This window comes from Myodes glareolus, chromosome 17, assembly GCF_982192425.1.
Source record: "Myodes glareolus chromosome 17, mMyoGla1.1, whole genome shotgun sequence".
Lineage (NCBI taxonomy): Eukaryota > Metazoa > Chordata > Mammalia > Rodentia > Cricetidae > Myodes > Myodes glareolus.
This window is the reverse complement of record NC_142042.1, coordinates 7,273,549-7,417,727: the sequence shown is the minus strand read 5'-3', so window position 1 is coordinate 7,417,727 and position 144,179 is coordinate 7,273,549. Positions and strand designations below refer to the sequence as shown.

Sequence of the window (144,179 nt, the reverse complement as noted above, 5' to 3'; positions counted from 1 at the left end):
ATTTTCACGGTGAGATTTTGGCTAGTTTGAACTTCTCTAAATCTAGCAGTCCTAGTTGCTGTGACTTGTGTGTCGCTGATATGTTGCTCTTGGACTGGAGCCATTTGCTCCAGAGTAAATTGTAGAGTATTTAAAATCTCACAAATGTGTTTTAGATTTTTATCTTCCCTGTAGTTAGTACGGCAAATAGTAGCAACATAAAACTAATTGTTGTTTTAACCTGATAAATGTGTCATCTTGAGCATGAGGTTGGAATTTCAAGGTAAGTTGAGAAGAGACATTTCTATTTCCTCACTGGAGAATGTATCTGAAACTTTTCAAAAGTTTCTAGTCCATTTTGCCATTCAGAGATTTGAGAATTTAATTTGCTAATCAGTGTAGTGAAAATAGCAATATAATCTGTTTATGCTATTCCTTCTTTTTCTTTTTTGCCTTGTAAAGGGATTTATATGTTATTTTTATTTTAAATTATTTTACTGAAAGTAAAAGCAAGTATTAAGTTAAACATTGAAATTCTAATTTTATTATATTATCTCTCACACACACTATTAAAGAACCATCATCATAGTGGTGATAGTGACTCTATCAATCACTACTGTCCCAGCAAAGATTCTAATGCACCTTTGATATTTCACTTATCTCCTGTCTTAGCCAGCCTCCAAGCAACTTTACTACAATGGAACTGGTGCTTCAAAAAGCATGACATCAATGGACTATCTCAGGATTCATCCATTTGAATCTTTCTAAGTTCTAGCCTGTCATTTTACTTTTCAGTAATTCTTTTTTAATGTTGTGTTGTGGTCCATTGAGTGAATGTCTCATAATCCATTTTTCACAAATTTAATTATTAAAAGACACCTGAATTTCACTGGTTTGGGAAGGCTACAGATAAACCCTCAGCCAATACATATGCCCCAACCATCATGGGAATGCCAGATTTGACTCAGGTTGAACAAGCATCTGGTAGAAAATGGCATACTCCAAGTCAGGTGTACAAGTAAATAGCTTTGGGATATGAACAAATTGTATCCCAGAGTGGTTTATAATGAAAAATCTCACCAACAGATTGAGAATTCCAATTACCTCACACCATTGCCAGCACTGGAAATCATCAGTCTCTTTCATTTTCTAACAGCTGAGAGCAATGGAGTAGTGCTTCACTGTGGTCATGTATTTTTAGCTGTGTTATTTTTCTAGTGTTTGTGTGTATGTGTGTGTGTATGTGGTGCATAATGTGAGTATAGACATTTGTTTACCGAGGTTTCTGTCCCATCTGGTCCAGCAGGCTTTTGGTCCCCTCAAAAATAGAGAGGTCTACCTATATTAATCATAAACTGGTTGGCCTATTAGTTTAGGCTTCTTATTAACTCTTGCGTCCTGCATTAATCTGTAATTCTTGTCTGTGTCAGTCATGTTGCTTGGTACCTTTTATCAGAAAGGCGTTCTCATCTTGCTTCCTCTGTGTCTCGATGATGACTACAGACTGAGTTTTCTTCCTTCCAGAATTTTCCTGTTCTCATTGCCCCACCTCTACTTCCTGTCTGGTCACCCTACCTATACTTTCTGCCTGGCTACTGGCCAATCAGCATTTTATTAAAATACAAGTGACAAATCTTTACAGAGCACAAGATCATTCTCTCATAGCACCCCCCCACTTTTTTTTCAAAACAAGAATTCTGAATTTAATCTCCCTTGATTAGCTTTCTTCCTGACCATTATCCATAACAACGTATAACCAACACTCTAAACAACGGGAAATATCAATAATCCAATTTTGGGAATGTGGGTATAGTTATCTAAGCTACTTCTTGCTATACATATAAAGACTATTGTATTTGTATGGTTTTGGGGTTTAAAAATATTTTATTAATTTTTTATTTATTTTACATACCAACCACAGTTTCCCCTCCTTACTCTCCTCCCCTTCTCAAACACACACCTCTCTTCTACACCCCCCATCCACTCTTCTTCTGTCTCCATTCAGAAAGGATAATGCCTCTCACGGGAGTCAACAAAACATGGATATCTTGATAGACGAGGCCATTATGGGATGAAGGAGAAATCTGATGGCAGGGAAACTCCCAGGAATCCACAAGGATGACAGCAGCTAAGACTCTCAGCAATAGTGGGGAGGGTGCCTCAACTAACTTTCTCCTGTAATCATACTGGTGACTACCCTAATTGTCAACATAGAACCTGCTGGAAGCAGATGCGGAGATCCACAGTCAAGCACTGGGTAGAATTCCCGGAGTCCAGTTGAAGGGAGGGATGAAGGACTGTATGAGCAAAGAGGGTGGGTCAAGATCATGGTGGGAAAAACAGACAGCTAACCTGAACTTGTAGGAGCTCACAGGCTCTAGATTGACAGCTAGGGGGCCTGCATGGGACCAACCTAGACCCTCTATTTATGGGTGTCAGTTGTGTAGCTTGGTATGTTTGTCTGGTCCCTCACAATGGGACCAGGAACTGTCCCTGGCCCATGAGTTGGCTTTTTAGAACCTTTTTCCTGTGGTGGGATGCCTTGATGCAGGGGGGAGGAGCTTGGTTCTGCCTCACCTTGATATTTGTATGTTTTTAAAACTTGAAGATTTCCTGTCATCTACTGACATGGTGAAAAAAAATGAGAGGCTGAAAAGGGAGAAGGTAGGGGATTTATACGACGTGATATATTTAAACAAAGTGTTACTATAAAATTAATATGTGTGCGTGTATATAAATATACATATATATATATGTATAATTTATTGGTGAAAAGTAGCCTTAAATAGTGTCGTTGAAACCCAGCACCTGCCGACATCCCTTAAACCCAGGCCTTCTTGGTGTTGCATTGATCTCTAATTTCTGCCTATGGAACTACAACCATGCGACAGCAACCTTCACATTTTTAAACGTGTACAAGTTAATGTCAAATAAATTTAGCCAACCTTGACTGATTGGCTTGTCTTCTCAAACATGTGTAAATAGCAGCCACTAATGAATGAATCTGTGATCACATAAGCAAAACTGAAACAATATCTGTTTTAAAAGAACTGTTAAAAAATCATTTTCAAGAAATAATAGAATATGGTCTTAAAATTATTTGTGGCTTTTGAAAGCCATCATCACCTACATTATTTGCTTCATCTTAATACAATTTATTAAAATAAACACAAGCATGCCAGGGTTTCAGGCTTTTCCATTTGGTATTTGTTTTTTGCAGGAAATTTTCGTTTTATACGTCAGTGATATATAAAACAACCTATCCAGCCCCTGAAATCCTTCCTTTCTGATTCTTCCAGGGGAAAAAAAGAATTCATCCACAATTTCTTAATGATAAGTAGCTATTAAATATCTTAAATTTTGATCATGGTCTGTGTCTTTTATTTTTAAGAATTAGAGTACTTGTTTGCAAAGCTTAAAAGATAACTGCATTTTAGTAAATTTTCTAGTTGGCAGTAGTGACACCTAGACTATAGCATTCATTTTCTGGGGGAAGGGGGAAGGGTTAACAGAAAATTCAGAATTCCCCTCCGAACCTCCTCATCATCCCAGTTTCTGACTGTTTGGTTCTTTCTAACTGGACTCACTAAAATGGCATGGTCTGCATTTCCATACAGCTCCATTCAGTGGAGAAAATCTGCCCTGCGACATTAAGCCTTAACAAATTGCCTGGGGATGAGGCTAGAGCTGACAGAGGATCTGTGAAGATTTAAATATTCGGAAGCCACACACAGTAAATGTGGGGTGTAAGACTAAGGAGGGTAAGGAGGGAGTTTAAACTGGGGAGAAAGGAAAGCTTCTTTCTTTTCCTCCCTGGTAGTCTGTTAATTGGCTGTGATGTTAAGTAAGAAGCTGGGCTTTTAGTAGTGACAGCTGATCAGTCTGAGGCTTGAGGAGGTCTTCCAGCGAGGGCCTTGTGTCACATGCGCACCCCGGCTTTCGTTCTGAGGCACTTGGCATCGGGCCCCTCCACAATCATGCGCAGCCTGAGCACGCACAGCTGCGATGGCAACGGACTTGTTCTTTGTAAAACAACCGTGAATTTCACCACAGGCCTTCTACCAACATGGAAGCATCTGCGAATCAAACTGTTCCCCAGCTGTTGATCTGCTACCTGCAGGGACCTGTGCTACAACGTCCTATTAATACTTCTAGCTACACTGCCCGCCTCCCAATGGGTTCATGAAAAATCAGTACCCTTCCCTACACTTTCGGGCATGAAATCACCCAAACATAAATCTCTTTAGATTCATGTATTTTTGAAGCTACCTACTGTCAGGGTTTCTGAGGCAGATCTATAATTTTTTAATTTTTAGTTATTTATATGTGGTGTGTGTGTGTGTGTGTGTGTGTGTGTGTGTGTGTGTGTGTGTGTACAGGTTCCCCTGGAGGTACGAGCTAGGAATTGGAGAGAGTTTCGGACCACCTGGAGTTACAGGTAGTTAACACCCATACACTCTATGTGCCTGCAAGAAGCTGACCTCAGGACCTCTGGAAGACCAGCAGGCTCTCTGGATGACTGAGCCATCTCTCCAACCCATATAAATAATATGTATATTTATATTTGAAAACTTTTAGTTCCTAGATTTTTTCACGAAGTTCTTCTGCCTTTCCACATCAAAATTCAAAGACGTTTCCATGAAAATGAGATCCACGTACTGAGCACAGGAGCCAGCACCAGACTGACCACACACCACCTTGCTTCAGAGATCCTTAGCAAGCACCTTCTCACATTGAAACTCAGAACACTGTTAATGTTTTTTAGCACCAACCACACATATTTCAAGTTTTAATTAAAAACTCTGAGTCATAATAATTTATAACATTGTACACATGTACTTTTATTTAAAAACAAATCGCATTGATAAATCATTTCTTAAAAGGTGCTAAACAGATTTACTTTGGAAGATGGAAAAGGTCACACTTTATATTAAAAGCTAAATAATAATATGCATAATTTTCAAAGAACATTAATTTTAGCTCAACTACTAGGCAATAATTATAATAAACGAATGCTTACAAGATTTGGTGATGCGGCTCAGGTTTTCAAATGTTAATGGAACACAATATGCTTTGCTTCAAAATTCAGATATCATCAATAGTTCTATTTTGTCTGACGTTTGTAAAATTTCATTAAGATAACACTAATGGTTTTAAGACATAGTCAGCTACTTCTACAATGAAGTTCTAGAAATTTTTAACAAAAAATTCAGTTGTTTTTCTCACCCAATGTTGACTCATCTGTCAGCTTAAGTATCTTTGAAACTTAAGAATATAAATGTACTTTAATTAGAATATAGCCACACAATGTAACATACAATAACTTAAAATTGTTAATTCATGTTTTGTGAACAAAATATTAATAGAATTTTGCTTTATATGTGAATTTCAAGATTCCATTTATATTTTGTTATATTTCTAAATTTTTCAGGTAGTATTCATATTTTAGATTTTAGATGTGTTTATTTTTATTAATAAAAGAATGCCAACAAACTGTGCTTTCAAGACACAACTCCTAGTAATAGTTCACCTGACTCAGAATTTGACTTTTCTTAGGATTATTGAATGTTTAGTCCACAGAAAGGGTTTTCCTTTTAGCTCAGGGACGTTCTTAAAGTTTTCTCATGTTCATATATTTTTGTAATTTCTTTATTCCAAAAAATAGACAATATGCAAAATTCTTTCAAAATTCATGGATCTTCTCATATTTTATTACTGAAAGCTTTCTTATTTGGCCATCATATTCCAGGAAACACTTAGAAATACAACTTTTGAGGTTGCTCAGTGGGTAAAAATCACTGACTGCCTGAGTTTCTCTCCCTGGAAACCACATGATAGAAACAGAACTGGCTCTGCCAGGCACACATGGGCGTGAGCACACAAACATAAATGAATAAATAAGTGTAACAAAATTTAAAACAATGAAATACAAGCTTTGCCACTTTGAACAATGATGACATTTTGTTGGAAGTAAAGATAGGTTTTTGACTGTGTCAGTACCCATAATTCATGATGTCTTCTTGACTGCTTTACCTGATAAGTACTTTTGCTGGTTATGGATTTATTTTCTGTCTTCCCTCTCCACTGACAGAAGTGAGCTGGAGGAGAACAAAGTCATCCCTCGCTCATCTATATAATTTACAAAGCTCTACAGCCCGTGATAGAGGCTTGATGAATATTTTCTTAGTGAAACACAATGAGTTGTTGTTTTTTTTTTTTTTAGCTAAACCAAACAGAAACTTTAATTTATGTAATACAAATATTCAATGGATATTTCTGGGAAAATGTTTCACTATTCTGATTGTCAATTGTGTCAATGACTATAAAATGCCATGTTTCAGAGAATTATCAGGTAGAATGAGAATCAACACACTGTTATATTTGCAAACTTCTGAAGTTGATGTCAAAAACAATGCTTACCACAGAGTTAACACTGAGTACTTCACCACCCATATATGCCACTCACTCAGGAAGATACACGGATTTAACACAATTTTAACAAGGAATATATGCTGATGTATCTTATAGAGCTACATGTATAATTTTTTCTGAGAATAAGAAATCCTTTTGTTTAATGAAACTCTGAGATCATCAGATAAATTCATGTTTATTATCACTAGCATTTTGAAAATCATACAACTTAATTTCCAACATGCAGCACTTCATAAACGGCATTCTACTAATTGGTAGTTAAAAGGCTAACTTGCATGTTATACTTTGAAATAAAATAAGTATATACCTGTTAAATGTATCAGATATATAAATAAATTAGTTGAAATGCATTGAAATATTCTAACAGTCTAGCTGAGGGCATTTAACAGTCCTTTTAAAACATAAACACTGTAGGATACATGGGCATGTTTAGACTAGCTGTTACTGTCATCAAATACCACCCTATCTGGAAGCAGGCCTCCTAAGAAATCATTAGTGTATTGTTGAAGGCAAAGGAAAATCCATTAGTTATCTGGCTCCTTTACAATGTCTGGATAAATTAAAATGCTATTTATTTAATTGCCAACACTTGGAACACAAATTCCAAAATCGTAGAAACAGGATGCTTTTCATTGGTTTTGGGGAATCCTTTTGTAGCTCCTAACTCTGTAGAACTCTTAGAGAAATAGTGTGTAAAATGATGTGGTTCTTTTATGCCACGTTAGTGCACAGTTGTTGCAGTAGGCTATGTTTTCAAACAAAAACAATGGTATTCCTATTGGCAGTACTGGGGAAACCAGAGCTCCTGCTTAGCCTAAGGTGCACAGAATTACTGAACTAGCTTGCAAGTAGAAAACGCAACCAGAATTCTAGACACCAATTTTGTTTTTATATCATTCTTTCATTCCAGATCTATTAGAGAGAAAAACATTAAATTTTTGAAGGATTGGTATTGTTTAAATGCCTAGGAAGAAGCCACTTGCTACGACATTGACTCCTAAAAATAAAAAGAATAAAGAATTAACAACAATGAACACTGACAAACCACTGCTCAATTTAGAGGCAGAGGCATCATCTACCTTTGAACAAAGTCTACACATATGCACACCCACACATCTACAAAAGCACAGGCATATATATTTCTTCATTGACGTTTGCTTTAAAGAATGGGAAATTTTGCCGGGCGGTGGTGGCTCATGCCTTTAATCCAAGCACTCCGGAGGCAGAGGGAGGCAGATCTCTGTGAGTTCCAGGCCAGCCTGGTCTACAAGGGCTAGTTCTAGGACAGGCTCCAAAGCTACAGAGAAACCCTGTCTTGAAAAACTTATAAAAAAAAAAAAAAGAGGAAATTCATAACAGACTTGTATGAATTTTCCACAGTGAGTAAAATGAAATGCAAAACAATCAAAAAAACTGTAATTCCAGAGCTTCCATTTTTTATTTTATTTAGATGATATTATGAGTCAACTAATGCAATTCTGTTCTGGGTAATGAAAAAGATGAGCCAAACAATAATAATTCAGTTTTTTTTATACTTGTTGCTTAGATTTATTAGTTGTGTTAACATGTAGCCACATTTATTTGATTTCATAATCATTAAAATATATTTTCCCATCTACTGCGCTGTCTTTCCAGACATCTACAGTAAGTTGCAGACATTTTGTTACATCACTAGAAAGTACTTCAGCACATAGCTTCTGAAAAGAGGACTTATCTTATATAACTTCAGTGCTCTGATAATACTAAGAAATTTTTAATAAAATGACATTGCTAATACACAAATAATTTCTCCAGTTCTCCCAATGTTCTTTGTGCACACTGCTCCTTTTTCAAATTTTTTATTTATTTATTTATTAAAAATTTCCACCTCCTCCCCTCTTCCCACTTCCCTCCCGTTCCCTCCACTCCCCCTCCTTCTCCAGGCCAAAGAGCAGTCAAGGTTCCCTACCCTATGGGAAGTCCAAGGTCCTTAAAGAGTGTATTTATAAGGAACTCCTTCAAAGGCATTCAACGGTCATTAACTTCAAACGAAGAACAAAGACTCTTCCTATCTCCCTCTTTTTTATCTCACCTTTCTCTTCTTTCCGTAGGGCCAAGTCCTTCTTTCCCAACCAAAGGAACACTATCCACTGAGCACAGCACGGCACATATGTATTTTCTTTCTTCCTTCTGGCTCAGGAAGCTATGGACCCTACCCGTGGAGAAGCCAAATCGCAGGAAGAAATACAAGCCGCATTCGCTGAGGCGGATTTTACTCCTGAAGCTATGGTGTGTTGTTGAAAAGCAGCAAAGCGTTTGTCTCCCAGATGGATGGAGCGTAAATGATAGGAAAGAGGAAGTTGAGGGCATTTACAGAGAAATTTGGTACTAAAACTTGTGGGTTAATTAAGAGGTATTTCTTGTTAAAAGTATTCCAGTGTTTCCAGAGCATTAAAAACCCTGTTGTGGATTCGAGTTTGGGAAGAATGTTGAAGAAGAATGGCGTACGTGTCTTTGAGGGTCTAGTTCATTCCTCATTCCCCTTGCTATGCTTTAGGGTTAAAAATTCACACATCTATTACTTCTCTTTAATAATTATCCGGAATAATATTTCTGTTACATCTGAGTTTTAAGTACTGATAGATTTAAATGTTGTAGGAAATTTATGTTCTATCCTTGAGAAAACTTCAAATTGCTTCCTGAATGCTATTATTGAGATATACTCATCATTTATGAATGCAAAATCAAATATTCAAAATGTCCTGTGTCCGCAGGAATCAAGATAACACTTTCTGTGCATCTGAAAATTGTATTTCCGTTTTGTAGTGATATAGCACATTTATCTGAAGATACTTTACCCTTTATATTCAGATTACATTTGATATTACTCAGCATTTTCTATTTTCATTGGGAGGAGATAGGTAAAGGAAATAATTGCTACTTGATCTTTTTGATTCCTCCATTTTAATTCTGAGAAGAAATAAAGTTCTGTTTTTATTTTCTGTTGACATGTTGGAACTGAAGTCCTCCAACTTAGGCCGTTAGTTTGAAAACTCTGAGGAAAAGTCACCCATAAATATTCAGATACTAGAATAAATTAAAATCAAATACACCATAAGAAATATGACTTAATAACATTGCACATAGGGTGACATTCACACCAATGAGAGTGGATCTGTATCACTTAAGCAACTCTCTCAATATTTCACAAACAGCAACATTGCTTTCTACTCAAAGACGTGTTTTGTAAAAGAATTCACATTGTTCTCAGAAGTGAAACCCCTGGCTGTCCTTCTGCTCCTTCCAAGGAGTTTTCATCCTTATATAGAATTAGGCTGTTTAGCATATATTGTTAGACAAAAAAAAAACAGGAATATTAAGCCATTATTTTTACATTAGCAAGGTTTCCCAAGGTAGAATTTTTTATCATTTTAAGACACTTTGTTTCGTGTGCTAGTCCCCTTTTGTCTAATCACCCCTAAAATTATGAACACTACAAGAATAATACATGCAGAATAGCAAAACAGCTTGAAATATTCATAACTTAGAAGGCAACTGTTAAATGTTCATAAACAAAGTTGTTTGGAGACTCCTTTATTAATTTTTAATTTATTTTCAGTCAATTCCTTATTACTTCCAAATTCCTGTAGGGGATTCTGTTAATTAGTCATGTGTAAAATATTCATTAAAACCAGGCTCCTATTTTCTTCTTTTATTGCAAATTTACATTTCTAATCTTATAACCAAAATAAATGCCATTGGGTAGAGGAACCATATTAATTTTGATCAGCTTATTTGAAATAGAAACTCATACAACAAAAGATACGGTAATATAAAGCAGACTAATATTGAAGCACTATGTGGGGTGTTCCTGATATTGAAATAGCAGACGGGTATCTACTCTATATTTGGAAAAATATCAATATTATGTAGTTTGTTTAAAATCTAATAAGACAGTCTAAAAGGAAGAAAACCTACAGTGCACGTTTTCAGCTGTGCACATCAAACCCTGAGACCTCTCCAGAAACAGAACACAGCCTGGAGAGCCAAGGCTAGACAAGAGTGCTAATTCTCACAATAAATTCAGTTGGACTGACTAAGTTTGGCTAAAGTTGTGTTTAAGCTTCAAGTTTTATTTGTTGAGATGAAGTTTTTTTTAAAATATATTACTTTAAAATACTCTGTGTATATTGTTTGACTCTGCACTTCACACAGCAAGGTAGATTCAGAAATGGAGCTCTCGTGTGTTTAATATTATAGCTGGAGATGCTGGCTGTCCCCCTCGTGTGGAGACACATGGTCAACTCCTTCTGAGTCATCTCTAGGAGGGTCTAGAGCGATGGCTCTGTAGTTAGCAGCATGGACTACGTTTACAGGGGATCCAGGTTCATCTTTTAAAACTCATAACATTCCGTAACTCTAGTTTCAGAGAACCTGACGCAGTCTTCTGGCCCCCAACTGGCCCCCAACAGCACCAGGTATGCACGCGGTGCACAGACATACATGTGTCACAAAAAATACAGGAGTTTCTGAGACATGTGGCAGCATGCTGAGAGATGTTAACAATGCCAAAGTAGGTTTTTCATTAGCCAATAGAAGCAACATTTATGCAGGACATACCTCACCATCTCCTCTTTTTCATCTAAACAAGAAGGAAGGTTTTAACTTAAGTGTAGTAACATTACATATCCAAAGCAGTAATCAAGCAATAATTATAGTTACAATATTTAGCCCATTTACATTTGGCAAATTAAGGAAAATACTCTATCATCTGTCCTATCTCTGTGAGTCTAAAGTTTTACATCTACTTTATTCTTTATAACTAACTTTCTTCAACTCCACAAAGCCTCCAGAGGGATATAATATTGCCTAAGTAAACAGGAAGTACATTATAAGCAGCTTCCAAAATTCTAGAATTGACAGAGACATCTCGCTGCCTAGACAGTCACCAAAGTTCTTCTATAACGTTGGGGCATCCATCTTCAGCTTACAGGCCCATGATATCTGGCAGACTTTTCCAGGAAATAGCAAAGACATTTCAGCCTATATTGGCAGTTTGTTAGTCACTTTTTAACTGTGTCCTGCAGAAATTCTGATAGACTTATGAGGCAAGAACCCCATAGTATCTGGAAGACTTTTCCATGAAACAGGATATTTGACAGACTGTTTTGCATATATTGGCCGTTTGTCAGTCATTTTCTTCTGTGTCCTGCAGAATGTCTGGCAGTTTCTTCTGTGAAACAGGAACCCTGAAGGACCATCCGATCTTTTGGAAAGTCCAGCAGTCATTTTTCTGTGGGTCCTGCATATCTAGTTCATACAGCATACCATCAAGCAGTCCAGGTAAGAGCAGTTTCTTGCCCAAATGGCTAGCCTTGTCACACTGAAGGCAAACTCCATAATGAGTTTCTTCAATGCCCATCAACCTCTCTTAAATAATTACTGCTGCCAGAAGCAGACATGTCTCATTGTTGAGAAAAATCTAAGTTCTTAAAATATTTTAAATGCTATATTCTTTGAAATATTTGAAAAATACCTGTCCATTTGAAATAAATATGTACATCTAGAAAACCTAACATGATTACAAGTTTGATTATTATAGATGATTATCTATTAATCTGTATTTCTTAACTATATATTACATTTTTAAATGAGTCATACAAACACAATACTTTAAACAAGACTAGGAATATACATATAGCAAAATTGACCTTAAATTTATATCAATAAACCAAAGTCCATACTAATGTATTCATTTCTATATCATATCTCCTTTTTTTAGAAATTGCTATGACAATCACTTATAATTAATCCCCTTTAAATGAAGACAAATATTTATAAATAATCATTTTGAGAATTTGTGTGTTGTTTTCACAAAGCTGCTTCCTGCTGTTTGTTAGGTGAAGTATTTTTAGGGTTCATGAAGACCTTTCAGGTAGTCTTGTTCCATCAGACCACATTAGTCTGGAAGGAATCCACATTCTTCTGTGGAAACAAGCATAACCTCTTAAGTAACATATAGTTAGGCTCAAATTTTGAAGACAAGATCCCTTTAAAATATATATGTTGGCTTAGCTTAACAGTCCCGAGAATCAAATACTTCTCAGCAATCAAAAAATTCAAAGAAAACACAATAATATACGTAATCCAGATTCTCTGTGTATATTCCATTTTTAAGTTGTTTATTTTTTTACTCTATTACTTTTTAATATTTATTATCTTTACTCCCTTAATCTATGTCTGTCTGTACTCTTATTTTTTAAAACTATTTACTTCTTTTTTATATCCATCTGTACTCCTTTTCTTCTCTCTACCAAGCCTACATACATGTTTTAAACTCGTTGTGACTAGTTCAGAGGTTTGTTTTTGTTTGAATCCTTCTTTATTGTATATCTCTAATCATTTTCTGACCAGGAGTGTGTTTCTTAAAAAAAAAAAAAAAAAAAAAAAAAAAAAGATGCTAAGCGGGTGTGGCCAGGACCAGCTCCAGTCCTGCCTGCTTGCTCTGCTCAGGTCAACATCACAGAGAAATGTTCCCCACTTCTGTGAGCCATGCCCACCGCCCCAGCTTCAGGGACACAGTAGGTCTATGCTGCCTTTAAGCAATTTGTAACATGCTGCTTATAGACCCCATTTCAGGGCAGGACCTCCCAAAAGAGTTCATGCTACCAGTGCCAACACGAACCAGGAAGCTGTTTCTTATTGAAGCCATGCAGCTTTTTGCTGCTAACTCTGAGTCAGGAAGCCTTCTCTTATGGAAATTGTGCCTCTGCTTGTCTCTAGAAAGCAGAGTTCACCCAAGAAAGTGCTGCTACCAAGAAGCTGTGCTTTTTGGTAGCTTTAACTCTGTTCTTTTGTGTCTAGAATTCCTTTCCAAGCTCTCGCAGGTTTTGTGTGGATGTAGTTGCCGCATGTTTTTGTGGCATTTTGTTGGTGTACAAAACAGTTCCACAATATCCCAGAATGGAGTATAACAAAGGTTTATTAATCTGGAGATAAACTCACAGAAAGAGTCCATCGTCCTCTGCGTGCCCTGGAAACTGGAACCGGAAGTCAAGAGGCCCATTCATGCTTTCCATCCGCATTGATGCACATGAAAGCCCACCCAAAGTGGGCTGGTATCTTAGAGGCTATTGAGAAGGAGTTCTCACAGCATCTTATATCTGACGTGAGTTTAATTTCTGCATCAACTGTTGCCTTTAGGTACGTTTGTAAATATTTGACATAAGAAAAAGAAACCGTGCTTTGTCTCCACACTATTGTGAAGCCTCCAAAATAAAATGCATCAACAAGTAGGTGCATGTTATTGTACCAATATAGTAAATTAGGATACTCCTAATTTAAGTTAAAAATTTTGAAAAAAAAAAGTCATTTTGTGCATCTTTGATATTTCTCCAAGGGGTTCAAAATTCTCAGATAACTTTCTGGACTTTTCTCAAGAGAAAGCTTTACAAAATTGTTCGCCCATATAATCCATTTCTCTCAGTAGACATAAATTGATAGTAAATTTATAATTATACACAGCTATAAAAGGATATACTGTCAAATAATTTTTATAAAATAATTAGCAAACAAACATAGGCTAAGAAATTATTAAATGTGAAGCTTTGTTCCATAACATAAACTTCGTTTCTGATTTGATATTTTCATTTATTATTCTAAAATGTGGCCACCATATAGAAGAAAATTTCTAAATATGGAGGTATTATTCAGTTATACCAATGGGATTTTGTCATAGAATATACTCTCATCTATTCTCTGATCTACAGTAGAAAAGAGAAAATCATTTCCCATAATCCTTTTAAACAGTAATAACAGCTGAAGTTCAGAAATCACAGAAAACATAGTGTCCTGGGTTTTAAAAATAAGCATTTTGTATTCACATTCTATAAGCTTCAAGATGAGGTTCTGATTCAAAAATAAAGGATGCGAATGAAAGTCAAAGATTAAGAATTCATCATCACAGGATGATGCGGCTTTTGACAACAGACCTTGGCTGTTGCTTGAAAGAAAAATCACTTATGATTCAAATGCTGAGAATATTTACTTGTGGCATTACCATCATCTGTCTCACTTTTCCCACAAATATAATAGAATGTCTCTTATTACAGAGTCAACACTATTCTTGGTAGCAATAGATCACAAATGTGAGTACCCTAAAATAGACAATAAAATTTTTCAGTTGTTGGAATAGCCACGTGAAGCACTGTTAGAATTCTTCTTGTACCCTCCACTTTCTCTAAAGCCATAATTTTATAAAATACCTTTCAAATACAGCATTGAAGAAATTTATTCAAGCCACTCATAAGATGATATTATTATGAAATTTAACTCAGGTAAGATCCAAAATTCATACCATGTCTACTATCTATGTCTCTTTGGACTCTTAAACACCATATTTGTGTCTATATTAGCATGCCCTGCCAGAAATTCCTTGAGAAGTCACTCATATAGTTGACACAATTACATTCTGTAAGTATATTAGGAAAGCATTAAATGATAGTTTTAGGATGATAGTTTTAGGAAATTAAGTTAGACAAGACACCCTGGGATCCTGGATACAAAAGAATAGTGTTTTAATTTGACTATTATTTACCCCTGCTCTGGTTTCAAGATCTGTTGTCATGACAAAATACTGTAGGCAGAAGTTTCTGTCCCAAGAGAGCTTCTAAATAAACAACCTGAAGTTTATATTAGTTGTAAATTCTCTATATCTGAGGCTTATTAATGAGTAGCTCTTACAACTTGAGTTAAAGTGTATTTCTTATTTATACTCTGCCATGTGGCTCCTCATTTGTTACTTCATTTTCTACGTGTCCTGTTTCCTCCGTGGCTGCTTTGCATCTCCACTGACTCCTCCTGCTTCTTCCCAGAGTTCTCTGTTTTTGGCTTTCCCCCCTATTCTTCCTGCCTGGCTACCAGCCTATCAGTTTTATAGTAACCAATTAGAGTAATACATATTCACAATATACAGAAGGATTATTCCACAACATTTCACCCTTTTGTATAATTAAAAAGGAAGGTATCAACTTGAACATAGTAAAATTATATACAACAAAAACAGTTAAGAATTACAGTTACAAATTCCAGGACATTTATATTTGTCAAAATTAGAGAAAATACTCTATTATCTATCTTATCTTGGTGAGTCTAAAGGTTTATACATAATTTACCTTATAGCATAACTAATGAAAACTATGACTATAGCTATCTAGTCTTCAACTCCATCAAAGACCACAGAAGGATGAAATGTTACTTAATAACAGGCATTTCAGGCTGCCTGGACAGTCACTCAAAGTTTCTCTGCAAGTCGGGATATCCATTTTTGGCCTACAAGTCTAGAACATCTGACACAATTTTCTATGAAACAGGATTTTTTTTTAAAGGACTTCCCTCCTTGTCTTAGCTTCAGCAGTGATTTTTTTTTATTTCCTGTTTGTCCAATTTGGATAGCATATTGTCAATAATCCCAGCAAGGGCAGTTTCTTTACCTACATATCTATTACAGATGACTATTAACCTATATTTCTTAATTATAAACAACATTTTTAAATGAATTGTATAAGCATAAATACCTCAAACAAGAGTAGAAATAAATATAAAATGTAACAAAATTGACTGCTAATTCATATGAATATACAAAAATAATTGCCAATTTAAGATATTTAAAAATAATAGTATTTTTGGTTTAAAGTATATTCAATAATCTACTCTTTTATCCTTTCATTTCTATATACACCCTTTTTCTTTTTAGAAAGAGATCTTTGAAAATGATCTTTTTTGTTCAGTTTTTATTCCTGATCATTACCAATAACAACTTGTAAGCAACATCCTTAAATAATAATAAATATCCATAATCCATCTTTTGGGAATGTAGGAATAGTTCTCTAGGCTGATTCCTGTTGTTTGTGGATGCTGTTATCTTTCAGGGCCATGAGAAAATTTAAGATTACGGTCAAGTTCTGTTTGGAGTATTCTGTGAAGCTGTGTCATCTCAGCCAACAACCTTGAAGCTCTTCTGGAAGCAGAATTCTGAAGAGACTGTAACAGAGACATTTTGAAATGCTGGATATCCTGGGCCTTCCATTTTCATTGGTTTGTCCCCATTACTCTGAAAACACATAAACTTTTAATGGTAACATACATATCTGTATTACTACAAGAGTAGACTGTACTTTGTAAAGAAGTCAGCCAAAGATGATCTTTTCATTTTCTGTTTGAGCAGATAAAATATGCATCATGTGTCTTGGGATTTCTTTAGGTTTATTTTTTGATGTTTGTAGCCAGAATTTTCGGGGGGGGGGGTCTTCCTTGATAAAACCGGATGTTTTAAACTGAAAATGAACTCATAGACTCTTCATTTCCTATGGAATTAAAAGCAAAACCTCCTCCCCTGAGTAACATATCTTTTGAGTTATAATTTGAAGTCAAGACACTTTTAAAATATAGAAGTTGACTGAATCTAGCTGTTTTTATAATTCAGTGTCTCTTGGCAGCCAAAAAAAATTAAAGACAACACAATCACACAAAAGATCCAGACTCTGTGTGTATTTCTAGTCTTTACATGGCTTTATATTACTTTTTTCTCTTTTTAATAACTTCATTCTATAATTTTAGACTATGATTTTAATCTATGACTGTATATGTTTATTTCTATCTCCCAAGTGTGTGTGTGTTTGTATATGTGTGTGTGTGTGTGTGTGTCACTGTGAGCTGTTTAGAGGCTTTTTTTTTAAATCTGAATCTGTCTTTATTGTATACTTCTATCATTTTCTGACCACATGAGCCTTTAAACTGCTAAGTGGCCTAGGGTCAAAGTGATGACTCTAAGACTGGCCCCATCCTCTTTGGTTCCCTGACAGTCAAGCTTCATGGCAGAGGTACCAGTAGGAGCCATGTTTAACACCCCAACTAGGAAGTATGGAGGTCCACACTGTCACTGAGTAGTGTGCCACCAGCTGCTCACAAACACTGTTTGTGTTTGGCAGCAGTGACTCTGAAAAGAGCAGTCCATTCTTGTTGCTATCACAGAGTCAGGAAGCTATCTCTTAAAAGCACTGTGCCTCTGCCTATTGCCAGCAAGCAAAGCCTACCTGAAAAAAAAATGCTGCTACCAAGAAGCCTTGACTTGACTCTCTTCTTTTGTGTGTTTAGAATACTTTTTAAAGCTTTCTCAGGTTTCATGTGGAAATTCTTGCCGAATATTTGGGCACCAAAATACTTCTACTAAAAGTTAACTTAGGAAAGAAAGATTTATCTCAGTTCCCAGTAACAGTTCATCACTGTGTGGAAGTCACAGTGGCAGAGCTTGAAATATTTATAGCTACCACTAACACGCAACTTGCTTGCCAGTGACCAACTTTGCTTCTTTGCTCTTACACACTTCAGGATCTCCTGTACAGGGAATGGTTTTACCTATGGTGGGCCAAGTCTTACCAAGGAAATGACTTTTATTTTAGACAGTCCTATAGAGACATCCCTAACACAACCAATCCTCATGGAAAGTAAACCACATGATGCTAGATTATAACACATTGACCACTAAAATTGGCCATCACAATCTACCAGATAACACCGTTAGAAATGTAAATGACCTTACCTCTGAAATGAAAACAGTCTTTTGATCATGCTGTTGTGTATTATATCTATTGTCAAAAACATTTACCCTGGCCCGCTTGTTCATCCCAGCCACCTGGCTAGCTTAGCCTCAAAATAACCACACAGAAACTGTATTAATTAAATCACTGCTTGCTCCATTCGCTCTAGCTTCTTATTGGCCAACTCTTACATCTTGATTTAACCCATTTCTAATAATCTGTATATTACCACGAGGTCATGGCCCACCAGCAAAGTTTCAGCATATCTGACTCTGATAGTGGCTCCATAGCGTCTCTCCAACTCGGCCTTCTTCCCACCGGCATTCCATTTAGTTTTCTCTGCTTACCTAAGTGCGTCCCTATCAACAGACCCAAAGCAGTTTCTTTATTCATTAATGGTAATCACAGCATATAGAGGGAAATTCCACAGCATACAGAGGGAAATCCCACATCATTATCTAAAATGCAATGATTGTTTACTCTTACTGTTTGGTTAAATGGGTGTTTAACAAATAAATCAAGCTGTTAAGTAAAGTTTTTCTTGAATGATATAAGAAATTGGATATAATGCTGGTTGTCACACAATTAGCAACAATTTAAAATTCATTTTCATCTACCTTTAATGTAAGATTAGTAGTAAAGCCACCCATCATAATTCAGATTGAGAAGGCTAGATCTATAAGACAACTGAAAGTTAATGGGATTCTACTGACAAAATTCATCAATTAGTTTGCAAGTTAAACCAAATAAGGTTGAGCATACATTGAAGGAAGTCAAGAATTTCAAGAACTGGTAATTTAACAAATCTTGTAGTTGGGTTGTCCTGATTTTAAAATCTATGTGTTGTATTTTGGATCCTTTGAATTTCTATATTGAACAGAAGTCCAGATTTATTGTAAGAGTATGAAATCTATATTGGTCACTGCTATGGATTCAACAAGGTCTTGTTTCCTCAGGCACCTGAGGGAGGAAGGCTAGGCAGTATTATCCCATCTTAGAGTTGGTGAAACTACTGTTAATCTAAACTACAAAATATAACATGAATAAAATCACGCAATTCACTACAGGAGCTGGAATTTACTTTTTCTTCATCTTCAAAGAAAGGAGCAGCCTTGGGGTTTCTATGAAACACTCCCACATTTTTTTTTTAAAAAGTCACCTACCATAGAGCATGTCAATTTGCATGGAAAATGGCATTTCCTTAAGTTAATGGCTAAATTAAAATACATAGATATTGAAATGTGTTATGCCATGTATTAACATACAAAAATGAGAAAGCATCCATTTATTTAAACCTCATTAAAATTAAACATTTCAACAAATGGATTACCAATACATTTTAAGTGTTACTCTTTAGCGGGTTGTACTTGTATTTCAAACACAATATCAAAGCTGAAAATGCATATTATTATAATGTTTATAAGTACTGATTTTTCTCTGGTTTATAACAATAACAAGTAAATCACATTTAATTCACAGAATATCCAGAATTAATAAGAATCTATTTCAGCAATATGAATATTTTATTTTAGAGCCAATTAGTTTATTTAATAAAAAGGCACTTATGCAATTATATGGATTACTTTCAGCTATTTTATAATAGGTCTTTGATCCAGAAGTAAAAAGATTTACTGAAGTTTATAATGTAAATAAATATTTTAAAAAGTTAGAGATGACTCTATTCCTGAATATGCATGCTATTTAATATAGTGAGGTATCAGTTTTCATACAGTTCATAAAGCTTGAATTGCAGACATACCGACAGAACATAATTTAAACGTCAAAGATATTTCAATACTAGGTCTTGATGACTTCTATTATTGATTTCCTGTCCAAAACAAAGAATTACTGACACCGTGGAAAGAATACAACAATTTAAAACACAATGAAATTTACTTTTTTCAGTGTATCGATTTAGACAGAAAGTTTACAAGAACATGTAGGTTTTATTTTTTTTTTATTTTGGCTGATTGACAGTAAGTGTCAATGTATAACTGCCATAAAGTTATTAGCATATAGACTGAGAAAAGCCTATTTTTGATTTGAAAAAAATAAATCTCCCATGCAACCTGAAATTGTATTCCTGCGTGGACTCTCTATTCCTTATTTCAGTAAAGTGAAATTGTGTTTCATTTCAGAAGATCAAGAACCTATCTACACATTTAAATAATTACTTTTTGAAAGATTTATGATTATGAATTTGCATGCAAGTAGTATATGAGAGCATTATAAGTTAAAATCGGAAAGGAGCTTAAAAGAATGAAGAGAGGAAGAAGAGGAGAGAAGAGGAAGAGATGGAATAATGGGTGGGAAAGAGTGGGGGAAAGAAGGCAAATGTCCTAACGCCTGAAGTGCAAGCTTGCCTTTCATTGCCTCAGATTCAGTCCACCAAATGGCGCAGCTTCTCAGTTGATGGAATGAAGACGTGATTCAAAGATCCTGCAGATCTCAGTCACATTCATGGAATGGATTCTGGCTTTCTTAAGAACCCACCAAAGAGATGAGGCCTGGCAGAACCCATGTGGAAATGCATTTCATCTGTTTCCTTTTTTTTTTTTTTTTCCTGTCTATCATGAATTTTTTGAAGACTAAATGGAAAAGAAGAAAAATAAAGTTCAACCCTACGAATTTCCATCAACTATCATCCTAGCTATCGGTTGTCACACCTGTTATTTGGTGCATTTCAGTCAACTGACACAATCATATACTTTTGCAACCTATATCATTGCCTGAGGTCCTATTTATTTTGCAATAAATCCAATTTATTGAAAATGTATTCAATCATGCTAACACATACCAAAGCTGTGTTTCTAATATATTTAAATATTCTTCAGGCTGATTGTGGAAGGTATTGACTAATATGACTTTTTTAAACTAAAATGAATCATCATTTCCGAGATACTGTGACAACTCGCTCACTCGCTCAGCTCTCTTTAGAAACAAACAGCAGCTCATCTACATAGATTTACCCACAATTTGACCAAGCTTCTTGTTATCTCCTGATAAGGTCTTCCCAAACTCTGAAACCCCATTAAACTTTTATATCTCTCTGTTACCTACAAGCATTGCTAAATTTGTATGCCCATTACATTAATGGTGTATATATGGATATATTATGTATATGTTTACAATAAATATAATCTCAAAGAAACACACACACACACACACACACACACACACACGAGATTTATAAAGAACAAAATGTTGCCAAGAACAATATGTTTTTGCTTCTGTATTGAGAAGTTACCATATCTTTGTTATATTCTTGAGTGAGTTTATAATTGATTCCGTAAGTAGTATATAAACCCTGATTTTATAAGGGACTCTTATGTTGTTACTATTTATTCTGTGGTTAATTTTGTCAGATATGACTCTCCCACTTTAACTTCTTAAAATCTCTTATACCGAAAATGTGTTAGCATTTTGTTTATTTATTGTTTTCTTTCTCTCTCTCTCTCCCTCCCTCCCTCCGTCTCTCCCTCCCTCCGTCTCTCCCTCCCTCCCTCCCCCTCTCTCTTTCTTCTCCCTGTCTCTCATCTCTCTGCCTCTGTGTGTGTGTGTGTGTGTGTGTGTGTGTGCACGCGCGCGCGCGCTCATCTGTGTCGGTATCTCTACGTTTGTTTCTTCATGTATCTGAGTGCTGGCACATCCTTGCCACACTGCAAGTATGGAGGTCAGAAGATAATCTTGGGTATCCCCTCCTCCACCTTTTTTTTTTCTGTTCACTGCTTTGAGTGACAGGCTAACTGACCCACAAGACTCTGGAGAAATGTCTCATCGCTGCCTCCCTTCTCACTGTGGAAGTGGTAGGGTGGTCTTTGTCCCGCAACCCACTGTGTACATCCTGATTCTGACTTATGTGAGTTCAGAAGATCTGTACTCAGATAGGTTTCTAACATAGAAAAATACTTTTCAGGCTGATTGTGGAAGGTTGGCTAACATAACTTTTTTTAAACTAAAATGAGTCACCATTTCTAAGATAATATGGCGACTCACTCAGCTTTCTTTAGAAACATACAGTCGCACACTTTCTCAGATTTATAAAGAATTGGACCAATTTCCCTATTATCTCTCTTCATAGCACTTGTGCGCGTGTTTTACTCATGGAGCCATCCTTCCAACCTGGTGTTGTACTTTCATACCATACTAATCTCCACAAATTACAATTATGCATACTAGGTTGCTATTAATCTTCAAAAACATGCTTCATAAACTAAGCTTCTGACTGAGTAGAATCTTGCTTAAACAGAAATTTCTCAGTAGAATATTAACAAAAAATGGATACTTCAATTTAAGTATGTTTCCTTAAATAATCTTTCACCTGTTACTCTCTTTATTTACATATTTCTTAGATTAAAATGTTAACTGCTAATTATACTAAAATACTTGCGTTTATGTTCTGTGGAGCACATTTACTAGTAGATATTGGCTCTGCCTCAATCTGCAGCATAACAACATAAAGCAATCTTTAGGACATTGATAAAATTCAGGAAGCAGACCTCCATAAAAGCCCTGAAAAATAGAAATAGAAATAATATGCCTCTATCTAATAACGTCAATAATAATATATGGTCACATATAATAATAATGTGACCAGCCTGTAACCAGCCTTATAAATGGGCAAAGGCTAGCATCCTTTAATAATAAACAAGGTGTCTACTCTCTCAATTCTTCTTCAGCATGGTAACCAAGTTCTTAGAGATGGCATGAAGGCAAGGGACTGTGAGAGAAGCAATACAAACATAAAAGGAATAAGTCAAATAGTTATGATTTGCAGGTGCTGTGATCCCTGAATAAAGACTAAAGAGTCCAAGGGAAAACTCAAACCAAATAAACACCTGCAGCAAAGCAGTAGGGTGCAAAGTCAGTGTAAATATCACTACTTTTTTGTATACCATTAATGATCATAGTGAGAATGAAAATAAGAAATAAATTCCTACACCAGTAGCCTCAAATACAAAGAAAATACCTAGGAAGACATCTAACCAAGGAGGCAAAATGAAATAAAAAAATTATGGCACTGAATGAGAACGACAGTGAAATTAAAGAAGACACTAGAAGTTAAAACGATCTGTACTTACTAATCAGCAAGACTAATATTGTGAAAATATGTATGTGCCAATATAATATTCAATACTGAGATTTAATGTAATCCCCATTAACATTCCAAAGACACCAGTCACAATGGATTGCCCTCCCCTCATTAATCACTAAATAAGAAAGTGCTCTACAGGCTTACCTACAACCCAATACTTTGGAGACACTTTCTGAGTAGAGGTTCCCTGCTCTCTGATGACCTAGCTTGTATCAAGTTGACATAAAAATAGTCAGTGCATGTGGTATCTAAATTCATAAATGATTGTCGTGAACAGAGAATGAGAACAGCTTGGAGAAGCCTGTCAGTGGAAGGCGGAAGGGACAAGAGTGGGTGACGAAGGCTGGAAGCCATCAAAGCACATTGTACAGGTAACTGAAAGTGTCTCTTATTTTGCAATGGATACTAATTTTTATAAAGATTACTTTCTGAACTTTATCTTCTTCCTTGTAGGATATATCACTGTGACATTATCCCTGTCTCCTTGGCTACCTAATTTGATAGGAAAAAAAAAAGGAAGAAGAGAGAAAGAGAATGTTTCTGTTAACAAAGATGATTTCTTTTATAATTTTTCTGCCAAATACTTTTACTATTACGGCAGCTTTCTTTTAGTAAAAATATTTATGACATTCATTTCCAAACATTCAGTTATTAAAATATATTCAAAGGCATTCCTTCTGTGTGCACCATGCTGAGTGAAGTAGAAGTCTTTCTCAACAGTTGATATCGGCTTCCTCCCTTTTTTGTAATAATTCTCTGTCTTCGGCTAATTGAATTGACAGGGTACCACCCAGGTTTCCTCCGACGGTGCTGTTAATCTACTAAAAATACTCCTTTCCCAAGTCAGTAGAAAATAGGTGGTCCTTATCAACACGTAGAATGACTTAACTGTGTGTGAATGAGCACATAAGAATCGGTTTCCACCCTTGCAATCTGAGTTAGAATAAATCCTGGAAATAGCAGTTATTTTATCAGGGAATGCGGACCTTGCCGTTTCTATACTTAGCCTGCTTAACTCTTCGGTTCTGAAAGGAAGGGGAAAGAAACCTGACTTAATCATCTCAGCCTCCAAATTACATCATATACAGTGAGTCTTGAAAGGAAAATGTACTTTACCGACCTGCTCTTTAAGGCTTCTGTCCCTTGCTGTGACAAAGTATTTAGGGAGGGAAAATGACAGATGTTAGGCACATTAGCACAATGAATAGTCACTTCTTCCCCCAGATGAAGCACTTTTATCACGGCAATTTATCATGAACAAGATAGTGATTTAAGAAGGAGCATTTGAACTGCAGCTTATACTGCAAAGTGAGTTAGCAAATGTCGAAAACATGGCTGCCTGCAAAATGTAAGCAGAAGACTTTCATTCTGCGTGCATTGGCGGGGCATTTTTATTTCTGATTTTAATATTTTGGAATTGAATATCATCACACAGAGAGAGAAGAAGTGAAGGCATATGCAGAACTCGGAGCACTTAGAGCTGCAGTTAGAGACAGGGAAGGGATCCATGATTCAGTCAGCATCTAATTCTGGTCTTTGTGCTGCAGTTAGAGACAGGGAGGTGATCCATGATTCAGTCAGCAGTTAGTTCTGACTTGGTGATGAATTTTATTTCTCTACTTCTGTATTTTTTATCTAAAATTCTTTTTTTTCTAATTTTTTCACTAAGCAAGTCCACTATCAAACTAAGGCTGGGGACATTTATAAATACTCCACATTAGCACTGTGGCACTACTAAGAATCAATAGTTAAAATCAGTACTATTTTGAAAATGACTATGTTCAGAACTGTGCTTGCTGGGCGCCAACTCACTTAAGGCTTGTAGCAAAACTACTTGGCTCATAGAGTTTTCACTCCTAAACCAAGAACTTGAGTGGTGTGGGAAGTCCTTCAGTATATGTGTTGCTTTTATCGGTTACTGAATAAAGCTTCTTTGGTCTATGGCAGGGCAGAATAGAGCAAGTCAGGAATTTCAAGCAGATAGAGGAAAAAAGAAGGCAGAGTCAGAGAGACACCATGTAGCTGCTGGAGGAGAAAGATGCCTACCAATAGGCCACAGCCTTGTGGTGATACATCGATTAATAGATATAGGTTACCTTAAGATATAAGAGTTAGCCAGAAATATGTCTAAGTCATTGGTCAAGCAGTGTTGCAATTAATATAGTTTCCATGTGATGATTTTGAGTCTGGGCGGCTGGGAAACAAAAAAGAAATCTCCTACTACACTTGGGAGTGGTGATGGAAGACTTGTGCAGAACTTTCTGAAGATAAGGTCTGTGCTCCTTCTTTATCTGCTAGTTATGAATATCAGGCGCCTAAAAAAGACTGTCCATCATTAGTGTTGGGCTATGGGTCCTCTGTGCATAGGATAAGCTCATCAAGACTCCATTTTTTAAATGCCCGAATAATTTATAGAAGTTGCTATATTTTGAATGAATGCTCCAAATTTGCTTCACATGCCTTGGTAGGCGTGTGAAGAGAAAGAAGGAGGCTTGAAGAAGATACAGTCCTTAACAACTATGCTCCTGAAAGTATTAATGATTTTAACATGAGATTAGGTTACTGTTGAGGTCAGATGATAGTAAAGATGCACATTTGGTCCTCTGTCTACGCATTTCCAACTGCTCTCTCACAGTGAGCTTCCTCTTGCCATGTTGTGACTCAGCATGAAGCCCCTTTCCAATGCGACTCAGAAATCTTAGACTTCTTAGCCTCCAGAGCATCAATCAAATAAATGCATGTATTTTTAAAAAATAATTTATCCAGTCTGCAGTATTTTAACGCAAATAATAACCAAAGAAAGAAGTACCTCTGAATTTTCCTACACAAGTGTGTCAGATTTCCTTGTCAAGCAATAGTAATCTCATTTTTAAAAGGTTTAAAAATCCATCCCAGATTATCTGAAAATACTTCAATGGCAATTTATAATTAATTTCCTTCTATAATTTTTAAAATTTAATATTTTTAAAGTATGTGTAGCACAATTAATAAAAACCCAGAGACAGATTTTGGAGTTCAACCTGAAGGTCAGAAAAGCAAAACAGCCAGCCATTGGCTCTAACTTCTACCTCAGTCCGAAATGGTGATACTGGCTCCAGGAATATCAGAATGAGACTGTGTGTGAGAGCGGTCTCCTCCTGTTATATAATCCTCTCTAGGACTGAGATTAATGGCCTTCACCATGAACACCAGATTTCTATGGCAAACTAGTGTGGCTACTGGGATTAAAAGTGTGTGTCACTACTGCCTGCTCTGTAAGGCTGACTAGTGGGGCTCTTTTACTCTCTGCTCTTCAGGCAAGCTTTATTAATTAAAATACAAATGAAACATCACTACATGTATGTCTAAGTAGTAATATTAACAACTTACTTTGAATTTTTATGGGAACCAAAGAGTTAATATTCATAAATTATATTACAGTTCCTATGCAAAAGGTGTTAAGTTTGGTGAATTGTGAATTATAATGAAAAGACCATGTGTGGAATTTATTGAACTGAAAGAAAATTATTTTTCATGTACAGTTATTACATCACTTACTTATGCATAAATGATAAACAGTCTTGCACACTGAATCTCAGCCTTGCTTGAATAACTGAGTGATAGAACAAATCATCCAAAACACACAACGAGGTAAGTATAAGTATGAAAGTGGATAGAACTACGAATACTCCAAATGTTTAAAGCAAAAGAGAATGCCATGGGTCAGTAGCACAGCAAAAATGCTACATAGGATAATAGTTATATGTCTAAGATATACTGTGAGCATTATGTGCCTAGCACTGCTTATGGTATGTCTGGATATTGTGTTAAAAGTTTGATTCAGAAGAAATACCATTTAAATAAATCATTCTAGCTACAAAGGAAAATAACAAGCCAATTACCACCTTATGTGTTCTCTGTTTCCCAATATGGCTTGTTTTTGTATCTCATCTATAAATAACTACTACACTATTTATTATCAATCTCCTTGCTTCTAATAAGTCTGATCCAAAATACCTATTTTAAGACAATAGTTTTATATTCTCAAAATGTACGCAAATCACACCATACTTGACGCTATCATTTGTAACTGTTTTCCGAGCTACACATTGCTAGGGAAACACCCATTTGGTGAGGTTAGCTTCATTTTTTTCATTTTCATGCAATGCCATGTTACGTGAGGCTAATTGTTTATTTATGAGACTCCCCTTCCTGTAGTTTGCTTTCAAAAATATTTATTTCTGATCACTTATTTTTGTTGGCCTTTCATATTACAAACCAAATTGCTTTGAACCTTTTCAAAGAATGTGCTAGGAACATATATCCAAGGGCTTCTTGGTGTATTTAACCAAGAGTAGAACTCTTGAGTGGCTGGTAGATAGTTTAGTAGATAGAAAATACAAAATCTTGCTTCATCTGCACCAACATCAACAATGGTGTCACTGCACTTGCTGCAAATGAAGACAGACAGCTGCAATTTAGGCCTTTATTTCATTGGGTATCTTACTGACTTACAGATTTGTTTGTTTATGGAAAATGACATGCTTATTAAATTCAACATCTGCCTTAACTTATTCAATAGTGAGTTTTCATTGCATTCTTCATGTTTATCTTCTAAACCATTACATATGCTAAAGTACTTACATTATCTTTTATTTTGAATTGTGTATGTGTACATGCGTGCAAGTTTGCAAGCATGTCTGTGTGTGATAGAGGCAGGGATTTCCTCAAAACACAGCCCTGGAACTATTTATTTCTGGCCTTCTTGTTTCTTTCACACATGACTTTGTACTGTGAGCTTCAGTTAGAGAAGGTCAATAAGAAAACAGGTTTCCAGACAAAGAGTCAAAGTAGTTCAGGGTTACCTATTATAATATCGGGTCATTTTTGTGTACAACAAGGACTCTGATCTTTCCATAATTGATAACCACGTGTTTTCCTGACAATAATTGGCTGAGGCATCTGGCTCCCTTTTCAGGCCACTCCTGGAAAGAGGAAGTTCGCTTTCCTGTTGCTTTGACAGGAAGAGGTGGACCTACTTTGTAAAAGACCACAACAACTTGTTAGGACATAGAATGAAGAGGGAGAAGGTAGCATAAAGTGTTCTTGGAACCCACATGACTGCTAATAAAAGGCAGATTTGAGGCTGGCATCTGGGTCTGTGTGTTGAGCATTCACTACTAAGCAATCTATCATAGGAGTCCTATTAGGCAGGGTCCTCAAGAGAATCAGAAATGGCAGAATGATATACCCTATAATCGAGGATTTACTATTTTATAACAGGGACCGTGGCAATAATCTGGGGGCGAAGCCAGATGCTTCAGCAGTCCCAGTCTTGTGCAGAGGGCCTGGAGATTCCTAGGGTTTCCTCCCTTCAGCTCATGTTGAAAATGCCAAAGCAAGCTAAAGCCTATGTTAGCAGAGGGCGGCAGCAGTAGTGGTGACAGACACGTTCCCTCGGGAGGCAAAGGCCAGCAGCAAGCTGCTCTGTTCCGTCAGACCGCCTTATATGAGGGCAGCATGTTGAACATGCTGTTCACTCTGGGGGAAGGTCATCCATCCTCATGCAGCTAATCCTTTCTAGAAACTGCTCTCACTGATCCACGCAGAGACTTGTTTTAGTTGACCCCAGATCCCTTCAAAATGATGGGATCTAGCAACTGTCCCTCACTAATAGACAGCACTGAATAGATTTTATCCTTTCTGTTTCTCTTCATATTTCAGTCCCACTGAGCTGTGATGGAATGATAAATACTGCATACGTTTAAGGTGTATAAATTATTTGATACACATGATTGATTAATCCTAGGGAGGAAAGTGACCATCCTTCAGTAAATGTGATTAACCTTTTATGTGTGTGCTTGTATTATAGATGCTTAAGATATGCCCTTTCAGCTAACTGCAAGTACACAGTCAATACCACCATATCTTGGTGTCCTTGGAGGGCCAGCCATGAGTATCCTAGATGTCAAAATTCATGAATGCTCAAGTCCCTTTGTAAAAAGGCATGGCTTTGCCACATAATTCATATACATTGCCCCATATGTTATAAATCATCTGTAGGTTACTTAGATCCCCGTATGTCATGGAAATACAATGTAAAAGGTACTTTTAAACAATAATGAGAAATAAAAAAAACCATAAATGCTATGTTTATGGAATCTAAAGATGTGATAGACATAAGTTAATGTCACTATGGACAAATTAAGCCACCAGCACTTGCATAATTAAGGCAAAAGCAATTCCAAATAGCAGAGCAAATGGTACCTTTCATAAGAATTGTATGGTCATAGTGTGAGATTATTTTTTGTTATTTTTGTTCTACTTTTCTGTAGAGCATAATATTGAAACTCTATTTTATTTATGACTGAAAAATACACTTAAACTTTTTATTAATGTTTGTCAGTGATTGTTGTTTTTAATGTATTTAATCACTATTAATTGTGGTATTAGAGATTGCAAAGAATCATTTTATGCAAAAAAGTGTGGTGTACAGCAAAAATATTGGTGTACAGGCAAATAAAATCCATAAGGAGACTACTTTTCAAGACAAAAGAGCAAACCTCATCCTGTAAAAGCAAACCCACTGACATCTATAAACCTACATTATCCGAAAATGCAATTGAGATGAAAACCAGAGCTGAAATTTACTACCAAGATTATTAGCTCTAAGATGTCAACTACTTTGAGGCTGTGAGACTTTATCAATAAGCCACATTAGTTGCACTCAAAGCTCGGGATTCTGTTAAAGAAAACACTATGTGAGCATTATAAGTAATAGATTCTGTTATCACATATAGCATGCTGGGATGCTTTTTTTGTGACTTCGATAAATGCTATCTTAGTTTTTAATGGCCGTGTTCATAATCCATCAAAGCCACCATGTCAACTCGGTGGAAATATTTCCATAGCCTTTTGAGCAGAATTCTAATGGACTTCACTGAGATCCTGAAGGTTTGTAGTTCTCTTAATCGATGAAGCAGAACACTTGGAGAGGAGAATCAGGAGTAGCTAAGTGACTTGTACAGGGTGTGCTTCATGGAGCAACTGTCAAGCAGAGTTGGGACTTCAATCAGGGACTATCTCATCCATTCATTCACAAATAAAAAGTCTGTTACAAGCTCAACTTCCGGAAAGAATTTGTACAGATAGGGCTATACCATTAAACTATTATCTTATAGAAACTATACAGAAAATTCATTTCTGAATGTGGTTTTTATCCCTAGACTAATTAGGGAACTTTAAAGATTGCAATTTTGTGAAGATTGAAGATTACATACTACTCTTACAGAGGACTTGAGCTCCCAGACACACAATTGTCTTTGCCTCCAACTTCTGGAGATCTGACACCCTTTTCTGGACTCTGGAGGTACCCACATTCGAGTGCAGATACCACTACACATGCATATACATAATTAAAAATAAATCTTAAAAATTCTAATTTTAGATATTTTTATTTCAGTGTGGAAGTATTATAATTTTAGTACTTTACTTTGTTATTTCTAAAACTGCAGATGTGTATATATGTATTTATATCTATATTTACAGGTATATGTGTTTGTATGTAGAAATGTGTTTAACTTTCTAAATTGCAGATGTGGTCAAACTTTGATTATATTGCTTTTTCCCATTTTTATTACTTCCTTATTTGCCCTCTGGCTTTCTTTGTTAAGAGTTTGATTGGACTAGAAGCCAAGACAAATCAGTTCAATGGTGTATTTCATTAGCACAGGAATAACTGTGTATTTGTCAGAAGGACAATTACAAAGCATTGTTCTTGGTGTGCCCTTACCCTGTTCGCATCCCCAGCAATCTCAACTCCAAATTAGTGATGTATCTGAGATAATTAATCAGTTAGAATTAAGCCTTTTCATACTTACAAATATATCCCAAATTGATGATGAGAGGAGATGTAAGGCAAATCATCTACCAACTGAAGGATTGGGAGTACCCACTTCTGCCTATTTGCAGATGCTGTTTTTGGCTTGGCATGCCTCATGATTAGAAAATATCATGGGACCATAACTCTTTCTCCAAATCCAAAATAATTACTAGAATTTCACTTTTAACCACTATCTCATAAGCAACACAGTAAAATAGGCAAGAAGACAAAGGAACACCTAAGATTTCCAAATTTGAAATTTAAAGTTTGTACTAATACTTCAATAATCAGAACTCAGTGGCCAGATGCTGAGCAGACTGGGAAATGCAAGCCATCTTTGAGGTGACCAGGTTCACAGCTTCAAGTAGAGTGCATGATTATCAAAAGATAAATAAATGAAAATAATATTTCTTAGGGAAACAACCAATAGAGTCATTACTGATAATTGTCCTGGCATTGTAATTTTTATCATTTTTTCCTAATTCTAACATCACTGAACTACATCACACCATGGCATTTTCATAATATGGGCATTGCTCAGTGTAACACCTGAATTCATCATGAATATCCAGCAAGAAAGTTTGAATAAGAGATTGTCCTTTTCCCAACAGGAGGCAGCCTTTTCCCTCACCCTACAAAACACCAGAAGACTAATCATATCCTGAGGACTATGCTATCCTCACTGCTAAGGTCTAAAGCCAACTTTGTTAACTTGAATTATTTTATTTCCTGGGATATATCCAAATCTTAGTCCTTGGGAAGGTGTTCTGAGATATGCAGCAATGGCCAATCTTTAAAACATTGGGAGAGAGAGAAGAGATAGAGAGAGACAGAGAGAAAGATAAAGGGAGAAAGACAGAGAGACAGAGAAAGGAAAGAGCAAGAAACAAAGTGCTTATGTTCTTAGAACGGCAGGTCCTCTTAGGAGCTCAAATTGAGATTGAATCCTCATTACACAATTAGAAGAGATAGGTCCCGGTAGGATCTTAACGAGGTGATTAGGGCTCTATGTTCAGGAAAGAACTAATTAACCCATGTGATTAATGCCTCGGGACTTACCTTGAGTATGATTCCAATATAAAACCAGCTTGACCAGGTCACTGAGGTGGTCCCTGCCTCTCATGTTGCCCTGAGCTGCACTGAGATTTTGAAGACAAGAAGTTCGTTGCCAGATCTGTATCCTCGAACTTATACCAGAACTAGGAGAAAAATAAACCTATGTTCGCCGTAACTTACCCTGCCTTTGTTATTGTGCTACAAGCAGCGGAAAGAAGGCTAAAATGCAAGGCAAGATCAACAACAGAGAAGAAGGCCCAGGCATCAGGATGCTCTTTAGCCGCCTTTATGATCTCCAGCAGTATATAGCTTCTGAGAGACAGGGTCTTCCTTCCCTGTGGTAGGCTAAGTAGTACAATCTTATCAATTTTAGAGATAGGCATTATCAGTCAATTTGGGTGCCAAGAAATCTTAGTTTTAATGCCCGCTGTTGACAGCCAGAAGTCTTAAAAGCACTAGTCATCAGGGGGATCCCCTGAACATTCAAATTTTGTGCCATCTCACCTGATGAATAAAGGCACAAATGATCAATGCATGATGTATATAACAATCTAGGATGAAGTGCATATAACATGCAGGGAATTAAGAAGTATCTGACATTATATTTCTCCTGGTATCTTAACTGATTATTGTTTTAATTGAATAATAATATTTTAATATCACTCAATGATGAAGTGATTTGATACTTGAATAATGAATTATTCCAAGATAACTTGAATAATTTTTTTAGGCTCTAGTTTATTTTCCGATATAATATAATGTATCCCTAATCAAACTCACTTCCCATTCCACGTTCACCCTCTCATCCTTGTGCACTTCTACAAAAAAAGAAAACATACACCAAACACAATTTTTGTTACTCATGCACTCAGTGGAATATAGTCAAACTTTCAGTGATCAGCCCTTTCAAGATAGCTGAGTCCTTCCCCATGCTCCACACCCATTCAGAAACCATCAGCTGTGAACAGTCTGTTCAGCATCCCTACTACAACTTTTAAGGACCCTTCAAAGGCTTCCTGTCTAGACTGTTTCTTTTGAGGGGGCAATCAGGGTTGAGGTGGAAGTTATCATAGTTGCCTTCACGGTCTCTCATTCTCTGTGAGTCTGCTGACATTGATACCACTACAGAAGAAGCTTGCATCAGGCAAGTTCTTTTTACCATGCATACCCTTGTTCCAAATTGAATAGTCCTGTACAGAGTCATGGAGTTACAGAAATTCTATTAAGAACAGATTCCTTTATGAACTCTATTACCTCTCAAAAAAAAAATCTCTGTATAGCACACTTTCAATTCAAATAGCATTGTTTGTTAGGTGTGAGGATTTTATGTTGACATATGCACAAAATTAATCCCTACTCTTGACAGCCTTGTAAGTCCTTCAGAAAGCAGAAGACAACAAAACAAACAAGAGATTTCGCCATCCACTGACAAGGACAAGAGGGAAATGGAACAAAATTAGTGTATTTACAGGACAACCTTTAAGACCATAATAACACGGTGCCTCTCAAATGCTATGGTAATGGACCACAGAAAATGGTAAACAAGAGGCGTCACTTAAACATTGTACAAATCATACAAATCAACCTTATCAACTTTAGCTCCCACAGTAAAAGTGATGCATAAAATTAATTTCAGCTTTCCAAAAAAAAAAGGAAGTCCGTGAACAAAGGACTCACAACTTCAGTAAAAGGCATTTTTATAAACTTTTCAAATGTCCTTTCCCTTAACTATCAACAAAATAAAATTTATGCATAAAAAATACGGGGGTTTGAAAAGCAAAAGAAGATATGTTACTACTGATAAGCTAGTAAGAAAAATTAAATAAAATCAATAATAAATCTATCCAGCAATAAAAAATGCTATCGTTTTAATAGGAATATCAGCAGTTTTCCCTTAATAGAAATTAGAAAACACTAGAGTGGTTTTTATAGAGTTTTCTTAAACAATATGAAGTGCCTAGATTAAGGAAGTATTTATTTATAACCAGATTATATGATTATCTTCTAATTCAAAGAGGTAAAATGATAAATACACTCTTACATGGAACCTCAAACTTAAGGGGCAATTGTGTGACCAGTTAGTAACTAGCTTCAGTCTTTTATAATAAAACAAATTCACAGGTAACTACCAATGTAAGTTAGAAATCTTTCTGTTTTAAAATACTGCATTTGCATTTGTCAAGAAACTGGTTTGTAAATATCTGAATATCTGCATAAAAAAATCACAGGAGTGAGGATAAAGTTCAGTGTTAAGAGTTTTTGCCTGATATGAAAAAGCTTAGAACAAAATAGAAGCAGAACCCTCAAATAATAAAGAAAAGAAAAATTCCTTATCTTCTACATTTCTGGCCTAGTCAATCATATTTAGCCAAAAAAATAATGTATTACTGTTTCCTAAATCATTTTTACCTTAAATAATTTTCCTGACATTTCACAAACAAGATTCAGTTGAAAAGATACAGTTTTAACTCTGCTCTGCTTTCAAAAGATGCAGTTTTCAACTGTGTTTGTGGTCCCCAGAAGTTCATTTGTCGAAACGCTCTTGGAAATATTACTGGGTCCTAATAGCATCATTGTGAATGAGTGGTTACAACACCATATGTTAGTCATACAGCAAGGGAACACAATGGTGGTGACAACTTTTAAAACAATGTACCACATATTACGTTGCTAAATAAAGATCTTGAATAAGTTGCTAGAATAATGATTATGCAGTATAATTAAATGAGAAATCATAAATTATAAAAGCATTTTAGAGAAATGGTACAGCTGCTTTATAAAATGATCTGACACATATATCAGTAAAATAGAACTATATGATAGTCTCTTATGATGATGCTAATCTATGAGGATGTGCCAGTAATATCATGTGGAATCAGGATTTTTGAAAGATTAGATGATGACCTTCAAATTTGTCTAATCACTTCATTATGGCTAAAATTATATTTTCAATCAATGGAATTGATACTATTTATGATTTTATATATAACATAGAGTGAGAAATGGAGAAAATTGACAACAATGATGTTATATTAAAAAAACCTTAAAATAAGAAAAAGTACAAAAGCCTATCAGTTAATGTAATCTAGACTTCCAAGACACTTTCTACTTAAGCCAATATCCCTTCCCAGAAGGCTATTAATAAAACATGTTATAAAGGAAAATTAAATCTTGGCCAAAATTAAAGGTGTGTGACAAAGCAGAAAGAGTATGTCTAAAAAGATAATTCCCAATTTGATAGGAAGTTAAAAAAAAGATGCTCCTCAGATCTCTGAACCACAACTTGTATCTTCCATGTGTTCATCACCAACAACGGATGCCAGTTGCTCTTACTACTCAATTATAATATTTAATTTTTCTAAAATAAATGATCAATTGTGAAGAATTATATGAAGATAAAATAAACTAGCGATTGAAAAAACCCAAAGGTAGACGAAGTTTAATATAATGTATAATGCATTGCAAACCTGAAGAAATTATTTAAATTACTCATACATCCTGATGGATTTGGTAACCTCTTGAGATGTTATTCAGAGCAATTTGATGAACCAGAGCAATCAACTCTGAATGAATCAGCACTATGACATGTGGGAAGCCGAGCTAAAATGTGTAACACTATTAAATGGAAAACTATCTCACTGCGGTATCTGTTTTAGAAGCGCTGCCCTTTGAAAAGATGAGGTCACTTTAATATTTGTATGACAGGGAAAAGGTCCAAACAAAGGAAGATAAATTAATGAAACAATTTGGAAGTCTGACAAAAGGCAAGTAATTAGCATAGATCTCTCTCTCTCTCTCTCTCTCTCTCTCTCTCTCTCTCTCCTTCTTTCCCTCCTCCCTCCATCTACCTCTCTCTACCTTCCTTTCCTTCTCCATGTCTGGTTCAGAGGGCTCTATTTCTAAGTTTGAATGCCAGTTTATAAATCTTCAGAAGTGGAATCTTAAGAGAGAACCAGTCACACAGAATACAAAACTGTTCTCAGAATATTCAAAAGATTAGTGATTTTTCTGAATGTCACAAAACAGCCTGGAAAAGAACTCTGGTCCCCTCCCTTCCAAGAAACAATGAAAATCTTCAGATGCTCTGACCCCTTTCTACTGAGAGAATCCCCAGCTAGAAAACTAGACAAGTATTCCTGCTCACACTCAGGAAGTCAGCTTTGAAAATGTTCTTTTAAATACCTCATAATTGGATGATACTTAAGTACAATTGTATATTAAGACAATAATTTTACATATTATGGGTGTGTGATATGCATGCATATGTGTGTTTGCATGTGTAGGAGGTCATATGTGCTTGTCCACACGTGTGCATAGTAGAGTTTGATATTGGGTGTCTTTCTCACTTGTTCTTCCCCTTACACACTAAGGCAGGATATCTGACTTTCAATCTGAGCTCACCAGTTTGGCTAGTCTCCCTGTTTTCTCCACCAATGCTGGATTTTCAGTTGGGCTTCAGATTCTACTCTGTATTTACATGAGTATAGGAGTCTGAATCCCTACCTCCACTCTTGAGTGAAAAGAGGTTTGTTAGCTGAGCTGTCTCCCAGCCCTATTTTGATATAATGTATTTACAAAACTCCAAAACCTACAGAGGACACACATTTTGAGATGTGCTTGAAGTGTCTCGGTAAGTCTGAATACTGCAGTATTTCCTTATTCGCTTATTAGTTCATGAATTAAATAGAAGACAGAAAGGGAAGACTTGCCCCCACATCCTATTTAGAAACTATGAATTCCTGTTCAAATAATTAAGTTTAGCTGTGGCTTATTCTTTTTTTTGGTTTTTGTTGTTGTTTTAATGAATACGGGAAAATACAGGCCATTGCAGTAGCAACGCCATAAAATGTATCTGGAACACTGAAGATACCCGAGGAAAGCATTTCCAGCAAATCTCCCAACACAAAATAGCATTTTGAACAGATTTGACTATGCACTATTGTATAAATGCATTTATTCATTGAGGCAGTCAATGAGAACCACTGTTCTGCTGTCCTACAGCAGTATAACTAGGCTAGTCTGGAACTAACTATATAGACAAGACTCCAGGGGGAATTTCTGCTTCAGCCCCTATATGCCACAGCACCTAGCAATCAGCCATTATCTAATTACATAATTATAATAGTGATGCATAACTACAGAACGACAGCCCTGACTCTGCATTCCAAGAAACCAGGTGAAGACCTTAAACAGAGAAGTCCGTGTGTCACTCAGTCCTTCTCTCTCTCTCTCTCTCTCTCTCTCTCTCTCTCTCTCTCTCTCTCTCCAGCTAATGCTTCATATTTATCTTACTTTATTCATTTCACAGACCAACAACAGTTTCCTCTCTACCCTCTCTTCCCCTCCACCACCTCCCACCAACCCACCCCTATCCACTCCTCAGAAAGGGTAAGGCCTTGTTGCAGGCTTTGTTGACTCCCCATGGGAGGCCTTACCTTTATCTGTTCTTGGGAATTGTCATATGCTGTGGGAGCTGAGACAGTGCTAAAGCTTTTTAACTTTTTAATATTAATCATACTGTTAATCAAATGAAGTATCTTCGTTTACACATAATTCACGTTGTTTCTTCACTTTTCAATTGCATGTTTGTTAAGTGTAGACTGTGAATTTTGTATTTGTGCACTGTCCTGTTTTCTATTTGAGACAGTATCATCTATCCAGACTAATCTCAGAATCGCAATGTAGCCAAGCATACCTCGTATTTCTGATTCTCTCTCCACCTCCAACATTCTGGGATGAGAGGCCTGGGCTAGTATATCTGGCTCATGTACACTAGGAAAGCATTCTACCAACTGAGTTGAACCCCAGGTCCTGTTAGTGCTGCCTATGACGCTAATTGAACAATTCTGGAAAGCTCTACATAGAAACTTGTTTTCTACTTAATAGCCTAAAGAAATAGAAGATGTGAAGTCATAATGAATTACTTCAAAGATATGAAGTCATAATGAATTAATTCAATTTAAAAATTGGAGATGAAAATTTACTAACTTTAGCAAACGTGAATGGTAGAGAAAGACTAATATAGATAGCAATAATCACAGGCCTGGAAAAGACTCCAACCACAAAATTTGTGATAAGAAAAATGTTATTCTAACCAAGGAATGGGGAAAGGGCATAGCATTCCTAGCACTGGTCTTTGTGGGAAGGATGACCATGACTCTGGATAATGTCTTCATACCCTGCGTATTGGTGTCCTATATTAGGTGTGGTCAATGTTATAAGACAGTATGTTTGGTATGTAGTGTGTACCAAACTATGTTATACACACTGTCCTCTGACAGGTGTATGGTGTTGCTTCCATGTAATATTGACAATCAGCAATTTTTTCGGAGTTCACTATATAAAGTGAAGGGCTAAGCCCAGATCTTCACAATTTGACCTGCTCACGGTCACCTCAAGGCTATCCTCTTGCAGACAGAAGTAAGACAAAACACTAAGACCTCACATTTTGAGATGGAGTGCACTAGTGTGCCAATCTTTCTCCAAAGCCACAGATAGGAGCCTTAAAGTGACTTCTTTCCATGTGCTGTGCTTCAAGCAAAGTAAAGTCTTAGGTGACTGCTGTCTTCAAAGGTTCAACATGAGGCTAGAGAGACAGCTTGGAAGTTCAAGGCACATATTGCTCTTGCAGAGGACTGAGGTTCAATTCCCAGCACCTACCACAGGCAGCTCACAACTGACTGTAATTCCAGTTACAGAGCAATCACCAAGCACCCTCTTCTTGCCTTCATTGACACTGAGCTTATGTACATAAGGTCACACAGCTAATACATACATAAAACACAAGCATAATTCCTTTGTAATCTCTGTCTTTAAAATAGGTTTTCCTTTACTGACAAAATATTTTTATTGAAAAGTCCCAGTGCCTTTCTGAAGTACTATAAAGACAATGGATTCAGAGCCACACAGTGAACTCGTTTCTAATCTATCACACAATACGGACTTTCTCAAACAATGCACATTAAAATGATTCTGATCTTACAATGAGCAATCTGAAAACAACAAGCACCATTAAACACTCTGTGTCCTTTGTATGACATAATTTCTGAAGTATGAATAAGTTCCCAGCTTTTAATAAGCGCAAACTGAGAAAACACACTTATGCAGCATTCAAGTGCTAATTTACTTTCGTTAATTTTTACGCAAGAATAACATTTGTGAAGATTTTGCTCTCTTCTGTTATCTTTGGGAAAATCTAAAGGTTAAATGTGTGTGTCAGATAGGTGGAGTAAATTATTTTAGATTAATGACTTTTTCAAATAGGTTCTATGTCTTAGTGTATAACTTTTCTCATAAAATAATGAATTTCTATTAAGCCCTTTGAATCTAGCTTTTGCAAATGTACATTGAAACTCAACTTCATTTAACCTAAAACCTCAGACCACACAGATTGATTCAGGTCACTAGAATGCTGCTAGTTTAACACAATGATGGCAGAATCGTGCTCTTTTCCCTTCCAAAACGAGTCCTCATCCTGGCTTTTCGACATTGGTGAAAGAATCTAACCTTTCCCACCTAAAACAAATTGAACATCACCATACCCTCTACCTCATACACAATCAAACCAAGCTATGGTTAGAATAAATGGCAATCCATGCATGGCTATTCTAAATCAGCTGGATCATTCTGGCTTCATACAGCTCTTTCAGGAATCTACCCATGCCTCCCCAGCACCAGCAGGCTGTTCTTGCCCAGGAGATTAATATTTCTTTAATTATGGGCAGATTGCTCCTTGCCTTGGAAAGTTCCTTGGGCTTCTTCATTCAGATACTCATGGGATTCCCCATTACATTGCTATCCAGTGTTTAAAAAGAAAAAAGGAGAATAAGGAAATTATTCTTTTAATAAATAAACACATTTTTCATGAAATGTAAGCACTCAGATTACCTTTTGACCTCCCTGACCGAATTCTCTGACAGCTCCATCTTCTTGACACAATCTTCATAGGGAAGCAACATGAAAGAAAGATCACCCACAACATGGGCTTGGAGCAAAATATCCTGAGCTGTCATCCAGGCCAGCTCCGTGGGCCTGCTGTGGGCCCGTGGGGAAGTCACATGATATTCTCAGAGACAATATTTATTTATTTATTTATTTGTTTGTTTGTTTGTTTGTTTGTTTATCTATCTCACCTTAAATTAAGCCAGGAAGAGTCATGAATCCTTGAAGGATAAAGGGCATGTGATCCGTGCGTAAGCTCTGGCACCTTAGTGGCTGGTTTCTAACTGCTGCATTATTGTGAGATTCGTGGAGTTGAGGGATACTGACGCTCATGATGAGAAAGTGCTCTGTACAAACGTAGATTCTCGGCAGTCTTCCTCAGCGGACACGCTGGATGTGTCTGAGCTGTGCCCTACTTCCTAAGGAGAGATGGCTCGTGCTAGTGGGATGAACTTCCTTCATTTCTTTACACCAACTTCACATAAAATTTCTTCAGCTTGCACACAACAGGGCACACCCGTTTAAGCATACCGTTGCATGAATTTGGGCATCACACACACTCAGCAAGGTTTATCCCAAGATTCCCCTTTGCGCATTTCTGCGGTAGGTCTCCCAGCTTGCCCCAATCTCAGGCAAATATGTGTCTGATTTCTATTATTATAAATTAGTTTGTCTACACATTATTTTAATTTTAAGCTAGAATTATTTCTTTTATTCTGTTTGAGTAATTCTATTTATTTACTTATTTAAAATTATGGCCATGTTTCCCCTTGGAGCTCCTCACAGATCCTCCCCATCTCTCTACCTCAATTAAGTCAACTTAGTTTTCTCCTCTCTTCCCAAATAAATGAGAATCAAGAGAAATGGAGGAGGAGGGTGATTCTGGGGAGAGAGGAGATGAGGGGGTAGGTACTGGGAGGAAGGCAATGATGAGAAACTGCAGTCAGGATGTAATGTATGAGAGAAGATTAAAATATATGTCAAAAAAATTTTAAAAGACAAAAAAATACCCAAAGAACGCTAAACAAAAAAGCCCATAAAATAATATTTATCTGCTTTGTGTTGACAGTTCTTGGTCATGGGAGCCGTGCTTGAGATACCTAGCGACTCTTCACTGGAGAAAACTGATTTCCCCTTTCCCAGCTGGCATACCTCGCTAATAGCTTCTTGTTTAGGCGTGGGACTGAGTGTCCAGTGTCCGGTTTGAACAGGTGCAGGTCTCGGGCATGATGTTCCAGTCTGTGTGAGTTCACATCTTGCTGTGTCTGGAAGATGCTGTTTCCTTGGAGGCAACCGCCATCTCTGGAGATGATTATCTCTCCTCCTTTTCTATTCTCCAACCTGAAAGGCAGTACAAACAGTTAAAACAAAGTTGGGTATGATGTACAGCTTGTCCAGGGGTGCGATGAGTGGAGGCGCAATGGTGAATCGCCCTTGACATTTAGCTGGAAGAGAGAAAACATTTTATGCTACTGTGTTTTTTAGTCGCAAAGCGTGACGTTTAGTTTACTTGTTTCTTTGCGTTTTACTCTTTCTTGAAGCACAGTTTTGCTCCTGGGTCCTTGAATCTCCCATCAGGTAAAATGAGCACTAACCCAGTGCCACAGAGACCCTGGCCTCCTCTTGCCGTCTTGGCCCCTTTGCCTTTCAGAACAGGTATGGTGGGACTCAGAGGCTCTCTTCTGGACACTGTCCCAGAAGGAGCTCCCAATAGGTCTGAGAGATCTGTGAGTACAAGTTTTCAGGACACTCTGGTGGCTGCTCCTGTAGTATATGTGGAGCCGGAGCCGCATCAGAGGCCCACTGTGCTCTTCTAGGGAATTTGAGGCCACAGCCTGGGAATGGAGCCCAGGCTGTTTGGGTGAAGGGGCCTGGCGCCGGACGTGGCCTGCAGACTCAGGGCTGTGCACATATTCACACAAAAGAGGCCGGAAAGTGACAGGAGGAAGCTGTGCGTCACAGGGGACTGAGCGGGACCCTGCCGCGCCTGCCCAGCTTCAGGACAGACCCGCACTCCAGCCTTGAGCGCTCTGCCGCCAGCTCCGTGGCTTCCAATGAGACTCCTCCCGCTTCTAGGTGAGTATGGGCTGGGCCTGGGAGGCAGCAGAGCGCCCACCTGCAGGGAACCAGGGAAGGAGACTTTTCACTAGCTGGGGTTCAAGTGTTAAGTGTGTCTGGCAAGGTCTCCAAGGAAAACAGACTCGGGCTTTCACAGGATGTTTTTCTGCTTGGCCTTTTCACTCTGAACCTTGCTACTCACGACCCGGGGCTTTTACCTCTTTATTTTTCCTGGAGAAATCCCGAAAGTCCTCCAAGTCTCAGACTTTGACCTTTCTTGTGATCGCCTCCAAGAAACTTGGGAAATCTAAACCGCAAATGCTTGAGAGAGGCTTCCTGACATTTTTAAAGCTACTGCCTGCCTGGAGTTTGGGTTCATTTAAAATCCTGTTTTGGTGATGCATGGGGAGAGATAATAAATCACTTCTTTGAAGGCAAATTAATCCAGGTTTAGGAAGTACATATAGTCTTATAAAGGGCTGGGACTTAGAATTGACTGTGTAAGACTCTCTGGGTACCAGATAAGAACCATTCATCCAAGATAACTTTTTTTTTTTTGGGAACAATGGCTCTGTGATTCATCCCTGTTCCTTTCAAAGCTTGTTTTTAAGTGGGCCTGGAACCGGACAATAAAAAGAAACACTCTGTGATTTTGCTTATCATTTCCTACAGTCCTCAAAACAGTTTTGTTTGTCAATGTTGGACAGGTGTTCTGTGGCTGCGAGCTCAATCACAGAACAGTGTGCTGAATTTTGTTTTAATTTCTCCTAACACATGATACCCTAAAAGACATTTTGTCCTGAAAAGAGCAGAATGACAGTTGCAAGAACACTGGGTGAGGGCAGGGACACGCATTTCTTCTTGTAGATATGACAAGTAATATCTTGAAAATATAAGATTTTAGTGTGTGGAGACCCAGATACTCAATTTACCTTGGTTTCTGGGGGGAAAAGATAACTCCCAAAGCAAGAGAAGGGAAATAGCTTTGCAATCAGGCGATACCTTCACAAGTAACCGCTTCACTTCAGTGACATGAGGTAGTGAGTTTCCTGGGCTGGATGACCTCATAGTTTTTAATTATAAATCTGGATTCTCCATTATGTTTTAGTTCTACTGAAACTTATAAGATAAGTTTCTTAATCTCTAGGTCTAGTCACTTTTCTTCCATGGTTTAACTAAATGAGTTATTGGGAACTTTTCATAATACACCTTTCTACATGAAAAGAAATAAGAGCCTTGCGGAGTATTGATCTTTAACACAAGGATGGGACGTTTCTTGCTTTTGATAAGGCCTATGTTTGATTTTATTTAGTGGGTGTCTCCACTTTGTTGAATTGTTCCTACACACAAAATTGCACCAAGACACCGTGTCTACCAAATGCCAAGTGTGAAATCCACAATGGTGTGGAAGCCTGCTTCTGCGGTGTGGGGTTCTCTGGAAACGGCGTCACGATTTGTGAAGGTAAATAGTCTTGATCTCTTTTGATATGCTCATGAGAGTCAGTTCTGAGGCAGCTCCTTTCTGCTCTCCACAAATGAGCAGAAATCACCTGTGTTGTTAAGCTCATGGGAATCTAAGAAAGAAGCCCAGTTAACTGATCAACAAGCATGAACTTCTTATGTCAAAATGCATTTTTAGTATTGATATTGATTTATCCCATCATACTTTTTGCTTTGAAAGTTAAAGATTGCTATGTCATTGAGCCCAAAAGTCAAAACACAAAGAAGAGACTCAATAGCCCTGAAAGCTCCCAGAGCCCCGTCGATGTTAGCATGTGTGCTCCTTAGATGTTTTCTGTAGTAGTAAATTACCTAATTTCAGTTTGTTGTTAAGCGTAGGAACTGTGTTGTGGTAGCACACACTTATAATCAGAATGCTTTGTGGAAAGATAAACAGAAAGATTGCAGGTTTGGGGGAAGTCTGCCCAGCATAGATCCTCTCAGAAAAAAAAAAGAAAAGAAAAGAAGAGAAAAGAAAAGAAAAGAAAAGAAAAGAAAAGAAAAGAAAAGAAAAGAAAAGAAAAGGAGAGAGGAGGACGTATCGAGAGAAAGAAAAAGGGTAGAGAAGAAAGAGAGAAGGGAGAGACAGAGGGGTAGAAGGGTGAGAAAAGGAAGGAGGAGAAAAGAGAAATTTAAAATAGATTCTTCTCTATGATAGATTCTTTCCATAGAATATCCTCGTGGCGCCTGGACAGAGCCTGGTGGGAAGGGCCTTTGTAAGGTGCAGTTCAGAGAATTGACTGGATAGGGTGAGCGAACTGGTAATCCAATTGAGCTGTAATCTCTCAGCCAGTGTTTCTCCCTGCCATCTAGACTCACTTCCTCTTTCTTGTTTCCCATGATCTTCAACAGAGGCTAATTTTAAGCAGATCATTAGAGAAACATTCTATACCGAGAGACAGAAAAAAGGAAAAGAGGTTGTAAGTCATATAAATTAATTTCAAATATAATTAAGTAGTAAGTTCACATTAGAGCTATGTGGTGTTATATTCCTAAATGTATTTAAGAACACATGGACTTTTTCTAATTAAGCTAAGCTATGATATTGTGCTTTGTTAATATTGCATGCTGTTGCTTATAGCATAAACAAGTTGTGTCTCGTGATTTAACTTGATAGGGTCTTAAAAAGATTAAATATGCAGCATATAGTAAAATCCAAACCTCATCATAATTAGTTTAATGCTTAAAAAATGTACAGCAAAGATGCGGTTTGCTTAATGGTGCATTAGATCAGCTATTTCTGTTCTTACATCCAGTCAAAATTTGTAATATACTATTCTACAAGCACTACAAAATACTTACCATAAATAATCACAGATTTTTTAGTGTGTATTTAATTGAATAGCATGAAGGCAAGCTGATAGCTCAATGACCTTCAAAATATTGCTTCCAATATATCAGCATGTTTCCCCACTAATCATTACAGACTATTCTGTAGCACTTACAGACACCATTGCCTTTTTGTGATTTAGATACTTTTACTTTCATGATTATCATCATTAACATCAATAAATTTTTGGCTTGGGCCTTTGACAACCAATGAGCTAATAATCATGATTTTTATGACTTATTTGAAAAATACATGTTCCAATGCACAGTGTTGTCTTTGCTTCTACTGCCTGCAAAAAAGAAAGATAAAAAGAAAATGAAAGTATTTTTTATTGGGAAAAAAACTACTGAAAGACTTGTGACTTGCAATTTCTTCTCACTCTGAACCAATTGGCAATGGGATTTATTTCTTTTTAAAAATGCATTAACTTAAATGCCATTTCTAGTTAAAGGAAGTTCCGTATTCGCTTGATTTAGTAGTCATTATCTGAGTTTGTAATGTCTTCCCAAACTGCTAAAGAGTGATTTTCCTCTTTTCAACATCGTTTTCAGTAGGTATGCTAATATGTTCTTTAGAATTAAACTTAAAACATTCCATTTTCAATTACTGAAATTGTAGATTATATGTTGGCTATGAATATCTTTTTTTGGACTTTTTGTCTCTAAATAGATATACCTTATATTTCTTATGTGTCTTTGCAAGCTTGGCACTGTATCAGTCAGAAATGTCTGAGTAGGATTTCAGCTATAAAGATACCAAGTGATTTAAAATTAGAAGTTGTTTTTTTTCCAGTATCATAGCCATCACCATCATGATCAATAGAGAATTTGATTTTTTCAGAAATACCAGAGACATGGTTTGATGATAGCTCGCTCCCACTAACTATATGACAAGAGTCCGTTTTAAGCAGTCGCATACAATATGGCTTGCATGGTTCCAAGCAAACAAGAGTAAATAATGAATTAATCTTACCTAATCAATTTGTTAATTGACAGGGAGTCATTGGTAACCTTTATCATCATTATCCTCATCACTGTCATCACTGAGACTGATAATAAGTATTGCACATTGATCCCAAGGCCTGCGTTAGTACAGTGTCTCCCCTGTTGGAGGTCCCTTTTATCTTTAGAGAATGGGTCAAGGAATGTAACCAAGAAGTGGTGAAAAGAATAGGTTCACAAGCGTTGTCCAATTCTGCAGCTGTAACAGCTTTTCTTTAAATATCAATATAGACAAATTTATGCATATATATGCCTCCTCCTGAATTCTGCCCATGTAGTGTTGCTTGTATGTTTATGGTTTTAGGGCTGACCCCTTGGTAGTGTATAGCCAACTAAGTTTATTCTCACCTAGGGAAGACTAATTCTTCTGTCAGTGATCATTTATTGACTGTAGCTTTCTCTCTAGTGATGGGGCCTTGTGAGTGCTCTTCATCCATGTTGAAATGTCAATTGGTACTGTTATTTTCCAAATTCTGTATAGTCCACCATAGTAGATGCAGCTTGTCTGCCCTGTGTCTCTCAGCAAACATTCTAGTCCTCTGGCTCTTACAACGTTTCTGCCCCCTCTGTTGTGATTTGTCTGAGCCTTAGGTGTAAGGGCTGTGTTGAAGGTGTATCAACTGAAGCTGTACAGCCTATGATCAATTGTTCTCTGCATTGTAACCATTTGAGGCTTTCTGAAATTGTCTCCCCATGTGCTGTAAAAGGAGCTTCATTGATGAACATCAAGAGCTAAACTTCCCTGTGGGTATAAGGCGAAATATTTGGAGAGCAGTTTACTTGTATAAGGGAGTAAAAAGAGTAGGTTCCCCTCTAGGTTCCATGACTTCATTGGTCATAGGCAGTTGGCTAGAAATACCCCATGACCTAGATTGAAAATATATACAAGCGATTGTCTTTGGCGTAGAACTATGTAGTGGAGTAGTTAAAATAATATCTGTTTCAGTGGCTGTGAAGTGCTGCTGTCAAGTGAATCTGTAGAATGTAGGAGCATGACAGTTAGAAATGGCAATGAGTCTGATAAAAAAAAAATAAGTTATATTTGTCAAAATGTCCAAAGTAGCAATGAGAAAGCAGAAAAATGCACAATATTGGCCAATAAAGAGTCTGGACAAATTACATAATGTGACTTTTTTTTCACTGGAGTAAACTAAACAACAAAAAAGCAGTAAAAAAAGACCTAGAAGTTGAATACACCTGAAGTTTTCCAGAAGCCCCAAGTATTTCATACTTGACGGCAGAATGCACTACCTGTGGGGCTCGTCAGGATGTTGATGCTGTGAATGTGATTTGATTAGCAAAGAAGAGATACTATGAAATCTTAACTTTACTCAGATACACAATAAATATTGTGTATTAAAAAGATGAACCTATAAGGTAGAGTAGGCGAATAGATGGTCATACATCAAAGACTGCTGTAGAAACATCAGGACTACATGTTTGACAACCACATCACAGTCATTGCACTTCTACCTAGTACATGTTAAGTTTTAAGGTAGATTTTTTTTTTAACTTAAAGGCTAGGTTCTATTTGGATATCCACATTCCACCATGACTGCTCATACTAGCATTTTTTTTTTTGCACATAAGAAAAAAAGAGCCATGGAAATGTGATCTCCACATTCCCTAGGAGTGGCTGGTAGAGACAGTACTCAGAACCTGGGCCCATGACTTTCTAACAATGGCAATGAATGCCAACATATTCTTAACCAGCTGACCTGATCAGGGTAGCACAGCCTTTAAAGTTAGGTCAAGAGAGCACTACCCTGGAGCAAAAATTAGATATTTAATAGACATATAGAGATAATGATCATAGTTTATTTGAAATTTCATAGAATCCAGATATTTGGGGGTACTTTAAAAAAGGAAGAAATAAGGCATATAAATTTTAATGTATAATAAAAAGGATCATGAAATTGTTAAAACTATTTTATCCTAACACAGGATTTCTTAGTTTTGCTATACATATTGCTATTAATTATGCATTTCAGCACACTTCTGGTTGCACTCTGCTGCACAACTACTGTAAGTATGGGAAGGAAGAGTGTTGCATGGAGAGCGGGCCATTTTGTTCCTTCCTGGACACCTGGCTAGCTTACACCCAAAATAATCACACAGAAACTGTATCCATTTAAACACTACCTGACCCATTAGCTTTAACTTCTTATTGGTTAATTCTTACATCTTAATTTAACCAATTTCTATTAATCTGTGTATCGCCACGTGACTGTGGCTTACTGGCAAGATTCTAACCAGCATCCATCTCAGGCAGGAGATCCATGGCGCCTGCCACTCTGCCCTTCTTCCCAGCATTCAGTTCTGTCTACTCCGCCTACCTAAGTTCTGTTCTATCAACTAGGCCAAGGCAGTTTCTTTATTCATTTCCCAATGAAAGCAGCACACAAACAGAAGAAACTTCTACACCAGAAGAGAGCATTCCCCCATGAAATAAGGAGGAAAGTGTGAAAAGCCAGTAAGAGGAGAAGGTTTGGATGCATACGGATTTTTCTCTATATATCTAAAGCACAACACCTGTATGATACAGGGTTTATATAAGTGCGAGAATGGATGTGAGAGACTGGCTCCCTCCTGGCAGAAACATTGACTATGTAGAGCAAAGGTTGGGGTGTGGACAGAGTGGAAGTGAGACAAACAGCTGCCCCAGGTGGGGACAGGAAGTGTCAGGAAGGATGCAGTGTTGATCGCTTGTGCACATGTGTAAACATCTCTTCATAGCTCAGAACATGTCTATCCTGAAACAACCCAGCGGAAACCATGAGGTGCTGGTTCTCTTTGCAAATGTAACACACTTCATAAGGCAGCATTCATGGCCAGCAAGATGGTTCCACTAGTAAAGGAGCTTACCAGCAAGTGCAGTAACGTGTCCCATCCCTAGGATCCGTGTGGGGGAAGGAAAGAACCTACAGTCTCCAGAAAGTTGTCCTGTGACACATTCTGTGACCACTTGCTCCTACACACACATGCACGCACACGCACTCACAAAAACAAATAATGCAATAAAAATAAATAATAACTGATAAATAGAAGTCAGTTTTCATCGTTATCTAAGTAGGATCACACAGATGCTTATAGAACTCTACTGGAAGGATGCTCTCATAATGAGACACCAGTAAGAGTTTACAGACAACGACTGAACAGCTTCTTAAGGATTGAGACTAAATATCTATGGACTCGGAATGTGGAAGGAGTATTCAGTCAAAGACACACACACAATTCCAGCTAGGATAAAATAGAAATAAAATAAAAGCAACCTTAATTGCTTTCGTGTGAAACTTAGATCTTCAGCAGAGAGTTGGGCCGTTCTTAGCAATCATTCTTCCCTCACTGCTCCTTCCTCCCATCTTTCCACCTTTCCTTCTCCTCTCTTGTCCTGCCTTCCTTTGCTCTTTTTTAAAAAGACATTTTTTTTAAATGTGTGACTACCTACATCTAGTGTGTGCATGTGTGACTGAGGGGCCTCAGGAAGGCAGAAGAGGGTGTCTGAGATACTGGAACTAGAGTTGTGGGCTGTGAGTTTTCATGAAAGTACTGGGAACTGAAGCCCAGGCCTCTGCAAGACCAATAAATGCTCTTGACTTCTGATCCAACTCCCCAGCTCATGGCACACAGGTGGTACACACACATGCAAATATCCATACTCTTTTTTCTCTTTAATGAAAAAAAAAACCATTTTTTTCTCACATAATATATCTTGAATAGTTTCCCCTACATGTGTTCCAATTAGGTCCTTCCCACCTCCCCTCCCATCCAGATCCACTCCTTTTTAGTCTTTCAATTCAAAACATACATCTACTAAAAGATAATAATAGTATAGTATAGTATAGTATAGTATAGTATAGTATAGTATAGTATGATAAAACAAAAAAAACCACCAAAAATTGTACAAAAGAAACTAGCAGAAGGAACTAGTTCAAGAGGAGACACAAGAAATGGAGATCTACTTTCGCACACACATGGAAGCCACACATATACATAAAAAAATCTGGTGCAGAAATGTGCAGGCTGTATGTGCTGCCTCTGCCTCTGTGAGTTCATATGTGCTTTGATCATATTGATTTAGAAGGTCTTGTTTCCTTGTTGTCTTCCATCCCCTCTGGTTCTTACACTCTTTTTGCTTCCCATTCTGCAAGAAACCCTGAGCCCTGAGGCAAATCCCTGAGGATTTGGTGGAGCCATCCCCTTAAGGGCTGAATGTTCCAAGGTCTCTTACTCTCTGGGTAAATTTGTGTCACCATTGTCCTATCATATCTTGTAGTCAGGACACCATTGTAGCTTAAAGGGTTTGCGGTTGGCAAGATGTTTACACTTCTGTTTTGATAGCCTAAGGAGTCCCTTACTGAGCCAAAGATGCTAGCATGTAGGGGTGAAAGCCTGTGAGGGCATCAGCTCGATTTCTCATTGTTCAATGAGTCAGATAGGTGTTGTCTTCAGCAGTGGGGCCTCACAATTAGTTTGTGAAGAGCAACCTACAGTCTTGGCAATAGCCTGGATTGTATGGGTATTCTCATTGGACTCCTTTGGCCAACAGTTCAATTAAATGTTACCCAGTCTTAGGACTGGAAGCTTCACTGAGCAGCAAGAAGTAGCCAACTGGGGCTGTGTCTCCCCACTATTTGGTAACTTCAGTTATATTTCCTTCATATAGGTATATATTTTAAGAAGATTCTACTCTTCCTTAGGTTTCCATAGCGACCCTCTGATAGCCTCTAATTTTAACAGCCTCTCCTTGTGCTCCCTCTCCCATCCAACTCTCCCCATTTGGTCCCCTCGTTACATGCTCCCTCACTCATCCCTAGCTATCTATTCTATTCCCTGTCCCTAATGAGATCTATTTGCCCCTCCGCTATTGCATTACTCTACACATAACCTCTGTGGTTCTATGAATTGTAGCTTGCTTATCACTGAATTAACCTCTAATATCCCAATAAAAGCAAATACAAACCATATTTTTCTTTCTGAATCTGGATTTCCTCACTCAGGTTGATTTTTTTCTACTTCCATTCATTTACTTGAAATTTTCAAGATTTTATTTTTGATGGCTGAGTAAATACTCCATTGAATACATGAAGAATATTTTCTTTATCTATTCTTCTGTAGATGAAGGTCTAGATTGTTTCCAATTTCTGTCTGTGATGAATAGACAACCAATACACAAGGAAGCAAGTGTCTCTGTAGTAGGATGAGACATCTTTTGAGTATATGCCCAAGAGTGGGATATCTGGATAGCAAAGTAAATCTACTTCTAGTTTCCTAGGAACCAACAGAGTGATTTCCACTGTGGCTGTACAAATTTCAGTTCCATCAACAATAGATGCTCCACATCTCATTATATGAGCTGACACTTGTTTTATTGATATTAACCATTCTTGAGATGTAAGATTAAATCTCAAAGTAGTTTCAATTCGCATTTCCCTAATCACTAAGCATATTAAATATTTCTATAAGTATTTTTCAACAATTTGAGTTTTCTCTTCTAGGAATTATCTGCATGCCATTTTATAATAGGATTGTTTTCTTTATATCTAGAGTGTTAGTTCTTTATATATTTTAGATATTAGCCCCCTATCAGATGTAAATCCATACCTTACATCTGGCTTATGTATTGAAGGTATTTCCCTCCAACGCCATGACATAACCACTGCATCCAGATTCCTACTTTCTGTGCTATGATTCTACTGTTCTTGGAGACTTTATTGTTTCCACTTCATTTTGGAGAATTAGTGACGTTTCCTTTGTCCTGTGAATGTCAATTACCTGTAGCCCCCTTTAAAGGGTGTTACCAAATCACAAACATGCTGTTGTTTATTTTCCTATATATTTTATTTTCTACGTGAGTTAATTGTTATAATGATCAAACTGTTTGAGGAACACAGCTTAACAAAATCAGTGACATACTGATGTTAACTTCAATGTTTTCTGCAAGTTGTCCACTACTCTAAATGATTCACACATATTCGTGAATTCAGTTCTCACGAAAATTCTCAGAAATGTGAGATAGTATTATCCCAATTTATAGATAAGCAATTTGTTAGAGAAAACATATTCAAAGAATTGCTTTACACAATCTTCGAACTACTATGTGACGTACGTTGACAAATAAGGAAATTAAATCTCATTGAAGTAAATCATTTTAATTCTAACAGCCTACCCACAGAAAGTTCCCTTATGGTGGAACTGATAGTATAAATTGACACCATAAGTTAAAGGAACTAAACAATGTTTATAACTTTTAGTGCATTAGTAAAAGTCATGCATGAAATGCAAGTGTTTTGCTATTTTTCCTACATTCCTGGAAGCCAAGGAGCTTCACACTGGGGACCTCAGAGGGGGCCATGAGAAACCAAAAACTAAAGATATAACTCATGAAATCTCTAAGGGGCCCACTGTCTGCACTCAAGGATAAATGCATTGAGATAGAAATCGCCCTTGTAGTGAGGGTGTTCTATACTTTTTAATAAATGGAATATAAATCTAGGTGACTGGTTAGTATGCTATTTTCCAAAGAAACGATTTCAAGAAAAAATGTTGACTATTAAGATGCTCAAGAAAATCTTGACAAATTTTGCACCTAAACAACAACCAAAAAAGAATAGATATCAAAATATCAGAATGGGCATTACCAAACACATCCTTATATGATATGTCCTAAACTTGCCTTGTCTCTCACTTTCTTGTATCTAGACTCTCTTTTTATCCCGCTTCAGTAGCAAGGGTATCAGGGTAATCAGCTGGTAAAATTTCAGTACTGCAAGGCATGTTTGTGAAACAGTAAGGAGGCTCTGGGAGGTAGATCAGTGGGAAAACCCTTTCCGTGGATGACTGTCAACCTGGAGTTCAAACCCTAGAAGCCATGACTGAGGAAAGGAACCACTTCGCCGTCTGGCCTCCACATGCACACTTCACCATGCCGTAAAACGACAGCAGTGAAATAGCAGACGAGTAAAACTAAAGTCTCCCATTGCTGAGTTTCGTGTCCCGTAGGAATAACCAGCACACAGAATAGAGAAGACTTAAATATAAGATTTGTACACACATCAGTGAAGGATGTATCAAGGCTAGAGCAATCAAGATCTTTAGATCATCTAAGCATAACCCTTTTTGTGATACCCCAATCACTCCTCTTAATGCTTCTCAAATCCCTTCTCACTTTAGCTCAAAAATTAGGTAAAGAAATGATCTATGTGTTTTCAAGTCTTTATTACATGATTAGCCTGTGATTTTCATATTAAAAAGTCAGCAAGATTGGAATGGATTCCATACCTGGTAGTCAGGTATAGTGCTTTACTGAAAAAAAAAAAAATCAGTGACTCCATTTGACTAAACTCAACTTTTTTTAATTGCTTACAACTTTCGTGATTATAATAATGTCAGTGTTGTTTTAGCTTGCCTTTGGAGCTGGCGTGATCAATGCATGAGAAATTTTCATCTTCTTGCCCATATCCTTCTCACTTAAGACCCTGGAGAGAGATACTATTTCCTGCTGAGCTGGATGTGACCTCAGACTGTCTCTCCGTGTTTCCAGGCAGATACTGTACAGCAGACAAAGCCAGCCTGTAGCTGATAACTCTTTGCCTTCTCCTTGTTTTAAAATTAACTTTTGAGTCAGTCTTCAAAGATTCTTCCTATATATATTGCAGTTACAGAACTAAAATGTAAGGTACTAAATATAGTAAGATAACTGAGAGAAGGTCTGTATTAGCATTTCTGGATAATAAAAGTAAATGAGTCAACAAAGCAGATTGTTTTATTTATCCATGTACTTACGGAAATTTAGTTATCATCCGCGGCAATTGTGAGTTCCCCCTTTGAGGAATGCGTGCAGATGTAGGACAAGAAGTATTGCCTCATATCCACAAATCTTTGTACAAGGAACAATGAATGGGATAGAATGCTCAGTTAGCATTCATGGTAGAAACTGAGTTATTTCAATATTGGGAATAGCATAAACTAATATTCATTGCCTAAGGCCCAACTCATAAGTCAATTTCTTTGTGAGACTAAAATATTCTATTTATTATGAATTATAGTTTTTTTCATGTCATAGCGATTTTATTTTGTTTTAGATCAATACATTTTTGAAGTGAGTTTCCAGAATGTCTGTGTGCATTTCAGTAGTGACTGAAAGCCCTGGTGACTATTTCTTATTCTTGTTTGTGTCCTTAGATACTAACAAAATGTCTTGTCAATCTATAACATGCTTCACCTGTGAACAGTGCCTTCCTGTATTGCTACTCCTTTCTCTTTTTCTAATTGAAAATAGATTTTTCTCTAGCAAAATACATCCGAAGCACAGTTCCCCTCCCTCCACTCCTCCTGGCTCCCCTTACCTCCCTTCTCCCCTAGATCCACTGCACCTGTATTTCCTCTTCTGAAAAGAGCAGGCCTCCAAGAGACAACAGCCAAACAGAACAAAACAAGATACAGTAAGACAAGGTGAAAGCCCCCGTATGGAGGCTGGACAAGGCAACCCAACAGGAGGGAAAGAGTTGCAAGAGCAGGTAAAAGAGTCAACTATACACCTGTTCCTACTGTTAAGAATCTCACAGAAACACCAAGCTGACAGTCATAACATACGCGCAGAGGACCTGGTGCCTTTCATGCATGCACTTTACTAAGACATTGTGAATTGTGAGCTAGAGAGATGGCTCAGTGGATGTAAACTTCCCCCTGAACTAGCATGGGGACTTGAATTTAGAGTCCCAGCACCTTCGTAAGTCAGTATGGTAGTATGAAAAAAAAAAAAGAGGAAGAGAGAGACCAAATAAGGTGGAAGGTTATCAAAGGAAAAAACTCAATGTGAGCCTCTATTCTGTGTGTGCTGACACACATCATATCCTTGTATGGGTATGAACCTCACACACACACACACACAGAGAGAGAGAGAGAGAGAGAGAGAGAGAGAGAGAGAGAGAGAGAGAGAAAAGAAGAGAAACAAAAGAGCACCACCGTGAATGGAACTTCTGCTTTAGTCCAGCACTTACTGAGACTTTCCGATATATAATCTCAGCCCAAATATTTGACTAGAGAGAAATACAGTATAGTTATCTGTAAATTTTATAAAAAATGAGCAAGGGTAACACAAAATTTCAGGTTGTTTTGTTCCATATATCTGTTTTTCCCTGTTTCATTTTGAATGATCAATGAAGCAAGCCTGAATTTTAATTTGTCGCTTTGGAAACTTCTTCAGAGATCAGTAAACTAAGCCGTGAGTACTGACTACGGCAGCTATACTGTTGACACTCAGGTCTTGCTACAATCCTATGTTTGAAAAAGGGACTCTCGCCTTGGTCTCTTGAAAAGTCCAAGAATCAAAGTGACTACTTTTTCTTACTTGATCTTCTGTTATCAGTCTGAATTTTTCACAGTTCTAAGATGTACAAAAACATTGACACTGAGAAAAATTGAGTCTTTTGTTTCTAATTTGCTAATAGCCTTGAGAACTTTCTCTGTTGTTCGTAGACCTAACAAACACCCTTCTTTCTTTTCTATAACCAGCCCTTTACAAATACAGCATAACATGAAGCTCTGTTTATTTCTAAGAAACTACCAAAGATCAGGCTTTACCATTTTACAATAATAAGTACATTGTGAAATATTTCATTTTGTTTCAATTAGTTACTAAAACATGTTATGTTACTATCCATTTATAAGTTTGACTGAACTGGAAAAAGTGATGACATGTATGTTATGTATGTTGGCGATAAGTGAGACCTATCTACAACTTTGAATCATTTTATGTGATGATTGACACTCACAAAATGTAAAACTTATGAAAAATACTTCCATCTCCCTCCGCAAACGTTATTTCAATACAAAGTGGTGTTTTAACATTCCATAAATATGCCTACCTCAGACACCTCTCCACAGGAAAAAAAAAAGGTATTTTCCTGTCCTCTTTGGTAGAGATGTAACCAACTATAAGATTACTGGTTCAGGAGAATGGTAAGACATCAACTCAAAAGTTGTAAATATTTCTGAAATTTGGGGGTTGAAGAGATGGCTCAGAGGTAAAGAGCATGCCTGCTCTTCCAAAGGTCCTGAGTTCAATTCCCAGCAACCACATGGTGGCTCACAACCATCTGTAATGAGGTCTGGTGCCCTCTTCTGGCCTGCAGACATACACACAGAATATTGTATACAAAATAAATAAATAAGTAAATAAATAAATAAATAAATAAACTTTAAAAATATTTCTGAAATTTTTTTCACAATTGTTTGTGGTATAATTCTTTATGTTCTCTCTTCTTTTTTTTAACAAAACACTCAACTCTTGCTCTGATATTATGTAGTTTCGTAAGAAGACTTCACTGTGCATCTCGTATTATACAACATGGACAAAAACGGGCATAACCATTTGGGCCATTCTTAAAAATGGATAGGAATATACTTGCTTAGTGTGCATATTGTAATTTTTCTGAAAATTAAATTCTTAAGCAAGACTTGTCCAATGTTTTGTCTGGCTTACTTAACAATTTGGTGTACTCCCTCTGGCCACGGGTAGAGGCGCTGATCTGGCAGCACCACCCTTTGCTGACAGCTGGGATTAGCATGAGAACGAGGCTACAGGGAAAAGATAAACAAGCTGTGTTGGTAACACCAGGAACACAGGGAGAAAGCTCCAGCGCCCGGATGGAGCACACGATCATATTTTATATTCAAGTCAAAGGATTTTCATTAAAAATGTTATTATCTTGAGTGGCGCTGGCCAGACAAGCCCAACTCCTAAAACGTTGCTTCTCCTGGGAGGTACTGCATGGCAATGCTATTTTCCATATTAACAAGATTTTTTTTCTGCAATCTTATGTTCAGATACATAATTTATACTACCAAGAAAGACGTATTAGTATACAGATTCATAGATCTACGTTAAATTGTTTTAAAGTTTCCAAATAAATTACCATTGCTGTGAGACAGAATGTCAGAAGACTTCAAAACTGGTCGCTAGACTGAGGAGGAAATTAACACTTGGGTCTGCTATTGCCATGGAAAGAGATGGTGACTTTTTCTGGGACGATGAGAATCTAACCAAATATTTGAGTTAAATATAGCATACAAAGTCGTGTGCCATTTCTGAAGATGCTATCTGGGAGAAAACCCAACAACTGGGTTTCTCTGCTCTAGTTTTTAGGTACACAGATTCAATTTAGAGATTGGGGTTTGAAAATAAAATTTACTGCATGAGTGTTTTAGGCTGATAAGAAATGGATTTTGTGACCCTGGCGCACATTAATTGAAGTATCTGGCAATGTGTCTTGACCAGGTTAAAGGAACCATGTGTACTTGGAACCATATTATTGGTTCACATTGAACTCCCAAGTTAAATCTCTTCATTACCATATAAGAAAGCAAACGTTACACCAGGACACTGCCTAAGCCAACACTCACTACTGCCTAACACCGGGGTTTATGCAATGTTCATTCCATTTGGTTTTCAATCAATATCGAAAATTATTTTTTTAACTTAAGAGTGACATCATGAACGGTATGCTATTTTATATTTTCTAATGTTTTAGCTTTAATATATGTTCTTGCCTCCTTTTTTGTTTGTTTATTTGCTTCTTGTTTCTTTTTGAGACGGTTTTGCACCATAACCCAGGCTGCCCTAGAGCTCACTGTGTGTTTCAGACTTGTCTCAAGCATATAGTTCTCCTATTTCAGCTTCCTAAATCCTGGAATTAGAGGTGCTCACTACTATGCCTGGCTAATATTTTCTAATATCTTAAAAATTGCCTTCATTAAATCATATACAGACATATTTGCTGATGAATGTATTCAGACATAGTAAAAGCGACGTCAGCTTCAGATTGGTAATTCACTGTCATATTTTTAAGGATGGTAGAATGCATGTAGTTGTAAGTTTAAGAAGATAGAATACACTGTGCAGTTGTCAATGTTCTCTGTGCAGCTTAAGTATGACCTGTTTCAAAGGTTTTGATTCTTGTTTCATTTACACAAGGTAAAATCATTTCAGACAGTTGAGGCAGTTGTGAAACTGAAACACGTAATTAGCCGTGAGATTCTTCGGACTTAAATGACTGAGCCAGCTATCTGTTCAATAACTATCCACATGTGTCCTCTTCACTTCTTTTCTGTATATAATCAGGACCAAAATATAGATAATGTCCACAGAATGATGTCGTGTCTGGTCCTCAGCTAAACAATAATACATCCTGCATCTTAAAGAAATTAATATTAAAATCGATTGAGGTCGTGCTTAACAAGGAGACCTCAAATTAGAGAAGGATACAGAGACTTTTGTTTGTCTTCATCGCGCTAAAGTTGACACGTGTATGACCTAAATCAGTCGGATAAGATTAAACAGAGGGTGGTTTAAACATTTGTTTGATAGTTTTGCATTTGTGGCAAACTTTTGATATTCTGGAATAAGAGAGCCGTATACGCTTTCTGTCAGAAAGGATCTTATGCCAATTTTCCCGGCACCATATGGAGAAGAAATTGTAAGATTATTTCTGGACCTTTATAAACACAGAAACCCATTGAGAATACTAAAGAAAGTGCGGCAGATCACTGCAGCTACGCAATGCGGGATGGCAAGCAGATGCTTGATTAGACTGAGATGTTTGTTCAACTAATGTTATGTTCATTGCAGCAGCTTTGAAATGGAACACCATGTGGAGGAGATGATCTGTAGAGTGTGTTTTGGACTTTGAATTTCAGTTCATTAGGGCACAAGTATGTCTGAAATTTTTCAGTAGATGCATTAATTGTTGTTTTATAGTCAACAATCCCTTCATACTTATCCTTCCGAAAAAATTCAGACGGCCGCCTGAAGACTAAACAAGCGCAGGGTGAATCTGAATTTAAGAAAAGCTTTAGACACAGTGGGCATGGCATATCATGCTTGTGATCTCGGCCCTCGAGACGCTGGGGCAGGAGGATTGCTATTTTGAGGCCAGTCTGAAATACAGAGTAAGTTCCAAAGCATCCCGAGATACAGTGTGGGACCCTGTCTCCAAAACAGAAGAAAAGGACCAGCAAAATGGCTCAGCAGCTACAGTGCTGGTTCTGTAAGCCTGCCTACTTGAGTCCAGGTCAATAGACAAGAATTCCATGGTTGTCAGTGACTCTACATTTGCCTGGCATGCATGCTCCCAAGTACATACATTGCACACACACACACACACACACACACACACACAGACACACACACACACTTACATACTCACACTAATAATAAATGGAAAGGAATGAAGAAATTGAAGGAGACAAGAAAGGGAGGAAGCATTTCAGGCAGTAGCCATGATATTTCTTTGTAATATTGGAGGAAAAGCCCAACTATGACCGAATTTCAGTGAAATAATTGCAGTAGAAACTATAAAGGATTACTGATTTGTTAGTTGATTTCTAATGCATAGTACAAACTGCATTATCATGCTAAAAATAGTAATAAGGCCTACATCTTACCAAATTTTAGTGAAAGAATTACACTAGGAGTTACTGATTCCTAACTACTGCTCCTAATGTCTTGACATGCATTTCTTCATTAACAAAGCTGTCCTTTCATCAGTATTTTAAACTAAGTTTTGAACTCTGATCAATGTTCAGAAGCAGGATATCAAGGGCAGACAATAACTATAAAGAAGAAACAGTGGCTGCTGTTTAAACGGGGCAGGTTTCAGATGGGGTAGTTCCATGCTCCACGGAATTATGGGCTTCAGCATTTTAGACTTAGAAAGCACATAAAGACGATTGTGATCCAAATTGACGGAAGCCTAATGAAACTGCCCCTCTAATCTGCAGACAGATGAATTACAGTGTGTTCTGGAAAGCAGAACCTCTGAGGAAGCCATCTGTGGGATTGAATCCTCATCCTAGAATTTTTCAGTGCCTAAATCTATTGAATAGACACAGTTTTGTCAATACCAAAGTCATTTTTGAAGATTAAAGAAGATAATACAAATTAAGCACTTAATTAAAATGGTCCGACGGAAAGATCTCAATTAATCAAGACTGTTATGTAAGTTTGCCAGTCACTTTCTGTCAAGTGTTTTTAAACACAGTCTCTGCCTTCTCTCTCCAAGCACTGATGAAAGTAGATGAAGGTTGCAGGGCTACAAGCTTTGAAAGTTAATATCATCACACAACAAGCAGACATTTTTCTGCCTTCCCCAAAGAACAGCATACATGGGCAATGACAACCCATTAATTCACAAGTTATAATTTAACACTCCTTATGTCCAAAGACATTGGAAAAAATGCTATTTGACTATGGGTTACCTGTCTCTGAAGAATGAGTGTCTTTACATTTTTCTCTGTATAGATTACCTGATTAGCATGGTGGAAGCCTGCATTTGAAGAAGCAGTTTTACAAAGAAATATCTGGAAACTCATTTCACCTAAATCATATGTAATTGTATTTATGTCAATATCATCTGCTATATTACATAGTATAGTGTATTACATAATTATATTACATATATAACATTAATACAAATTTTATGTGTTTATACATATCAATTAGTTAAAAATTTAGGGAAAAGAATTCTTTTCTTGAAGAAAAGAATCTTGAAGACCTGATGCCTAATGGGAGATCTAAACTACGATAGGACCGTGTTTAAGTAGTCTACATTAGGGAGTGATAGTTCTGTGGTGAAGGGCATACATTGCTCTGACAGTGAACTCAAGATCACTTCCCAGCACCATGTTGGGAAGTTCACAAAGGTTATCCATAACTCTATCTCCAAGGCACCTGACAACTCTGGCCTCTGCAGGCACCTGCGTTAATGAGCATATACCCATAGCAAACACACATATTAAATATAAAAATAAATCTTCAAGAACAAGTGTGAATTTTCAGGAATTATTTTGTTTGTAATCAATATCTATTAAGATTAACTATGGCATATATTAATACCCTTTACATGTTGTATTGGTTGAAATAAATAAGATTGCATGAAAACTTTAAAAAAAACCCTATGTTTAAAAATTCTAAATATTTGTGTTTAGTGCCTAAAAATCTCTCATTGAAGTTAGCTATTTAAAAATACATGAAGAAATGGGTGCAGTTGGAGAGATGTCTCAGTGCTAAGAGCATCTGTTGCTCTTGCAGAAGATTTAAGTTTGGTTTCCAGAACTCACATGGGCAGCTCACAACCACCCACAATTTCAGGCTCTAGGAATTCAAAGTCTGCATATGAGTGCACATGCGCGCACACACACACACACACACACACACACACACACACACATACACAGAGAGAGAGAGAGAGAGAGAGAGAGAGAGAGAGAGAGAGAGAGAGAGAGAATAAAGTAAGCCTTTACTAGAAATACAGGAAGAGAGCTGGCTAGAAAGCTCAATAAGGAAAGGTGCTTGTCAACAACCCTCACAGCCTGAGCTCAATATCCAGGATGTAATGGTAGAGAATTAACTCCCACAAATTACCCTTTGACCCCTTCATCTATAGGGTATACATATGTGCTCATAAGCACACACATGAAAAATTGATAAAGATGTAAAAATTTAGAAATGAAGATAAATGTTGGATGGAGAGATGATAGGTATATCTGTATATGAAGCCTTTTTAAAGTATTCTTTGAAAGTTTGACAAAGCCTAAGGGTATGCTCATCCAGATGGCATTAGACTATATGAGTGTGTGTGTGTGTGTGTGTGTGTGTGTGTGTGTGTGTGTGTATCAAGATGATTCTTGGAAAATGAGAGGTAAATTATTTTGCATGGGGGAAGGATTAAATACTCGCCATAATTTTGCTTCCCAGATGAGCTATAAATTCTGTTAGATTTCTAAATGCCAAGAGATACATTCCAGATGCTTAAGACAATGTGATAAGACCACATTCATCAGGGCTTCAGTGTTTGAAATGACTCAAATGCCTTAACAGGAGCTCAATGGGGGCATGGTGAGAATCCATCTGTTGTGACTTTTCTCAGGCAAGTCAGTGTGATTTCTCATCCCTGGGGAAGACAGATCTGAGCTGAAACATGCAAAGATACTTCCACATAGTTTAGCACCATTTCTGAGTTATGGTTTAAACATCAGTTCGAGATGAACAAATATTTAACCATGGCAGTTGAACCTACTGTAATTTCTTAGAAGCTGCCATGGTTTTATTTCCTGTGGATCTGTGGTGACGGAGGGCTTGATTGGTCCTCAGAGTGTCAGTGATGGAAGGAAGGACCTGGTGGGAGATCTTTAGCCATTGGGAGCATGTCCTTGAAAGAGTCTGGGAAATCCATTCTCTCATGCCCCCTCTGTGTCTTGATTTCACTGCAGTGAGGGAATTGAAGAAGAGCGCTGTAGCAGGCACCATGCTCTTGGTCCCAAAACTCTGAGCTCAGAAAAACTCTCCTCTCTGTAAAACCAGCAGTTTTGTACTGAGGAAAGGCCAACTAATAAAATAGAGACCTTTTCAATAAATCCCCAGATGTAAAATATCAATCCAGTTAAGACTGCAAAGTGTCATATTAAGTGAAATATTTATTTTTTGATACTTGTTTTCTTTCTATTGTGTTGTTGGATTGTGTTGCTTTGCTTTGTTTAACACGGGTCTCTCTATGTAGCTCAGGATCCCTTTCAACTCTTGACTGCCCTGCCTTGCTTCTGAAGTCCTTGTATTATGGGTTTTGCCTCTGCACCCAGATCAATTACATACTTTTTAACTGTTGAAACAGTGTGCCAAGTACTTACCCAGTAATAGAAACTGCACCAACCTCTTTTAGGCCTAAATTTCCTAACACCGGTTCCAATTTGTCTTTCAAAATGATTGGATTCTGACAATCAAGTTTCTTTGATCTTTCTAAAATGTGCTGACGTGACAACATTTGAACTTCATTACTTTTATTTCCTATTTTTCTAAGAAAGAGCTGTTACGTTTGAAACACCATTACTTTTAAATTTTTAACTGTAACTATATTAGATTTGATCCTAATTTGTCAATATTCTTAAATTGTAGCAATAATAACTCTGATTTTTATAGAAAGTATTTTAACAGAAACATGATAAATAATGGTCTACCATAAACCTAGCAGTTCATTTTGTTAATAATGAGAATGCATTTTTTAAATAATAAAGCAAAACAGTTGAATCAAATTCAAACTCCCACATATAATTTATCATTCATTAACTTATGCCTCACTCATTCAATACATACTTGTGCAGCATCTACAATATATTTGACACTCTGCTACAATAAATGTAAATCAAGAAACAAGCTATAAAGCCCTCCTCTACCACTGATTCTAGAGTAATAAAGAAAACTGAAAACTAGCTTACAAAAGTGAATGCTTTGAGTGGTCTGAGAGAGAAAGAAATGTTCACAAGAAAAGATGTCATGAAAGTTGAGCTATGAATTGGATCCATAAAGCACATATTTGTGTAGGAAAGGGAGGGAAATACTGGTCATTGTATATGCTTTAATAAAATAAAAAATACAGTAGGTTTGTATTATAATTGCCTTGGATGATTACATCTTTAGTATATCTATAAAGTAAATTAGCTACTATATTATGTAGCCTACTTGTATTATCCACAGGCAAGCTAGATCTCTTTACATATTTTTGCATTTTTAAAAGTCACATTAGTTTCTACAGAAAGAAAATTCTTTGGAAACTAGTGAAGTGTTGGTGCTTGCTGATTGGATATGTGCCTATTCTACGTCCAGAAAGAAACAGTAGTAGATTTAATTGGCTGGTTGGTTGATTTTTTTGAGACAGGATTCCATAATGACCCAAATAAAGCTTCAAATTCCTTCGGTTGCCCCAAATGACATGAAACTCAAAGTCCACTGCAACAGCCTCCAATCATTGTTGTTCCAGGGGTGAGCCAACTTGCCTCATTGTTACAGGTGTGAGCCACCATGCCTGCCTTGGATCAATAATAGCTTAATCAGGGTTGCTCTGCAAGAAAATAGGAGACAAGCAGGAGGGAGTTTCAAAATGAAAAGGTACAAGGTCATCATAAGGGATTGTATATTCTGAGTATGAGAACAAAGAGATGTGGCAAAGGGTCTTAGGCTTGTATTATGAATGACAGGGTACTTGCTGACACCATTTTGGGGCAGAAGGAAGTGTACACGGAGAGAAATGGCAAGTGCAGTTTAGCATGGCATGATTTCATAAGCCTAAGGGTAGACAACAGTATAAACTTCCTGAGATCCTGATAAGGTTTAAATAAATGAATTCTGTATTGGATTGTACTGAGATGGTAATTATTATGCTCTCTGACAGACGGAGATTTAGATATTGTAATTACAGCTCCTCTTAATTAATGTTCTTGATTGCTAAAACAACATAAAAACCTGGAATTTAAAAACAGCACTAATATCACTTTGCAAAATATCTTATCTATTTTTGTCTCATGGCACACATGTTAATATTAAAGTGCCTTTGAAACATCTTATTTCTACAAACACCTCCCTTATGGTCAAATTCAATTTTAGATTCCTTATCCAATTTCTTTTCAAAGATATATTTTTTCCAACTTTGGGAGTTCTGGATTGGATTGTTTGCAGTAATTTCAGGGAGGACACCAGATGCTCTTAGATTTGATGACTCTACAACTTGGAAAACATTTAAATTTGAACAGCAACACAGTTTGCATTGGATTCCATTTTTTATTAGTTGCAAAATATTATTGCATATCCAAACTTTGAAAACTCTGAATTAGAGAAAAGATATGAATGAACACTGATGTTTAAGATGGCATCTTCACTGCAAATCATGTTACACAAATGAGAGAGACAATGACTCCTAGTTCCGCTGAGTAAGAAATGTGAATCATGCTTTTCAGATATTGCTTACCCTTTGCTTTGCTCTCTGCATTCTTACCTGAGGAATCTGGTTTCTAAATAAACATTTTCCCTGATGTTATTCCTAAATTTAGCCTTCCTTGTCTGTAGCTAGTTAGTAGGACCAGATTGGCAGATGGAAAAAGCTTTATAACTGGTGTTGCATATTTGCTATTTAAAGGGCTGTGTCAGTTGTGTGGGTTTGATTTTGTTTTGTGTTTGTTTACTTGCTTTTTTTGTGATTGGGTTTGGTTTCTTTGCTTGTTTCCCTGTACTCCTTTTAATTTTTGAAAATTTTTACCAAAAATGAAGTCAAGAAGGAAGTCAATGTAGATAGGAACCAAGAGATTAAAAACTCTCTGTCAACTACTTACATATTCTATCAAAAGGAAGAACATTATCCTCACTATGCACCTGTCATTAAATCACAAGACTATGGTGCTGCTTTTAGATTGACGAAATTAAGAATGGTCTATATTATTTTGTTAATAATTTATTTCAGAAAAATGTATTTGTGAGTAATATTTATTATAGAAGGTACATATTCTTTAAAAAGTGAAGTTGCAAACCATTCCAAGAATCTCCAATCTCTAAAGTCACTTTCAAAAATAAATAAAATCATCCTAGTTGCATTTCTATTCATAGAAACCTAAAAACAGATTTTCCAAGTAATGTAGATGATAAAAAGATGATCGATACATAGATTTATTTTCACTAGATAGTAGATAGATAAATAAATGATAGATAGATAGATAGATAGATAGATAGATAGATAGATAGATAGATAAATAGATAGGTAGACAGATAGATGATAGATTATATATGTAGAGAGAGAGGGAGATAGACAGACAGAGAGAGAGAGAGAGAGATGATAGACATGCTTCTCTAATTCTATAACAATTGGATTGTTTCTAAAACCATCTTTCACTGAAAGGTGTTCACTTTCATTTTAGCAGAAGGAAGAGAAAATTCAATTGAAAAGAATTATGATTGCTGATTTCTATTTTATCCACAATAAGAGAATTTTAAAATAACTTTAAGCAAAATATATAGAATAGCTGCATGACTTTAAGCATTCATTTTGACTTCAGACACTACTATTTGATCAGTTGATACAAGTGTGGACATTGTTCATTACGTTAATATTCTCTGCTTTATTCCCTTTCCTCTTTGTATGGCCTATTCTCGTGTCTTACATTTCATGTATGTTTGCTTGTGTAAAGGGCCATATTATTAATATTCTGTTTTACTCTGTAGTTCAGTTTTGATTTTATATTTAAAGGGTATCAATGTTTCTTTTGAGTTATTTTCACTATGGAAACTTTTCTGTGAATAGAATCTGTCAGTTAATTAAATTCCTTAATGCTAACCTTTGTGTGGAGCTAGGATAAAGCCCAGGACTCAGCACATGCTAGGCAATTGCTCTACCTCTGACCTATACTCCAGCATCTAGAAATTCCTTCATTAAATATGTTTTAGCTTTGACTAATTGCATTCTCTCTCTTTTTGCTATAACTGCAAATGTGTTACCCTTTATACCTGCAGATCCTGTCAGGATGCATCATTTCAAGTCAATCTAATTTCTGTAAACCATAATTTGTAGATCTGAGCACTGACAGCTATCCTGTCAGAGTCTGAGACCTGCCTAGCATTTGTTTCTCATCAATGGCACCCCATTTTAGTCAAAAGGGATGTATCCAAAACCAGTGTAGGCAAGTTCTTGCCAGTAATTTCTTTGCCATGTCTTTTAAAAACAGTCTCAATTTTTAGTTTTCTTAATTACCAAGTCCAGAAAATAAAAACAATTTGTACTTTTTGGTACCTCAAAATCCAAGAAATGTAGCCCCTTTTGTTATTATGATCTAGAAACATCCTTTATTTTCATTTGCTCCAACATTATTTTAAATAACTAACTACAGAGATTTAGGGAACAGTAAAATCAATGAAGTGTTTGCCGTGAAAGAACAAACTCTGGCATTCTAGATTCAAGATCTAAGTGTGAAGTGGCATGGTGATCTACCTGCAATTCCAGGACTCAGGAGGTAGAGACAGGAGGGGCCCTAAGACTCCCTGGCTAGCCAGTTTAGTCAAATCAGCAAAGCAAGATCTCAGTAAGGGACCCATTTTCAACAAGGTTGATGCATCCTAAGGAAAAACGCTGTAGGTTGACCACTGGCCTCCATGCACCCTCACATTCCCTTTCATACACATGAACACACGCACGCACGCACACACACACACACACACACACACACACACAAAATCAAAATAATATTAAGAATTAGAGAAAGCTGATTATTTCTGTGCCTGACATCTCACTTACGTAATTCACAGACTCCGTTTTCAGCTACAGAAACTGATGTACATCCTAAGATTAGTGAGACTGTGATGTCTTCATAAGAGTTACCTGGATAGTTACATACTTCTGCTCACCAGCCTGGACTGTTCACCTTTTTTTCCATCTGAGCACAATATATTTTTGTCCTAAGTTTAACCACAAATTATGTTTGTCAGTCTGGAACTCTAATTTTTCCTGTTCCTTAGAAGATGCTCTGAGCTCATAGCTGTATTTCCGGTATCTTTGAAGACAGGTGGCACATCGCATTCTAGAGGCCACTGCTTAAGAAAAATGTCCTCGACCATCATTTCTCCGTAGCTACTTATAGTCCCAGCTGAAGGTTACACCGAAGTTGCCCATTGTCACCTCTGTATTTAGATTTCTTTTAATTTGGCTAAAAACTGTGTTCCCCAAATTTCAACATAATGGTTGTCAAATCTGCATCTTTCGATTATATGAAACTCCCTCTGTTGTCCAGGATATCATCAAACTCGGGCACCAGATGATGCCACAGGGCGATCGGTAATGAAAAGTCCCCAGACTGTCTTACAAAAGATACAGCTTTAATAAAAACAGAAGGGAAAACATACATAGAATCTCACCCTGCTGAAACGCTGGATCCAAGCCAGGTGGAGCTGGAGAGAGGGGGGGGGGCAGGGGCTCCCCCCCACAGGTTTATAGGTAAACTTTTGCCTTAGGGGAGACACGCCCCACAAACAGAATGTGACTGGCTGAACTCCCCTATCAGTCTTTCACTTCAAACATTTTAGAGTTGTCTCTAATCATGTAGCTACTTAAATAATTAATTTTAATTTAAACTATATTAATTAATTATTAGGTATTTTCACTCAAGCACTACTTGATTCTTTAAACTTCTTGTGTATTTCTTAGTGGAAGCTCTCTCATATATTTTTAGATCCATTCCTTGTCTCATTGATGTTAAAACATAGTTTATACTATATATTATTATTATTATTATTATTGCAATTCTCTAAATTTACTAAGTGTTGTTTCTGCCCTTCTTGATAAACACTGGGGTTTTTATGGACCTGTTCAATTTAATTTTCATGAAAGATTTATTGTAAACTTTGTATCTGGGGAAACTGTGTTGCTTACACCAAAGATTTCTATGTAGGATAAATATGTGTTTGCTTCCCCAGTGGCTGCTCCATCCTTCTAACGCCTATAGGTCAGTTTTTGCTGCTTGTAAACTTAGAGTTCCTATAACCGCAGTTACACATTGATTAAAGTCTTACATGTCTATCAAACACTTACTCACACACAGCCTGGGTCATGCCAAATAATTTTATCTCTTCCACCAGGTGATGATCCCTTTCCTGGCCTTGCTGTGACTGGGTATGCTGCCCTTTGAAGTCTTGGTTTTTGGCAGATGCCTCAGTCCAAGTTCAAAGGGTCACAAAAATCATCTTTGCCCAAAAAGTCTTTGACATTTTGTTTTATTGTTTAGTTTTAACTTTCTTTTAAGATTTTACTCTCATATTGCTAGAATATGAAATCAAAACTCATTATAAATAATGTTATAGCCAGGAATACATTTAGCTAGTTCTGTGAAATACCAATCTCCAAATGACAGAAAAGACAGGAGAAAAACCCTGATGACCCGAATGTTCTGCTCATCAACCCCGTAGATGATTTATATGATTGTTTTATGTTTAAGCCACTTTGAAATAGGCTTTCCTGGCATTGTTGGGAAAGGGAGGTAGGCAGGAAGTCCATTAGTTGGACTTATTGGAAGTCCAATAGTTGAAGAGCTATTGGCAAATTATAACTACTGGAAAAGTCCATTTTCTTGAAGGGTGTGGACCCTGATAGGCCAGCTATGCTCAGGTGGAAGTGTACACACCCAAGAGTGTATGTACAGCACAAAAGTGAGTTGTGGGTTTGGGTGCTGCTGTTGGGTTAAAGTGAAGACACAGCATGGGATACTAGGGAAGCAGAGGGTGAGTCAGATTTGTGAACTGATGGGAGAGGGGCAAATATGATCAAAATACATTGTATGACACTCTCAGATAACTAATACTCATTCTTAAAAACAGCGTCTTTTCCATTATCTTAAGTGAACAACATCTAATGTGACCAATAATTAACTTGTTCCCTTACATTGCCATCTCTTCTCACTTACAGATTAGACTTAAACCATATTGGTGGATATTCCCAACTTACCTTTCATGCAGAATGTTAAAACAGAGATTCTACTGGGACTCATAAAAAAAATGGTGCACAGATTTATTTTCAAACTGGTTATTTGGAGATATAAGACCTATAAGTGGGGCTTGGCTATAAATCTGTTTTGGTTAGAGAAATAAAACTTGAGTTCATAATTCTATAATGAATCAGCAAACTTAAAAAATACTTAAATATATTAATGAAAAATTACATTTGTCTCAACTTACCTACATTTTATTTAAAAGATTATAAAGGTTAAACACAATTGGAAATGAATGACAGGCAAAATGAAGCCAATTTTTAAGAAGACTACAAAAATGGGTGTAATAGTGAAATCAAACGATAATTGAATCACACACTGGACATAAACCGAAGATGATAAAATGTTCTGTGGTTGGATGAAGGGCAAGGGAGGAGAAATGTAGTCATGCAAATCATCCAATTTGTATTTAAGCTCTATTTTGTATTAATAATTCAACAAATTTAATTCATAATACAAAACAGATATTTTAATTATGCTGAGGTTGCACTTTTATATAACTGAAGAAAACTAGGGTGTCAAGTAGACTGTTTTCTGCTATATGCTTTTCTGATATATGATTAGTTAAAAACCCAGAGAGAGAAATTGGGATTCAGTCTGAAGACTTGACAGCAAAGCAGCCAGCAGCTGACTCTCCCTTCAACCTCAGTTCAAAAACAGCCATCCTGCCTCCAGGAATCTCAGAATGAGACTGCGACTGAGAGTTGTCTACTTCTGTTTTATAATGCTCTCTAGTTCTGGGATTAAGGTGTGCACCAGTCTGCCTCCTTTAGCTTTGCCTGTAACTGCTCTGTGGAGGGGTTCATGATGTAGAGAGAAGAGTAGAAGTCAGAAAGCTGCTTTCCGGGGAAGCTGATGGCTTCTGCTGGAACACCCCAATGTCGGAAAGATGACTCTGTAGCCTGAGACGAGGAATTACTGGAGAAAGCAGTAAAAGGGCGCAGTGCGCACAGGTGATGGCTGTGCACAGAGAGATGAATCCCCTGCTGGCCTCAGAGCATGGATGATGCCCGTGCAAAAGGCAACGGAACAAAAGTGTAACAGGCGTAGTTCAGGCTGTGTTCAAGGAAGGAGTCTGAGTGTGAACGGCGCCCAGTGCTGATATGGTGACAAGGAAGGATGACACGCGCACCTTGCAGAGGCTTTTATAGCTGGATTCTCGTCTCTGTCAATGACGTCAGCACGAGAGGTGCACGGTACAACCTTCCTACATCCTTCCCAACCTTGTCACTCTGTAAAGAAATAAAATATTTCCTAAAAACTGCTCATAAATCCCATGAATCTTCAGCTAGCATTCTCAGTGGTAAGCTGTGGCAAAGGATTTCTTCTAATTGTTATGATTTTATAAATAAACTTTATATCCTCAGTGGCGGTAAAATTTCTTCTTCCACCAACATTAGCAAAACTATTACAACTGTATGCTGATGTGTGTCCTACAACACTGGCACACTTGATTAAAGTGAGGTTAAGGAAGAATGACTTAAAAATCATGTTTAGTTATTACAAAGATGAGGAACATGAAATGTCTGAAGATCCTCAATCACTCCTAGGTTAGACAGAAGGATAGAGAGAAAAAAAAGAGCATTGTTGCTCAATATAGATTTTGAAACATAGGCTGTTTATGTCATAAAAGACAAGATTCATTATTGCTTTCATGAACAGTGTGTATTTTTGAGGGTTTGATTCTTAATTCACCAACTGTCATTGTAAATTGGATAGATTTTCTTAAGAAGGTCAAGTGTGTGTGCAGGACAGTCGCAGAGTCTAGAGAGCACTGGCAAACTTCTGTGTCCTTAGTTAGCTGCATTTGGAGAGGCAAATACACAGAACTAAACCTGTAACCAATTCTACAAACTAATGCAACTGTCTACAAACATTAATGTAGTGGTGTTGCACACTCAAGGTGTGTGCTTGTCTGCTGAGCTATATCCCCAGCCACTTTTTCCATTTTTAAAAATATGATATAGGTTGTCATTCTCTCCCCAAGCTAGTCCTGATAGTGGGTTGTTGCCCAGAAAGGGCTAAGATCTGAAATCTTCCTGTCTCGGTCTGCAGAGTAGCTAGAATTACAGGCCTGCATCAGAAGGACCAGTTGCATTCTTGGTTTAAAAAAATATTAAAATGTACAACACTGGCAACGATTGTCAGTCTTTTATAGATACCATAATCTGAAGAAAGAAATTAGAATACATTTTGGCCTAAAGTCTGTCTTTGACTCCAGTTTTCTAAGCAGGGAAACAGTTTGTAAAATATAAAGAACAAGATTTTTCATGAGGACCATTTGAATGAACATGTACAGAAGCACAGATTCCAAGACTGACATGTCACTATGATAATCCTCTCTCCTGTGTTGGTGAAATACCCTGAGGTTTTGTAGGAGATCCTCAAAAAAAAATCTCTATCATGTATGATGAAGAGTCTTGCTATGAAGAACATATAATAATTAAAAATGTGGCTATCCAGTGATTGCCTGAATAACTACTACACAAGGGATAGAATAGACTGTTAGATGTTGTGTGCTTTTGTCTGTAGATTGTGGCTTTCCATCTCCTGTATTCTGGGCCAAGACGCTTGCATTTTCAGAGCTCCGCCTATGTGTTAGGCAACAAGGTTTTTTTTACAATAAAAATAGTATTGTGAGTAAAGTTTTGTAATACATGTTCAACTCCAGATGGCTAGGCAGTCCCTTGATAGTCTACAATCTCCAGAACTTCAGAGCCTTACAGTAGACACAGACACCATACATTCAGAGATGTTTCTAACGGGGAGGAAATTGGAAGATTTTATACCGGAGACAGAGTCTACAAACTTCACAACACTGCAAACCAAAGAGTTGATCCCCAAACCTCTACTACGTTCATGGTAAATACTAGAGGTGCATGTAAATAATTATACAGAAGCATAATAAACTTCAGTTTACAGTACTAATGTTTTGAATTGTGATTTAGAAAAGCATACTTGGTTGTGTAATGAGTTTCTTTCCACATCTGCCATCCTACATTTTGTTGTGAGGACTGGCTACCACAGTTCCACTGTGGGGTGACAACCTACTGGGCTAGAAAGAACTTCTGCTCTTAGGTCCACCATCTTAGCTAATGGAACTCAACATTATCTTGTCACTGCCGACATCATCTAACCTGTTCTCCTATGCTCATGAGTACATTATCAAACCATCTCTGTGTTTTAAATTTTTTACTAAGTATAATTAGTACTAATTCATCATTTAATGGGCTTCAATAAAATTTTTAAATCACTGATTCAATATCAATTTCTGGATTGTGTCATCACCTCCAAAACCTGCCTATACCTCCATTACCATAAGTCTCTTCTGAAATTTCAAACCAGCTCTAAGGACTTCTAACTCTAGCTGCATTTATATCAAATACACAAAATAATATTTTATATTTGACCCAACAACTTCTTAGCATAATTATTTCATGACTTAGTCATATTGTAGATACACATTCCAATGATTTATAGTTTGGGACTCTTCTGTAGGACACACTTTAAGTGTTTGCATCCATGGCTCAGTGTGGGCCTATAAGGAAGTAGAACTGGCAATCATGGACAACTGTCTATTTATTATACTGTATAACACAGAGACAAATAGCGGAAATATCTTGCTTTCCCACAGGCAAGTGGGAGAAATCTACTTGTTCTACAAATTTGATTCAACATTTGGAACAAGAAAGTATTGCAGATCAAACCCAAGAACCTGTGCGTGCAGGGCAAAGTCTATCACTTAGCTGTAACCTGGGTTTGTCATGAAAGATTCCAGTTTTAGCTTCTGCTTATCTTTATTTTTTTAAAATAACATTTTGATTTATGTGTAGGAAAATATTAAAAATCTTCAGAACTAAAGGCAATCTTTCTGTCTCATATATGTGGACATATATAAGCATACTTAATACTCATACACCTATCTATCTAAGTAATGCATAAGTTTATATATATTAAGATATTAATTTAACCTAGTGTATGGAGATAAAATAAAGTCTTGCATAAAATATACACAAAGGGGCTGAAGAGAAGGTTGCAGTTAAAAACTCTTGCTGCATTGTCGAGAGCCATGATTAGGAGTTCTGTTCCTAGTACCCACATCAGGTAGCTCACAAGTGCCTGTAACTCCAACCTTAAAGTATTCAGTGCCCTCTTCTGGCCTCCATGGGCTCTTGCTTCACCTCCCACACCCTCCTCTCAAAGTAAAAGCAAAAATAAATCCTAACAGAAAAATACTTAAATAAAATTAGAAAGGCACACAAGTTGGGCAGAAAAATGTGATATTTTGTTGTTTTTGTTCTTTAATTCTAAACTAGGAATCAAAATTAAGTAGCTATATTTCCAATGTTTTGAAACTGGCTCCTAGAGGGGAAAGGAATGGCTAAATCAGGAGAGAAACAGAGAAATAAAGCAGAGGAAATGACATTTGAGAGAAAATGCAAATGCTAAAACCTAAGGGTACCACCTGTCTGGCTTCCCTTAAAAAACACAGAAATATGTGCCCTGCAACTGAATTCTGTCTGATGTCCCTCGCTGAGAGGCCTGCACCTGGCAAGAGCCGGGTCCACTGGCAATCATGCCCGTCAACCCAACTTCCCACGCTTTTCTGCACCCTGGGACAGACAGCCGCAACAGATGGAGTACCGCTGCAACACACAAAAACATTTGCTGGGGCCCAGGCGCAGATGTACGCTGGCCATGAAGTTGTGTGGAAAGTTTTCATAATTTGAGAAATTAATCATAAAATAGAACCATTGCTGAATCAGGAAATAGAGTAGCAAGGACCTGAGACTTGATGATGAACAGGCTCCAAATAGTCTACACAACTTTTCACATTTTGAAACAAAAAAAAAAAATAATAATTGTCTCCCAACCTGTATCTTTTTATGTTTGGTAAATGTGTGTCAGCACACTAGTTGTGAATACATACTATAATTAAATTTTTAGAGCTTAACTATAGGAATGCGTCCTATTACCTTTCTCTCTCTTAATTAATCTTTTTCATGTTTTTGGATTTTACCTTTTTTCACCTATTTGTAATTTTCATTTGTGGAACCAAATAGTTGAATGCTGATGAATCAATAAGATTAATTAATTAGAACCTCGAACATGTAACCTCTCAATTCTGCCTTAGTGAAGAGTCCCTCTTGAATGTAAGTGTTCATACTGACATCAAGTTCAGTCACAATGCTCCATGATGGTTGAAAGATTCACAGTGGCCTGACCCTGTCAGGTCCCCTGGCGGGTGGGAGACAGACAGATCTGCCACACAGAGAGATTTGGATACTTAGTGGACATTGGGAGGGTATAAGGGTAGGGGATTATGGAAGTAAGAAAGAAATAGAGATGGGGGGGGGGAGGGAGAGGCAATGGTTGCCTCTTCAGAAGGATAGACACAGGGAGCATAGAGAAGAGGGTAAGGGAGGAGAGGAGAAAGGGGAGGGGAAAGGAGGGGAGGGAAGGGGAGGGGAGGGGAGGGGAAGGAAGAGGAGAGGAGAGGAGAGGAGAGGAGAGGAGAGGAGAGGAGAGGAGAGGAGAGGAGAGGAGAGGAGAGGAGAGGAGAGGAGAGGAGAGGAGAGGCCAGAGATCAGCTTGCCTCTGCTGGAAGTGGGAGATTGGGGGTGGGCGGAGCTTGTCTCCTAAAGGGACAGGGTAGGCAGGTGACAGGTAAGCCTGCAGAATTTTAACAATGATGACGTGGAACTGCTGTCACAGTTTGCATCAGCTGAGTTGGATTTGGTCACGTGACTGAGAGTCTGAAGTGAGTATGAAGTTTCTCACACAATGACTCAGAAGCAGGCTGGGTTTCTCATCTATTCCACTGATGCAGCCCTTATGGTGTGCCTGGTACTACCTGAGAATTCTCAGTGCTTCCTAGTTCTTCAGGTCATCCGACTGTAAACACTGCTCTCCCCATTCTGCAGATGAAGGAAGTCTGGAGAGGTTGCAAAGAGTCACGTTTTTTCATGATGGCTTTTATCAACCAGAAACCCACATGGGTATGTTGTTTAATTATTTGATTGTGTTTCTGTGTTGCTAGTAACATTAAAATAAAATTATTATTTTTCTATTGAAGAATATTTCTCTTAGCAAGATGTACATTCGCAGAACTCTTTATCAAACATTTTCTGGTGTCAGCACAGATCAGGGGGCAGATTTAAAAGCTTACTTTGACAGTCTAATGCTGTGTCCTGAGCTGCCCAGCATCTCTTCTGTAGTTAGTAAAGGAATTATCTGAAAAATGGGGCAATATCTTTGAAGAGGTTTATTTTCATGTTTAAACAACAGTTTGACCTAGAACTGAAGTGCTCACTCAGTATCAGCTATTGCCTAGTAAGTGACAGGCAGGAATCTATTCAGTAAGGTTCAATACACATGTTCCTGGGTTGCTTCCAACTTTGGATCTTTAGGGAGCTTTATTTCAATGAAGACTCTAGCTATATGTTTTTGATAGGCCTTGTGTTGCTTACTACAAAGTCGGTGATTTGGGTTGTAAGCAGTAAACCTTACTGTTTTCTTAACGCTTAATTGCCGTAGTGTCCCACGGCCACTAGAGCAACTGAATTGTTAATATGTTGACCTCTAATATTTACGTTTCTATTAGTCTCCATTGTTTATATGGGCAAAATATAGATAAAGAGAAACAGATTAAAATAAGAGCTAAGCTAAGGCTTTTTATTAAACCAATCAGGTGCCTTAGGCAGGCTCGGTGAAACTAATAATAACTCTCTGTATCATGATTTGGGAGCTAGTTGGTGGCTCCCCCCAATAAAGAAAGCCTAGTACAGACAATAGTTCTTTTAAAAATTTTAAGCTATAATATTTTAGTCTTTAAATTTAAAAACAACTCTGAAAATAAATATATGTATCAAACTAGAAATCTAGATTTGATAACCATAAGCATCAAGTGAATTTTTATTTTATGACTTAATCAATTTCTCATTTTTAAAGATCAATAGTTATTTAGTTTTATTTTAAAAAGCATTCCACTATGTAGCCCTATTCTGAAATTTCTTATGTTGTTCAGGCTATCCTTGAACTCACAGAGACCTACATGCCTCTGCCTCCTAAGTTTCTAGATAATAAAATGCCAGTAATATTTTAGTTTCACATATTTATATTTTTTCAGGTTCAGTTTTAATGTTTATCTCATTTAATGCTGAAAGTAACTCTTCAGAAACTTAAAAATACAGAATTAATTTTCTGACTTTGTATAGGATTAAAAAAAAACAGACACAGCATGTTGCCCGCACTTTTCTGTGAATACCCAGACCTCGGAACAGGCGCGCGCTTTCCAGAACCAAGCCCACAAGAATGGATGATTGTCCTAAGGGTTGAAACACACAGATACAAAGAGACCATGCTCATTCACCAAAGAGTAAATGGCCACTTTATTAAACTCAAGTAGAATATATATACTAGGGGGCTAGGAGACAAAAGGGCAAAGCCCCCTCCCATCAGGAGCAGTGGAAGAGGAAGACAGGTGTCCGGTGCCCAAGGCCAGGAGCAGCTGCGGTGGCAGGCGCCTGAGGCCTGCGACTGGAACCTTGTTTACAGGTGGAATTACCATAACAAAAGAGGGCCAAGTTCTTTCTAAGCTATACCCTCAGGCTGGGGCAAGAGCAGAAGAGCCAGGGAGCCAGAGGTAAAATGGCCCTGCAAATCGCCAGGGAAGAAACCTGGGTACCTATGACAGCATAGAGTTGAAGGGTTTGGGACAAATAAAGAAAAAAGAACAACAAATTCTAAAGAAACCAGGGCTGGGGTTGCTGTCAACTCAAAAAAGTCACAACCACAAGCAAAGCTACATTTGGGTCACGTGCCTTTCCTCTTGTAAAGTCCCTAGTGTGGGCCCTAGGATCCCAGAAGTGCTCACTTGCTATAAGTCAGATCTAACTGCTATTACAACCATCTTTTAATAGGCATTTCAAAGGAAGGGCCTTGATTCCATAACAAACAAACAAACAAAAATCTCAAAGGGGGAATGCACTATTCTATTTGATGAGTTTAACAGTACCTCAACTAATAAATTGGCTGTCATCCTTGTCCTGCATAAAGATAAGGGGATGGGACATGAAGATGCCCTTTTTAGTTTGCCAACTTGCAATTACTCCATGACAGAACACAGGTTTGTCGTGATTGATGAAGAGCTGTAGGAAGAAAGGGCTTAAGTAGAAGGATTTTATTAGGCTTTGAAATGACATCCCTAACAGTAGTGCTAAGGGAAAAATAAGCATAAAAACATCTTAGGCAGATAGTAAGAACTCAGAGTCATGAATTGTTCAACATCCTTGTTTTCCTAAGCTTTTCCATAACAAATAGGGATGGAAGCTACTTAATTCTAAGGCTACTGGGCAACCTTTCCTGCTTTGTACTTTGATCAAAAATAACATGTGGATTAAGAATAAGATACCTTTAAAACGTCAGTAGATTGCCATAAAATGCTGTTATTGGACATTAAAACGTGCAGTAACTGCACACTGAGGGGTAGAAGCAGCAGAGTGTGATAAAGAAGTCTACGTTTCACGGGCACCATCATAATCACTCCGGTCCCGAGCACTCATCTCCGAGCTGTACAGTGTTTCTGAACCAGTCCCCTTTGCGCTTAAGCATTCATATCTCAAGGTATAGCATCGGTTTTACCACCCCATGTTGGGTCCAGATCACTGGTCCAGAAAATAAGACCTCGTGTCTGTTCCCAGGGTCTGCAGTATTAGTTGAATCATCTCCGCAAAGCTGGGTCTCCCTCTCCGCTGGTTCAGGCTGCAAAACTGTTGGAAGAAAACAATTTCCAACTGGCCCTTGAGGCAATTATTTTCAGGCTTGGAAACCTGAAATTTGTCTACACTCAGTACCGCTTTCTATTTAAATAGCTATAAATTACTAATGCCTTTTTTTGAAAAGTAACAATTTTGAAATCAATGAAGTCCTCTACAATGGAAGAAATGTTCACAGTCTTAAAAGAAAAGCAAGGCTTTTTTGCATGCTTTAATTTCTTCCTGTGTTGGTTTTAATGCGAAAATTATTTTTCAACTTATTCTATGAAGGAATCATATAAGGCTGTCAGAGGACTGTTGCTTTGAAACCAGCAGAACATTAAATAATAAAAGAATGGATTTTTTTGGGCACACTTAAAGAATAAAGCAGAGATGTTTTAAAACACAAACAAACGTCATACTTCACCTGGCTGAAATGCAAATGACAACTCTCAGCTGTGAAACTCCTTTGGTGTAGTCCCAGTGTAGTTTTAAAATGGACAAACACCATGAAATAGTTCTGTCCCTGGAGGTCTCATTGACCATGAAAGACAACCTTGGCTGCCCCCTGGGGTGAGAATGTCCCTATCTCAGTATCTCTCCTCACCTTCTTCTAGGGTTCAAAGAAATTGGAGTCAGGTAACAAAGTCAAAAAAGGGTGCTTGAGGCAAAGGGAAGATGAGCTTTGGGTGTTGGCTGAGCAACACAGCCTGGCTGCCCTGGGGGTGAAACAAACAATGAACTGCAACATAGGCAAAACAGCGAGTTGATTAACAGACACACCCAGACCTCTACCCAAGCGAGAAAACTCAGCATTATGATTCCCTCATTGTGCTAGGATTCATGGTGTATCTTGATGTGGCAGCAGCTATGCACTCATTCCTAACAAACATATATTTTATGGCATTTTTACTTGAGAATCTCAGTTCCAAACAGAATAAATTAACAAAATGTTTGTCAGCTTACAATAAAGAAACAAGGAGATCTCACAGCAGTATGACTTGTATATAACTTTTCTAAACTTCCTTGGCCATTTTTCCAAAGTAGATTGGCAACTTTATTTTATACTAATCAGGGTTGAGTGTTTTATTAATTTTACATAGCCTCAGAATTTAAATGAAGCATCACTATTATTCTATTTCATTTTATCGATAGAGAATCATTGTTAGGTGGGATTTATTACAGGTATAAGTCAATCTAATATTCCAAATACAGACAGATATGGAAAAAAAATCACTTAATCCTAATTTCTACATTATTTTCTTTGAACACATAGATATAATATATTTCTACTTATATACATTTAGAAAATATATACAGATGATGTTATATTACCATTTTAAAGAATGCTTAAGTGTTTGTGGGAAGTATCTAAAGAAATGGACAAGTTTCTGTTTGCATGGGGAGAACAGGATGAGAGAGAAACACAGATTCACCAGCACGAACCCAGACAAGGCTGGTGGGATGATGGCATGAACAAGAGAACATGAACAAGGCACACCACTGCCTTACTGAAGAAGAATGCAATCTATTACAACTTATCACATTCAATTCTAGAAGACACTGAGGTCGGAAGTGAATTTCCACAAATGAATTTTGCAGACATTGAAGAAGTGTATATAAGCAGTTAGTAATTATGGGACTGTAAAAAAGATTATGAAATATTATCCAAAAAAGATTAAAGATAACCATTAAAATAGTATCTCTGATTTCCTTATACTATGTCTCAGACTCAATTTGTCCTGCTGTGCTCATGGTCTAAGGCAGAGGACAATTTTTTATGTTAAGTTGTCAAAACCATATGTACTGTTCAAGAAGAAAGAACTACAATTTTTTATATACTTATAGGATGTCCAAAAATCCTAATCATCAGGAAGCTAAATGTTTTTTCTGGTTGTTAGATGATACTTTTAAATGATAAATATTATTCACATCCCTTACAGTGTAAACTGTCATGGAGATAGTTAAGATATCATGGATTCAGCTAAAGTATCAAGTCTTCTGAAATAAGTCATGGTTTAGAGAAATCATGATACAAGGTGATTCTTCAAAACGAATGCCACATTTACATTTGGAGAAATTAGTCTATGTGACAATATGATCCTCAGTGTCACTTAAGAGACATGGAGATAACTCCTTAAAGCAATCAATAAGTGGTTGGAGGAGGACTTCATTTCTGCTTCTCAAAATGTTTCACCCATTAAACCATATCTGAGGCCAACCAATAATCTTCAAAATGCTGCATTCAATAGCTGTGCCTTCTTAGAAGCAAAAAAACTGCTACAGACTCGAATGTTGACATAGAATATGGCATTCTCCATACACTGTATGTGTAGTAGCCCATGCTTACCAGAGACCAAAGTAATATGAGTCCACAGAACTTATTCTATCCAGAGCACTTATTAGCCTTTCCTCTAGGAATGCGTCAGCATACTAATAAGCACCTGTAAGAAGTTCCCTTGGGGAGCAGCTTCTCTGTGATTACAATTAACGCTGGTTAACAATGGTATTGAAATAATAAATGGAAGACTTCACAGATGAGAAACTCACAAGTTTCAAAGTGAGCAGGAGTCTGAGTAGTTTGATGGAGATCTCTCAGAACCTGCATTTGGGTGGGTGTTATCCCCATATCCAGCATTTCCTTGCAGTGTCCCCTGTCTATCCATCACTCACTAGACTCACTAGCAATCTCTGTCAATAGTACAGGGGCACCCAATATCCTGCGGTCAAAAATCCCTTCCTTCATTTCATGGTGATTCCAAAATGCAAAATAGTGATGATAGATATTCAAAGAGAAACTCTATGGCACTTTCTGTAGTAGAAAGGGGTAAATACACAACTTTAGGAAGAAAAATAATCACATGTGTCCATATAATATATTTTCATTTTGAAGCTGTCAAGAACTACTGTGCAATAGGCTACTCTGACACAGACAATATCCCCATAGCTTCCACTGCAGAATATTGTTGTAACTGTCTTGTTTTATTACTGTGACTTCTATTCACATCTAATCGTGCCCGATTTTTAAGTCAAGCTTTCTCATCTCATACAGGACAAAGAAAAGCATATATATCGTACTGTCTAAAGTTTCAGGTGTCCAGCAGACTCCCTGTAAATAAGGAGAAATGACTGTATTTTGGCTTTATAATCCCACAGTCATTGACCCTATGAGATTGTACATGTAGGGTTTGTTACCTACGACTTGTACCACACTATCTAGCCTTTTGTGAAGGTCTGTCTGTCTTCTGAAATGATTGGCATTTCCTTACAATGCCTTCTTTAATGTTTCCTTGCAGAATTCATGTATGAGCTGCTGTGTGACCTTGTATCTCTATAAATGTTTGTCAGTATGAAGAAACATTTTTTAGCTGATCAGAGAATAATAGAGAATCATTTTTATCTTAGTAACTTGCACAGACTACTTTCTCCAAGATGCATAATCTGAAGCTCCCCTCTTCAGTGTTCCTTTGTAAACCATCAAGGTTTTTGCATTGAGGGCTTGTAAGATCTTCTATCGATGATTTGATTCCCCCACTGCATATGTATCACTTCAATGACTAGAAACAAAAGTCAATAAAATGAGCTTCACAGAAGCGACTTCATAACCATCATTTGAGTCCCAGGGAGATTATGAGAATATTACTCATCTTTACTATCAGAGCTGATGGGTTCAAGGGAATGAAACGTTGCAGAATCATTGATTGATAGTTTGAAAGAAATGTGTCAGGATTTTGTCCCAGCCTTGTATCCAATGAGCAAGAGCAATCGCTTCTGCTATGTAGAAAAATAGGGCTGGTTTTTTCTCTTTCCATTTCCCTCCTCTACTTGTATTGAGTGTGCTTGTTTTTATAATATGTGTGCATTAATAGTTCTGACAAAGAGAAGGCCAAAAATGATAGTAGCACAAAATGGGAGTATTTTCTTAAGTGCTACATTTTCCTTAAGAAAAAAAAAAAGTAATTGCAAAAACAGCCTCAGAGAATGTTTTGTGCATGTATTATTTGTCATTGCCTTCCCCCACCCCCAGCTTCTGTATTCCATTCAAAAGCTGATCTATCGTCAAAGGCATATTTTTCTTTTCAAAAGATCTTGGAATAATAGTTGCTGTTTGGAACAGGTTAAAAATCGCTTTTCCATTAAAGAAACTACAAAGTATGAACAAACACCCAGGACAAACATTCTATTCTTGTGTAACTCTACTTTGTTTACCTTGCAAACTGCAACGCTTTTCTCTTGATGCTTTTGACTTTTTCTTTAGTAAATTGGACTTACTAAAATCCATGGTCAAGGGAATGTGAGTTTACACTACTGCTTCCTATCAACAGTGGGAAAGAGGGGTACATCGCCTGCAGTATTGGATTTATGGTTTCACCTGTCTTGTCAATCTATAATCTTGCCAGTGTTAGGATATATGGGGGAAGAACTGGATTATGTATACACTGTATTCAATTATTTCCTTCCCCGAAGTGTTGGGAGGGCAAAGCCGTACACAGAGATAAAGGAAAAGGAAATATAAGTTTATATCTTTCCTCTCCTTCCCTGGCCTTACCTAGACCAGGATAATGGCATCAGGTGTGGTGTGTACATAGTAAAGACATCGGGTGTGGCATGTTCACAGTGGGTCTACTATTTTCTTTGAACTCATTTTGCTTTCACCATCGCTCTACCTCATCCCTCCCTCTTGTTTGACTTTTCTTCCCCTTCCCGCTAACCTCTTTACCTGTATGACCTTGATGACCAACAGAAAAACAGAGTCTGTGGAATGTACAAAACTGAGGCATCTGAGTAATGGTGTTGATCCTAAGTTCATTAGAGGAACAGGTGGAGGGGATTATTCCAGTGTCACGGGGTGGGGGGGTGAGCCGAACAGCTGCACAGGGATAAAGGGGACAGATAAAGTGTTTTTTTGTATTGCTCCAACTTTGACACCCAGGGCCTGTTTCAGGCAGAATCACATAATGATTATGGTCATTCTAGTGTCGCAGTTTGCCGAGTGATCCTAGCAGTCGTGACCAGAGGGAAGATGGGTCCAAGAGGGAAGCTGCTGTTTAAATTCTGTGCCTTTCAAGTGGCTGTAATCAATTTTGAGCCTAGTCAATGGTATCTCAATTTTCAGGTCATTTTTCTTATCTTTGGTAGCTGTATTTGAAAATAGAATACAGAATAAACTCTTGTTAGTATTTCAGAGTATCCATGTTCTATAAAAGCAGTTAAACTCTGTTTTATTACGAACAGAACTACTGTAGTCACATGGTTTGGGGCCTGCTGTCAGCCAACACTAAGTACTTGGGATTCTTGGATTTGGAGGTTTAGATGCTTGTTACTTGTGCCTTATTTAGAAACAATGTTTTTTTAATTGTTTTTATTGAGCTGTACATTTTTCTTCTCTCCCTTCCCTTCCTCCCCTCTCCTCTTCCATTCTCTCCCATAATCTCTACACTCCCAATTTGCTCAGAAGCTTTTGTCTTTTTCTCTTTCCTCTGTAGATCCACTGTTTACAACAAAAATACTTTTCTCAACAATGCAAACCCATTGTTTTTAAAATTGAGCATAAAACCTACATCCATCTGATTCTGCCTCTGTACTGGCATCATTGGAACTATCCCAAGTAAAGTTTCCAAGCAAAACTAGACAATTTTTATCATGACAATTAAGTAATTAAAAAGTTCCTGAAACTGAAGTTGCTTTCCTACTTTTGAATTATTGGTGTAAATCATGCTGAACCAATGCTTGATCTGACCAAAAGAAAAATAACTAACCAATCCCAGCAGAAATATATCTGAAATGTTATTTCACCATTAAAAAAATTGGTAGACAAAACTAAAAACCTGCTTTACCCATCACCCAAATGAGACATTTTTTAATTCATATTTATTCTGCTTTGCCTCCACCCACTTTCTTTGTTCTGAGTCGTCAACTTTGACTTCTTGGTAGTTATGAGATGTAACATGCCTCTTTCTTCACTATTCTTCGGGTGCATCCGTGGGCGTTGGGTTCCGCATGAATCTTCTTCATTAGTAATTCTGGTACTACAAAACTGCTTTAATACTTAAATTCAAGTTTATTTATTTATTTATTTATTTTTTGCTGTGTAAAATCTGTTGAAGGCCATCTTTGACCTAGTTCCAAATACTTAACATGTCTTTCCCATTGCTGATGATGCCTCCTCATACCTGATGTATCAATAATATAATTTTCTTATTTTAATGCTGCCGGCTATTTATGAAAACACTCTTGTTTTTGGTTGAATGTATTGTCAGGGTAACATTTCTTTCCATAAACTGTTAATCGCAGCATAATACCTGGTTCCAGGTTCATTTTCTTTTCAAAATCTCTGCAAATAATATAATTCCTTATATTCACAAATTGGCCTAAGGAAGCCATTCCCTTGTCTGCCTTGTAACCTAGTAATATAGCTGTTTACTAAAGAACAGACATAGTTGGTACAAACACTTCACTCTGGTAATTTGGGTCTTTGATACATCTTTTCCAACAGCCATGCATATACCTCTGTTGGGGATTGTGTGTACCTTTGAGCTTGCCACACTCAATTCATTATGTTAAAGACCGGTCAACAAGTATAGTGAAAGGATACTAAATACTTCTCCCTATTAATAATTTTTAATTCTAAAATATTCTTCAACTAAACTGTTGATGAGAGATTTTAAGAATATCAGTGCAAATAGTTATATTTAAATATGATAAGTTAATGTAGAGATAAATTGAACATAGAACCACTGCAAGTAACCCTGATTTAGAGTATTAAAAGAAAAACAAGAGAAATGGGTTTTTAACATATATTTGTGGTATTGTTTAAAGTTATTATATGTACGCATGTTTCTGTAAGTGTCATGTGTCGGTGTGAGCGTAGGTACCCATGGACGTCAGATGAGGATGCCAGGTCCTTTTGGAACTCAAGAAACAGATGACTGCAGGCACTCTGATGTGGGTGCCCTCTGCAGGAACTGTACACACCCTTAACCATTGAGCCATCTTTCTGGCCCAAGAAGCTGCTTTTCTTTTTCTACAGTCTGCCCACCTAAAGTAAATTTCTCTGTAAAGGTTAATTATTATAAAGTTAGACACTGCAAAGTGTAAGGGTATTTAAATAATTCATATTTATATACTTCTTCCAAAAAATAATTTCTTACCTATCCACTATCTGGAGGTTACTTTCAGATAAGTGGTATTTTATTGAACAAGATTTGAATAAGAACTTTGGGGAATTTATCCACATTATATATCCAGTACTTGGATATAGCAAATATTTTAATTTCCTAGTTCTTGATAAAAAAAGAAGCCAAGTGTACAAAGCTATCCTCAAAAAACAATACAAAATTCAATATCAATTTTTTTCTGTGAATATGTTGTACAATATTAATAAGGATGTGCTAGAATTAAATAGCACATTAATATATTAATTTATTTTAAAAACCACTCATTTAAGCAATAGAAAGTGGCTCCGTTGCATGGACTTTGACTGGTAACTCAGATCTAGTGAACACTTTGCCTACGCATGTTTGCATATTATTTTTGTAGCAGAAGCCCACATGGGATTCAAGTCTCATCATTTTCTATATTACCAATAACTGATCTGGAAACACAATTTATTTTAAAGTTTAATATAAACTTCCCCCAACATTCTGTGACAGGATTCAAATTTAGAGATATAAATGAAAACTTTTATTTTAATAAAAACTCAATTATCTGCTTATGTGGTAAGTTACCTTCAGAATGTGAACTCTTGACAGGAAGGCACAGATCCTGACTTTTTGATTAATTTTTACTTATTTCCCAATATAGACCTTCACATTTGGGAACTGGATGACTCCATAAATATTTGAGTAACTACACGATTGGCTTAAACCCAACGTGGGTGAAATATTTTCCTTTAACCTAATTTAGTGCTTCGCAAGCAACTTATGAGCTACTCTCGGTTAATTTTCATGAATTAGTTTAATTTCTGTTATATGCATGCAGATAGATAGGTACATAGATAGATGATAGATCGATAGATAGATCGATAGATAGATAGATATAGATAGATAGATGATAGACAGATAATAGAAGACAAATAAATAGATGACTTTATTTCTATTATATAAGTACAGCTATGTATATATTTCTGCTTTCTGACTGTATATATGATTGCATAATAATTGATTTATATAGAATAATTAAATAGATGTAGATGGGCAAAGTATTAGCTTATGTCCAAGAACAGTGAAAGGTTCTTCTGCATGGACACATTTCGCATAAAGAGAGAAGTGTAGACTCACAGTCTTATACTCAGAAAGCCATGGTTTTCACCTGAGACGTGACTGGGTGCAGTGTTTGAACACTGTGCTGTGTCAAACTCTGCCAGGGTACAAAGTCTTTAAAACAATGTCATTCTTCTCCAGTGCTAGCTGGATTTCTCAAGCCTATGTTCCAGCTGCTGATTCCCTTAGAATGCCATGTAATAAGTTTCATTGTTATGAGCTAATTACTGATTATGTAACTCAGTAAACAGGAGTTAGAGCAGGGAGGCCTAACAGTTAACACAGTAATCAAGGAAAAATTTAATTGTATTCTAGTTTTCTGGAGACCCCAGTCTCCAGAAAACATCTATCTTCTCAACGGATCAGGTTTATTTTTAATATTCTTCAGTTCAAAGAAGGGTCTAATTCACAGACACCAGAGAAAACAGACACACACACTCATACACACACATAATCCTGAATGCACACACACGTGCATAAACATGCAATGCATGCATACGCACACATACACATGCACATACACACACAAAGAAGAATGATTGTCAACGCTGTAAGAGACGTGATCATTGTAATTTAGAACTCTTTTTCCCAATCTTCATTTCTACCGAGACGCTGCAGAACGGCCTGAAGCCTTAGCTAACTCCCTTGTAACTCTTTTAAGGGGTTTGTAAACACAATAACTGTATCAAAACCCAATCCTCAGTTCTGAGTCCTATTTTTTACCTGTTTCGTATGATGGATTATTCAGTGAAAAACTCATTCTCTGGAAAAATGTTATTTCTCACCAATTTTGTTGTCCGTAAGGATTATGCTTTTCTGAGAAGCTGTTGCGCAGCCCCTTCCATTTTCTCTGCTTCTATAGTAATTTTCATTGTTCCGCTGATAATCCTCAGGGAGTTCATACAGAGCCATAAATCTATCCCCTCTTAGTATTATTATCGCCTTTTAATGTAGTGCTTCTGGCCTTTAATTTAGTTAATTCTTAAATGTGACATATTATGGCCATTAAACATCAATATATAGAAACATCATTAAACATCAATAAAAAGAAAACAAAGTTTTCTATGCAGAGAAAGACATGGTTTAAGAAAAATAGACTGTAGTACATATTTAAATGCAGTTCTGCACATGTAAGGTGATTTTTTTTTAAGGCAGGTGTAGGGTGAAAAGACTGTGTATTGTTTAATTCTTTCCCTTGGAGTCACAGCAAAACAGAACGTCTGATGCTTAACACATAAAAGACTAGTTGAATCCCAGCATTTCACAGGTGGGAAACCTTAAGCACCTAGAAGCCATGATGACTAAAGGCTGAAGAGTAGAGAGTATCCTTTCTTCCTTTAACCCTGGTCTAGGAGCTTACCACACATGCACTTTTATGTTCTACCTAGCTTGGATTGTTCACGTAACTGTAGTGGCTTTTGTTTCCTTGAAGTTAAACAATATTAAAATTGAATCTTATCTTTGTGAATTCATTTCAATAATTAAGCATTTGCTTTCTACATTCTGTAACACAACATTAGAAAACTACATTATTAATAAGTATTATAAACAACATATGATTAAAAGCATCATCTAATCACACTTTGAAAGAAGATTATACTAAAAAGAAAAAAGAAAAAAAAAGATGTCTACTGGATTCTGGATTAGCCAGTCATAGGCAAGAAAAGCAAGCATATCCTTTTAAATTAAAGTCAGTGGATAACTTGCAGTTGTAAAGGTTGTGCTTCTTTTTGAGTAATATTGAATTTTTAGAACAAAGGCAAGAGCTGTAAATAGTAGGGAAATTGGACCAGCTATTAAACTTTCTCAGTCAATCTTAGTCAGATATAGCAGCAGTTTAGTTTTCATTAGGATGGAAGCCAGTGCTCTTTTTCTCTTAGACAACTTTGATAATTATCACGACAAGACACTCTACTAACATGTTCCCCTGCATCCCCCTGTATCCATACTCTCAGGGTTCCTGCAATTAGCAACACTGCAAATAGAAACAGAATCACTGATTTGATTTTCCATTGTAAGATCAGGTACCAGTTGTAGTCTTGATACCACTGTTACGTGCAATTCATTCCCTCATGTATTATGATATATGAAACTCTTCTGTATCAGGCATCTTTGTTTACTGTATTACAGCTACAGTGTAAGAGGGTTAGGATATAAACCTAGCCATCCCCATGCCTATAACTGTAAGAAAATAGAATCAGTGTAGTAGGTTCAAGCCATTTGGGCCTCCTAAGAGACTGCAGGCAATGTTAGCATGGAGCTTGCTACAAGATAGAAATCGTATTTATTTTTCTATGGCATCTTCAGCCCATTATGACATAAGATATTTCTTTTAAAAAGCATAAAGTAGAAGAAGAACACAGAGTGTTGTCCCAAGGACAGTAAAAGTAATTCTGAATGCTTAGATTTTCCATTTGGATCATCACCGACCATTACTGTGTAAGCATGTAACACATGTAAGCATGTAACATGTGTGAGCAGGAACACCCAGAACAACAATATCACATTCAGTAGAATAGACTTCTTCCTTGTTTTAAAGGGCATTTCCACTTTTGTTAAGATATAGCAAGCACATGAAATAGTAGGTTTTATTATGACATTTTCATCAATGTGTAGAATGTGTTTTTATCATCTTAAACCCAATTGTATTTTGTTATTCTTTGTGGTTTTTTTGAAACTCCACGGATGAGCTTTGCGTCACTGTCTCTCTCACCCTTTCCAACTCCTCTACCATCACCACCCGACTCCACAAAAATTCATGGCCTCCTCATTTTTAGTTATGATCATTATGTGTATTGCATTTATATGAATGTTATGTATATATAACATATAAGTAATAATATATATAAGTATATGTGTAACACATATATATTTAACAATTTGTGTGTGTGATAGTAAGAGCCATAGACACAGAATGTCTGCTATAGAATGTTCTCTAGACATTACATAGATGTAAATGTAAAAATCAGACTAAAGTTTAAGAAACATTAGTTTGATGGGATAAATAATGTTATGCCATAAAATACAGATACTAAGTATAAAAACTTTGCATGAGCTTAATCTTGAGTGCTAGCACCCCAAGGACACTACTACCATTGCTACCATTCTTAGATCATCATATTTTCATTCAATAAATTCAGGAGCAGAAATGCTTGATTTGGCTCATGATAGTGGGAAGGCAGCAATCTGAGGGAAGAGCACTGGGAATCCATCAAGTAAAGCCAGGACTCCAGTGGCCATGGCACCCATGAACTCGGATAACCCTACTTAGGGGCTGCATAGGACCATGGGCGTCAACATTCAGATAAGAACAGAGGAAAGGCTTCTGGGCGCCAGCCCCTCCTTAGGAAGCTGCTGGCAGCTGAAAGCTATAGAGGGAAGAGGAGTCCTTGTCTTCATGGGTGTAGTGACTGGGGAGTTGCTTCTCAGTGAGTTATAGGGGATAACTCTCCTCTTTCCCTTATCTTTTGATATGAAATCACTAACCATATATAATAGTGTAATCAGGAAGCAAGCAAGTTTTTACTTGATTTTACTTTTGAACACGAATTAAGAAAATACTTTTTAAAATATTTGCAGATAAAGATGAATTCAGTGAGTTTTCTATCTGCAATAATCACCCTGTTGGTAAAAATGTGAATGGAGGATTTAATTACAGAAAAGTCACAGTTCATACCTAATGATAATTTTACTGCCAAGGTGATACACAGATATAGATATAGATATAGATATAGATATAGATATAGATATAGATATAGATATAGATATAGATATAGATATAGATATAGATGTAGATGTAGATATATCTTTCAATCTTAAACCATATAAAATACTACACATTTGTATCAATGAGCTACATTCCTATCCCAAGGTTAAACAAATCAAAGTTTTAAAAGAATAATCACAAAACAAAATCAAGAACCAAACAAAATGGTAATGAGAGGGTAACTTGTTTTGGGGAAGAATTATGGAGTGAAATAAGAAGATGAGAGGATGAATAACCTAGATAAGCTAGAAGCATGATGAAACCATCGAAGAATAGATGCTCTGAAATGCTGCATGTGCAGGGCTGTTGCACATGCAAACCCACAGCAGCTATGGTTGCCTGCATAAGACTCCTACAAAATTCAGCCAGTTTAAAATTCCACCGTGGATTGGGGAGGGCCTCCAGAATTCTGGTCCCTGTCTGAAGAGATATTGGTAGTTCATGGCTGCTGAAGGAGGATAAGTCTCTTTTCTTTAGGAGTTTGACCCCTGATAGGTTTGAGGCCAAAGGATGGCCCACACCCATACAGACATAGCAGCACTAATTGGATTCAGTTGGATAAAATTTGCAAAAAGAATTAAGAATGGGAGAGGGAGAAAGAAGAAAGACAGACAGACAGAGAGAGAGAGAGAGAGAGAGAGAGAGAGAGAGAGAGAGAGAGAGAGAGAAAGTTGGGAGAGAAGTATGATGGAGAATTTTGGTGAGGAGTCAAGTGGGTATGATCAAGGTATAGTGTATAAATGTGTGAAATATTTAGAAAGTGAATATTTTCTTCAGAGAGAGAGAGAGAGAGAGAGAGAGAGAGAGAGAGAGAGAAATAAAACCAACATACAACATAGAACCAAACCAGCACAATAGAAACATGGGAAAGAAATGTAATAGTAAGGTACAATCACCAAGTGTGTTTAAACCCACTGTGTGGAAGGATGGAGAGAGCTGAATTTATGAAGGAACTTTTCATTTTGTTCATAGGTTGGTGTTGGATATGGTTCATGATAATGCTGCACATTTAAGAAATCAATTCCTACAAAGTCTCTAACATGATAGACAAAGAATATATTAATTGCCCCGCCCGGGAAATAATTTGTTCTGTTTGTGATACTTAATTGGTCTGCACACAGCCTTGATCAGGTTATTTTCCCACTGGAGTGCAACGTATGCTTCTGAAACAGTCCTGGCAGAGGAGGGCTCTTTGGTGACATGTATGGTGGCCTGAAACACTGAACTTAGAAGAACCTGAAAGCAAGAGTGTCATGAACTCAAGGGCTGCACAGTGAACCCCAGACCAGCGTTGTGAGAACCCTATCTCAACACAAGAGTAAAAGACACTTGATTGGCATTGGCTGCACCCTTGCCTCATTCCTTTCACCTTCTTTGTGGCTTAGAAAGTGTGGGTGTATGGGTCCTCCATGCAGTAGCCAACATTCCATAGCTTTTTCTGTTTTCAGTTAGTAAGCATTAATATGTGTTTTTGACACATTAATATGACACATTAATATGACAGTTTTTGAACAACATATATGCAAGTTAAAATAAATGAGGAGGGTGTTCCTTTACAGGCTGCACACCCAGCTTTCTAGACATTACACATCACAGATACGTAGACGTCATCAACACAATGATTTTCTAGCCTTTCCCTCTGGTAATGTCCTTTATAATCTAGTATATCACCTTTCTAGCTAACATAAAGTTCATTAAGAACCTAGCAAGAGGCTTTGTGCTGACTTTCTGTTCCGTGGCTTGAGTCATGTGTTTTCCTGTGCCTTCACTGCGTTTTTAAGTAAAAGAATTAGGAACAGCTGAATTTGAGACAACAGCCTGATGACATTTTAAATTAGACTTTAATAGCTCCCTTCCTTCTTACACTGGAAAATGGTACCATGCCATCTTGTTATTTTCATAATTGAACCATAAATTAAAATTTCAGGTTCATTCATTAATCTAATAGAAAGTGTTTCTAAGATGCCAGAACTGGACTACAAACACACACACACACACACACACACACACACACACACACACACAACCTTTGCATTAATTTGAGGTAATGATCTGGACTAGTCAGTTCCTTGGAATCATTCCCCAACCTGGCAGTGTATTTATATTGTATTTATAACTTTAAGGCACATTTCATTGCAGTGTGTAAAATTTTAAATTAAGAATATAAATGATGTGAGCCTAAAAACCCAGCACCTTTATTACAGTGTCAATATATAGCTACTGAAAACCTCAGACTTAATTCTGCACAATTTATTTCTTCATCCATACTCAACTATGATGATTGCATATTAGAATCATCATCCAAATGTAATATGAACAAAGGTAATCAGTCATGATAAATCTTAAGGGAGATGGAAAACATAATGTGCTGGACCCTAGTTTTCGGTTAGCTCACACACAGAGATGAAGCCTTGACGTGAAAGTGAGCCCATCTTCATCAAAAGAACACTTTAAACGGAGTTATCATCTGCTTAGCCGAAGACTAGCAGGCAAATAATTTTAAGTGCACTTTGAAAAATGGGTCTTTATTAAATTAGAATAACTGGTACATCTTAGATGATGGGAATAGATTTACTGATCTTGTTGACAAATCATGCTACTCAGAAAACAATCTGAGAGTGTGGCCCATGAATAACATTTTCAGTACCCTGTCAGAATGTATTGGCCGAATCGGAGTTATGAAATGCCTGTAGCCACGTTTATTCTGTTTCCCCAAATGGTGGGATTTTCCCTGCTTCCCTGTATCAGTTCATAGGAAATCACTAACTGTATGCCATATTGTTATCAGGAAACAAGCAAGTAAAAGAACAGTAATTTAAGAGATTACGTTTTGATATATTTGCAGATATAGATGAATGCAGTGAGTCGGCTGTCTGCGGTGACCACGCCATATGTGAAAATGTGAACGGAGGATTTAACTGCTTCTGCAGGGAAGGTTATCAGACCTCCACGGGGAAATCGCCCTTCACACCTAATGACGGCTCTTACTGCCAAGGTGATTTAGAACCTTCATTCTTAAAGCATATAAAATACTTACCACACATTCGTGAAGAATCGAAGAGCTACATTTCCCAGCTCTGTGGCAAGATTCACTAAGACTGACAAAATAAATTAAGAAAGGCGCATTGTTTCATTTAGTGGGAGGTGGAAGCAGCGTGTTTATGTGGTTCGCATTCATTCCCTCTTCTTTAGACTACATTCTTCCACTTTCCGTGGGACATGATATATTCTGGAGCTGTGATGGAATCTCCCGTGTTAAAGAATGTACTTTTAGGTTTAAGTGCACAAAATCATTCAAGTCAGCACAATCACCTTAGGATGCAATGGTTTGTAGACTCACTGTGGAATGTCTTTTCTTTTCAACAGAAAGTGTGAATTCAAATTGCCACTTAGAGCATGCCTGCATTGCTGCAAACGTTCATAAAACCTTAAAAAGAGTAAGTAGACACTTTAGGTTGAAATATATTTTACTTTGACGTTTTGATCTCAGTGAGAGCTACCAAAGTCCTATATGAAAGCATCAACAGCTGAATCCCATGCAAAACTGAAGTTCTTTGCATACAACCATCCAAGTATTATTTACAATGCATATAGGATTAATTTGAAACATTCCAAAGCCCTGTGGAAGAGTTTATCCTCTTGAGATAGTGTTATTTTTTTCATTATTTGGCATACTGGAAAATTATTTTCAACATAAAAAGAAGTTGTTGAGTAAAATGGTAAAAACACACATTGGCTCAATCCCAGTCCCACATTCTAAGGAGATGCAGTGAAATGCAACTAGATTTTGCACTTCAAAGTGAACACTTCAAAGATCAAGTAAAGTAGGACATTCATAAAATTGTTGTTCTGTGATTGAATGGGGGAACCAAACTCTGAGGAGAGAACTTTCAGCCAAGGCGTGTTTCCATTTCATCATGTACCGAGGAACGCTTCGGTGGGAAGCAATCTGATTCAGGTTATTGAATCAAAATTTCTGACTTATGATATCCAGACTTATATGAACTAGTAGATTTAAATATTGAGTAGGTTCTCTGGCTAGGATATAATTTTATATTATATCCTAGGAAGTTATTTTCAAAATTACTCTATAAATTATCCATTCAAATATGTTCTGTGTGTTTCTGAAGTATAATAAAGCCTTTCTAGTTGTTTGTGTGTTCATGTATGTGACTTCCATGTGCAGGTGGAAGCCAGATGCTGATGTTAAATGACCTCCTCAATAACTTTCCTTAGTTATGGAGTCTCTCTCTCTCTCTCTCACTCTCTCTCTCACTCTCACTATCTCTCTCTCCCCCTCTCTCTCCCTCTCTCTCTCTCCCAGTGATCACAGACTAGACTAGCTAGATAGTTTGCCCCAGGGATCGTCTGTCTTTCTGCAAATCACTGGGATTACAGGCCGGCTGCCACACACAGTGTTTTTAAACAGATTCTGTATATCTGAAGGCTGGTCCTCAAACTTAAATGTCAAGTGTTTTACTCACTGAACCATATTCCCAACCCCATAAATCTTATTCTGAAAATTCTCCCCCAGAAATCTGATTCTCTTTTTCTGATCTCATTTTTTTTTTCTCAGATTGAACCCATAAAGGAACAGAAGGCTTTACTACAGGAAATCTATAGAAATTCTGAGGGTGAGCTCTCATCTGTGGATATAATCACATACATAGAGGTACTGGCTGAATCATCTCCATTACTAGGCTACATGAACAGCAGCACTTCATCCAAAGATGATCGTTTCAATTCAACTCTTATTGTGAGTACGTTTAAATCTGTAGTATAGCTGATCTTTAGGTTGTTTCCTATACTTCTGTTCAGTGTGATATTACAATATTTTTAAAGGCATGTTTTTCCTTAAATAGGAATTTGTAAAAACCATCAATAATTTTGTTCAAAAGAACACACTTAAAATTTGGGACCAATTGCCTACAAATCATAGACGACTTCATCTCACAAAACTCTTGCACACTGCTGAGCTTGTCACCTTAGGAATCTCTCAGAACTTCCAAAAGGCTACTCAGTTTGATATGAACGCTACTGATGTGGGTAAGGTGTGAAGGTAAATGGTTCGCTTCAAAGCAGCGGTGTTTACCAAACAAGACAGTAAAGGCATGGTTCTTTAACTGCTATAAAATTGCACACAGATTTGTCAATGCAGAAATGAATGGCGGTTCATATTACCAGAGCAATGTGAATGAAGAACTGTGCTAGGAAAAACTGACTACATAGATGCTCCCTCTGTCTTACATTGCCCCGTTTTTTCTGTTCGTCAACTGTGTAGCATGAAAGCTTGCAGAAGATAACATTCCCTTGTCATACTCACCCCATGAGCTCCTGACCTTAAACCATAATTTCTATATCAGAAATTATGGGTATAGTATGTTTAAATTTCTCTTTAGCCTTGTCGTATAACATGTGGCCATTACAATAATAAAGTAGGGTTTCCTGCTTCATGCAGTTTACTGAAAAAAAAACAAAATTATATATAAAGTTGTGGATGGTTATAAAATTTTTCTGAAGAAACAAAGTATGTTTTATTAAGCAATCATTACATGTGTCTGTATTGAATGTCCCGCTATGCGATAGCATATTGACATAATGATGATCTCATTGATATTCACCAGTTACCCAAATTAAAAGTGAAAATGATAAGATTAATATGTAGGCACACTATATTTCTATATTTCTGCATAAAAGAAGTGCTAATGTACCCCAAGAGGGAATTACTACTCAAACATTTAATCCTCCCAATCTTTAGACAGCAAGTTGCATTTAAATTACAAATAGTCTAACAGACACGTCCAATTTTGACATTGAGGCAAGACCTTGTCATCTATGAAGTTCACACTTGAGTAAAAATAATCTCAAAAAAAATCTTAAGGTTTAACTAAGTTTGTTATTTCGTATGATGCCATAGTCGTAGCTTTCCTGGGTGAATGCAGCCTGTAGACAGTGAGTTGGTTAGACAGAAGACCGTGTAGTCGATATTGCTCTAGGAATGGTGTGTGGATGCGTCTGCAGGTGTAGAAATTTTAGTTTTGATTTTAACCCATTCAAGACTAGACCATGGGTTCAGTCATGCATGAAAACAAAAAAGCCAACAAAATACCCTAGTTTTCTCAGTTTTTAGGTTGTGTACTGTATTGCCAAAAGCTAAAATAAATTAGTATTCAATGCAGTTGTCTCTAGTTTTAAAAATTACACTGGTTAAACTAATTTTATAATATTTCTTTTTTTTCCCATGGTATCTTTTCAGCTCTCAAGGTTTTCGTTTTTGATTCAAATCACATGAAGCATGCTCATCCCCACATGGATGTGGACGGAGGCTATGTAAGAATATTCCCAAAGAGAAAAACTCCATCCGACACCACTGGTAGGACTTTAACATCTTATACATATTCATGTAGTTCTAATAAATACTAATCTGCACTTGGCTGTGTCAAGGTTATAATGTAATTTCCTATAGAAATATTTTAAGTTCATATGCAGAATATCCATCTTGAATCTTGAGATTCTGACATGACTATGTGAGGAAAAATCTAACCAATAATATCTTGTTTCTTCACCATGAAAACCAAATTTGTGGTTTCATGAAGAGATATGGTTTTTTTTTAAGTGATCAGTTACAGCTTAGGCTTAGACTTCTCTTTGTAGTCATCATTCCTTGGCTTTTGTACAGTAAACTCTAAGCCAAATAAAACTTTTCAAAAATTAAAACTCTAGTAGCAAGCAGTTTAGTGGTTATCTAATTTAACAATCTCATTTGGTAGATAATGGAACTAAGGTGCGAAGTTAATGGATTTGTCTTCATGTTTATCAGCAAATAGTTTAGAGAATTACAAGAAAGAAAGAAGTTAATAAAGAAATCAATTCAACAAGCTTTTCCTTGTCACCTAACTGGAGTCAAGCAAGTGGTTACTGTTTCACTGTATGTTACCATTCATCGGCTCTTGGAGTAACGTGCCCAGAAAATTATCCCTATCATGTATGTTCTGCTCTAGTTGTTCGCTCACAGGTCAAGGCAGGTGTGAGGGTAAACATGAATTGGAGCCTTTTCACAAGGAATGTATGGATAATCCTAATGTGTGGATAACCATAAATACAGATGAAAACTCTACATACATACAGAAACTGCTTTATGAACACCTAGAATTTATTTTTAATGACCGTCCTAAAAGCTAACCCCATGATATTATTCTCAGTTTTGCTTCATTTCATTTTGTTTTCCACCGCTTAGGACTTTTTTTCTCTATTCTTTATTCTCACCATTATTTATTTTCTGATCAAAGTGAGAAACACATAGTTACAAAACAAATGAAAAATAACCAAGATGTAATACCACTGAACCCTTTGCTCATATGCTACTAAACCATACTGTAATCAACAAAGCGTACATATAATATTTATGAACGTATCCACAGAACCTGGGAAACAATTGAAATTTGAAAGACAATTTGAATAGTGTTTAGAAGTTGTAGAAAACACATTGAAAATACCTATTATGGTGACAAATGTTGAAACTGTCACAGAATTAAAATCTCAGAGCGATACTGGCTGATTGTATGGTAGATTTGTTATGTTTAATGATGGCACACACAAATGGACAGTTGAAAGAGATGATAATATCAGATCTCAATACGGCAGAATGAGAAAATGTCTTTTCCTCAAGGTTGAATCTTAGAAGAAAGGGCGAATGTGCAAACTGATCTCACCTTCCAGTAACGTCTGTGTGAGATTTTGCTTGTTAAATTCATTAGAAAAGACACAGGATGCCATCAATAAGAATGCAGAGGGATCGTGCAGCACAGACGGCTTTACACTGTTTTGTGAGCTGAATTCAGAACTGTGGTAGGTTTGTGCTAGGGTGACAAGATGAGGCTCAGTACTCTGAACCATGGCTTTGCGATAAAGGCATAATGGACTTCTACTAAGGAATTCTACCTATTTTCTTTTAAGTATTTGTAAAATTGGGATAATAATCAGATGCCCAAACAGACTCCTGAAAAATGTCCTGCTGAGATCATTTAGAATACTCAAAAAAAAAAAAAAAACCAGAGCATGAAGCCATTTAGGAACAAGGGTCTCTAAGAAGTTCACTGTATGGTGTATATTGGAAACTTACTCTTGAAATTTAACTTTTTCACCCAGATGGTTTTCTAGTAATCTCAGTTGCAAAGCATGATTGCAATGCTGGGGTAAAATTGACTGGTAGTATTCCAACAGGAAAAAGAAAGAAAGAAAACTAAATGAATCTAAAAGAAAATAGCTACTAACAAATATATATATTTGACATATATATATATATGACATATATAAGTCATATATATAAATGAATAAATGAATTAATACTAAATGAATACATATTTGTTCTAGACATTGAATGAAATACTGTTTTTTTGTTCTTAGAAAAAAGATATGCTAACAGAATATAGAAAAAGTACATGATAAAAAAAGCAAAAACATCATAAGCAAAAAAAATGAGAGCAGATGGAATTCAGTATGAAATGATATAGTCTTTTTTCAAATAGTCCACATCTGCAATCCCTTTTGTTGGTGAATGAGCCTTATTTTTTAGTAGAAAGTACAGATTTGTTGCATTGGTTACAGAATATCTGCCAGGGAAACTTCCAAGAGGCAAGATTTCTTTGGCTTACAGTTTAGGAGTCAGTCCATCATGAGAGCAAGGGAGGGGATAGGCATAGAAGGGTTAATGGCAAAGGGAAGCAGAGTAGATAGAAAATTTCATACATCCCAAAGACCACGAAGTAGAGAAAGCAGGATGATGGAATTGGGAGTAACAGGAACCTTTAACACTTCAGGCCTAGCAAGCTACTCCTTCCAAGGCAGAGAGCATCTCCTAAATGCTCTCTAGCCATCAAGATACCCCCACCAGCACAACTGATTAGGTAACATTTCACACTCAAGCTTACAACTGATAAGGAAGCTCAAAGGTCAATTAGTCATAAAAACAACAAGAAACTGGAAAGGTTAAGAATGCCAGGGAAAAGCTGAAAGAATATTCATTAAGGACATGGGACATACCATGGGGATTTAGGGGGTTTCTATGACACCCCTTATCCAAAATCACAAACTGATGCTTTTGAAATATGAGTTTAGGTATCAGTAATTAATAAAAAATAGTTTAACGATGTTTTTTTAAACCAGCTTTTTATGTGAATTGGGCACTTCTCACTCTGACCCCTAGAAAGTAACCATCCCCCTAAGTGGACTTCATGCTTCCTGAAATTTTCAGTTCTTCCTCCGACAGAAAACATTAGCATCATAATCGTTTCTAAGAGTTTTGCTATCACTAGCCCAAATACATCAGACGGCTCTGGTTAGGATGCTGTGATACTGGCCAAAAGTAACTGGGATGAGAAAAGAGTTGATTTGACTGACAGGTTATAGTCAATAGTTTCTCTTGGCTTCTCCTCATGAGAAGAAGCCAAGAGAAAACCTAGTGACAACAGCAAAAGAGAAACGGTGGAGGAACTCTTTCTATTGGCTCCTTCTCAGGCTTCTGTACCGCTGCCTTCATCTCACAGCCCAGACATAACCCACCGGTGACAGCATGGCCCACCATGGGCTGGTCCATCTTACATTAATTAGCATTCCAGAAAATGCCTCAAAGACATGCTCACGGGTGAATCTAATCAAAGCGTTTCCTCAGCTGAGGCTCCCTCTTCCATAGGTGTTGACAAGCAAGTTTGATCACCACATGGATTAATACCTATAGGTTTCATGGATAGATAGATGTCTTTCAAGCTAGATAGATAGTAGGGCAAAGAAAGATCATGTGATGTCTCTAGGTTAAATATGGCTTGTAATAATTAAAATGAACAGTTATGTAATTTGGAAGCTAGACCTCCCAAGACTATGTGGAAGGAATGCCACTTTTCAGTGTGGTGTGGAGGCAGCCAGTTCTGTGATCACAGTGCTTTCTCATGACAATATCAGCCTTTATGTTTGTGATCTTCAGCCGTGGGTTTTATTCCGATACTGCATTTCAACAGTGGTAAGGTAAAATGTGGCTCCTCTGGCTCCACAGAACTGAAGTGTTGGACATGAGGAGGCAGCATTGCAGTGATTACACGGTTGGCCTCAGAGGAGTGTCTCAGCTCAACTAGTTCTCCACCCTCTTTAGTCCAGTTCATTTGTACATGAATTAAAGCTTCCTCCTTTGGGGGTGGATATGTCTCAAATTCTGGTTCTCTGTTAGGATCAGGCTCTCAATTCATCTAGGAATACTTTTCATCCAACCAAAGTTTGTGAAAAGGTGATGCCATAATAGTTCAGAGGTCAAATGTCAGACAGGAATATAATCTGATAATGCATACACAGGATGTTGTACTTCACATTCCAGTCAGGGTTTTCATGATTTCTGTGGAGTATACCTGTCATCTACTCAGTCTCTCTGTGTTAAGAGCTTTAGTGCACTTTCATTTTGTGAGCCCACCGACTACATTTATTTGATTGACAGGCAGTGTCGTGGTTGCATTCCTGTGCTATAAGAATGTTGGCCCCTTGCTTTCCCCATCTGATGACTTCTTACCGGACTCTCAAGATGATGATAATTCTGAAGAAAAGGAAAAAGTCATTTCTTCAGTGATTTCTGCCTCAATTAGCTCAAATCCACCCACACTGTATGAACTTGAGAAAATTACATTCACACTAAGTCATGGAAAGGTAAGTTGCCTAGAGTTAGTTAAAATTGTTGTGCATTCAGTGAATTGGAATAAGCTTTGGTGACATTACTTGAATTATATGTAAGGTACAGAGAGAAAGCATATTGAAAATTAAACAAAGCAGATAACATAGTTTTGATCCTTCTTTTACAGTGATAAGAATAGAACCCACGTTTTCCTGATCAGTGTTTGTACTCTACCAAAGAACTACAACTCCAACACTCAACTAGTGTTTTTTTTAAAAAAAAAAAAATGCATTCACAGTTCTTCTCAAAGCTTCCTGTCACTGTCAATGAGTCACATGTTTGATATTCTAAGATGAAGCTATCCCCTCATTTTGTTTTAAGTACATTATTAATTTTGGCAGTTTCTAAGCCCATAGCTTTAAGGATGTAACAGTGCTATTTAAGAGCTTGTGGAAACGGTTCAGTGAATAAAGCTTGGCAACCCTGAATTTATCCTTCAGAACCATATGGACATTACAGAAGGGGAAAACTGCCCTTGTGAGTTGTCTTCTAATTTCCACATGGTTAACATGCTGTGTCATATTAACACGCACGTGCGCGCGCACACACACACATACGCACACACAATGTATCCACATAACTAGACATCATGTACTAGGAAAAGTCTCTTCGATTTTCCCATCCCATTTTCTTCTTCTTTCCCATTTGCTTTTCTCACTTCATAATCTTTTTATTTACAAGTAGAATGTAAGATCAACAGTAAATACACAGTGTTTTGGTCAATATTGTCTTTTTAGCATACAATTGACAAATGTTCAATAAAAAAGTAAGCATTTGCTGAATAAAGACAGATAATTTTTGTTTGAAATATACATGATCTCACTTATTAAAAATTATCACTCTACAAAAATGAAGAAGTATGTAGCATTGCTGCAATATAAATTTCAAATCTACTGCAAAAGAACAGGTGTCCTGTATCAGCACTGATCCTGTGTTTATATGTTAAGCATGGTGCTAATTCTATCAGTGACGTTTTAAATACAACTAAAGCAGGGCTGATGGATATTGTCTCACAGGTGGAATGTCTATTTTTCAGGTGTCAGATAAGTACAGGACACAGTGTGCCTTTTGGAACTACTCGGTCAATGACATGAGGAATGGCAGCTGGTCTTCTGAGGGCTGTGAACGGACATACTCGAATGACACCCACACCTCATGCCGCTGTAGTCACCTGACACACTTTGCGATTCTGATGTCTTCCAGTACCTCCATTGTAAGCCAAGTTTGGGCTGTGTGTTCACAAAGCTGCCCATCATCCTTCATTGTCCTTGTTCTTTCTCTTTCTCACATCATCAAAAAGAATGATCCTTCTATATTTTAGTGGGAGCCAATTGTAGGCTTACTGGAATTGAAAACCTTGGGTTTTTATTTTGGTTTGGTTTGGTTTTGCCTTTGTTTCTTTCCTTCTCTTCTAGGATATGCATAGTAAGGAATTTTCAGTTTATTTCCTATCAAGGACTTGTCTGGTTCATAACATCTATTAGGTTGCTTGTTAAAGGTAACATCTTTTCACTACTCTAGATCTTGCATATTCTATAGTTACCCACGGTTTAGTGCCATGGTATCTAGAGACCTTTTCCTTTATAATGGGGTCATTTTGATACCTGGTAGAATTTGGTACTATTTTACTCAATATATCTTTAAGAACATAAAACCACGAAGTTTTTCAAACATAAAAAATTAAGGTAAATATACTTCTAATACATATTTTTCATCAGGTCATTGATTTGCTTCCATTAATACTTATAATCCATGAAGTTTATTAAGTGTCAAAATACATTTGTTTAAAGTAGTGTCAATTATAAAGATGAAATTTCCAGAGTGTTAAGGAGGATAAACTTCTGATCTTCATGTAAAAATTAACCGCACATTTCCGTTCCAGTGCCAAATACACTATTTTGATATTCTACTTATTCCGTTTCTCTTTTACCTTTGTTTAATGTGTTTTAGATGAATCACCTCATAGACATAAGCCTTGGACTTACCACTGATAAATCTGCTTTAATTAACCATTTTCCCATTACAATGATGAATTACCTTTCCAATATCATGCAACTGATGGTGATAACATTATTCAGGCATGTACTAATATATACTGTGCTTAGAGGAAAAAAAATCACTAATTATAGCACTGTTAGCATGCTACATGATTTATATCAGAGTTCTCTGGATACCAAGTGCAAGTTTTTCTCATCTAAATGTACATTTTTATTTTTACATTTTATGAGCATTTTGATTAATGCTTCCCTGAGAAGTTCATTAGGAATTGTGGTCCCTTTGATGAGTCACTCAGTCTTCCTCTTAACAGCGCTGTTATTATTTGCCCTTAGGGAATTAAAGATTATACTATCTTGACAAGGATCACTCAGCTCGGAATCATCATCTCATTGGTTTGTCTCGCCATGTGCATTTTCACCTTCTGGTTCTTCAGCGAGATTCAAAGCACCAGAACCACAATTCACAAGAACCTCTGCTGCAGCCTCTTCCTTGCAGAACTAGTTTTCCTTGTTGGAATCAACATCAATACAAACAAGGTATGTGACCTGCTCCTTCCCACCCTGCCCCGTGCTTTCTTCTCATTTTCTCTAGTGTTTTCTAACCAACAAGTAACATAAATATGAACTGTAATAAAGGTCTTAGAGTGTCAGACATGCCAGATAATTGCTTAGCTTTTCTAGATTTTTATAATGCTAATATATCTAATCGACATACTCATAAAATGTATTAAATGAAAAAAATCCTTCATTATGTGGATTATTGGGAAAACCAAAATTTTATACCACAGAAACGCCTAGTTTTGTATGGACAATAAGCAAGGACTAAATAGAAGTGAAAGCAGTTTGTTTTAGGATTGAGTAAGCACAAAACAGGTGGTGTGAACTGGGTCCTCACCAAAGACTTCCATATTTCATTAACCTGTATCTGCACAGAAGCAGGCCCCATAATGGAGTTAAACATGTAACACATTTATTAAAAGTTGTACTCATGGCAGAAAATTGGAGTTTCAGACTGGCCGAGCCAGCAGACAGGTCTGACCCTAAGTGGAGCAAAAGAGGAAGAACAGTGCACTTCAAAGACATCATGGTTGCCATGGAGTCCTTTGAGGAATCCTTTTCTGATCACAAGAACCCTCCTTGGTCTCTAGGCAACTGGGATGTCTGTAACCCAAGGGATGGCAGTAGCCCCAGAACTGGTGTAGGGTGTGATTAACACTGAAGTTCACACAACAGCACCAGCCAGAATTATACTGCTTTAATGTTTTTATTTTTATTTACTTTATGAGTGTTTTACCTACATGAATGTATATGTACCAATTGCAGGCCTGGTGCCCAAGGAATTCAGAAAAGGCCATCGGATCCCTTGGAATTGTAGTTACAGATGGTCACGAGCTACCTTGGGCGCTGGCAACCATACATTGTAGGCTGCAAGAGACAGTGTTTGATTTTTCTTTGTTTGTTTCTTAACAATCTTATTTTGCATAGCAATTCCAGTTCCCTCTCCCTCCCATCCTCCTGCTCTCCTCACCTTCTCCCCACCCCTCCCACTGATTCTTCAGAGAGGCTGAGGCCTCCATAGGGAGTCACCAAAGTCTGTCACAACACTTCAAGGTAGGACCAAGATCCTCCCCTCTGTATCTAGGTTGAGCAAGGTATCCCTCCATAGGAACAGACTCCAAAGAGACAGTTCATGCACTCTGGAAAAATACTGGCTCCACTGCCAATGACTCCACAAACTGCCCAAGCCACACAACTGTCACCCTCATTCAGAGGACCTATATGGATGTTATGCAGATTCCCCAGCTGTCAGTCCAGAGTCAGTGAGCTTCCACTTGCACTGGGTCAGCTGTTTCTGTGGGTTTTCCCATTATGGTCTTGACCCCTTTAAGAGCAGTGCTCCTAACCACCTAGCCATTGCTCCACTACCTATATTGTTTAAATAAGGGAAATAAGTGAGTATGCTGTATGACCTCTCCAGTAACAGAGACTATTAATTTTACTAATTACTAAATTTACTAAAATTACTAAAATTTACTAAATGACTAGTTACTACAATTGCTAATCAGTTATGGCTAGCTGCCTTTTCTATTAGTTCTTAAAAATCCAACTAGAAGGGCTGGAGAGATGGTTCACTGCTTAAAAGACTTATTGCTCTTGCGAAAGACCATAGTTCAGTTCCTAGTACCCACATCTGGAAAATCAAACCATCTGTTAAGTCCGGTCTCGAGGAATCTGACATTCTCTTTAACCTCCAAGGATACCACATGTACATAATACACAGACAAACAAGCAGATACACAAATGTACACATTTTTATGAAACAAATTTAAATCTAATTCCAGTCCTAAATAATAAGTAAATACTCCTGAAAATGTTTAACTAGAACATAACTCAAATGTATGTAGTGACCTTACAACTAGATGCAATTCTGCAATAGATGTTTTGGTAAAATACCCATTCATCCATTTTAAATTTCGGCACTTAAAATCAAGATGTTGACTTTGTTTTGTATGGTTTAACAATAAGTTCCGTTCTTTGGACTTCATTAAAATGGAAAGAAGAATTATCTCCAGACAGATGTCAGTTTAAACCATCACATGGCCACCGAGAAACAGATAGTTTAGATGTAAAGATTCCCCAGTTTATCCTAGAACATCAACACACAACAATGACAAACCTCTGAACAAGTCAATAGCTTAATCTTGTCCCAGGGTCTGCTGACACTTCCATTGATGAAGGGTAGTTCTTTTAGATCGGTGACAAGTAGCACATCTTAGAAACAGGACTGGGTAGAGAGGAATATTTTATTGCAATCAGTCATAATGTAAAGTGGCACACTCATGAAGAAAGTTGAGATGCTATGATAATTTGGAGGGAAATGTTTGCTCACAGCTTCTCCTGTCTGTCACATTGTAGCTGGTCTGCTCTATCATCGCCGGCCTGCTTCATTACTTCTTCCTAGCTGCCTTCGCCTGGATGTGCATTGAAGGCATACACCTGTATCTTATTGTTGTGGGGCTCATCTACAACAAAGGGTTTCTGCACAAGAACTTTTACATCTTCGGCTATCTCAGCCCAGCCGTAGTTGTTGGATTCTCAGCGTCCTTAGGATACAAGTATTACGGTACCACCAAAGTGTAAGTAAAATGGATTGTGAGCATTTGAAAGACGCTCTCGGGTACTCGGTATATGTTTGAGAATGCTGTTTTGCTGTAGTCCAAGCAACATGTTCACTGACTTTATCTCTCACTTTTCAGATGTTGGCTGAGCACTGAGAACAACTTTATCTGGAGCTTCATAGGACCGGCATGTCTGATCATTCTGGTATGTATATAACAACTGCTATTAGAACTCACGGGTCAGCTTGTATGTATATAACAACTGCTATTAGAACTCACGGGTCAGCTCTGGTCAAGGAGAAATTTCTAAAATCAGAAATTCTTCTTTGTAAAAACTGATTATAAACATTTGGGTCTGTCATTTGATACCATTTAACATATTGAATTAGGATGGAGAAAAATACATAACTTATAAGTGAAAAGCAATTTCCACTCATTTACTTTCTTGAGAAAGGAAAGGATTCTGCATAGTGTAAAATAAGGATGGTAGACATATCATCTGTCTTCTCAGGAGTGTCTCTGCTTCCTGAAACACTGAAAGTGTGCCAACCACTTGATAATCTGGCATTTCAAATGTTTACGTTATTTAATCTTTTATCGATGATCGGTCATCTTTGAAAATTAGACCATCATCTTTAGAGTTTTGCTGTCTTTATGTACCCTGTCATCACAAAGTGATTTAAAACTAAATTGCAACATCAGAGACAAGAAACCACTACTTCTCACAAGTCGACAAGTCAACTATTGATAGTCCTATTTCAACAAGGAAGAAGGCCTTTTAATTCTCATTGAAAGTGGTTTCAAACCTACAAATTTGGCAGGTATTATATGTTCCATTCTGAATAAAGACATTTTTATATGTCTCACGAGCACTTCTGAGTGCTGAAAGTTTGCAGCAGCCATTCTGAATATAATAGTCTGTCAATGAGTCAGGGAGGTCTGACGAGATGCAAGAACAAGGCGAATTGTTAGGACAACAGCTGTGACACTATTTTGGACAACTTTGTCCCATACGATTTGGCCATAAACTACCCTCTGTCTTCTTTTTTCTCTTCTTTCTCTTGAATCTTTTATCTATATCTACCTCAATTATTTGATTTAATATAATTTATTGCAGCTCCAGTATTACAGTCCATGTCATAATACAGATTAAGCGCCACTGGTGGGTTTTATATGAGTATTTCATGCGAAGACATTTTACGTGTTCTGTTCTACTAATTTCTTCTCAACAAAGCAAGTGAATGTTCAGTAAACAATAATTCTCCATGCTTATTTATAAGGAGCATGGAAATTTAGGAATTATGCTGAAAGAAAAGAGTTCATGTTTCTCCAGAGCGAGATGGGGTAGTATTTTTCTCTGAAGTCATGTTTGAAAACTGCTTATGAATGGAGAGAGATTCTTCAGAGTGGATTACTCAGACTCTGCATGGACAATCTAAAACTGAATTCTGAAAACTTTCCAAAGTATAAATAAATGCCATCACAATGTTCTAGTTTGGAGTGAGCAGATTGGTTCACCTCTTTGCAGTCCTAGCATGCTGATCTTTCCCAGATTAACCAGAAGGTGGGTTTCTTCAGAAACAAAACATTCTAGTTATTGTGTCTTATGAAATGTCCAAGACCATTAATTAATACATCAAAATGAATTAGTTAATTCTAGTCATCCTGACTCTGCAGCCACATTTGCATATTTTGATGATGCAATGATATAACATGGTATCAATGGAAATGTTTTTTCCTGCCACAGAATAGTTTCTTGCTCAATGATAAATTCAAAGAAACTGTGTTGGCCTGCGTCTCCACATATTTTTTTTTGTAGACAGTGGAGCAGCAAATGTCTCAGTATAGATAGTTCACAGCTGGAGTCCTTGGCCACAACAGAGTGCAGTGTTTCTAGAACTTTTTGTTTTTGCTACCAGTGTTAAGGAAAGATGGTGGTCACCCAAGAACAGTAGGGCATGGTGAACACACTTTTATGAGCTCACTGTCTCCTAGTTGGAAGCCACGTGAGCACAGAGACCACTACCTGCTTCTGATTAGGGTTTCCTGCAGACTTTGTGCTTCCTAGAGTGAAAATTAGGGCAGAAGGAAAAGAGTTATGCAATATTCTTAAAAACAAAAGAAGAGGGAACACAGAAGCGTCGGATCTTCTACAAACAAACAGATACATCTAGGTATACTGGTGCATTACTGTAATCTTAGAATTTAGACATGGATAGAGGAATATCAGGGCCCCATAGTCATCCTCAGCTACATAGAAATTTCAGATCAGCCTGGACTAAAGAAGAAGGTCCTGTCTCAAAATAAAGCATGACAAAAGAGAAAGGAGAAAAGAAAGGAAGAAAGGAAGGAAGAGAGGGAGGAAGGGAGGGAGGGAAGGAAAGAGGAAGGGAGGAAGGAAGAAAGGAAGGAAGGAGTATGTGTCCTAGACTCCTAAAGGATAAATGAAGAGATTCATACCAGAATAACTCAACAATGCAATGATAGGTATCATTTATAAAGTATCCATTCTTTTGCAATTAAAAAGGGAAAAATCCCAAATTATTCAAAAGCAAATCATATGTTATGACTCTCCTATTCTTACCTTTTGTGCTAAAAAGTCAAAAAAAAAAAGAGAGACAACTTTGGAAACAGGATTTCCAAAGCCCCAAATCATATGCATTAAAATATGTGTGATCAAATGCAACCCCATGAGCATATGTGTGCCTGTGCTGATCCTAGCTATTGAAATGTTAGTGAATATGTCACAGCATTTAATTATAACAAAATATAATATAAGTGCCTGCTATTATTTAGAGTTTGTAGTTTAAAGTACGTGCTGCCAAAAGAAAAGTTAACTAAAATAAAGAAAATAGAAACTTAACAAATATAAATAATATTGTTTCTAAAGTAAATCAAAGTATAAGTTAAGTTTTAAATCACAATAGGTAGTTGGTGATAATGGTGTTAAGGCCTTAAATGGTGCACAGGCCATGTCTGAGTTATATGGATGCTGTGGAACCATTAACAGCCGTCATCATACATGATATCCTAAATGCCACCTACAAGAACAAGCCATCTTTTATGTCACTTGCTAGTGTTTTAAGAATAGAGCTCAAGGGTATGCTAGGCTTGATGTCAGAATATATAATTCCTTTGAGACAAAATATAAATGAGAAATAACTGAATTATTTTATCTATGGTACCTTTTGCCATTGGAGATATGTTGTTTTGCACACATACTTAACATTTAGTCTGGTCCGATAGAGTTAAATGCTAAGATATTTGACCAGCCATGTTTCTCCATTGATTATACAAAAGTCTTTTCTTAGATATTGCCTTATTAATATGATGGATCCCTTGAGTTCAGAAATAAGAAACCTGTGACGCTGTTGATTCTACCTAAGAAGCATGTCATTTAAAAATTTAACATTCTGACTACACATGAAAGGATCCACCATGCTTTTGAAAGTAAGATGGATGGGAAAGAGACTTCTAAGTCTTTGGGAAGAAGAGCTTCAAGCTAAAGATACTTTCCATATTTTTTCAATATTTTTAATCTTTGATGTTGAGTTCTTTTAACCAAACCTATACAAGCCATTAGATTCAAGTAAACAAATATAAAAAGGAGCTTACAAAAATTAGATCACTTTTAAATAGCAATTGAATGTTCCTATAGACATATGCCCAGTTATTTAACAGTAAAATTTTCTTTTCTTTTTTTAAAATTTTTTTCAAGACAGGGTTTTTTTGTGTAGCCCTGACTGTCCTGAAACTAGCTCTGTAGACCAGGCTAGCCTCAAATTCACAAAGATCCACCAGCTTCTGCCTCCCAAGTGCTGAGATTAAGGATGTGAATCACTACCACCTAGATAAGATTTTCTTAATTGAATCAAATACTAATTAATCTATGTCCACAAAAGGAATTTTCTGTCTGTTTTTAAATTGAAAATAGAATCTTTCCCCCACACAACACATCTAAACCACAGTTTTCCCTTCCCCTACTCCTTCCAACTCCCCACCTCCCTTCTTCCTAGATCTACTCCCCTTAAGTCCCCCTTCAGACATGAGCAGGCCTTCAAAAGACAGCAACAAAACACAACAAAACAAGACACAATAATACAAGCCAGAGCCCTCCTCATAAAGAGGCTTGACACGGCAACCGAATAGGAGGAAAGAAACCCAAGATAAGACAAAAAGAGTAGGAGAAATACCCGCTGCCACTCTTAGGAGTCTCGCAAAAACACTACTAACAGCTGTAACATATACACAGAGGACCTAGTACAGACCCAGGCATGCCTAATGATGGCTACTTCAGTCTCTGTGAGCCCATATGAGCCCTGATTACTTGACTCAATGGCCCATGTTCTTGTGGTATCCTACATTACCCCTGACTCTTACAATCCTTCTTCCCCCTCTTCCACAGGATTCCCCAAGGTGTTACATTCACCCCACCCACACACCACTCAGGTTTGTAGCATTTCCCCTCTGGTTTGTCCTTCTGTTTTTAATCTCCTAGATCCTTTTGAAGAAATGCCAACTAAAAGTACTGAAAATGAACTATTTGCATAACTCACACAAGGTAGGACTTGCACACCCAGGTTCTGAGATGTTACTACATTTTGAATTTCATGATTGCCCAAGATTAAGAAACATATAAATGCCATAAAACTGTATATTCCACTTTACACCTGCACTCCCTGTAATGGACTGCGCCTGTTACAGAACTTGGTGTCATTATCTATACCCCAAGAAGACACACTTACTTGTTCCCTTATTCCCCTACTCTGGAGAAAACAATTAAAGTGGCCAAGTTAGGTGTAGAAAGCAAATAAAGGAGCTCTATTTTCTGTGGTCACACTAGGAAGAGAAACAAAGAGATCCAGCGGTCATCCTGAAGGTCATATTGAAGAGTTTCAATAGAAGGCCAAGGATATGCACATGTAAGCGGTCCATGTCAAGGTGTGGTCATCCCTTCCCTGACCCATCCTGTAAAGCCGTAAATCTTCTTGGAGAAGGGCATTTTCATGCAGGCTGATCCAGGCTTTGCTTTTCTCAGCATGAGAGAGTTGAGGAAATTCCTTTTTCTTGGTTGCCTTTGTATTGATAATTTTATACTTAACATATCTCTTTAGAACATATATATGTATATATATATATAATCATATACATGTATATACCCACAGGTGTGTGTATGTGTGTGTGTGTGTGTGGTGTGTGTATGTGTCCACACACACTTCTGTCAGATCATTTATGTTTCCTTCTTTATCTTTACTCTATATTCTAACAGAAGACTATTCTGTTGTATAATCACAACACACTCAGTTGCAAACTAAGGAAAAAAAACAGAATTACCTGTAGCCTACAGTATATCATATCTGTCTTTCCTCATTAGAACCTACAATTTTACCATTTCTACGCTTGCTTATTATGAGTGTGTATTTAAAACTTCCCTAAGGATGAATATTTGCTTCCAGAACTTCCTTATTAAAAAGCAGTGTTGCATAAAAAACCCGAGTCCCACCACAGCTGCATATCCATTAAGACAGACTTAGGAGGCACATCGTGAAGGTAGAAATGCAAGTATGTGCAGGTTTTAAAATTTACATAATTATCCTCTAGAACAATTATGTGAATTGATTTTTTTATCCTGCCAACAATATATGAGAAAGCTTTTATTCTAATATCTATGCCAATACTGGTCATTATTACCTACTGTGCTGTCAACATCGTGATGTTAGAATAAATAAAGACAAAAAAGAAAGGATTACAAGAGACCAATTATGACTGGACTCTCAGGAGAGTCCCTTTGTACTTACAAGATAATACTGTAGAAATTGGGGTTCCCACTTGCGGTTCTTAGCCTCATTGCTAAGGAATTTAAGAATGGACTCAAACACAAGCTCAAGGAAAATTTTAATAGGAGTTTACAAGAAATACTGCAGCACACGCGAGTTGTGAATCTCAGCAACAGCCTGGAGGAAAAGGATAGAGTTGAGAAGGGAAAGGAAGAAAGTAAAAGAGAACAGAGACAAGAGGAGGCAGGAAGGGGTGGGGAGGGGAGGAGAAGGAAGGGGAAAGGAGGAGAGGAGAGGGGAGAGGAGGGGAGAGGAGGGGAGGAGAGGAGAGGAGAGGAGAGGAGAGGAGAGGAGAGGAGAGGAGAGGAGAGGAGAGGAGAGGAGAGGAGAGGAGAGGAGAGAAAGGGAAGGGAGGGGAGGGGAGAGAAAAGGGGAGGGAAACTGAGAGGAGTGTAATTTTAAGAAGGAAAAGAACATCATCCCATTAAACGGTGAACTATTACTCTTCTTTAACACATCTTAAGGTAGACCTGCTCTCCTAATTGGTGGTCTTTTGCGCAGGTGATTGCCCTGCCAAACTGGATTAATGCTTAACGGAGGAGCAATGGCTTGGCTCCACATACAGTGAGGTTCAACTCTTTACTGTAACACAGGTTTGTTGGACACTGGACAAAAAAAAAAAGCTTTATTGTCACTCTGTTCAGGGCATTGTGGGAGTTCGCATCCCCTGCAGGTCCTACTCCCCAGATTCCAGTAGTGATACTACCTTCAGAAGACAACCCAGAACATCTCTAGAGTCAATAGTCTCCTGAAGACCATATCCCGTGTTTCCTTCACCGGGAACTGCCGCTAGTCTAGACTGGAGAGTTAATATTAGCTGTACTCTCGTACAAAGAGCTCAGACATGAGAAATTGCAGTCGAAAAGTAGGCGCTGAACATAAAATAACCACACTAAAGCTCTACTAGGTAATGCTACTAATTTTTAATTTTAATCTTGTGACAATCAGACCACCATTTTTATTGAAAGTTTCAATTTAGTGCCAACATGTCTTTTGTTCCAACTTCCAGTGATGTCTGGGGTTTAAAGCACTTTAATAGCCCTTCTGTATACTATGTATTAATAAGTAGTTCACTGTCTGCAACGTTGTGTTTGTTTTCATATTATTCTGGCCTCCTTGAACAATAGATAACTAGAATTTTTTTAAAGGGACAAAGTGGAGGGCCTTCTGAGAGGTAAAATGCACAATATAAGTGATGCATTGCTGGTTTTCGATACATTCTCATAGATAGGAGTTGTATTGTTACTGAAAACACCTTCAAAGATAATCTTTTGGGACTCACTGGAGAATTTCAAAAGAGTTAGATAAACTTGTAAAAATTAGAGATAAAATGAAAATGTTTTTAAAAAGTACCTCAAGTCTCTCGAACCCAATTATAAAAAATTGTCTAAAATGATGCTGATCGCAAATGCTCCCTTGGGAGCATCCTTCTGCAGCACCTGTTCTATGGTGTAGCCCAGAAGAGGAAAGCACTAACAGTGTTGGTAGGTCCACACAGTCATTAGAATTAGTACTTGGTGTACATTAGCATAATCTTTTAATCTTCACAAAACCTTTTAATATGTCTCAGTTGATCCTCACAGAAGCTTCTGCAACACATGAAAATAAAAATAGAAACAGCATTTGGTAGATCAGATTTCGCAAGAATTTTGCACTCTGGTACTATAATCTAGACTTATCTGTTTAGAAGTGCCTAGAGGGTTTCTACTATTTATAATTTAAGAAGCAGATAAATTTCTGTAAGTGGATTGATTACAATAAAGCAAATCATTTATATTATCTCGAATCTAAGTCACAAAACCTTCAAGAATTTGTTCATGATGAATTTTTAAAAAATTGTTTAATTTAGTCAAGAGACAAGTACATATTCTGCTCACTCTGAGAGTAGCGCAGGGCACTTGTGCAAGCCGGTCTGCAGCTGAGCAATGCCCACTCCAGCTGTGTGCACTCTATTGCCGTCTTTTTTGCCTTCACATTGTTCTTGGGAACCAGTCAATAACTTTGCACAGGATTTCTTCTAAGAGTAGCCTGTTAGTTTATCTCCAAACCATGGAACCTCCTGAGAGTAATAGTGGCCTTTAAAATACTTAAAATTAGTGCTTTTGTGTAGGGAATCTACAAAACAGCTCTGTTCCAAAATTCTTTTGGTCTTTTTATACAAAAAAACTACTTGTAGTTAAATGTAAGCACAGACTCCACATCAGTTAAATCCTGTGTGACTGACCATAATGGCCATCCCAAATCTCTGCTACTAAACCACCAATAGCTGAGTATGTTTCTGTGAACTTGGTACCTACCTTGTACAGGCAAAGTATAAGGAAATAGAAGTGGGTATTGCTCATTCCCTTCCATGCATGTTGAACCACATGCAAAGGAAAGTACTTTGCATGTCACTTGCATAGGGCACCCCTGTAGATACAGCAGAAGCTGGGAGTAGACTACATCAGATCTCTCTTAGTTTAATCAATGTAATTTACACAGAATGCCAACCTGAAAAGAACACTGCTCAATAGTCCAGGAAAACAAGGACATGCAGACCTTTCAATAGGATACATCGCGTCTTGTAACCCACCTGGTCAGGTTTCTTACAGTGGCTCTCAATGCTCAGCTACACTGACTATTGGGTATGTCACCTCTGTCCTTCCACGGCATCCTCTCTCTACATATGAAATCGCTTTGTCTCAACTCCTTCTCATCTTTTCTCCTAGTTAAGTCCCACTTATCTTGTATACTTCAATTCAAAAATTGCCTAAAGGAGGTCGTGTCTAATCACTGGCCTAGAGCAAATATTCTGCTTATACTTTCAAAATGAGAAGTCTGTATTTTCTTCCTGGGAATCCTTTCCCCGATTCACAATGTGTGTAAGTTCTTTAACTATCTGATTCATGGCTGGTCAGTACTTATCTTCTTTGGGTGACTATAAGGTCTGTGAAAGGAAATTATTGTGGGTTTTTCTACACTGTTTTGTTCTTCAGGCTGAGCATGCAGCAAACACTGAAGTTGTGCTGTTGAGGAAGTGAGTGATACACTAAGACGAATTTGTTCAAACATGCTCATTCTTTTCCCACAGAGGAAATGGAAAGAAAGAAACCAAGCATAACACTTGAAAACTTTCCCTAAAATCTGTCACGTTTACTTTGCTTTCTTCTTAAGAAGGATTATTGTCTCTGGCCAGGGAGCCTGTCTATGGTGTGTTTTCACTAAAACATGCAATGTGGTGTTTTAAATTCATCTGAACAAAGTAAGGTCCTGGCTAGGCAGTGCCAGAGGTCTCAAAGGCAGCATGATTAGTGAAGGAAGCATTCAGAGGTCCTTTCTGTGCCCTGCATCTCTAGTACAGATATGAGGCTAGTGACAGTGACTCTACAACACAATTACTGCAAATGGCATTAGAAGAATATGAATATCATTTAAAAATAAGAAGGAAAATATTATAATTTGGGAAAAAATTATATTATTTCCATTTTACTCTTTAGATTAAAACTTAGCTTTCCAGAGGTGGGATACTAGAGAAATGGCCCAGTAGTTAAGAATGTGTACTGCTCTTCCAGAAGACCCAATTTCGGGTCCCAGCACCCAAGTCAGATAATTCCCAGCCACCTGTAACTCTGGCTTCAGGGGATCTGACATCTTGAGTCGTCAGGAGCACCTACATTTATGTATGCAACCATGCACGTAATTAAAAATAACAAAAAATCTTTAAAAAGTTAAGTTTGGAAATGATTTGAATATTATATCTTTGAATTTAATTATGCAAAGTGTGTCTTAACGTCTAATGAATAGTCAAGTAACTGTACACGCTTATGTAAAGTACTGTTGTTTCTACTAACCTCCAGCCACATTTTATTCTGCAAGTGTGTATCCAAGGAGAACTTTTCATTTCTGAAACCAACAAGAAAGAAAAGTCACTGGATAGGTTCTCTTCTGCTGTGACAGTGAAGTGAACAACTGTGGTAGCTTCACACCCAGCTTCTCTCCTTCACCTCCATGTCCATGGACTATGACTAACTACAGTTAAAACCAACTAGAAAAATGAGTCTATGGCATCCACTTATAGTCACAGGGGTTGCTTTATCCTCCGGTTTACAAATATTCCGTTCTCTTCTCCCTCCTTTTATTTTTTATTCTAATTTAAATTAATAAAATATTTTAAAACTAAAAACCTTTTGGTGTAAAAATATTTCTAATGGATACATGACAAACTATAAATAATTCCTTTATTGTCAAAGATAATCATTGTTAGAATAAAATTTTAGCCATAGCAAAGGAGAGAGAGCCCTTAATCAACTAACACAGGAAACCAGCTGAGGCGGGAGGAGGAAATACCCTAATAAAGAAATATCCCGACAACTGCATTTCAAAAGCTCTTAGTTGTGCCTTATCCTTGTATCCAGGCCTCATTAAAGAGCATGCATCATAGGTCCACCATTTTTCCTGATAGATGTCAAAGTGAAGATGCCCCTTGTCTATCCATAAAGTCCAGAAAGGGGAATTGGCTGCCACTCTGCACACCCATCCCTGACTCAGTTCTTACCAGAGGATCACTGTCTTCTGAGAATTTACCATGTGTTGGTTTTCACTTTCTTTCATTCTGGTGTTTAAGGGCCATGTGCAGGGTCTAGAGAATGTTCTGAGAATATTTCCTAACTTTGCTATGCTGCAGCTTCATTACACTTTGATGACTTGTGTCTCTGGTTCTACTGTTATCTTCCAACAATTTAATGTTAATGAGAAACTTTTGTAGTAAAATCATCAAGATGTGAGACAAATTGATTATTTTGCACATTTGTTCAGTTAATTGTTCGGTTATTTTGCACATTTGGTCATTTGATAGCTTTTTTATACAGACGATTAAGGTAACTTGAATATAGCATATGAATGTTAATTAATTTTAATGTTTTAATTTACATAACATGCAAATATTGAGCCTGTTAGATTCAAGTCATTATTCCTGACCTTGAGACTCTAAAAATAAAATGTAGAAGCAGTGTTTTTTTCCTTATGGGTCATGGATTACAGACGAAGAACCATTACTGATTCACTGTTTGTTGAATACTATTTGTTGAGTACAATTCAGAAAACCTTACACTAACTGCATACTTTTATTCAGACAAAAATGTGTAAGATAAACATTAATATTTATCAGGCTTTTGTATGAAGATAGCAAAATAAAGAGAGCCTAACAAATTGTCTGGTTGATCCTAGGCCTGGAATTGGACTTCCAATGCTGCTCTAGGAGTTATGTATTCTTTGTGGAAGTTTAGTCCCCCATAAGTGTACACTTTAGAGAATGAATCCTCACATCTAGCAAACCCTACACATTTACTGACTGATGCACATTGCCTGACATTACGTAGAGTGTGTAGGTTATGACGCATTCTTGAAAAAGTTAAAAAATTAAACATGAAAGAAAAATATTTCATACATTTGATATATACTCCATTATATTTAAATTTCACTATCTGAAAATAACATTTTATTTTATTATAAATGCAGTAACTAAAATATATAAATAAGTAGAGTGTGTTCTTCTGCTACTGTTTTTTGCTTGAACTGAACTCAGAGTTTTGAGCTTACCTAGACAAGCCTCTGAGATGCTTTCCTATTTTTGTTTTGTTTAGAAGGCTCCCTCAGTTTCAGCCTCACAAACGTGTATTTAATGCTCATGTTTCGGTGACTATCCCAATTCCCCTTCATGTCTTCAGTGATGTTGTCTTCTTGTGTCTAGAATATTTACTGAATTTACTGGCATTACTTAAATTTGTAGGAAGAATGCACTTAAATTTGCCACTAGATTTTCTTCCATGTGTTGTTTAAGTTAACTTGCTATCTCATGAAGAATAGCCCTTTTCTCCAATAGAACAAGATGTTTCAAATGACTAATTAGGAGGTCACATGTACAGACACTTCTAGACATGTATTTGACATATGAGAAGGTATGTATTGAACTAAATATTATGTAATCTTAAATACAACTAGAAAATGAATCTAAATTTATGTCACATAATGCTTTCTCAACAATTTAACTCGTTGTATCAAATGTGATCAGATCTGTATAGAGATCAATCTGGCTGGCTTGGGAGAACTCTTGCAACCTGGCTGGCAAAAACTCTTGCAAAACTGTTTACTCTACAAGCAGGGAAATATTCATTTTATATTTTTTCATGTGTGTATTTGGTACTGGTGCTGTTTGACCACAATGCCCTCTGAGCATGTAAAGTTCATCAATGTGTGTTACTGAGATCACTTATTAAAGGTAGATAATGTGACCCGAATGCCCATGTACACACGTTATAATATGTTGCAGTAGAGAGAAAAGCAGCAGAAGGTGAACCTGTTACCTTGAGGAACAAAACTCTGAAGAACACTTTTGTGTGACCTGTGCCTTCAAACTGCTCAGAAAACATGAGGGCAACAGAGACACTCCCAGTTTAAGGGCAAACACTTAATTATGCTTAGAAAATTATCAGTTGCTGTGCTAAGATTCTGTTTAGACTATTTTCACCTCACACATCCACATCCACACACCAGTGGAACAAGCAAAACATACTCAGAGTGTGTCAGGTGGAAAACCCCATGACACACTCTATGACCCCTGGATCACTGAGTGGATTCCTGCCTTCAGGAAAGGACAGCTCTCTTTGCACGTGTGTTAGTCTCCATCAGCAGGCTCTATCATGTTTTGAACAATTTGAATGAGCATAAACCAATAATGAACTGACGTCAATGTATGTGTGAATCACCTCTTCGAGTCTTAATATTGCCTTAGTGTCTCCTTGTTGGTATTTATCTGCAGTTTGATAGTTTTATAAAACATTTGATAGCATAAACTCTAGCCTATTAGGAATGAGTTTTGCCTCTGGTCCTTCCTAGTCATAATCTCAGGTGAATTGTTAAATCTCTTTGTAATTCTGGTGTCCTAAATGGAAAATAAATTTAATAAAATCATCATTAGTTATACTTTTATAATTGTAATAGAAGGAGAATTAAGGTATCATGGACAGTGTCACATAGCTCATAAACAGTAGTCGCTCAATGAATATTGGTGTTTAAAAGGTATTTCTATCAGATTTCTTGAATCTCAGTATTACAGTCATTTTAAGTACTTGTAAAATGATACATTATCCCAGATCAACTCTTCATCCAAGTGCATTTTCCAGCAGGCATTGTCTACTGGGAAAACATTGCTGTCTATTACTTGTCAGCCTCAAGAGATTAGTGTAACATCAGAAGGCATGCATTGTCCCAGAGTGGTCTATTGTTGGTGATCTTCTCTTGGGATGATGTTCAGAGCCCTCTTGAATGCACCCATTATGTTTGCAGATGGCTTCAGATGTTCCAATGTGTTTGAAAATCTACAGCTGTTTTTGTCATAAACTTGTACACTGTCCTTCCTTTTCTCTGTTGTCTACTCTCTCTCGGGTGGGTTTTGGAATCTCGGTGGAGGAATAGCTTTTAACTTTGTAGATATTCCCGAGGTAGCTATTCTGAGCCAAGCACTAAACCAGATGGAGCGCACAGTGTTGTTCCAGCCGATGTGGGAGAGAGGTCACTCAGTTGACTGCACAATGTTGAGACCAGGGCAGCACATACTGTGATGTCATCGTGTCTGTGAACTTTAAGCAGACTTTTACTTCTTTTTATCACTAAGATTTGTAGAGTTTATTTCTATCCATTACTTTATTTATTTAGAAACAAGATCTCATGTAGTCAAGCCTCATTATGTGACTGAGGAAGACTTCAGTGTCTAACCCTTCTGCCTCTTGTCTTGACATTACAAGTGAGTTTATGTGATACTGGCTATGGAACCCAGGATTTTGTGGATGTTAGACAAGCACTCTGCTAACTGAAGCACAAGTCCAGTTCCTAACGATGACTTTTTGACAAGTGTGCTGATCAGCCCAATTCATTGCTTCTTGACATAACTTTCCTAAGTACCATGAGGCATACCCAAAGCTAAAGCAAGCTAAGAAATCTGTGTGCATTCTTTCCTGTACTCAGGGCTTTATGACCTTTTACCCACTTCCTAATTTTAGAGAATGTGGGAAGTCTTTTAACGTACATGTATGATGTATGTTGAGGCTCTACAACAGGATCTAAAAATTTATCCCCTCAAACTTTGACACACTTTTTTACACTGAAAAATTGGCCTCTGTGGAAAGGGAGACAACCTTGGGATTTCCTCTAAGATGTCCTATCCTCAGTGTTGCAGGAATTTGGGGTTGAATTTGAAAGCTTGTAAAAATCAGAGTTAACCTGCAAAATAAACTGCATCAAGATAATTGAATTTTAGATAAATAATGAGTTGCGTGTGTCCCAAATATCGCATGGAGCACACTTACACAAAATACACATCGTGTTTCTGAAAATGAAGTTAGCAAGCAACATGTATATTTAGCACCCAGGCAATGCTGGGCATCAAAGTACAAAAAGGGGACTGGGAGGAGCTAGAAAGAAACAGCTGCATGGGTGACAGTGCAGAGGAAGTCAGTTATCAGTATAATTCATCTTAGTCATTTGATTTAAGAAACATAGGAGTATAATTTACAAATAATAAGCAAGGTCAACTTTATGTAATTGATTATTAATTAAATATATAGAATATCGATATAAGCAGGAGCTAATGATAAATAATTGTATATTGTATCTGTCAATTTTTACTTAAATATAATTAATAATCACCCATAATCATAAGGCCTTTGATTATTTATGCTAAATGTACATGCATGATACATATATACATGTATATACATATATGTATGTATGTATACAATACACACACCTGTAGATTTCTGCCTTTCTTAGTCCCCATTTTCATTGGTTCCAGAAAAATAACCAAAAGTTTTAGGACACAAAATGCCCTTGTGTCTCTCAAATCCATACTTCATAAGTCTGTGTAGAGTGTTGATCAACTGTTCTAAGGATCTATCTATCTGTTCTGATTTCAGCCCTACCAGAGGCTCCAGAGAAGAGCTTGTTTCCATGTCCTTCATGTTCTTGATCAAACTCAGTCCCATGTGACTGTAGAACTGAAGCCTGGGATCCTGGCTGGCTGTGTGAAGGGGCTGCTCTCTGCATGTCGAGGCTCTGCAGAGACCCTCACAATAGCCCATTTGTCTTGAAAGCCAGCGTCTCTGCCTCCATTTCTCCACTGGGTTTCCTCTTTCTTGCTTTCTTTTCTCTAGACTTCTTTCTTCATCAAGGCTCACATGATTAGACAGGGTCTATTGGTATTATCCAAGGTCATCTGTTTATCTGAGAGGCTACAACCTTCGTTCTACCTGAAACATCGTTGTGTGTGTATGTGTGTGTGTGTGTGTGTGTGTGTGTGTGTGCATGTGTGTAGCATACTCACAGATGCTAGGACTACAGTATGAAAAATCTTGGGAAAACATTCTGCTTATCACACACCACAGGTTTTCTGATACAGTGTATGATTGACAATTTAACTGAGGCATTTTCAGAGATTATTCCAACTGGGGAAAAGAACAATAAACATAAGATTGAACAGAAGACAAGACAACAACCCTTTGATTCTAATTTTGCTAATATACAATTAATGGAGCACAGTCTCTTTGTTCTTATACTGAACTGCTTCATCATTTATAAAGTGGTCTACGGTTTGGAAAGGAATAAATGCTTTATATGGATACCCAGTAGTTGAATAGGAACCTGTGTTTGTTCAAGACATAAGCTTGTTTGTCTGGTACCAGTAAATTTAAAGATATTAAAACTATTTGAAAGGACATGTGAGTTGTAATCATGACACAGTCTTAAATTAACCTGATTTTATTTGATATAATGAAAAATTAAAGTATGAGTTTAAAGGTGGAGCAAAAGAAATTTTCCCATTCTTTTCCATGAGATTTGGAATCAGCATATAAATGGCTTCATCAATTATTGAGAAAAGACTAAGAAAAGGAAATGACTGGTTGAGATGCTGCGTTTTGAACTGTAGATTCAAAGCCCTTTGGTTGAAGGTATCCGAAGGTCCACGTCCTTCAGAGTTCTTTCTTGCTCTCTTCTCTGCTCGCCTACTTAAATTTCCTTTTAGTAAAAAATTTAAAAGAATAAAAAGACTGCTTAAGGAGTTATTTCAGTAGAATGTCAAACAGAATGTATATTTCAAATGCTGAGATACTGATGTTAAAAAATAGATTACTGTGTAGACAAAGACCACTTACAAGGGCAAATGAAGATAACCTTAAACTAACACTTTCTCTTCAGTGTTAATTGCTCATGACATTGATTAACACACATGGCTTTCTTCTTGTCTGTGTTCTAACACAGTCTTAAACCTTAGAGTTATTTCGGTTTGCCATCTAGGGTTTGTTTCTAGTTTATCTCTGTATAGGTATCCTGGGTTCTGCGGCAGCATTCTAAACTAGTCTAAATTTTAAGGCAAAAACTCAACAATGAATGTTCATTTATAGGTCCTTAGCCCCTGTGCATGAAACTAACATTTAGGTAAAAAAATAAAGGAACCATAACTGACAAAACTACAAAAGCCAGGTCTTTCATGATTGTATCAGAATCATAGCTTACAAAACCTTCAAATAGTTTAGGTAGATGCTAATGAGAAAATGAAAATATTCATTAAGATCAACATGAATGTTTTTCTTGTATTTAAAAATTACTCAAGCTCTCAATTCCATAATAACCATATAGATAGCACCACATAATCATAGTGTTAATAATGTAGTTCCATTTATTTAACCCCAAATGCCAGTGTCTACTTATCATCTGAACTCAGGGTGGGTTAATCACAAAGATTTTCTTGCTATCAGAAGTTTTGAATTCATGTTAACTTGTTTTAAGGTGCTGTTTGTTACCTTAGTTCAGGCCCTTTACACTTATTGGCAAGGTGTTCTTATAAAATATATCCCCATTCCATGTAAACTGTACATTAAACTTCACTTCCTTCCATACATACATGAAGCCATACGCCTTTAAACACCTTTTAATAATACTGTAAATTAAATACAGTATTTAAATAATACTGATTATTTTCATGTGGTTTATGGATCAATAAAACATCATTTAAAGAAACTTATGGGCATAAGAATGAAGAAATAATGTTCAGAAGTAGATGCTGCTGCACAGTATGAGCCAATGTAATGTTGAAATCATAAATTTGAATAACTGAAGAAACATCCGAGTTATTTAAAAAACACTATTACTCTGGCTGGAATTTTGAATTTTTTAAAATTCATTTTAACTTTACTTGCAATTTTGCCTTTACATTTAATGTATCTGCAATGCAGTACTTGAATGCTGAGATATGAGGATCCTGAGTTCAAGGCTGGCCTAGTCCACAGAGTGTGACCCTAGCTCAAAACAAAATAAAATCTGTGACAAAAGAGGAGAAGAATTTGTCCCTTTCTACTCCACCCATACTGCACTTGTGATACCAGTGTGCTCACCACAAAGCCACTCTTGTGGAATGCTCCTTTACATGGAGAGAAGATACATCACTGTGATTGGTTCAATAAAGAGCCGAACTGCCAATAGCTAGACAGGAAGAAATTAGGCAGGACTTCTGATGACAGAGAGGTCTCAGGGAAGAAGAGAAGTGGAGGAGCCAGCTGAACATGAAGGGAACAAGACAGGCATGAGGAGAAGTGAAAGCCACAAGTCATGACAACACAGGATTAACAGAAATGCATTGATTTAAGTTATAAGAGCTAGTAGGTCGAGCCTAAACTATAGACTGAGTTTATATAACTCATAATAAGTCACCATGTCCTTTTTTGTGAGCTTGCAGCCCAAAGGAAAGTCTGACTATGACACCTATATCTCATGATGGTTTCTTTTCCTTCATATGTCTCTCTCTCCTCTCTCCTCCTCTGGTCTTGTGAACTATAACTGATAGGATTCTGAAAGGCCTAGAAAGGATGATTGTTGTAGGGAGTGTGGGCCCTTTGTTCCATCCTGCCCGGCTAGTTTACACACGAAATAACCACACAGAAATTGTATTAATTAAATTACTGCTTGACCCATAAGCTCTAGCCTCTTATTGGATAATTTTCACATCTTGATTTAACCCGTTTCTAATAATCTGTATGTCACCACGAGATCGTGGCTTACCAGGAAAGATTCAGCATGTCTGACCTGGCGGCTTCATGACAGCTCAGCTCTATCTGCTGCTTTCTTCCCCCCAGAATACAATCCTGTCTTCTCCACCTATCTAAGTTCTGCCCTATCAGGCCAAGCAGTTTCTTTATTGATTAACCAATGAAAGCAATACAAATATAGAAAGGCCTCCTACATCAGATGATCCTTGATCCCTCATTCTAACCTATGGCATTTTGCCTCTTCTAACAGTCCCAACTATGGTTACAATTAGCTTGTAGGTTGATAAGAGTGACTACAGTCAGTTTGTGAGTTGATAAGCATCTTTTTCTGCATCTTATACATTTATTTTATTTTAAAACAAAACCATTTATGTGGAGTTCTTTTTTTAATTGATTTTATTGAGATATACATTTTTCTCTACTCCCCTCCCTGCATCTTCCCTCCCCTTCAACCTTCTCTCATGGTCCCATGCTCTCAATTTACTCGGAGATCTTGTCTTTTTCTACTTCCCATGTAGATTAGATCCATGTATGTCACTCTTAGGGTTCTTATTGTTGTCTAGCTTCTCTGGGGTTGTGAATTGTAGGCTGGTTTTCTTTTCTTTATGTTTAAAAACCACATATGAATGAGCACATATGTTTTTTTTTTCTGGGTCTGGGTTACCTCACTCAATATGGTGTTATCTAGCTCCATCCATTTGCCTGCAGAATTCAAGATGTCATTATTTTTTCTGCTGTATAATACTTCATTGTGTAAATGTACCACATTTTCCTTATCCATTCTTCAGTCAAGGGTCATTTAGGTTGTTTCCAGATTCTGGCTATGACAAACAATGCTGCTATGAACATAGTTGAGCACATGCCCTTATGATACAACTGAGCATATTTTATAAATATACTCAAAAGTGGTATTGCTGGGTCTTGAGGAAGGTTGTTTCCTAATTTTCTGAGAAATCACCATACTGATATCCAATGGGGATGGACCAGATTGTGCTCCCAACAGCAATGCAGGAGTGTTCTCTTTACCCCACAACCTCTCCAGCATAAGTTGTCATCAGTGGTTTTGATCTTGGCCATTCTTACAGGTATAAGATGGAATCTCAGAGTTGTTTTGGTTTTCAATTCTCTGATGACAAAGGATGTTGAGCATTTCCTTAAGTATCTTTTAGCCATTTTAGATTCCTCTGTTGAGAGTTCTCTGTTAAGTCTGAACTCCACTTTTTTCATTGGATTATTTGTTCTTTTGATGACCAGTTTCTTGAGTTCCTTGTATATTTTGGAGATCAGACCTCTGTCTGATGTGAAGTGGTAAAGACCTTTTCCAATTCAGTAGGCTGTCGTTTTGTCTTGCTGACCATGTCCTTTGCTTTGCAGAAGCTTTTCAGCTTCAGGAGGTCCCATTTACTAATTGCTTCTCTCAATGTCTGTGCTACTGGGATTATATTTTGGACGTGATCTTCCGTGCCAATGAGTTCATGTTCAAGTTTCTCTTCTATGAGGTTCAGTGTGGCTGGCTTTATCTTGAGATTTTTGATCCATGTGGACTTGAATTTTGTGCATGGTGATAGATATGGATCTATTTTAATTCTTCTACATGTTGATTTGATGAGCATCTTAAGGTTACCTGTTTGCCTTCTCCTTTCTTAGTAAAATTGATGACAACAAAAGATCATGTCAGTTTTATTTGTGAATGTGTGTGCACCAAGCTCTCACTGGTATCTGACACTGGATAATTCAGATGCTTGAGAAAATTCTTAAAATAAATAAAAATTTAACACCGAGGCATGTGTGTCATCAACACATAAAAATAAAATATTTGAAGTGCCCATGGCACTTTTGATTTATTCTCTATGTTTACCATACCTCTTGGTATCATAAACTATTTTCTTCACATTTGAAGAGATGTGAGCTTGTGGTATAAGAATTAACCTCTCATGTGTCGAGCACCCCATGGATTTTGTTGTTGTTGCTGTTGTTGTTGTTGTTGTTGTCTTCTTCCTCTTCTCTTCCTCTCCTCTTTCTTCTTGACCTTTTCCCTTTTTACAGAAAAAAAAATATATATTTTCCAGTTCTGGATTTCCCCAAAGGAAAGTTCTGTTTTCATCCTCCCTGACTAATCTTAAAAGAGAAGGGGCATATGCAAAGTGTGTAAGAGCTTCTGAACTCTGAAAATCAAGTTCACAAGGACTAGGAGGAGTCAAGGAAACACTAGCCTATACTTTAAATATGCTATCCATGTAGGGAAAATTAATGGATCTAGAACAGATTCTTAATAATTTACTTTATCTTATAGCTCTTCCTTTGTGGACAACAATATTCACTGTAAACATATCATTAAATAACTTGAGCTTCAAAGCAATTGTGGCAAAAATCATTTATACCAATCAGTTTTGAAACATTTTTATGACATAAAACATACATGCATGTATTTATGGCATTAACCATAGTGGTTTCTAATTTTATGCAAAGTTATGGTTTTTAAGAGGTATAAAATGTTACATATTCATTTTATCACTATTAAATTGTATTTATTAAACATTATTAAATTGACATTTCAGTTCATTATTTTAATATCTAAATAGGGTAAAGCTGTCAACTAAATCAATTTAAAACTACTTTATCTTGCCTCTGCGATTGTTAAGGTCTTTTAATGGAAGTATGACTGTAATTGGAATTAATTAATCATATAATTAGAAGTAATGAACAGTTGAAAGCAGAAAGAAATGACTAGAACCCATATTCCTTTAAGATTTCATCTCAAAGACCTTTCAATGGGTAAGTGGCAATATGAATTTCTCTGACCCATTTCTTTATACTTATTTTAGTACTCAACTGAATTCTGAGAAAGTCTACAAAACTCCTTAGGGTCTAAGAGATGTAGCTCAGTGATAGAACACTCTTCTAGTGTGTGCAAGGCCCTGGCCCTATCCACAGCAAAACAAACAATCAAAATCACAAACAAAAAAAAAAAATTGCCTCCTTAGGATAGGGGAACGCTTCTAAATTGTTAAAACAAGAGTTACCTAAGATTATGATATAGAACTTGGTACTATCATTTCAAAATGCATTTTGAAAAATCTTATTAGACTAACATAATCCAATAAAATGGTAACATATTAACTACACATATAATATTTAATTTTTGTTATTTGTATATTTGTATTAGGATGGATTGCATTTATAATTTGAACATTGCATGTCTGACGTGTAAGATTTCAACATCAGAAAAATAGGGCTGGGGTTAGTTCAGGGGTGAAGAACTCTGGCTGCCATTGCAAAAGATCCACATAGTAACTCTCAGCCATTAACTACAGTTCCGAGTTCAAATGCCCTCTTCTGGTCTCCACGGGTATTGCATGCATGTAATCCAAGGCCACACACTCCTACACATAAAATAAAACAAATACACTTTTTTAAAAAAACCACAGGGAAAGAAGAAAATATACTTCCACAGTCTTGTGACAGCAAGAGACAACAAACTGAATATTGTACTTAGCAAGTATAAAATACAAAAAAAGAATAAGTCTAGTAAAAAAAATGTATTTTTCAACCAATATTTTTCATTTACTAATATTTCAAAAGCTTCTGAAGTTAACCATGAGGAAAATAAATCCTAAGATAATGTCAAGACAAGATGAGTAGATGAACCAAATTAAGCAAAGTGCATTCAAGACGTTTCTAGCAGTAGAGGGCGTGGTGTTTTGCTGAATTACTAATTTCCATGAATTCTTCCTAGACAACTTTTCAAACGGTTGTGGACGTGGTCTCCCAAACTTCTTTTCAAATAAACAGTGAACACAGCAGCACTTACACTTATTACAATGTGTACTAGCAAAGTTCCTTGACACGTCTGCATGTGTATGCACACATACACCACTGTGTGTGTCACACGAGTCTCTGGGATATCGGCTACTGAAAACTTTCCTGCTGGTTTATTGCATTTAGGTAAATAAAAGTGATAATGAAAATGCTCTCTTGTTAACAGTAATGCCTCTCCCCAGGTTAATCTCTTGGCTTTTGGAGTTATCATATACAAAGTTTTTCGCCACACTGCTGGATTGAAACCAGAAGTTAGTTGCTATGAGAACATAAGGTATGTGATCCTTAAAGTTTACTTAAAAGCTTTAGCAAATTGCTTTTATTCTTTCTTGTTGCTTGCTTTCTTGCTCTCTCTCTCTCTCTCTCTCTCTCTCTCTCTCCCTCCCTCTCTTTTGTGGCTCTGGTGTTATAACAGACTCAATCACAGGGAATCCCGTGTGACAGTCAAGTGTTCAACCACTCTGCAACATTCTCAGTCCCTTAATCACCTAAACAACAAATAATCTGGGACATTGTGTCTTTAAAAGTATTAGTTTTCTCACCATATTTAAGATATCTATTAGAAAAAAAGCACTTAATGCTTTTAATAAAATTATAAACATGACAGATTAAATAGTAAATAAATCCATTTTTATAATGCACTGCCATTTGAAAGAGTAGTTGTTTTAAGTTAAAAATAGATCTTAATGACTGTCTTTTGTAAGGTATGTCTCACACCTTGGCAAATCTTTCTTCTGATTCAGGGTTTATAAGTTGCTATGACTTTTCCTTTAACGCTCTCTCTAAAACTGATCTATTAAGACCTTGAAGGCTTTGTTCAGGGGAAGCTGAAGTAGGGGGGTGGGAAGTGACTGCTGCCTGTGTTGCTTGGGAACACACTCCTGCATCCTGCAGTTCTGACACCTCAAGGAAGACTCATAGTTGGGATTTAGCAAGTGTTTTGATGATTGCATTACTTCAGTTCTCAATAGTGAGAGTTTCATGTTCTGGCCTGGCTTTAATAAAGTACAAAATGCTGCATTTTCTGAAGTGTGTCGCAAGCACACCTGCAACACTGCAGTAATGGCTCCAGTGATTTGAATGAGAAACATCAGCTGCTTCATTTTCTTTCTTTCTTTTGTGTTTGTTTTGGCTTGGTTTTAATTTTTGATTTTTAATGACAAGGTTTCTTTATGTAATTCTGTCTGTCCTCAAACTCACAGAGATCCACCTACCTCTGCCTCACAAATGCTGGGATTAAAGGTACCACCAACACCTGGCACCTAGCACTTCATTTTCAAGGCCATGTCTCCAGTGGGAAAGATTTAATATTGTTTTACCTGAAGTCACTGACAGTTGGTTGAAAATATCGATAGTTTAATATATGTACACATATTTCCCTTAAATTTTAAGACATTGGTATTCTGACACGAATTTATTTTGAGGTTACTACATTGCAAATGCAACAACAACAATGACAACATTCTAGATTTATATTCCAGACTTTCATCACTACTGAATTAGAAATAAACTAGAAGTCACTTTAGATGATGTCAGTGCCAGTTGACGTGAGGCCTCACAGGCTGCACTTCCGGAACTACTGCTACAGGAGACAGGAAACCAAAGCCTGAGAGCTGCAGTACACCAGTATAAAATATTTCAAAATTAAGCAATTCCTTCAAAAATAGTACATTTTAATAATGAGACCTTAATTTTTGAAGCAGATTCTAGGGTGAACAGTAAGTTAACCTACGGTAACCTGTAGGTTATCACATCAAACCACAGGCCAACTGTCATCGTCTAAATCATTGATGACCTTTCTGGTCATAAAATACTTACTTTATGAATCCTTAGAAAAACTTGGGGATGTGTGGTATCCGTGTGGTAGCTGGGCATTCCCTGGGTTTGCGTGGGTTCTAACTGGAACTCTTCAAATGCATCCCAGGTCTTGTGCCAGAGGCGCCCTGGCCCTCCTCTTCCTTCTAGGTACCACCTGGATCTTTGGGGTTCTCCACGTGGTGCAAGCTTCTGTAGTGACAGCTTACCTCTTCACAGTCAGCAACGCCTTCCAAGGGATGTTCATCTTCTTGTTCCTCTGTGTTTTATCTAGAAAGGTAAGCACTCTAAAACTTTTGGTGAAACGTAGATTTTATTTATGTTGCATGTTAGCAAACTGATAGCAAATGCTTAGTCTTGAAGATTTGTGACTTCCACCTTTTATAGTCCATTTTAAATATACAATGATTGAAATAATTTTATCTTAAAATCACAGAATATAGCTGTTCATATCTAACTACGACTTGAAAAAGCCTTGTTATGTATAATATAATAGATGCTATATAGCTTATATTCACTTGGGTATATTCTTATATTCAAATAGCAATAAACTATCAATAAAGCAAATATGTCCATTTATTATGACTTGAAAATAATGCTGTGAGATTGTCTTAATGATGCAGTGTTTTATTCCTTTTCTCTTTCATAAAGATTCAAGAAGAATATTACAGGTTGTTCAAAAATGTCCCCTGTTGTTTTGGCTGTTTGCGGTAAACCAAGAGAATCCTTGATAAACACAGCTTCCACGGAATGAGAACTCCAAGCTTCGGATAACCCGTGTGTAAAAAGCAGCCTGTCCTTTCATTGTTAGTAATTAATTTCAAATTCATGTTTCTGTTCACCGTATAAGGGATGTAGCTAATGTGAGATAAAATTATGGACCAGAGAGCGACAGAATGTTTTCCTACATGACAGAGTTAGATATGTCAGAGACAGTACCGCAGCTATTCGGGAAGTAATTGGTTTCTCTGGAGTGATATCACTGTGCCCAAGGAAAGATTTCCTTCTAACATAAGAAATATATGAATGTCCTGGAGGAAACCACTGGTTTGATATCTTTGTGACTTGTGTTGCCTTTCAAACGAGTCCCCGACCACCTTAGTAATGAGTTTCGTTGCAGGAAGGAAAGCATAAGAGAATTGGAGGAGCAGAATATAAAGCAGGGAAGAAGGCCTCTCCGACAAAGAATTGTCATTCCAATAAACTTGGCTTTCTCTAAACCTGATGAGAAAATTTCAAGATAAAATAATGGGGGAAAAAAAGGAAAACCAACCTAGTAGATTGGGAATTGGTCTAAACTTAAGAGACCCAGACCTAAGTTTGCTGTATCCATGTTGTCTCTTACTGTTCTAAAGCAAACAAAGAAAAACCCATATAAATGAAAGACACAGGACATGTTTTCTTACACTCACATTAGAGTCTAAATTTTTTTATTCTTCAGATTGAGGCTTCAAATTTACAGTCAGTAAAGCACGGATTTGTTAAATTATAATGCTATTTATGTCTTTAGCGTAAAAATAGAGTGTGACATATTTTGTCTACAATATTTTACTGTTGTGAAGATTATCTTTTCATATTAGAGCAATATACTTGAATACTTCATTACTTTTAATCTTACAAATAGTATGATTCATGTTGCAACAATTCCCTTTGATTGACAATTTTAAGAGGACATTGAAAACTTAAAGTATTCATAACATGAACTGTGATTTTTTTTTCTGATCAGAAAAAAATGCACCACTAGAGCATTATTTATAACAAAGAAGTCACTAAGAACTGTAGGAGGTTCATAGTGGATCTATTTTCTGACCGTTTCCTCCTGTCTATCAAAGCCTGTTTGTTTAAACATGCCTTCTACCTATTATCTAATTCAAATGAAAAGCAGATTTTTTTCAGAAATGAGTCATTGTTCTGTACCTTCCTGAGAATGTAATTCATGAGACCCTGGTTTTAATTTCTGTGGCTATTGGATGAAGTCTGACATGTTCTCTCCTGAAAATAAAATACCAGCTTAGAGAAGCTGTCTTGCCACAGCTTGGCTGGGTTGTGCTCTCAAGAAGACCCCTCACCTGCTAAGAAGGACTTTGTATTTCTAGAGCCTGTGAGACCACACCCTTTCATTATCTCCCAATGTCTTACCTGTTAAATCTGTGACCCAAGACTGCCATTGTCATCCCAGGATAGTACTGTAAAAATGAGATATTTAAACTAATCTGCTCAACCAATGGACACAAAGCTATCCCATGTGGGAGATGGAACAACCAGCCCCAGATATCCACACACTGCTCTTCAGAATCTGTGACTACAGAGGATGGCCAGGAGAAGGAGGAAGTGAGCTGCCAGTCAGCTCAGTTCATCTGGGCTGGAAAAGGCTCTTGCTGCCCCTGTAGAAGTCAGTATGCAGGTGCTGTTATTTTAGTCTGGGTCACCCATTTTGTGCCTTTTATTTCCAGAGCTGCAAACAATAAAATTCTACTATTGAAACCACCACTTTTGTGATTTTTTTATTTATTTTATTGTATTTCATTGTATTTCATTTCATTTTTGAGGTAGCTATAGGGAACTAAGACAGGACGTATTTATACACTAGCAACTTTAGATCAAGCTACTATTCATATCAAGGGTAAAAGCATTTTCATGATTGTCCAGTTTCTCTTTGTGACAATTTTTGAAGCACAATTCTGCAACTACACATGAATTTGTGCCAAGTTCTTTTCTTCTTTTTCTCTTTTGGTCTTTCTGAACACAGTCTACTTATCTGCCACCTCCTGACCATGGGACTGATTTGGTAACAGTTCTTTTTTTTTTTTTACACTGTGAGAGTTGGAGTCCAGAGCTGCTTCATGTGCACTGGGCAAACACTTTACCATTGGCCGATTTCCTACAACTCCTGGCTCAGCTCATCCATTGTTGTAGGCCGCTTATTTATCTCCCAGCCACCCTGATTCCCGAAATGATCACATAGAAACTATATTATTTCCAATACTGTTTGGCCAATAGTGTAAGAGTATTGTTAGCCAGCTCTTATGTCTAAAATTAACCCATTTCCATTTCTTTTACATTGTACCACAAAGCTTTTGGCCTACAAGCAAGGTTCCAGCTGACAGCTCTCATCTTCCCCTCTGGCAGCTACATGGTATCTCCACTACTCTGCCTTCTCTCTCCCACCATTCACTTTAGTTTTCCCCACCTAGCTCTACTCTTTTGCCTTATCTTAGGCCAAGTCAGTCTCTTTATTCATTAACCAATAAAAGAAGCAATAGACAGAAGGACTTCCCACACCACTTGTCTAATCTCCTTAGCATAGAGCCTTTGAGGAAATCATGAATTATGAATTCAGAACGGCCAAAAAGAACACCCCATTTCTGTAGAGTTGTCTTCCACCTGGAATGTCTCCCACCATGCAACTAACATCTATCACTCAAGGTTACCTTCTACAAAACCTCAAGTTGGCTCTTTTTTGTTTCCACAGTTATTACAACTTCAGTTTGTAATTCTTTTTTTAAAGACAGGATCTTCTGTATCTGAGTCTGGGCTTGAACCCACTGTATCTCAAAGGATGACCTTGAACTCCTGATTGTCTGCCTCTACCTCCCTGTTTTCAGTTACAGGTATGTAAATGTACAGACTGTGCATAGTAACACACAATAATGTGTATTAATCATGTGTGTTATTCACAATAAGTCTGAGACCCATTGTGAAGGAATCACTCAGTGCTCACACTTAAAACCCATAGATATTAGATTACAGAAGGTAGAGGTTTGATCTCATAATGACGTTTATAGAAAAAAACACTTTGTCACCTAAGGGACACGGATAATTTTTTTTTTACTAAATTCTGCCACCATGTTTGATTTTCACAGTAACCTGGGTCCTACTGCTGTTTTCAATGTGAAAAGTCACCAGGAAATTTGTTAATGTTAGGACCCTAAACCTAAAAAGAATGACCTTCCCGCCAAAGCTCTCGCTTCCCTGTTTGGGTGGAGTGGGAGAAAACAGAGTGCTTGGGCAAGGGACTAAAAAGACTGGACCCAGGCCTGTCCTTGCTTCCCGCCTTCCCAGAGAACCTTCTGGTCACAGCTGTAAACTTGTGTCTCTGTCGGAAGAAGCATGACACCCCTTGTTTCCACAGGATTCCAACACTCTTTCAACATGAAACCAGCACACACCGTCAGCCTCGGGGGAAGTGCTGTCTCTTGCCCCACATTCTGTCACCCACTCACACTGTCGGACAAGCTCTTCATTTTAACAAACTGCTTTTCATTCTTCCGTATTTCCCATCCTGTTCACATCACCTGACCGAAACCATTAATATGAATGCTTGATTTATAAAATCATCTCCACTACTTACTTTTATTACCTAATAGCTCATTCATTTTTCTTAGTGGCTAACTCACATTCCATATTAAGGGCGAACCATAAACCCCACAGCTGGCGTCCAGTCTGGGACATGGCAACAACACATTTGCAGGACGCCAGTATTTTTCAGAAATAAAATTTCCTATGCCATATGGCTCGGTGGTGGTGCTGAAAATGCTGACAGTTATTTATTTCCTCGGTGGGTATGAATTATCAGAAGGTAGCAATGCCTTTAGAAAGTATGTCCAAGTGGGAGGAAGTTAGTCCATTGGAGACACCCCTGAAGGGAACTGTGGGAGTCTGTTCCCCTCTTTTCTTTAGAATTTGCTCTCTGGTTGCCATGAGGATAAGAGGTCACTGTGTAATGCCTTCCTCACCACAGAAATAGCATCGTGGATCACGTGCCACAAACTCTGAAAGAGTGGATCAAGATCAACCTTACTTACCATGTCCAGTATTTTCTATAGTAGCGGGAGACTGACTGAACTAGCCTCTCCCCTAAGCAAAGATCACTGTTCCCGCAATTATTTAGTGAGACCTGCAAAGCTTGTAGGCATGTTCATTTCAGGGAAAATGGGTGTTGTTCATCATAGGTTGTTGGTCTGAGCAAGCATTAAGGTCAGTGGGAAATCTGGAGGTGGGGATCTTTCACTTAGTATTTATTCATTCAGAGAGTACACATGGTAGGTATGCGGCAGAGCTGTGATTAACAGAAAATGAGGGGGCTAACTACAACAGATCTCTTCCAGTAACAGGATACTATGCTTCTGGTTTCAACCACCCACCTGGAGGCATTGCAAATAATAAAATCTATAAAGTATATTACAATTTCATGCACTCAAAAATAAGAGAAAAAATAATAGGTTTCTTTCAATATTGTCCTTGAGAAATATGGTTTTGTTTCCTATTGGGCTGCAATTTGCCATGTATCAGCATCCAAGGGCCAGGCTGATCAACCTGAAAATGATTGTTTTCTTTCTTTTCCTTAATGTATTGGAAGTGGATCTAAAGGAACCTTCGGGATGCAGGAGGGTTAATTATCCTGGCAGTCAGTTAAGCTTTGGAGGTTTTAGACGATAAGACAGAGCCCTGAAAAAGACTCCCTGCTACCACAGCCTGCTGTGAAGAAACAGTTGTGTGTTGCAACCACTGCAAATATTGCTCAAATTACCCTAAAATTTCCCTGGTTTTGTGTGCATCCTGGCTCCTGGAGAGAGGCACTGTGCTGAGGAGGTCATTTATTCTGTCACTTCAACCCACTCGGCAATCATGACAACTACATCTTTCACTCCGTCTAATGCAGAAGGCTTTTCAGAGAGACCTTGTGTGACCCAAGGGAAGTAATTATTCAAAACAGTCTTGCTGCCTGCTCTTCCAGTGAAGACTCCTCTGCAGAGCCACTGAATGCTCCCTCAAGTTCATCTTCCCACTCAGACCATTCTCACAGGATCTCCTGAAGGATTGTGCAAATAAACAACAGCCTTGCACACCTTAGAACTTCCCACTCATCAAGGCTTCTCAGTGCTGTGGATCCAGGCAGGACTGCAGTCAAACTGCCCCATTAGCAGCTCCTTTCTGCAACCATTAGCAAGTCACAGTCCCATGCCTCTGTGGTCTATGAAACACAGACAAGAGAATCTACAGCATTGTGTTGTTGTAAGAAGTAGGTCACTTAGAATATTGGAGAAAACACAGTGGCCATTAAGATTAATTGTATCTCACTTTAGAAGACTGGAGCTAAAAATACCTAACACCTGCATGATGTCAGGGTGCACGACGGCCCCTCTGTTATGCCTGCACTCTGAAGACAGAGATGAGGAACCCCCACAGCAAGCTACCTACTACACTGCCTCTAGCAATGAGCTCTGGGGTCAACTGATGCTAACTAGCCCCTGTTGGTGAGTTCTGGGCTCAGCTGAGATGCTTTGCCTCATTGAATAAGGTAGAATCAAGTCAAGGAAGACTCCTATTGTCAACTTGAGACCTCCACACCCATTTTCACACACATGTGCAAGCAACTGCACCCACGTATACCTAGAAACAAGAGAAAGCAGAATGCAAACACGTAATATGAGAAAAGCTTAGATATGTAGGAACAGATTTCTCATTTTAATATATTGATTGAGGCAAAAAAAATAAGACTGCAACTTAATTTATGTCCTTCTCTTTTTGTTCCATAACTAACGTGTCAAAGGTTATAGCCTACAAGTTAGATTCTAAGGTCAGATAACACAACGATCTCAAAAAATACACTGACATCAAAGAACTGTCAGGTCCCTCTCTCATTACTCTGCACAAAATGGGAAAGCAAACTGATGAGGGGGTATTTGCAGGAAAATGGTTTTAAGAATTAGTGAGGAAACCAAAGAAGTTTTAAACAAAAGCCCTTTGCCAGGATTGCCTCTCCTGAAGTCACACAAAATGGAAGAGGAACCACCGGAATCTGAAAACAGCATTCAGTGGCACGTGCCAGCCTATCCTTTTAATGGATGATTTGTATGCAACACTTCCAAGTGGGATGAGAGTATTACAGACTACTGAATCAGACATCATCACACCACACACCCAGCAGGGGCAGCTGGAGAAGACAGGGGAAGAGTGAGAGACTGCATGTTCAAAATGCTTTCCTCTGAATCCTACCAAGCAACACAGACTGTGAGCCCCACCCCTGTTATCACACAGCCTTAGCTGGAGCTTCTATCTCTCACTTTGAAAGGGAAAATAAAACACGACGACGACAACTTAGCCCATTGAGTTTAGGCTAATTAGGCTAGCTCACTGCCCCACAGTGCTGAATCTCAACGTAACAGCTGATAGCAAGTAGTGACGCCACAGGTTTGAACGTGCGAAAATGAAGGCAGATAGCTACTCTGATTTCAGGTAGGTAGTTCTCGAGAAATGGTATTCGAAACGTGCTATCAATTGAGGGAACCAATGAAAGACCTTACACATTATGATATTTCTATCACTGTGAAAAACATCAAATAATCATTTTTTTAAATCAAAACTAGCAGCTAATGTTCATTTATGCTTGTGTTAAAATAATAGAGCAGATGTGGTGGTCTTCCCTGTCCTACATTTTGGAAAGAATCAATAGTATATTAAGATATGTATGATAACATATGTGCCTAACAGCTAATAGGCCAAAGAAGGAAAATTTAATTTCCTTTTTAAAGCTCAAAAAAATATTTTTCATCCCTAGTAAATAACTATCATGCATTTTGAAATTCAGTTTCCTAATATTTCAAAATTGTATACTTTTTCCTATATTAAATCATGTTTAATGAAGAGTTAAGCTGGTTCAAGCAAGAATCTAACTTTTGCCAGCAACTTGTTAGAGGTGTATCTTCCCTGGTGAGAAGGTATGTGATGGCATTGGGTCTTTGGCCACAAAACAATCAAACAATGTGATGTGTGTTTGAAAATTTTGCTAGAATGTATTGGTCCTGATCTCTGAGAGGGACAGGAGATTGCAGACCCTAATGGAAGCTGTGTGCACTGAAGGATCAGGGTAGTTTCCCTAATTTTGTGTACACATCTCTCAGTGTACTCGTGATCCTATAGAAATAGGAAAGCTAGCATTGCAATGGGGGCCTATCTTGGGCTCCAAACCATGGCTAGTGCTTTCTTGACTGATTTTAATCCTTACAGTTTCACCATAATAAGCCTGAGAACATTCCAGACACAGTGGCAAAACCCTGTGATTCCAGCACTCGGGAATCTCAGGCAGGAAGAGAAGAATGCAAGTTCAAAGCTTTCCCAAGCTACATAGTGAGAACCTGTTTCAAATAATAATGATAATAATAATAATAAGTATAATATTGAGAATAAACTAAATGTTAAGTACATTGTGTTCCTCAGCTGTAGTCTTCCTATTGCATTATTAAACTTATTGGCAATTTTATCTGTTTATCATGTATATAAATTATAAATTATATAATATAGTTTTGAGAACAATAACATTGTAACTCTATGTATATGATAAACAAATTTTATAGATAATATATGTTCATATAAATGCATTCAAATATGATACTCACCTTAAAGAATTGTATAACACAATGCAGTATCTGGTAAAGCTAAATTTGTAAGATGGATTAGAAGCCTGAATCTGTAGAAGAGGAGAGAAAACCTCAAAATTCAAAAAAGTGTTGGTGTTTCAATCTTCAGGCAGATTTTTCTTTTCCTCAATGAGGAAATTCAATGTTTTCTCTAGAGGTCTTAAAACATATTGCTTGAGTTCTAGCCACATTATTTGGACCATTTTTCTTTAAAGTAACTTTATTGTGGAGATTAACCTCCTCTACAAAATGCCCTCGTGGTAATGCCCAGACTTGCATTTGATTAAGTATCTGAGTTTGTTGGCAGAGGTTTCTATCCGGCCCGGTCCTGCAATTGTTCCATCCCAAAGAAACACATAGAGGTCTACATTAATTATAAACTGGTTGGCCTATTAGCTCAGGCTTCTTATTAACTCTTACATCCTACATTAGCCCTTTGTTAGCCTTGTGGCTTGGTACTTCTTATCACCTTGTAACAGTGAGGTATTCTCATTTTTCTTCCTCTGTGTTTGGGTTACAACTGCAGACTCAGCCTTTCCTCTTCCCAGAATTCTCCTGTTATGGTTGCCCCGCCTATACTTCCTGCCTGGCTACTGGCCAATCAGCATTTTATTAAACAAGTACAAGAGACAACCCTATACAGGGTACAAGACCATTGTCCTACAGCATGAGTACTGCAACCTAGACAAGATAACACATAAAACTAATGGTCACAAGGATGGAGAGATGGTTCAGCAGTTAAGAGCATATCCTTAGCTGGACGGTGGTGGCGCACAGCTTTAATACTAGCACTCAGGGGGCAGAGGCAGTCAGATTTCTGTGAGTTCGAGGCCAGCCTGGTCTAAAAGAACTAGTTTCCAGGACAGGCTCTAAGGTTACAGAGTAAAGAGTATATCCTCTTCCAGAAGACACAAGTTTGAATCTCCACCTGTCTCTGTTGGTTCACAGTTGCCGATTACTCTAGCTCCAGAGGGATCAGATGCCTATCCTCCATAAACACCAGAACTCCTTTGCACATACCCATACACAGACACATACGTAATTAATATTTTTAATGTAAAAAAATTCTGATAATTACAGTAGACATCTGAGCTGAGAAAGGGCAGTCCTGAACTTGTAGCTAGTAAGAGAGGTCCTATGCAGGATCAAGTCTACCTACTGCATAATTGGTTACAGCATAAAGACACCCACATAAATATGTTGAACGAATCTTTGACAAAGGCACATGGATAATTCAAGAGTGAGAAGACAACAGTTACTGAACAGTGTTACTGAACAATCAAATTCTTATGTGTATAAAAGAGAACAACAGAAAGAAACTAGAGTCACATACTATATTGTACATAAAAAGTAACTCACAATGAATTATAGGGAAAAATATTAAAGTTAAACAACAACATTTTAGGAATGAAACTCATCAATTTTCACCCCATGCTGGTGGAAATACTAAGCCTGTACTCTGAGAAATCCTGGCAGCTTCTTACAAAGCTAAATACAGTCTTACTGCATGATCCAGCCATTCTGTTTCTAAGTATTTATTCAATTGATTCAAAAATTAATATCTACACAGACCTGCTCATGAATGTTTATAAAGGCTTTATTTGTAATCACCAAAATGTCCCTCAGTAGGTGGATGTGTGGGCAACTCTAGGACAGCCACATGAAGGAAGTTTTATGTCTACAATTAATGTGCTACGAAGCCAGGCAGAGATTTGGGTGACCCCTCAGAGCATATTGCTAAGTGGATGGATCTGCTCTAGAGAAAACTACATACTGTCAAGCTCATTCATATTATATTCTGCAAAATGCAGACCCTCAAGGACCAAAAACATATCAACAGTTCCCATAGGATGTCACTGGGGAGATGGGTCTATGACTAGGAAACATGAGGGATTGATAATTCACTGACTATTCTATATTGTACAATAATAATGGATACAAGACTATATGTTAAAACCCACAAAAACCATTGTGCAGAGCAAACAGTAGTAAATGCAAATTTTTAAATTTATTTAGGAAATTTGAGAATCTTAGGACACAGCCCAACATTTGACTACATTGACTAGAGTATAACTATTATGAACAATCAGATACAGCAATATTGAGAATTAAAACCATGAAATAAATGTTACATAAGTCTTAATTGAAGTAACTCTTGCACTAAACACTTGGATTGATGCCCACATTAGCAGAACAAATAAAGCAAATTAACAGTACCAGTGTTTCTGTTTCTGATACTCACTAGTATCCGAATTTTCTTCCAGTTGTGTACATCTGTTTTACTAACTGTTCTTTGCTGACTCACTATTTCTTACCATTGGGTTCAATATAATTTCTACCTGTAACTTGAAATCTGTATGCCAGTTATTGGCTCCTGTACGACAGCTGGTCTACCCTGATGTAATCCTTGAGAACATTCCCCAACATTTATGCTAAGTTAAAGTATGCCTCTCTTAATTAGTGCATGTAAAATTCAGAAACCAGATCTGTTTTAGTGCCTCCTTCCCCATAACCAACACCTTGATTTAACTGAAAAATTCTGCTCAGTTCTTCTGAATCCCCCAAAGCTAACTGAGGAGTTTCGTGATGATGCTTTTCTGTCTTCACATCACTTTACAGGAAGCCAAAGATTCTGTTTACTCAAGAAATTCTCCCATACACTTAATGAAATACGGGTTACCTTCCATGAGACTGAGTTTATACCATGCTAGCAGCTGCTAATCTTGCACTATGTAATGGAAATTTGGAGCCCTAAATCAACATTCTGCTACATCAGGTAGAAAACATTCTATTAATCTGTTTGAGAACTGAGATTGGAAAAAAATCAAAACTCATTTTTTAAAAAAAAAGTTATGTGAAAATATCTTTGTGTCTATAACTAGTTTTGACTACAAAATTTCTTCCAACTAGTGCTTACAAGTTCTTCAGCATAACCTTCTCTTTCTAGCGATTTGCCCCTAACAATTAAGGTGCTTGCCCTGGAATTAATATGGAAATTATTTGTCTGTAGGAGATAAAAATTTATTATTAATCCTTAAGTACAGTTGACTACAAAATTGTTTCATGCTTCTACCATTTGTGCATTTATCCAATGCCCTTTGTTTAATCGACACAGATACCGGCAGGATGTGATGGTTCCTTTCACTGCTTCTCTCCTGTTGGCTGTGTTTACAACATCTGATGCCTCACTTTCCCGACTACTCACTTTGTTAGTTATTATCCAGTAACAAGCTTAGATCCAATCTCAATTGCTTTTGTTATCAACACCTGGGAAGAAAGAATCTCTGTTGAGCAATTGCCTATAACAGAGGGGTCTGTGGACATGTCGACAGGACATTTTCTTAATTGCTAATTAATTGAGGAGGCCCCGGCCCACTCAGGAAGGTACCATTCCTGGACATGAGGTGCTAGGTTATATGAGATAAGCAAACCAGAGGGAGTCAACCACTAATCAGCATCTTTGGAACTCTCTACTTCAGTTCTTGCCTCTAGTTCCTGACTTGAATTCCTGCTGTGAATAACTCAGTATAAACTCAGAGTTTCCCTCAGTATAAACTGTGATGTGAATATCAAAGTGAAACAAACCATTTCTGCTTTCTGGTAGCCTTGGTCTGTACTTTGCCACTACAGCAGAAAGCAAGCTAAGACCCCCAGTGTATTGCCCCTACACTAAAATCTTTCTCTATTCCTTTTCATGTGTCATGATCAATGACATTTCTTCTTGTTCTTCGTTATCTGAACTCATTGCGGAGCTCTTCGCATCTAGGTTTTGTTTTGCTTTGATTCATATTCTTTTACCAACATTAGAACCTCCAAACTCATTATTTTGAAATACCATTAACACTGTTATAGAGGAAAGTGGAGAAAAAGGCGATACATTATGTTAAAATATTATTTTCAGGATATCTGTTTCTCACGTAGAGTAATTATATTTTAAATGACAGAGAAAACATTCTTTGCCCTGTGTAAAAATACACACTGAGAACTTGGAGCACAGAGCATGCTGTAGCTTTCTATTGTTCCATAAGAAAATGACTCAAACTTAGTAGCATAAAACTGTTTCTATTTCAATATAGCCACCATTGGGATTCAGAAGTTATAGTAGGGCCTGGTAGTGAAACTTGTCTTCTCCTTTTATAAAGGAGGCCACTTGTCTGCTCAGCCCCAAAATAATCACACAGAAACTATATTATTTAAATCACTGCTTGGCCCATTAGCTCTAGCTTCTTGTTTGCTAACTCTTACGTATTAACTGAACCCATCTCCATTAATCAGCACATCACTATGAGGACATGGCCTACCAGCTAAGTTTCAGCACATCTGTCTCCAGCAGTGGCTCCATGGCTTCTCCCCAACTCTGCCTCCTTTCTCCCAGCATTCAGTTTAGTTGTCCTGACCTACCTCTATTCCCTGAACAAGCCCAAGACAGTTTCTTTAATAACCAATGGTATTCACAGCATACAGAGGAGAATCCCACATCACTCTTTATGTCCAGAACTTTATGTATCAGCCACACCGTTGATCAGGTTGCAAAGGCTGAGGCTAGAGAGTATACTTCTAGAATAGATCATGTCTTACCATGGCTGGTATCTGGACCAGGATTGTTCAACACTGGGTTGCCCAGGACCATAAACGAACTGTCTTTATGCAGTCAAAGGACATAGTGTGGGCTTCTTACTTTGAGACTCCAAGGTACACAATGGGCATCGAGCACACGAAGTACATGACTTCACTACTTGGAAACAGGACACAGAAAACTGGACCTACAGATGTGACAAACCAATGCATGCAAGAAAAAAGTTAAATGGCTATACTTCATAAAGCCGTATCAAGTGAGGAAGAGGAAGAGCTGCTGACATGATTATAGCCTCAGCTTCGAAAGCTCATGAAACAAGGTCTACTCTTACTTGTAAGTTGTCCACGCCATAGTGTGTGTTGAGCTGTGGTAATCTGGCTTGGCAGTTACAAGGCCTCTCTCTTTAACTCTGCCTACTCTCCCTATACATCTCCTCCAGCCTGACTGTATTCTGCCCTGCTGTAGGCTGAAACAGCTTCTTTCATCAACCAGTGGTAGTAAAATACATTCACAACATGAAGAGGGAAATCCCACATCAAAAAGCCATTTCCACAGGGGATAAACAGTTGGACAGAAATTGGTTCTTAGTTACCTGGTAAGAAGGTAGGAGTGAGTGCCTAGCACTAAAACAATGCTAAAATGCACTAAAAGCTCTAAAACAATGAAAGTGTGCTTGGGATCAAATCACAGATGGTCTTGTTTCACAGTCTGGACTTTGTTTCCCTGTCTTGATGCCTCTCCCTTTCTATGTGTTTCCTTTAGCTAAATTCTCTACTTAAAAAATTTTTCTAGGGGCTAAGGAGGTGGGTGGTTCAGCAGGAAAGAGTGATTACCACACAGTCAAGAAAACCTGATTTCAATTCCCCAGTGCCCCTCCCTCCACCCACACCATTTCCCCTACACACACACAAAACAAAACAAAACAAAACAACAACAAAAAAACTTGAGTGTGGTCATGTGTTGAAGCTTGCAATTCCAGCACTATGTGCTCTGAGACTCAAGGACCATCTGGGGCTTGCTGACAGCCAATTCAGTGAGAGACCATATCCAAGAATAAGGCCAAGGGTGATAGAGTAAGATACCATGCATCCTTCCCTAACCTCTGAGCAAACAAGTGTATAAGTATGTATTTATACACTACAAACACATGCCCACATGCACACATACCCCCAAACTACTGAGTCCATTTAGTGTAGCTTGCATACACATGTGTTTAGAAATGACCAATTGTAACTTACTGCTGGATGAAACTGATTCTTCCTCTTCCAGTAGCCACTGGTTGACTGTAGCTCTTCACTTATATGTGGGAGTTTGTGACCTTTCCCCATCCAGACTGGCACGTCAGGGATGTCATCATAATTCAGGACTTATTTAGTAAAGCACATTGAGATTTCATGGATGCATCATCCCGCTCATGTCTAGAAGACAGTACCTCACAAAAGACATCCTGGTACTCAAACTCCCATCTTTTCAACCCTCTTCAGTGATGTTCTGAGTATTGGGTTATAGGGGTTGCGCTGCAGATATATCAGCTGGGCCTGAGAATCCCACAGCCAGTTATTCTTTATATTTTGATCAGTGATGGATGTCTGGAATAACCTCTGCACAAAAAAGAGCTTTTCTATGCGATGTGGGAGCTACACTTAGCTGCAGGCATAAGAGTAAGTACTTAGAATGCAGTTAGAAGCTATATTAATTTAGAAATGGCAGAAGTAGATTCTTCCCTGTGGCCTATGAAAACTCCAACCACAGGCAGTTGGTAGGGTTTACAGTGCCAGGTATGAATTCCCTCCTATAGAGCAGACCCTGAGTCCAGTCAGATAGCCATTGGTTACCACCCAAAATGTAAA

At 37.3% G+C, this 144,179-nt stretch overlaps 1 protein-coding gene and 1 long non-coding RNA gene across 3 annotated transcripts; one reads left to right on the top strand and one right to left on the bottom strand.

Moving 5' to 3' along the window:
• Window positions 1–40,122: 40,122 nt before the first annotated feature.
• LOC146891157 (uncharacterized) lies at window positions 40,123–41,873 on the bottom strand. The gene is made up of 3 exons (XR_014997510.2): window positions 41,536–41,873; window positions 41,093–41,281; window positions 40,123–40,359 (listed from the first exon to the last, which is right to left on the bottom strand). It is a non-coding gene; the product is annotated as an uncharacterized LOC146891157 (long non-coding RNA).
• Window positions 41,867–131,820, top strand: Adgrl4 (adhesion G protein-coupled receptor L4). 2 transcript variants are annotated; one of them, XM_048453604.3, is made up of 16 exons: window positions 41,867–42,016; window positions 43,311–43,460; window positions 75,103–75,177; window positions 92,807–92,956; window positions 93,328–93,398; window positions 94,538–94,717; window positions 94,824–95,007; window positions 96,218–96,334; window positions 100,442–100,647; window positions 101,709–101,885; window positions 103,003–103,206; window positions 105,586–105,806; window positions 105,927–105,993; window positions 127,701–127,792; window positions 129,443–129,611; window positions 129,985–131,820. In XM_048453604.3, the coding sequence occupies exons 1-16, from the start codon at window positions 41,995–41,997 to the stop codon at window positions 130,045–130,047; spliced, it is 2,148 nt and encodes a 715-aa protein (XP_048309561.2). In that variant the 5' UTR covers window positions 41,867–41,994; the 3' UTR covers window positions 130,048–131,820. The 2 variants fall into 2 exon arrangements, with proteins under 2 accessions (XP_048309561.2, XP_048309562.2); XM_048453605.3 differs by lacking the exon at window positions 75,103–75,177.
• The last annotated feature ends 12,359 nt before the right edge of the window (window positions 131,821–144,179 follow it).

Excerpts from the sequence above, each read along its gene's own strand:
- Adgrl4 (XM_048453604.3), top strand. The coding sequence starts at position 41,995 with ATGAGACTCCTCCCGCTTCTAG. Across the intron at positions 95,008-96,217 it reads TATGAACGCTACTGATGTGG|CTCTCAAGGTTTTCGTTTTT; the intron begins GTAAGGTGTGAA and ends GTATCTTTTCAG. Across the intron at positions 96,335-100,441 it reads AACTCCATCCGACACCACTG|GCAGTGTCGTGGTTGCATTC; the intron begins GTAGGACTTTAA and ends TTTGATTGACAG.